The sequence below is a fragment of the Accipiter gentilis genome, chromosome 9 (genome assembly GCF_929443795.1).
Source record: "Accipiter gentilis chromosome 9, bAccGen1.1, whole genome shotgun sequence".
NCBI lineage: Eukaryota > Metazoa > Chordata > Aves > Accipitriformes > Accipitridae > Astur > Astur gentilis.
Window position 1 is genome coordinate 36,418,307 of NC_064888.1, and position 144,179 is coordinate 36,562,485.

The 144,179-nt window shown below is 40.3% G+C and overlaps 2 protein-coding genes and 1 long non-coding RNA gene across 7 annotated transcripts; 2 read left to right on the forward strand and 1 right to left on the reverse strand.

Annotated features, from left to right (window-relative positions):
• The first annotated feature begins 16,906 nt into the window (after nucleotides 1–16,906).
• Nucleotides 16,907–48,544, forward strand: SLC18A2 (solute carrier family 18 member A2). 5 transcript variants are annotated; one of them, XM_049810251.1, is made up of 17 exons: nucleotides 16,907–16,989; nucleotides 17,074–17,223; nucleotides 18,995–19,346; nucleotides 27,023–27,081; nucleotides 29,072–29,155; nucleotides 31,772–31,864; nucleotides 32,323–32,412; nucleotides 32,521–32,564; nucleotides 32,640–32,700; nucleotides 37,911–38,006; nucleotides 41,475–41,553; nucleotides 41,800–41,851; nucleotides 42,308–42,371; nucleotides 43,479–43,598; nucleotides 44,161–44,294; nucleotides 44,837–44,955; nucleotides 46,935–47,048. In XM_049810251.1, the coding sequence occupies exons 2-17, from the start codon at nucleotides 17,103–17,105 to the stop codon at nucleotides 46,963–46,965; spliced, it is 1,599 nt and encodes a 532-aa protein (XP_049666208.1). In that variant the 5' UTR covers nucleotides 16,907–16,989; nucleotides 17,074–17,102; the 3' UTR covers nucleotides 46,966–47,048. The 5 variants fall into 5 exon arrangements, 4 of the variants coding, with proteins under 4 accessions (XP_049666208.1, XP_049666210.1, XP_049666211.1 ...); XR_007507271.1 differs by lacking the exon at nucleotides 16,907–16,989 and having other exon boundaries at nucleotides 17,004–17,223; nucleotides 44,837–46,057; nucleotides 46,935–47,024; XM_049810253.1 differs by lacking the exons at nucleotides 16,907–16,989; nucleotides 37,911–38,006 and having other exon boundaries at nucleotides 17,003–17,223.
• Nucleotides 48,545–50,455: 1,911 nt separating this feature from the next.
• On the reverse strand, nucleotides 50,456–117,508 carry PDZD8 (PDZ domain containing 8). Its single transcript, XM_049810453.1, has 5 exons — nucleotides 116,450–117,508; nucleotides 96,018–96,140; nucleotides 90,226–90,328; nucleotides 57,457–57,619; nucleotides 50,456–55,082 (listed from the first exon to the last, which is right to left on the reverse strand). Exons 1-5 carry the CDS (start codon nucleotides 117,385–117,387, stop codon nucleotides 52,885–52,887), a joined length of 3,525 nt encoding a protein of 1,174 aa, XP_049666410.1. The 5' UTR covers nucleotides 117,388–117,508; the 3' UTR covers nucleotides 50,456–52,884.
• An 11,195-nt stretch (nucleotides 117,509–128,703) lies between these two features.
• Nucleotides 128,704–131,708, forward strand: LOC126042972 (uncharacterized). The gene is made up of 3 exons (XR_007507316.1): nucleotides 128,704–128,791; nucleotides 129,469–131,129; nucleotides 131,620–131,708. It is a non-coding gene; the product is annotated as an uncharacterized LOC126042972 (long non-coding RNA).
• The last annotated feature ends 12,471 nt before the right edge of the window (nucleotides 131,709–144,179 follow it).

Here is a 144,179-nt window from a genome sequence, read left to right on the forward strand (position 1 = left end):
GGGCAACCTGGAAGCCAGATTAGGGATCTGATCTGGTTGAACGATACCCTGAATACACAAGTTTTCTTTTCAGGCAGATCAGTTCCCCCATCCGTTTCACACCATGCCCATGAAAACAGCTGGGGGAAGGATGTTCTCACAACCACTCTTTAAAGCTGGTGTCACCACTGAGCACTTCTAAATGTCACATAGCAGCCCAGGGGTGAAATCCATGTCTCCACTCAGATTTCACACTGAAACAGCATCCCTGAGATAGCCCCCTCAATGCGTACCGTGCCTTTTTTCTGCTTTGGATTCCTGGCCTTCATCGGAAGCCTCCAAACATCATTTTTGCTTTACAGGTTATCTCTGAAGCAAACTCTGCCATTTCCATCCCGCTGCAAGCAGTGATTTTCCTAGTCTGTAGCTGGTCAATATTTGAATTGGCAAGAAGGTGGGTGTTTCAAAGGACAGATAATCTTTTGTTTGTTCTCTTCCAATCTTGCTCATACTCAGCCCAGACTTCTGCTTAAATGTCGCCGGTTTCTCTTATTATTGTTATTTTTAGTGGAATTTAAGTTGCAATGGTAGAGGCCATAGGGCTTGAATCATTCCCGCTAATAGTTTTGGTAGCGTGGCTGATCATAACCGCATGAGGCAGATCTGATGTAAATACACGAAATGTCAGCTCCAGCACCGCCGCCCCATCCCAGAATAACACCGACCTTACCACCCCTTTAAACGCTGCTCCGGCCGCTGAACTTTTCCTGCCCTGAATGCAGGAGGAAATACAACGCATGGGGAAATATAATGGCTGCCAGCACTGGCAATAAATAGATCGTGGATGACTCCGTTGAAATTGGGAAGGAAAAGGAGACGTTAACCAGCGGCGACATGCTCCTAAGTGTCATTCCCGGGCCACGGAGTACAGCGTGCGACCTTGGGGTACCTTTCTGCGAGGAGGGGGGAGAAATGGGCGCAGATCCCTGCCCATGGCCCCGTGCTGCCTCCTTCACCTTCCCCGCAGCCTGCCAGCCCTGCACGTTTGCAGAGGTTTCTCTGTGTTTGCTTTCGAAGTGGGGGGGGGGACGACAGGGCAGGTGCTGTGGGTGCAGAGCAAACACAGTGGCCACCGTGCCCCCCCCCCCCCCCCCCCCCCGCGCCCGTCCTCCCCGCCTGCCTTCTCCCCTCTCCCCTCCAACGTCTCCCACCCCGAGCAAACCTCACATGGGTTCGGACAGAAATCCAGGCAGAATTTAATGTCGCTTAGAGCAGCGTCAACTTGCCAAGGAAGGCTTCAGAGGGAGAAAGAGAGCGATGGAGAGCAGGGCGGCGTCAGCGCTGTGCCAGTCGGGCTGCTGTGCCATCCGCGCCCGCACAGGGGTGCACAGAAGGGTGAAAACTGACCCAAATTCACCTGCCCGCCACGGATTTATCACTCTGGGCTTTGTCAGTGTCCTCATTTACGTTTGCGCAAGCCTTATCTGTGACTCCGTGACTTGGAGCCACAACAGGCCATATTTTCCCAGGCAGTGGTTATTGTCAGATAAGAGTAAGAGAAAACAGAAGTGCAGTTCATGCACAGGGGGAGATGGTGGCTGTACGTGTGCAGAAAATAAGTCCAAGCTTATTAATTAATTTTGCCATCTGCCCAATGAACGTTGCTTCTTTTATTAGAAAGGAATGACGGGAAATCACTAACAAAATGCTCAAGAGTTATACCGGAGCAAGCAAATGATTTTGGCGAGTATTAGTTAACATTTGCCAATTAATTGGTTTTGGGCAAACACGAATTTTAAAAAGAGCAAGATCTGTTCCCTAAAGGTACCATCTGAACGCCTACCATCAAAGCATTGTGCTTTAAATTGTGTCATATATCCATAGACATTTCCTGGCAAGGCTTATGTCACCCAGAAAGGAAATGTTTAACATTTAAAAGATGTCTTTGTTTCTGTTTATTGACGTCCTCTATACACTTCAGACCTGCTTCTTTCGCTGGTTCTCCAAGTTCTGTATAGAGAACTGACAAATAGAAACAGAAGCATGTTATCTGTGTAATCAAATAAAACTAAATCACACAGAAAAGAGTTTCTAATATTATCAGCCATTTACACTGAATGGCTTGTTGCCTCATAAAGAAATTCAAATTAATTACAATATTTGAGAAATACCAAGAAAGTGTGCTCTGCTTGTGCAATACCCACAAAGAGAAGTTTCAGCTACAGAATATTGCTTCTGCTTTTGTAAACATTTTAAATACAACACTGCTAAATGGTTAATAGAAGTGCTGTTTGGACTTAGGTAGTCATGTTCAGTCTGCAATGGAACAAACTGCTCAGCTCGGTGCTGTCTAATAGAGGGGTGTCGCTGATAGTAATGATAAATCCCTACTGATGTATTAGTATCTGTATGGAGGAAGCTTGCAGTCCCAGTCCAGGACTAGAAGCCCTTTATGCTATGCACTGTATAACTAAATAATATAAAGGGAAGGACTGCCCAAAGTAGCATATCATCTACATCAAGCAGAAGAGAGACAGGGAGAGCTGCATTAAGGAGCACAAGGGGGAAAACGGCATCATCTAACAATCAAGCAGGCAGTGGTTTCTACGTGCCAGATGTCCACCTGCTTGCCAGGATTCTTCTCCTCATCATGGGTTGAAGGATAACACTGTTTCTTTAATTTTTCTTCGGAGAGTGCTTTTGGTGTCAAGAATAACAGGAGAGAAAGCACAGGATATTTCTTAGAAACGTAACAGAGTCTGAGCATCGGCAGCAGGGTGAAAGCATCCTGGTAGCATAGAAGTGCCCAAGGACACACCTTCAGCCAGGCTCTGCGTTTATTTGTAGCAGCGTGCCTTACTTTGGTATTCATGGACACAGCCACTGCACTTTCCAGCAGGTGCAGTAAATGCAATTAGTTGCTATGGATATTGATCCTGCCTTTAGAGTCTAACTTTGAAGTTGTTTCGGGTTATCTGAAAAACAAAGATGTAGCGTGATGCTTTGCCTTAACTATGCTTGCAAATTATTTCTTTTATCCTTGATTTTTCCCTTTATTACTTTGCTCTCTCTCTTTTATTTATTCTTGAGAAGAGAGAGTCTATGCAAATACTGTGATCTGAAAATAGAGGCGATGGAGGCAGCCTATTGAAAGCTCCTTTCATGTAGATGTAGGCTCTGGTAGAGCTAAATTAGAGGTTGTTTTTTGCAAAAAGTGGAAGTTGGACTACCTGATTATTTTTGACAAAGAGAAAGCACACGGGAAGCAAAACATACAGTCTTTAATGATAGGTGAAATTAGGGAGACGTTCAAGCTACGTTTGGATTCAGAGTGAGACTGGGAACAGTCCAGAATTCAGAAGATGTCCAGCTCCTAACAAAAACAAGGGCTGTTTACAAATACCTAGACGTGAGCTTTGCGTTTCCAGAACTCCTGAAGTTTACAGGAGCTTGATTTTCAGATCCTTGGCTTGGGTCTCCTCTCTCTGAAAGTACGTGGGATCTACTATAATATACTTACATGACAATCTAAGAAGATACAGAAAGAAAATAAAGTTTCTAGAATAACAGAGGTGCACTTGTCAGGTTAATGGAAGGGAAGATGCAGTGCTCCGTGAGATAATTTTGCATCTGAAAAGCGCTTTGAACTGTCAGGCCTGCATTTGAATGACTGCAATCCAAACAAAATATTATTTCACTACAGCCAGATGGTTGACAGTGTGTTGTTTAATATTTAACATAAAATATAGCAGAAGGATGTGAGGCCTCTTGCAGTTACAAAGAGGGAAGGAAATTCCAGTGTTCACCCTGGGCCTGATCTGTGGTCCTCTAGAAAAAGAAGAAAGCCTCTTCAGAAATGATGCTAATTCAGGTTTCGTTTGCTGTAGGTCTGTAGCAGGCAATCAGTGGTGTCCAGTAGACAGAAAAGCGGATCAGGGAATTTTGGAGATATAAACAAAGATGTGGGCAAAATGTAAGCTACATTTTAAAAATCAATATTTAAATTTGGAAATTTATCAGTTACAGGTATACAATGTTGAACAACTATGTTCTGTTAATATTTTGGTGCTTCATATTTTTATCAGAAGCTTTTTCTTATGGCGGTTGTTCACAACGTACTATTTCAAACATCCTTCGTTTCCAAAAAAAGGACTTTTAATGAGACTACCAGGAAAAGTTATCAGGAAACACATCATTACACAGAAGCCAATTAACACCTCCATCAGTTCTTCACCTTCTTTAGTGTAGGCGATCTAGGTGGTTAATTATAATCGTAATTACAGTTACCGATATAATTTGCAGCTTTCAGTGGATATCTCTAACCTGGATTCCTCATGAAAAAGGCACAGAAAGAGAAGGAAAAAATGAATGAAGATATGCACTCCTGCTAAAATCCAGAACCTTTTTTCCCCACGTCAGGGACCTAAATAATGAACTAGACCAGACTGCAGAGATGATATTCATCTGTAGTGCAAGTCAGTGTGCTGCTCTGTCCATTTCCATTTAAATCCAGAGTGTGCCCACAAAATGACAAAATAGGATTTATGATTTAAATCTGTGTATAATTCTTGTGTGAAGCACCTGGAGTACCTGGATTTCACGTCACTAACTGCAGTAATTTCTGAAAACGCAAACCCCACTTTCTTTATATAACAATTTCCTTTGATAAAAAACGAAACAAATGTAGCCTGTAAACCTGCAAGTGCTTATCCATAAAGCTATTCTTGTCCATAACTTCACACATATGATGGGACCCCCTAGAAGCTAAAAATCAAGCAAGTGTGTGCAAATATTCACTGGCATAGAGCCATAAACCGCAGTAGAGGACCTGAAAGTTGAAGGGAAGAGGATATGAAAATGGCTTTCCCTTAATTTAACCGAATGAAGCAAACAACCCTTTAGAAAATGAAAATGAGGAAATCAGATAATGAATAACTATAAAGGCTCATTAGAACTTAGACGTGCTCCCCTCAAATATAATTATGCTTAATGTGATTTCATCAAATGTCACTGAAGAGCTGGAAACTCATAATGATGAAACACTTTTCGCTCCTTCTGCCCTTCAGTGAGAAGGTCTCATCAGGCTTTATAAATATTGACAATGACTGACTCTTCCTGCAGGGAAAATCTGGTGACTGGAAAACATGGGTGCTTAATCTAATACACAGCCCAGCCAGCGTCACACGTCGGGTGCGAGATCGAGCCTCTCGGCCCCGCGCCGCGCCGCTCAGCCACGCTGCCCGCCTCCCACACACCCGCAGAAAGACGCTGCTGCTGCCTCTTGCTCCAGCACCCCCGTGTCAGCCTTGGATGGGCTGCAGGTCGACCTGCCGTACCTGGAAGGTGAGATCCTGGAGCAGAGGAGGGACAGCGATGCTGCCCCGTGCCTCTAGTAAGGTACTCGAGCAGGTGGACCCCGCGGTGATGCTCAGAGGCGGGAAAGCGCGTCGTCTCCGCTCACAACTCACGTATCGGGGTGCTAAACGTTTGTCAGACCTGGATATCTCACTGTGGAACTTCCCTCCCCTAAACCGTTTAAACTTTTCAGTCATTAACTAACCTGCATTGGATCAAAACTTCAGTTGTGGTGAGCTGCCGTTGAAAGCAGAGGAACTAGAGTGATTTATGGCTGGCCCCGAATATTTCGTATGTGATTGGCTTTGTTCACACAGAAAAACTGAAGGGGAAATTAGATAAAACTATACAGGTTATATAAAACCACACAAAGCCAGGATTGCATGACAAAGAAGATATTCCGAATCGCAGAATCCTGATTTTACACAACTTCTCTCTTTCCTTTTCAGAAAGGTAGGAACGCTATACAGTGGAAGTTTAATACCCTTGGTGTCATGCGCAGAGGAATCCCTTCACTCCCTTTGGAGAAACACTCCCCTACTCACAGGCTTATCCCTGGATAAAGATGGATGTACTTTTTTTATTGAACTGCTTCCCCCTGGAAGATCCATGGAAATCCTCTAGCCCATGTACTATTGAGAACTCATCTTAGGACTCCTGTGCTCCTGAAGAGCTATCGCTGATAGCAGATCTAACACCCTGAGAAAGAGTTGGTCCTTAAGAGAGGAATCTCACACAAAATTGTGCTGCACGCTTGCCAACGGCCAGAACTTTCTTCACTGCTTGGAGCTTTCTGGCTCATATTTCCTTCCTCTTTTACTGAGGAATGCATTTAACATAGCTTTTGCTCAGCCGGAATCAGAGTTCATTAATACTTTTGCTCTTTGTGTCCCGATGGAGAATATCAATAAAGACATTAGGGAAAGCTCGGCCAAATATGCTGCAACATAAATGTGCAGTTGCAATGCATACCTTATATGAGGTTTCACATCTCTTTGCTAAGTAAGGTTGAAAACAAAACTGCAGAGCACACTTTATATATATAGTGCACCCACACATACATATACATGTGTTTATATATAAATCTGATATTACATGTCCGTGCTCACGGACCCCCTGCATGTACTATGCAAAATTACCTCTCACATTAAGACTGTAAAAGGCTTACAAAAGCTCAAAAAACTGACAGAAAGTAGGAAGTAACACAGTCAATTTTGATGGCTTCCAACACGAAACGGTAACCTTTGTTTTTCAGTTGTGTCAGTACAGGCCAGACGTCATGCGTATGGGCAAACCCTGCTATAGCTAACGGAAATATATCCATTAGCAGCACCAATTTATTCTCTTTTTGGTTCTATAAAGCGAAATAAAATAAGTAGAAAAGTAGGCTTTATGCTAAGGGAAATGCAATTTTGAATTTAAATGCATGGAATCAGTTCTGGGAATGAATCAGGAAAGAATCATTTGCTCGGTGTTTTGGGGGTCATTAGTCTGTAAGACAGCACAGTGCAACTCAGCACAGTCTAAGTTTGTCAGTGATGGTTCTCATAGACCATGGAGCTAATTAGCCCCTCTGAAATTCCTGCTCAATCCCTTGTGGATTTCTTTCTGAGAAGCCTCAGAAAGTCAGTGTAAAAATTCCTCTTAATGCTTTATGTCTCCAGTTCACTCTAATTTTCAGTGTAGGACCAGGAAGAGCATTGCAGTCTTGAAGATTACGCACAGCTCGCCACACTTGTAAACACACACGCTATTCCGATCTTTAGTATTGCTGCCATTAATCAGAAAAAAAAGGAAAAGGTTTGTCCTGCTTTCATTTTCTATTGCAAAAGTCAATGCTGAAGAAAAGAGGATGTGTAAGAACCCCAGCGTTTGCACCTTCAGGTCCGGGCTGTAAGCACCACCAAGCACGCCAACACTAGCGATGAGGACACCGTGGATTTCAGTGGCTCTTCAGGGAAGCCAGCAGCTCTACTTACAAAAGAGCTAATGGTTGTACACCAGAGTCCTGTTTTCTGCTGCTTCCTTCACTTACTGCATCTTCCTTTTATCCCACCCTGCTTGCAACGTCCGTGGGTGCCTTCTGCTACCCCAAAGGCTTTCTGTGAACAACCGTTACGACGATGCCCTCTGCCAACTGCAGCCCAGACGCGCTCTCTCAGGATCAAGCCTTCCACCCATGTTATAAACTCAGACTCTCACAATTATTTTCTTAGCAGACTGACAACATGTTTTCCCTTCGGCCGAGCAGTGCCGTCAAGCAGCTGCAAAAAATTACAGGCTGTGAAATCTCTCTGTATTGTTCCCTCTGCTAGTGGTAAGGATCTGTTGGAGCTGAGATCCCTTCCAAATGTGTAAACTGTTCTCCCCAGGAATACTCTAGCTAAGTCTGCTCTAACCAGCCACTGTTGGGTTATTTCTAGGCATTAAAAAGATTTTCTTCCAATGAACACATTTAGGATTTTCTAATAGCAATTTAAACCTAATCTGAGAATGTCTGGAAGTGGAAAATGACTTCTACATGCTGAGGATAGTGTTCCATTACCAGTAATTTATTGTCTTTAAGAGCATCACTGGAACATTTATTGACACAACAAAACACAGACATTTCTGGTTTATTGTAAAATCTCATTGGGCTCAGCCATTTGTGACTAAGCACAGCAGTGCAGTTTATATTCCCAGGCAGGGCTTCCTATTTTTCCAAGTGTGTTTAGACTCATATGAAGACTGTATAATCCAAGGGACAAAAAAAAAATCTATTGAAAACAAATGCAAAACCACACGCACTCTTGGCAGAAGAAAATTGAAAAAGATTTTTAAACAGGAACTTGGCTGAAGAAATTTACTACAGCATTTCCAGTAGTGTATGCAGGTATCTAAGAGATTATGACAGATTTGATGAAGCAAAGGATTTCAGTCATTTCAGATCATAAATCATGTTTTTCTGTGTTAAGAATTGTAATTTAACAAGCTCATGTAAGATATAAACTTAGTTTCTGTCTATTTACTTGACTCTAGAACAGATATTCCAGAGAAATATAATCTTTATTAAAAGGTTACAGAAAACAGCACTGTTAAGAGAGCAATTTAAAAAAAAACCCAAGCTTAAATACTTACTGTTATTGCTAGCAGGTTTTAAGACCCAGTCCTGCAAAGTCATGCTTTGAGGTCAGGGATTATATGTGTGAGTAACTGTTAGGGCTGTCAAAGTATTAGAGTAGAAATCTTCCTTGAATTTCATCCATTAGCAATGGGTGAGGAGGGAATAAGTCCGTGGATGGTTTTGAGCTACTTCAGATGCCCTACAACAGCCAAGTGTTTGTTCCAGGTGTCTAAGGAGATCCTGAGTGAGCTGAGAGGTAGAGCTCATCCACCCCACATTTCACTGGTATTTTACTGCAATATTCGAAACAAACTCAGAACCAAAGTTTGCAAGAATTCAGAGCTGTCCAATGTCAATTTCTAACCTTCAGATCTTTCAGAGACAGTCCTGTGTATTTCTTTTGAATTTATTTCTTGGTATCTTTGACCAATCTGTCGTTCAACCTGACCTCTATCACCTTTTAAAAGGGAAACCCATTGGTTTGTCTGGGAGAGCCACATTGCTCCTACTTGCAGACTTGCACCTCCCTTGGTTTTTTCTGATGTTCATTAGAAATCTTTTGTTGTGTTTGTGGCCAGATAGATTTAAATAAAAGCAAACAAGCTGGTTATTCGATGATAATAAGTCATGGAAGACTTTCAGACATAACTTACATATGTTAACTAAAAAGGCTGTGCGAGGCTACCGGAGATTAGGTAAAGAGCATTACACACATTATACTGAGGCAGCAAGTGATTAGGTCGTGGGCTTGTGACTTGTCCCAAGTCATATAGGTTAGCATAGAGAGAGGCAGGCACAGAGGGCAGTTCAGACCGCAGCAAGGGCAGCCGCCCTCTGAAAGCGCCCGTCACCCTTCCCTGAGCAATCAGGGAGCCCAAAAGGGAAAGAGGTAGGTGGCATAAACCTCTCCTCTTCTTCTGCCATCTCACCTTTCCCGTAAGACCAGGATATTTTATTTAAGACCTTGTCCTTCTGCAAAACTATAGCAATTCCCCCCAGACCAGGCAGTTAACATTTCTCATTGACTGCATTTATATATAACATACTACATACAGGTCTGAAGAGATTTTATTTAAGCCAGCAATATAAATAAGGCCACACAAAAGCTTTTCATCTCCCAGCTAATCTAGTATCTTTGTTCCTGCATTACAGTTGTTTGTTTTCTCACAAGCTCTGAATGTTTCTTTGTGCTCTTATCCCGTAATTATTTCATTAGGATCCATAAGGCTGTTGCATCAGCACAGCACATTCAGCCCAGGTGTTGCTAAAATTATAATCTATGGGAAGCAATCACACTATTCAGCAGCCTGCAGGTCACGCCTGCTCTGTGTGGTTGGCTTGTCTTTCATTACGAATTTTCCACGGGGTTTAATCCAGGATAATATATTTAGATGTAAGTCTGGCAGGCAATTCAGGGATTTTGGAGTGGCTTCACTTTCCACAGTGGATGGGATTTGCTCTTAAATGTTAATGAAGTAGGCCAACTTTTTGGAGCCACTTCCACTAATGACGATTGTGTATTTGGGGGATTCTACTATAATATCATAATTCTTAAACACGGAAATGAAACCTTGTTTTATTTTATTGACACTCAACTCGTCCTGTAGAAAGACAAAGTTACGGGTTGATTTAACCTTTTTACACAAGCAGAAGCCAGCTGTGCTAAAACTGTGTTAAAGAACAAGGCATGGATCCATGAGAAGTCCCAGGCATCCCACCGCTCAGTGTGGCAGCCCTGACGTGACTGCTGTGCCCTTGTGACGTGGTGTGCCATCAGGTGCCATCAACACCGACCCATGGGAACCAGAGGTCCCTTTACAACAGCGCGCGGATACGGCTGAGCCAGCCAGCAGGTCCTGAAACGGTTCATCTTGGTCATGCTGGAGGATTTGGTAGTGAAGAGGTTGAACAAGCTGCCAGGGAAAAAGCAAGCATGAAAATCCTGGACAGAAGAACCCCAACAACTGCCTGGCCAAGAGTTTTACTAAGTCAGGACCCCTGGTATGGCTTTCAGGCTCTTGCAACACACTGTGCCTTATCATGATGGCCCAGCAGCTGAACTGAAACGCAACCAAGAGGTCGAAGTGCTTCATCATATGTTTTAACCATCTTTCTTTCTTTGTTTGCACATCTTTCTCTGTGCTAAATGAAGGTTTACAGATCTATGGGAGGTATGGACCCATCTCTTCACTCCTGGTGGTTTCAAAGGTATGCGGAAAAAGGACACCCTGCCCTGGCCATCAGCTATTTCCTCCTATTGGAGGCAAATATTTCACATAACCCCCTTCATTGACTCTTGAGTGATGTCTGGAACCTGTAGAGATACTTGGGTTGAGTTCAAGCAGGATATTCCCTACAACTGGTTCAAGACCTGGCACAAGTATTTCCCTGCCCGGCAGCCCTGCTTTATACGTTTCCACCTCTGCAGTTCCGCTTCGTGAGCTTTTCTGGCTTTGTGACTGTCACTGTCTCTGAGTATTTCCTTTTTTCTACCAACACCACAGCTGATGGGGAACGCGTGTCGTACTTCAAACTTGCCTTACCTCACTGTCGGCATCTCTTTTGCTCAGGAGACCCCTGCATTCGTGCACTCAGCCTTGGCCAGTTCTGCGAAACTAATCGGTGCTAACGCAGGCAATATGTTCCATGCCAGCAGAAAGAAGAGGTTGAATACACTTTCTGATGTAGAGCTATGTTGTGGCAAAGGGCTTACGATGTGTGCGAAAGCTGGCTAATCTTTTACCAGTTGACAAATGTTAAAGGTGAACAACTACTTAAAACTGACCTTAAGGCTTCCTGTACACTCTGAGTTACTGCACAGGCTGACGCCTGGGCTAAAAAAGCAGGATGGTATTTGCCTCTGAAGCCCAGCCACTGAAGGAAAAGCTGTTCTTCTTTTCCCCACAACCTGCTCGCCCTCTGCTTTGCCTTCAGACTTCCCAGGGTGTGCGGCTTGTGCACTGTTACCCGAGTAGCTGATGCCCAGTGGCATCTTACACACACACACGTGTACGCAGGTGCGCACACACACGCAACCCTTTATGTGCATATGTCTCTGTGTGTACAAATACAAACACATACTACATTCTTATTGCTAACCATATTTCTTAATATATGGAGTTCACAGTTTGTGCCTGGAGGGGACTGGGTTTTTCTTGCGAAGCCACCTAAAAGGCACCAGTTTCAAAAGACATGTAAGCGGTCAATATAAACACAATTTACATGCAATGACTGAATTCCTTTAAGCTCCAGGGATAGGAAAGATTTTTTTGTCAGCTGCCTTTTAGTTTCAGACAAATTTCTGAAGAAAATAATTAGGTTTGTAAAACTGAGGCCAGCATGTCTTCCCATTGATCACGGAGCTAACAGTGGGCTGCCCTCGGGGTTGCATTCACTGCAAACAGAATACCAGCTTGGAAAGAACAGATAAAACAAGGTGTTATTTAGCCTAGTTATCTTCCAGCTTTTAATGGGCTTGGCAGACCCTCTTTTCTTGTCAGAGCAATGAAACCTGTCAGAGCTAGACCTCACCATCACTAACCTGTGGTCAGTAATACCGGAGTGGTTAGACAAAGCCTGCCACGGAAAATGCTAAAAATAGCTTCCCTGGCCATGTTGCAGCATGATGGCTCTCCTGACAGATCTCGAGGACAGTCACGTTAAATCCTCAGCATCACACAGCTCTTGCTAGTGTTTGCTTTCAGGAAGGAAAAATATTCTGGGTGCAAAAAGCCAGCAGAGGAATGATGATGCTCTGGGGTGTGGGACCAACAGGGCCTGCCCTTCCCTCCTCACGTGTCGCTGACAGGCAATAAGTAACACAGCACTAGAAGACAGGAGGAGAAATCATGGCCAGTGCTGATATCTGACCCCTCCTTCAACAGTTTCGGGTTTCTTTCGGTTAAATTTTCAAGCAAGTCTAAAAGGTGAGGATATGCACCTGAGGCATACCATTGCACTGATCAAGCATTACTGGTGTTTTTTCTGACATGACTTTAGCTACCGTACCCATATGTAGCTAAATATTTTCTCATATATAGCTAAATATGTTCGTGCTATAACATGCTAGCTTAAGTATTACAGGCTATGTGTTTTCTTCAGGGGTTTAGATAGGGAGCAGGGTAAGCAGTGATTTTTTACCCAACCACTTCCCCAACTCCAGAATAGCTGAATGTTTTTTCTAATGTGAATAGCAAAACAGTTTAAAAAGTGAATTTTAGAGAAGGGATGTTGTGCTGTAGAGTAAAATTTCCTAGTTCTGAAACACTCTGAAAATTTCAAACCCTCACTGAAACTCTTACAAAACTGTTTCCCAACCATATCAGCTTTGAGTTGTGGGTTGGGTTTTTTTTCAGGGTGAATGGTACAGAGAAAACCTAAAGGGACTGCACCTCATGCACCTCAGACTGCTGCTACTACTCTGGGCCAAGACTACGTGTGAACAATATTTTAGAATAAGTGCCCTAACTTGAAAAGCTTTACTTTTTCACAGGTTAAATTATTTACTGCATAGAGATAGCCTATGCCATTATGTATTGCGGTCCAGGATTTTCTCCATGACACAACTGTATGTCTCCTGATGTCTATCACTTCCCATAGACATCACAACAAAGCATCACCTCTTTATCTTCCTCTCTCCTTCTACCTCTCTTCCACTACAGCCTTCCTACATCTCTAAAAAATTCCTGCCACAGTTTCTTGGTGCATGGGGAAATGGCTGCCTATGTTCCTACATGAAAATTAACGTCTTTGTTCCTGTGCAAAGGGGAGCAAGTGACGTTTTCCTTCTTTGTAATGGAGACACATGAGCTCTGTAATATCTTTTCTTCGCCCGCACACCCTGAGCCTTTCTGGCTTTAAAGATGAACCCCTCATAGTCTCAGACCTGGTTATCATGCACACCTTTGTTCAGCTAAATAAATGCTTAGCATTGTAGATTAATTGATAAGTGACCCTCTTAAAAGCAAAATTTCTGCTTTTTCTCTCTCTCCTCTGTACATCACATGCCACAGTGAACAATCACATATAGAAATATACACGTCCACACATACGCTTACTGTAGGCTATATGGCAAAAGATTAAAATACAACGCGTATCCTCAAAGCCTGGAGAAAAGGAGATGCATTATTCAGTGGAGCTAACTACCACATAGTCTTACTGCAGAGTAATTAGTAGCATGACTGTCGGGCACGAAGAAAAAAGTCTTGAAAGAGCTACAAAGGTTGAAAAAGCTGACTAAGTATATTACTTGTTATTAGTAAAACATAAGCTGCCAGGTATGTCTTCCAACTGAAATTGTAAAAATTATTTATAGCAGGAATTTTCCCCAATAGCAATAACTGCAAATAATTAATTCATACAGAAAGCTAAGATAATTATGAATTATTGCAAATTAAACTCCAAGCACTAAAAATAAATGTAAATCTTAAAAAGAGACAGCTTTAAAAGGGATTACTTTTCTCAAAGAAGCCAGCAATGTAGTGCATTTCTCAGCCTGGATGGTGAGAAGCAGAAGTGTTTTTTTTCTAAATTTCAGCATTTAAGGAACCTGTAGGCAAACAAGCAAAATGTCACTTCTCCCCGGTGCTTGTAACAACATCGTGCCCCTTCCCATGCCAGCATTCAGGACATCTTGCCCCAGAGGAATTTTCAGCTGAGGCCAAAATTTTGACTGCTAGTAAGTGCTATTCTCCAAGATCGTATCCAGACTGGTGATTATTTGCAGTATCATTGCCTACGTGTTTATGGCTATTTTATTTGTCTGTCTAGCTCATTGGGCTACGCAGGCTCTATGGCACCGCAGAGGTGATTCAGGAGAGTCTACCATTCAGTCTGCCAAAGCCTGAGAATCAGACACCACATTAAACCATTTTTTTTTCATCACCAGCTTCACGATGCTCCATGCCTTTAAGCCTACGCCCTAATGGCTTAGGGGTGTTTCACACAGAGAGGAGTATTTGTAAGTCCTCAAAATTTTGATTCCTAAACAAATATATGCTTTTGGAACTCATTTCAGAGTTTATAATTATTTCTTATTAAAACATAATAAAGAGAGAATATTATTAAATCTAGGTATAATAAGCACATGTATACTTTAAAGGATAGTTAAAGCAAATAATAGGTAGAGACTTAACAAAAGAGGTGGAACCGACCAGCATTTTTCAAAGCATGACATTTTTCTCAACTTTTCTGTTGAAAGCTCAAATAACAACTGGAAAAATCCCATGGCTTTTCTTCCCTCCTTTTTTGACCAATCTTAATTAACAACTATATAATAGGAAAAAATTCAATCGGAAAACCAAATCAACAGCTCCCCAAAAGTAATTGCCGATTTGGCTGGGGTCCTATTCCTTTTCTGCTTGTTCTTCAGAAGACACAAAGATCACCGATTAAAGGTAAACAAATATCAGAGAAGTAATCGTTATTTGCCAGAATACAGTTTACACCCGCAGAGCAGCAAACCTGGCAGGTTCCTGACCTGCCCACTTCCTAGGGGTTACCACAATTTCATCAGCTAGATTAGCAAAGCAGTAGTATCCGTGCACAAGTAGGCATCTTTACATGCAAATAAGTATATTCAAGTGCTCTCATGCTTATCCATGCTAGTAGTGCGGGCATGATTTTGCATAGATATTTTAGCATTATTTATCAAACAATCGATTGGCTGAAGGCAAGAGAAACTAGGGCAGTAGGAAAGAGGAGTGATGTAAAGTCCAGCAAAGCAAAGTGGCCAGATGCTGTCAGTGTGAGCGACAGCACCGCAGCGATAGGTGGATGAAGAGGAGAAATATTCTAGAAGAAAGGGCTGGGAGGGGAGGCAGGGGGAAGGGGACGTTCGTCTTGTCACGTAGATGATACAGAGAGAAGGAGTTTCTTCTACAATCATGTCCCTCATCAGAAATGGCTGGAAAAGCATCTTATTTCTCTCCACATCTGCTTTCTGACAGGTGACAGAAACAGCAGCACCGCTGTCAGTGAACTCCCCAGTGAACTGCTGGGAATACAAGATACCCAAACCCCTGTTTTCCCGGCAGAATATTACTACTGACACTTCACTGCCATGCATCCCGTATTAACGCTGCTTCGGCTGCTAATGAGAGCCGGTGGTCCCCTTCTCCTTCTGCATTCCACACAAGTTCTCAACTAAATGATGTAGTTTGCTAAGTGCCTTCAGGCTCTGATACTTGGAAGATGAAATATTTCTCCCCAGTCCAGCCCAGTAGATCATACTTTTCTGTTTCCTCTGAGTACAGGAGCAGAAGCTCTGTTTTGGAAATTCAACTTCAAACATGAATGTGCCCAACTCCCGAAGTTGCTGGTTAAAAAAGTTTGGAAAAGACAAACCACCTATAAGCCATCATTCAAGAACTAATAGCTTATTAATAGCCTTGGGTGGTATTTGTCATGTACCAGCATAATAGGTCCCATTTAAAAATAATCCATGGTGGACATGTCAAACAAAATCAAAGCTACCTGCATGCAAACAAAAGAGAGATGTGCTATCAGCATAGCCTCTCCCATTTTTCATTAGTTTTAGAAAATTCTGTGTACAGCCAGTAACACACTGGACCGCAAATTTCCTCCCATTCCCCAGGCCTGTTAAGCTTTGTCCAGAGATGGATTAGGACCTAAGAGAGCAATTTAGACCATAAACATTTATCTTCTACTGTTACTCACATTGGCAAATTTCCACAGTGTAAATGTCTTTTGATATTCCTGAAACTGGGTGTTTACAGCATGAAATGACTGCTGCCACAGAAGCCCCAGCCTAAGTTTGAGCACCGCTTCCTAAGAAACCCGCATTAGTAATGAAATCCCATCGCATTGCAAACGGACACCAACTAAACCGGTGAACATACACAGCAGGCAATGTAGTTAGAGAAACAAAGGATTTGCCTAGCGACGATGCCATCAGCTTCAGCCTGACGTTTGGTTCTGGGACCGTTAAATTCATTAAGAGACTTCCCTCACGTTCAGCGGGCTTTGCCAAAAGCGGAGCTCCGCGAAGACAGCGAAGCAAAGAGCGGCTCACGAAGTTCAGCACCGGGCGACTAAAAGAACGCAGTGTAATACGTGATATGAAAGACAACGTATTAAAAACCCGCAAGTCTTTGTTAAAACGTGTTTCTTGATCAGTTCAACGCAGTTAATCCCTTTCCTAACATAGATTAAAAAAAGAAATTCCCAATGATGCCGACCAAATACCCCAGGCTGGGTACACCTCTTGGAAATCCGCGCGGAGCGGACAGGCGAAATGCCCAAACGGGGCAAATTCCTGGTTTCGGGAGAAGAATCAATCAGTGACCCTCTTTCGATTTAGCTCGCCAAGGGGGCACGCTGCTCGCGGGTTTAAGCGGACGCGCAGCGGTGACTTTTGCTCCCCCCCACCCCTCTTCTGTGTTTCGGCCCTCCTCCTCCTCCTCCTCCTCCTCCTCCTCCTCCTCTTCCTCCTCCTCCTCCTCCCTCTCCTGCCCAGCCGGCTGGCAGCGGGCGGCCGGAGCGGGGACCACCGCCGGGAGCTGGGAGCCGGGCCGGGCTGCCGGCGGCCAAAGGTGGTGGGGGGGGGAGAGGGGCTCCGGGGGAGGGGGGGTCCTGCAGCCGTCGGAGGTCCCTAAGGGGCTTTCGTGTGTCTGCAGGCAGAGCCGGCGGCGAGGGGCCGGGGACGATGGCTTGGGGCGAGTTCAGCCTCCTCCGGTGGCTGCGGGAGAGCCGGCAGTCCCGGAGACTGATCCTGCTCATCGTGTTCATCGCCTTGCTCCTGGACAACATGCTGCTGACGGTAGTCGGTAGGTAGAAGCGGGTTTGGGGTTGCTTTCTGGGGTTTTTTTAATTTTTATTTTTTCCCGATTTACGCCAGGAATGCTCTCCAGTGACAGATGTACTCCCCGAATGCGTGATTAATGCTCTCAACCCAAACATTTCCAAGCACTGATTTTATTTTTTTTTTTTTAAACACGACTGCTATTCTAGGTATTGCAAACACGCTGCCATGCACAGCAAAGGCTGGCTTTATTTCCACGCTAATTGCAGGACGAGGAACGGTATAAAAAGGTCTTCGTAATTCTTTTTTTCTACTAAGCGCCACTAACACTTCACAGAACGACAGATAACAGTATTTTTAGCTCATCATCGTTTTTTCTCTTGTGGTCATGCAACTGAAACAACAGGCTAGATAGCATTGGAGATGCCTGTTTCCTGGCGATAGTTTCTCTTTCCCCTGCATTGGTCTTAAAATGATAGGTTAATAAGAAAACTATCTAACTGGGTTTTAAGAAAAGCACTTCTGTGAGCTGCTTTAATAAAGTAATCCAAGTTTTGATCAAAGTCGAAGATGCAACTTCTACTGGCTCCAGTGGCACAGTGTCAAGATTTAGGAATCTACTCAAATAAAACGCTTGAACTTTTTTCACTGGTAGTTTTAGAAGTCCTCATATTCCAATGTTTATATGAATTAAAAGAAAAAGGTTCGGAGAAACTAGGGCTTCATGGCTGCGCTAACACACGCACACACGAACGCACATGCTTCTCTCAGAAGTGAATCGGGCTGTGCAGAGCCAGCTCTTGGATGATGCTGCAGCGTCAGCTTCTGAATCAGACTCCTGAATTTCTTGGGGAACTTCAGCTTAAAAGCTGATGCCGCAGTATGGTCCTTAGCTAAACAGATATATATTTTTGGCAAGTCGATTTTGCATTTTTTTTATTACATGAATATACCTTCTTATAAAGTTATTAACATTTAATTGCCTATTCGGTACGATGTATGCTAGAAGCTCGAGAAATTATTATACCCTGCAGACTTACTAAAAGAGTGGGCTTTCTGAGGGTGAGATGCAAGGCAAAGAGGGGTGATTCTGTCACTAGTGTTAAATTGAATGAACCTGACGTCTGTTTTTACACATGCTGAAATGCTAATTTCTGAGATGCATATTAATGCAATTCAATTGCAGCAAAGATCCTAAAGCATACAAAGAAGGTCCCTTCTGGATGATCTTTCCAGTGTAAGTTTTTAAAAAATAATGAGATATGCAAACATCCACACATTAGTTCTGAATACTTAATACAGGAGTGATGCTGTTACTTATCAATATTTTTGTGGTTTATTTTGGAAGTGTGTTTTATTACATTTTTTATGTTTTGGTTTAATAATAGTTTCAATGCCTTTCTCGTCTTTCATGTTTTCACGATCTAATAAATGGATTTGCGCAGTCATGTGCAACAAAGAGACTCTTCAGACGTGGGTTTTGATACTTTGTACATTTTGCTTTCTGAATGATGTCTGTATAGAAATCCTTATATTTAAGAAAACTGGCAAAAAATAAAGACTAACATAAAAGAACTTTCTGTTTTAAACTGCACTTCTGAGTTACTGGTGTGTTTTTCCCATGAGCAAACTCCTATTTCAGGTCTGTGTTTCCGCCGTTCAAAATCCTTACTAATGTGCTCTGTAGGAAAGCCTTGTATTTCCTAATCAGTGGCAAAGCAGACAAGAAAATTTGGTGATTCCATTTACAAATAACCTGATAGTAAGATGCCAATATATTCTATTTGTTTTTCCAGTGCCAATAATTCCCAGTTACCTTTACAGCATCAAACATGAGAAAAATGCCACAGAAATCCAGACTACTAAGCCTAACGTAGTCTCAACACCGATGGACAATTTTCAGAGCATCTTCTCCTACTATGACAACTCAACGATGGTTACTGGAAATGAATCTGATAAGACCCGACCCAGAGAGTTGCATCATACTCAGACAGAACAAATGATAGTAAATGTGACTCCTTCCCCGTCTGACTGCCCTAAGGAAGATAAGGACCTGCTGAATGAAAACGTTCAAGTCGGTCTCTTGTTTGCCTCAAAAGCAACAGTGCAGCTAATCACTAACCCCTTCATAGGGCCGCTGACAAACAGGTATGTTACTTCTGCTACGTTACTCCCTTAGGATTTTATATTGATGTTTTAGTCCGGACTAGTGTTTCAAACAAAATATCTTGAATTCTATTGTGGCCCTGGCTTACTGGCCTTCTCACTTTGTCTGGAGGAATATTTTAGTGAAATACGTTTGGTGAACACTTCTAAACACCTATATCATTTTCAAAATAAATCGCTAAGCTGCACGTGAGCCATCTGATACGTTCAGTATCGTACACTTTTCCTCCAGCTCCCGAGGCCTCCGTTTTTTATAGAGACTTTTGCTGAAATGGTGTTGAAACGTCTTCAGTGCAGTTATATGGGGCCAAAAGACACTCCAATGTAGTATTTACAAAGCACTGTGAACTGATGATATATCTGCTACACCTACGTTAGGCAAACCTAATATTGAAACTGTAGGCAGCGTTCATATCCCTCCCTTGCTCTCACAGAGATGCGCAGCTCTTGGTGTGATTTGGTATTCAATGATTTGGAGTCATCTGAGGTAGGAATCAGTGGGAAATTCATGTGGACATCAGTGAAACATGAACAAGTGTCAAACTTTGCTGATGCCATGTTGATCATCAAGTTCAGTGGATCACAGATTTCCACCAGTATATGATCTAGCCCAGCCTTCAAACTGTTCTCTCTAAATTCTTGCGCATGTATGATGTCTTGAACAAAGTATGTTTAAATGGTACTTCATAGGAAATCTATTTGAGCCAGGGTCAAGGGTATAAGCACCGGTATCGTGACTTACAACCCCCCCAATCCAAGCACTAGTGATGTTTACACGGAGATTAAAAAGTGTTTGTAATATAATTTAAATTTTTGATGTTAATAATTAATTTGATTTTATTGGTAGGTTTGTGTGTAACTGTTCCCCAGAGAAGCAGCTGCAGTCCTCCAAAACAGAATCTCTGCAGGAAATGAACTCCAAATTGTATTTAGTCAGGTCACTAATTTTCATATTTCTTATTTAAGCTGTTTTTATAAAGAAGAATTTTTCCTTTCAGAAAATAATGTGTGGCAGAAATTTGTCCTTGTAAAACACTTTTGTTTAAGCAGTCAATGCCTATCATACATGACAATATCCAAAACAACCAACACACTTTAATGCTAGATATTTCAGGTTTTGAAGCCAAAACCACCTTTCTTAGGTTTTACAGCTTTATATATATATATATACACTATTTAATTTCAATCTGATAGAAGAGTATCCAACTGAGGGCTAAGCAGTGGTTTGACTCACAGTGTTATGAATTCAAAACCTGTATTCAATCTGCAGAACTGATCTAAACACAAAAGCTTTAAATGAGGTAGACAGTTCCATTTCTCTCTCATTTCACCTTATCTCCTACTGCATACCACCTACAAAGATACAAGTACGCCGCTGTAAAATTACTCTTTCACAAATATTGCTGCAAGTTGAGAGGGAAAACAGGTTTTTTTGTTACCTGGATTTTCTTTATTGTTTTGTGAGGATATGATAGCTCATCCACAGGCAAAGTAACACAACGTCAAACAATATTTTCGTAATAGTTCTTTAGGTATTCCAGATTTCCCTAAATGTCTAAATTATTGCCCTGTTGACATTTACTTTCCTCTGTCAGCATCATCATTTCCGCAACCAGCCAAACCAGGAGAAGGGCAATAACAACGCCGCTCCACGTTGTCGACGCCTTTTTCAATAGCTAGGATCTCCGCTCTTTCTTCCGTAGACAGCGGCCTAAGTCAGAGGGTGTGTGTCCCTGCCGATGCCTCCCTGTCTGCCTCCGCATCTCGGGTCCGGAGCCTGGTGCTGCCTGTGCCGAGGCACGGGGTAACACCTCTCCCCCGGAGCCGGCTGCCGGGACACGCGTGATACATCCTTACGTTTGGCCGTGGGGCAGGAGCTGTTCTTGTAGCGTCTCCCTTTGCTGTTAGGAGCAGGGCTGGCACCACACCGGTGTGAATATTAGCGCTGGGAGCTGAGATTTCCTCCTGGAAACATCCTACAGGTTTTTGCACGGGGCTGAGCGTGTGACTGCAGTCACAGGGAGAGGTTTGCAAGCTCAGGAGCTCAACAAGTACGAGAAGAAAAATCAAGGAGCACATCATCCCAGTGTCCTGTGCGACAAACTCGTCTCTCATACAGCAGAAATGAATGCCTTAGTGGCAAAGTGGCCCTAAATTAGATTTAAGGATAACTGGTTTTCCTTCGTGTGTTATTTGTATCTTGGTACCAGTGTCTGCCTTTCTTTTGAGAAATGCTTAGTGGGAATACCAGTTAACACATTTGTCAATTAACTGTAGAAGTAATTGGCAACCTGCCCCGCAAAGTTGACATTTCCTAATAACGATGTATATGAGCAGTTAAAAAGCAGTGTGAAAATTGTGATTATTATAAATGAAACAGAAAATATCTGAGTTATCATTACAGAGACTCTTCCCTACCACTGATAAGCTGTTCAGTGATAATTGTTATTGCCGTCGTTACTTTTGCAAAATTTCAGGAAAATATCACAGCTTAAGGAGAATTGGCTGCTTGGTTCAAGATTAGTGTGCGCAGTTTGTTAAGATGCCCGGTAAGTTTCTTTTTCAAATAGGTAACATACTGTGTTTATGGTTTTTATTTTTCGACTAAATATAGTCGTTCAAGAGTGTTTTAGATTTTTTTAACTGAGTATGGAGTTACTGGCTTTCAGCAGGCATTGGCTTTGAGTGCTTGAGTTTGTACAGGATGCAACAGGATGTTCTATTCATACAAGTCTGTGCCAATAATTACTTTATTTTAGGTTTTCTGGAAGTTTTGTAGGCTGTTTTTCCCTTTTTCTATAACTACTGGAGGTATAGATTTTAAAAAATAGATTTCAAAATTGGTTTCATTCAAGCAGTAAATTCTGCTAAAACTATTTCTTATTTAAAGGCCAGCTCTTTCTGTGGAGTACTAGACAAAACACACACCTGGCTTAGTGAACTGGTTTGCAATTCATGAAACAACACAATTTACCCTTGGTCTCGCAAAGTCCCAGCAAAGGGAGCGCTAGGTGATGGCTTTGCCATAGGATGTCAACACCACACTTCCCACCGTGGCACGGTTTCAGGGCAGAGCCGGTAAGATTTTTGTGGCTCAGATGCCCGTTATGTTTTCCCCTGCAGTGAAATTGGTAAGAAACTATACAAATAGCGCAGCACTTGGCACAGGGCACTTTGTGAGGAGGATGCCCTGGCAAGGGGAGATCGAAGGCTCTGCCTAATCCTTTCCAGTGAAGAGAGTGGGCAGAAGGCTGCTGTGCCCTCTATAACTACCGGATTATTTTTTTCAGACTCCTGCCAAGCTCTCTGAGTGAGGCGGTGTTAGCCCCACAATCCACTAGAGCCAATGAATGTCCCCGCGCCATGTCTCTCTCTCCCTTTAGTTATCAGTCTGAAAAAATACATAGTTTTAACCTTGTGCTTATCCATATTGGCCTCAAAAATCAGTGACAAATGAATAGTTATTTTCATCATCATTTTTACACCAGCCTGACCTCATTTTTAAACTTCTTTGCATGAGAGAGAGAGTGGCTAAGACCATGACATATTCATGACCAAGACATATTCATGACCAAGACATACGCAAAGAACAAGGCGGAGAAATAAATAGCATTTGTCACTACTTAGCTACAGTTCAGTTCCTACGGAAGCTTTCCTTTCAGGTTTTGGCAGGTGATTGAAATGACGAGTTCTGCAGGTTGGACAAAGCCCCTCTGCCCGCCCTCTGCTACAGCATGGAGGTGGAGAGTGCATGGACCACACTCCCCATCCCTGCTGAGCCTGCGAGTTCTTCCTTACCTTCACACACATTCAGCGGTTCATTGGTCCATAACCTCGAGGAAAATATTCTTCTTGCCATACGTCCTCCCCAGTCTTCACTGGAAGGGAAGAAGGTAGCCAGACTGGCAACCAGGACAGACTTAACAAGGGGTGCTCACAGCGGTACCGGTGTAGCTGTGTAACACCAAGGTTGAAGCCGCCGGATTTGCAGCACTGTAATGGATGGATAATTAGACTCTAATCACCCACAGCTGCTAACCTGGTTAGTGTAACCTTTATTTTATTGCTGCACAGGACCCATCACTCGGTTGCCTTATTGTAGGGTAACCTCGTTAATGGGTATAATGCACTTCCAAACAGTCCCGTGGTCTGGGGCCAACGGGGGACTGAAACGGAGTAATTTCGGTGTTCTCCATCAGTGGCAGCCTTTCCTCTCCCTCCTTCAGCTAATGACTTTGGCATTTTCAGAGGTCAGAAATGCTTGTAGGAAGCACTTTTAGTGCAGGTAGCCTTGGTGAAACATGCTGGACCCTTGCTTCAGATTCTCTTGGAGGGTTTTGCAAGGAGTGCCCAAGAAAATCACATGCTTGAGTGTGGTAATGAGAAAAAAGAAAAGACAGGCTGTAATATTCTTTTGTGTTGCACACATGCAGAGGAACAAAATGTAGAGATAACTGTGATGGAGCATGCCATGTCATGGCTGAGAAGTAGAAACTGCACGTTCACAGGTTTCACGTGGCAAGAACATGAATGGCCCAGGACCAGGGGACAGAATCACTGAATAGTTGGCTGTTACAGGTGGTGCCTCTCCTTTTTGTGATTATTTATGTTATGTAATGTAATTGTTCACCAAAACCTCCCAGGCTGTGCTCTCTAAAATCTGTTGGACAGATCAGGGAATGCAGCTGCAGATTACACATTTGTGGTAGCACAACTGCCAACTAATTAGCGCTGCTATTTCAGGAGAAGGCAGGGTTTGCTAAGATTATGCAGGAAAGGACAATCTGCATATCTAACTAAATGTCAGCTGGATGTGGGTAAGACCGTCCCCTGGCCAAGAGCAACCACAACTTCTAGAGGTTCAGCAGCCTCCTGCAGGGGCAGCACACCAGAACCGTGCATCTCCAAATTGTGGGTGAAGCTCCAGGCAATTTTTAGCTTTTCAGGGGATTATAATGACTTGTTTAATTCAGCACAAATGCATGTCCTGTGCTGACCTATATACCTTTGCATCATCTTGTATGATGGATCACTGGCAATGCAGACTTTGGCTGAAATGACTTGCTGTGCCCACACAGAGTCTAGTTCTGAAATGATTAATTTCTATGTCGAGGAAAAGGCATGTGTTAGACCTCGGTATGTGTGATAAAGCATCATGGTCTGCTGGGTAGCGAGAGCAGGACTGCGTTCTGCTCCAGTTCCGCCCTCATCATCCTCTGCTATGTATCTCTTCACACCTTGCTGTGACCCTGTTTGTCCAAGATAAAGGAAGAATAATATCTGTGACTGCAAAAATTAAGAACAATGCTTGAACAGTATTTCTCTGAGCATTAAAAGTGACTTCCAAAATACTTGTTTTCTTACAGCCTTCAACCACCAGAAACTTTCCAAGCCTACTGGCAGAACTGAAATCTGCTTTAGCTTGATAGAGTATCATTCAGAACTAGTATGATAGCCCATCTCTTTGTTTAACTCATTAATGTTTATGGAAGGTCTCACAGCTTGTGTCTCTGATCTAGTGATCGAAACGTGAATGTGGGAGCCAATCTGGAGGGCATTTGTCTTCATGCAAATCACTGAGTTTTAATTCAGTGTACTTGTAGCAGAAGCAAATTGCTGTCTCATGGCCCCTTTGTCAAGTCTAAGACTTGCTTGGTTTCTGCACTGAAATCAGATTTCTCCCCCGCAGTGTCCATCGTAGATACCTCTGGGATAGCCTTGACTGACACAACTCTACTTTACTTTGCAATGGAGGAAGGCATAAGGACATTCAACTTTCACTTTCATACCACAGAGAAAGATGCTGTCGCTCACCAACAGCAGCAGCCATACCTGCAGGGTTTTGGTTTTGTTTCGTTGTTGTTTTTTTTTAATCTGTACTTCTATCAGTGCTTTCTTTAATTGAAAAATTCAAAATCAAAGCAATTAAGGTCAAATTCTCTGTGGCCTGTTCTACTTGAGCCCACTGGGAAGGGAAGTGCCCACTTCAGCTCTGAGGCAGGCATGAACTTGGTAACAGGTTTTTATTTCCTCGTGTACGTAGAAACTTTAGTGGAGATTAGCACCCCATTGTACTACAAACATGAGCAAGAGAAGAGACAGGCTTAGAAAAATCATCCACAAAATAAAGCAGACCAAAAAAGGTGGTAATATTCTCTGACAGGCCAGGTATCAAGGTGCTCAGAGATTAAAAGGATTATAAGGCTACAGAGGAAGTCTGTGATAGTGCCAGGGATTTAAATTGCTTTGGAGATACCAGTCCAGTTAAGTACCACAGGAGTAACTAGTCTCTGCTGGATCTTTGTAACACCCCCCTACAAATTTCAACTAGCAGAATCTGCATACTACCTTTTTGACATATTGTAATGTAGTGATGGTATTTAAGGCAAAACTGTTCTTCATTAGAGATTTCTGTGGCATGTAGAAATGTGCACGCTAGATTTCTTTCATTCACAAAACTCACCCAAATGTTACAATGAGACATACAATGAATGTCGAGCCCTGCACTTCAGCCAGTTTTCCATTATCCAAGGTCCTTAACTGTGTAAAAATTATATTAACAAAAAAAAAACAAAGCACAGAATACTTATTTTGGTTTACCTATGTCGTGACTGCTATTATTAAAAATTAAAAGGGCCATTATAGACTCCTCCCTTATTTGATTGACCTGCTTCAGCCAATAAATGCCCAATACTGTCAAATCATTGGAAGTTGAAGTCAGTCAGTACTCCTTGGAAAAGCATCACCCATTGTTGAAGAATTTGGCCATGAAATAATGTCTCTGCAAATACATTTGAGATGCCCAATCCTACAAAAAAGAAGCCATGAGTAAAGTGTGCTGAGTAGAACATACAGACTGTCTTCAGAGTTACCCGGGTAGTGGTTTTGATTCTAGGGTAGATTTTTAATGGTGTGAAAAATAGTGTATTTTGAATTTTTTGTTAAAGTTTCAGTTTTAGCTGCTCAAAAATTGTATTTGCTTTCCAGACAAAAATGCTTTATTTCCTGGAAACTTGAAAATACTTATAGCAACCAGGCATTTCTACAGGCTGTTTAGAGTCCTAATGAAGAAGTGGGCTGATGAAAGCTTTGATCAGCTCTATTTTTACTCCTAAACCCATGGAAAGCAAAAATCTTATTCTCAGGCTCTTTAGGACTCTTCCAGTGCTCCTGGCTGAGGCAGAACTCTCAACAAAGCTGATGACAAATTTTTCCAGTAAAAAAGCCATTGGTTTGACTGTGTCTCATTATAGTCATTGTCTCATGAGGATGAAAACAGATGAGCATTGAAACACCACTGGGATATTTCTAAGTTCAGCATGCTCAGACGAATCTTCCCTTCTCATATCCTTGGCAACCCCATGGAGGCCCAGAGGGGCTTTATTGAGAACAATTATGGTGGAACGAGAACAGGGCAATCAGATTCTAATGAGAGAAGGCTTTCTTCCAGGGATTTCAGATACAAAGTCTGCTGTGCCAGATGAAACGGCGTTTGTAACATGGACAAATTTGATCATGTCGTCCACAATAAATAGTTCAAAGCCTACCAAGGAACTACAGGTTGGGTTTTTGCGGTGTGTGCACTCATGTGAGTTAAGTCTAACTCAAAATGTCAGTGAGACAATCCCAGAAACGTGAATGTTCATTTTGTTTTCCAGAATAGGCTACCAGATTCCACTGTTTGCTGGCTTCTGCATCATGTTTGTGTCAACAATCAGTAAGTGTCCACATCTTATTTGGTCTGGCCCAGATGCAACTTTTAAATAAATGATCTATAATAATTATCACTAGGGATTCTTCTTGTTGATGTAGAGGGACTGATTTCTAAGGAAAATTTAAGGGCGGCTGCTCCATGTGGATGGTGATGCTGATGAGATTTGACAAGTATGCTCTTACGAACATGCTCTAAGGAATTCACCACCTTCCATCCTACGTCGGCTGGTCTTTTCCTTAGCTGAACCTTTCTCTCAGGTTCTTGTAATCTGAAGTGGTGCTCAGACAGTTTTAAACCGATAGGCACGGGAGAGCCATCAGCCATGAGAGGGCTATTTTGCAGGGCCCTTAACAACTAGCTATCGTAGGGGCTTATCAGAAAGATTGTGAGGCTGCAGTGGCTCACGGGTAGGATATGAGTCAACAGCGTCACAACGTTGCTAAACATCGCTGTGGGATGTGCAAACAGGAGCACAGCCTGCAAGTCAGCCGAGATCATTTGCTCTAAATGACATCGATACAGCCTCAGCTGGTGTTTTATGTTCAGGTTTGGCATGGCATTTAAAGTAGCGGCCCAGATGGAAAGAGTACAGAGGAGAACATCAAGGATCACTAGAAGCCTGTGAAGAACAATGAAAGAACCAGGTTTGCTTCAGAAGGCAGATGTAAAACATACCAGAGCCTCTGACAAAAAGGAAGGGAACAAGCAGTTTTCCATGTCCACTGTACAAAAGAGAAGGAATAACGAGCTTAAAACTGTGTCAAAGGAAATTTAGGTTAAATATTAGGAAAATATTTCTAACAGCAAGGGGGCTGAAGTGCCGGAGAAAACTACCTGGTCTTAGAGTCTCTGACAACTCTGGATTTTAGGAACACGTTAGACAAATTTCAGTCGGGATGGAGCTAAGCATAGTAAGCCTAATTCATGACAGAGGGGAGTACTGTTGATTTGCTGGCATACTTTCTTCCTTTATTTTTCTTTATTTTGTTTCTCTGTCTGCGCAGGTAGGGATTATTGTAAGACCCAGTGAAAAGCCCAAGAGGCACAATGCCACAGGGCGGGTGGGAGAAGCGTACGTGGATCTCGCGTTTAGCTGGTCTGTAACAGCTTCCCCCGGCTACAACCCATCTGGCAAAATTCCTCAGGTGGCCAACAGATAGGAGCTGAAAAAAGTTTTTTAAAACTCACCGTAGATATAACGCCACTGACCACGACTCAGGCTCTACAAGCAGAGATGCGCTTGGGTTTCTGGGATGCTCCTACTTTCCGGTGGTGTGGCTGGGGACTTTAAGCTGGACTGATGAGTGCAGCATGCGGGGGCTCTGTCCCAAAAGGCAGAGCGGAGCCTGGCGTAAAATCTCTCGGAGTGAGAGAGAGAGGCGCCTCCTCGGGTGAAATTTCTTTAGTGGTCTGCTGTTGGGAGGATCAGGAATTTGCCACAGCCCTTGAATGAGTGGAGCTGGCTTCCCTGCACCTTCAGCCAGCCGTGCTGCACAGCACCTATCGCAGAGCTGGCAACGGCAGGGTAAAAACTCTCTCCACCCATTAACTTGTTGGAGGAAACATCGGTGCATGCATGCACGCGGGTGCATGTACATTAAATCCTGCTTTCCCTGAATGCCTGGCCCTTCTGAAGCGGGCAGCCCTAACTGAAGCAGTGGGGGAGGCAAGGCTGGAAAGAAAGGTCTTATTACTCCTTCTGTGTGCAGCTGAATCAGAGCAGGCTGTAATCAAATCCTAAGTAATTAGTTAATACTGCTTGTGTGCTTACATTCTGTGTTACCAGGAGGCTTAGACACCTGAGAGCAATTCAACACTGACACATCTAAATGCAATAAGAGCAAATAATGCAGTTAGCATCGAAAGTGGCACAAGTTGCTGTAAACGCTTGACTAAATTGTATGAAGTTTTTGTGGTAGTTTCAGGAAATCTAACTTTTTAACCTAGTTAGAGTTAACCTAATTTTAAAAATTTATCTCTGTTTTTTCTGTAGTGTTTGCCTTCTCTGGAAGCTATACATTACTGTTTATTGCCAGGTCACTTCAAGGAGTGGGTTCCTCTTGTTCATCGGTGGCAGGTAAGGAAAGAGATGATAGAGTAAAATGCAGATCACTGATTCTGTCATTTTTAGTCATTTTCTGAATTGTATTTTGTCTGTGGTTTTGGTAATTAATCCAAAAATATTTAATTAAATCATTTAATGTTTTTTTTCTGTCCCTTTCATATAAAGTAGCTCAAAAGCAAATGTCTTCTCAGACTTCCTTGGTATTTGGGTTGCGGTAAGGTAGAGTACTAAATGAACTGCACTCTCCCTGGGATTTCTGCATCTGTCCTCTCAACATTTTAAATTCATTTTTAGCCATTTTAAAGGTCATTGGGAACTTATGTTGGTACTTATTATAGTAGGGATAGCAGTTCTGTCTGTTACTGAAATTTCTGTTATAAAATGTTGTTTTCAAGGACTTACCATGCCATCTGCAAGTTTGGACTCGGTTTACCTGTACCAGATTTCCAATACAAGGTTATAATTTTAAAATGAGTAGGTGAAATGGAGTATGGGTTTTCAGCCCAAATTATTCAACCATTTCTGAGACTGAGATAGGAGAAAATATGTTTTGTTCATGTTAGAACATTTCGCAGTCGTTTGTTGGAAAAATTTCCCGTGATGGCAGCAGCAAGATAAATTTGGCTTGGGAAGGGAGGTGAATACAGTGTTTTGTCAAGAATGTGTCTTTTGGCTTCCTCGGGAAAATTCCCCCTTCCAAGTTGGACTGGTCTATGAGCAGGGTTCACATACACTCCATAGAAACTTAACAAGAATTTGGCAGCTGGATTCCTCCTCAGTTCCTTTTGCAGGGATTTTGGTCCAGCCCACATCTGGGCAGCAGTGCTGGGGACAGCTGGGGAGACGCAATGCCCCAGACTGAGCGTTTGAACTGGGAGCAAGAAGCATCTTATGCTTAAGATGGGCTTGAAGCTGTGCAACCAAGCACTGGTTGAGCAGGGAGAATTAAGCCTGGATGAAGAGTGGAAAGGGCAGGGATATGGCTAAGGGAGCAGGCAGGGGCTGGGATGAGGAGCGCCTTGAGATACAGCTCTTAGATGAGTATGTGACTCTTTTTCACAGGCATCCTACAAAATAGAGCAGAAAAGACCAAGAGACCGTCTAGTCCACCCCCTTCCCGAAGGCAGGATCAGCTTTGTGTCTGTCATTCCTCATGCATCCTTGACAGGCGTGTTCTCAGAAGCCTCTCGTCTAAAGCCTCCTTGCTGTCATGTAAACCCATTTCTGCTTCCCATACTTGAGAGAACATGAAGAATAGCTTCTTTTCTTTATCTTCGTGGCTCTCTTTCATGTTGCAAGATTATTATTACATCTGGCATTGTTTTTGTCCTCTCTCGTTTTAAACTGAAAGTCTTGCAGTTGCCCCTCGCAGATATTTTTCTATACCTTTGCTCACCCTCGTTGCTCTTCTCTGGATAGTCTCCAGTCACCCCCCACCTTTTCTTCTTGTCCTGCACCAAAACCAGACCCAGTACTTGGAAGAAGCTCTAACTCCTTGCAAGGGCCAAGAGCAGTGAAAGACACTTCACATATCTCACAGGCAAAGGAAGTTTTCCGTAGTATTGCTGCCAGTCAGTCTTTTACCCCCCCCGCAGTTGTGCATGTGGTCATTCCTACCGAAGTGTAAAACTTTGTGTTATCTTCTTTGTATTGTCTCCTATTTTTTTCCAGAACATTTCTCCAAGTTTCACAAACGCACTGTGAATTCTGATATTGCTCTCTAACTTGCTCTTCAACTGTTCATGCAAACAATTTGACGTCATCCGCAATTTTCTAAGCATGTTCATCCACGCAGGATCTCTGCTTTTTTGGTACACACGATGGAGGGTATTCACTTAATGATCAATCGTGCAATATTCTTTGTTTTCTTTTTTTTGGCTCACTGTATAGCTGTGGACCCTATTTACTGAGTCCTACTTAAACCTTGATTTGAAAACAGAATTATTAATTTCTATGAGGACTCTTCTGCAGCATTTACCTCTACAGTGTCCGAGTGCTTCACAGAAAACACAAATAAATTGGGCTTCATGTTTTCTTTTGTGAAATGAAGGCTCATCAGCAAATGCAGAAGTGAGGCATGTGAAAATAAAGGTCAAAAGAATCCTTTAATTTTGGATGCTGAACTTGAAATACTAATTTTCAAAGTAATCAGCTCTGCATAATACCTCCTGCCCATAACCCGGCTAGCACTGACTACAGTTACAGCTGGGAGTGGTCACCAGACCTTTGTGTCAAATGCCCCGACTACAAATAACAGATAGTGAATACTTGTCAAGAGCTTTGTTTCACCTAGTTGAAAAGCGGCATCTAAAAGCTCTGTGAAAAAGACAGGGACAAAGAATCTAACAAATGAGGGCATCATTAAATTACCTCAGTAATACTGTATAATAGAACATGGTCTTAGAGAACATTTATGTTTGCCAAACGTCCTTTTTGCTTCAAGGTGAATTCCATGTGGAGGGAATATATATATATATATATTTGTATTTATAGAGAGAGAGATACCTGCTGTTGTGTCTGTATAATGTTTAGTAGGGCTGGCAAATGATGACCATAAATTATAGTACATAGCTGCCTAATTTTGCGTTGTGCTTTTTAATTTTTTTTTTCCTTTTTTTTATATTTTAGGAATGGGTATGCTTGCCAGTGTATATACAGATGATGAAGAGAGAGGCAACGCAATGGGAATTGCACTAGGAGGCCTTGCTATGGGAGTCTTAGGTCAGTGAGTTGGAGGCTCTGCTGGCAAGAGAAACCACCCCCCAGCCTTCCCCAAAGCAAGTACTTGGTTGGGATCTATGAAAGCAGCAGAAGAGTCTCATCAAGTGCAATGTTATCGTGCTGTCTCCAGATTAGATTCACATCGCACGTTAAGAATAGTTTTTCCCACAGAAGCACATTTCTTATGCGGATACGTATGTCAGGCAATAGTCTCTGAGATGGTTGGGGTTTGTTTACACAGAAGAGTATTTTGGGGAGTGAAAAATATGGTTATTGTCATGATCAATGAGCTTTGTGGTTAGGTTGTTTTTGGGGTTTTTTTGTTTTGTTTTTTTAAAATTGAGTTTTTTGGGCAGAGTGCCAATAGCAGGATGCCCAAATGCTTGCAGAGGATGTTTGCCCAGTCAGAGATGCGGCTTCACAACTGTGTCCTTTCTTTCTTTCTTTCTCCCTGGCAGTGGGCCCACCTTTCGGGAGCATCATGTATGAGTTTGTGGGGAAGAGCTCTCCTTTCCTGGTGCTGGCAGCACTAGCCCTGTTAGATGGAGGTCAGTAAATACGAAGAGTCAATATCGCCATGTAGCACATCCCTTTCATATTACTACCATCTAACCCCCTTCTTGAAGAAATGTTACAATATTGATTTCTTTTTGCAGCTGTTCAATTATTTGTTCTGCAGCCATCCAGAGCACAAGCTGAAGTAAGTATTAAGGAAAAACACTCTAGGCAATGGATGACACTTTGCCTTTCCTAATCCCAAGCTTTTGTTTCATAGAGTCAGAAGGGGACACCGTTACTGACACTTTTGAAGGACCCGTATATCATTATTGCAGCAGGTACGAGGTCTTTTTTTTTTTTTTTTTTCTCTTTTCCCTTTAAACCAACCGTTGGTGTTATACCTGGCATCCTGGAATGCTTCAGGCTGAGCTGATTTAAAAATACTGTCATTTGCTGGTGTCATTTACATAAAGCTCAAAGAACTTGTTGGTAACACAGGATGAATATACCAGTAGAAACATAATAGGTAGAAAGTTTGAAATGTAGGTGTCTTTCCAGCTGAGAGGACACTAATGACTTGTGGTTGCTCATTAAGGCAATGAGATGTGGCCATGAAACTTTCTATGAGGCATGTGAACAGGGCCAAGGCTTTCGGAGGGAGGGATTGCCAGCACCCCCCAGGCAGGTGTAGGGAATAGCAGTGAACTTTGTTTCTGTTTGAAAAGGGAGTGAATTTGGTCTCTAGAGCATGGATTATATTTCATAAAAGGTCTAGGTTGAATGGTGAATGGCATTTGGTATTACCTGTATCGTTTGTCTAATGAGTCTTTCTGTCTCAAGGGAAGTTTGCCTTTTTGCGTTGCATTTTGTTGAATATTTATTCTGAAGTCTGTAATTAAGCCCGGCCATTTTTAATGTTCATAAAATATCAGAAAAGAGATCATAATTTTTGCAGTTTTGTTTCTTAATCCTAACCTGTATGTCCAAGAAAGCAATTCTTCCAGGCATATTTGGGGTTTGCTGTTTCTTGATGGTCTTAGGGAATGACCATGACCCTAACTCTTTGACTAGACACTCGGTCAAGCTGGGACTGAAGTTATGCAAACACTTTTACTTGAGATATCCTTAGAGCATTAAAAGACTTTTTCATAGAATGAAATCATTTGAAGGAAAAGAGTAGCAAAGACAGTACCTGTCATAAGAGATCAGATCTATCATTCATCTAACTCGGTACCTTGTCTCACAGTGCTTAAAGCAGGTGCTGCAAGCGGAGGTTCACCTAGCATATAAAGTAGATTTCTGGAGAATAACGTAAACCCTGCCATGGTCTAATGTGTGACAGAACTTGGTTTAAACCACAAAATATGACCAGGGACTGATTTCAAGGAGTACTTATTAGCTGCTCATGCCAAACTAGTCTTAGCCAAGGAAGAGAAAAGGTACCAAAGACCGTGGATCCCACTATTTTGACCACATCCTATGTCCACTAAGAGCAGGGATGCACTTTGTTCCCGTTTTCTAACACGTTCACATGGCACTCAATTCCTGCAGCTGTTCTCTTCTCTGAAGCTGTTTCGGCTGATGTTTTGGGGCTCTGTAAAGCAGGGCTGCGTGAACACTCTCAGGGCAGCAAAAGAGTGAAAAGATTTGGGGCTGGGTAGCCTGAAATCAGGACAGTGTGTGTCAAAGAGACCTTACCTTTACTGCCCTGGCTCTTTTTGCCTCTTGCTTCCCTGCACGTGCCTGCAGGTCCTGCCAGTGCCTCCTGTTTCCCATTCCCATCTTTGATCCAGAGCAGCTGGGCATGACCAGAGAAGGGAAAGGAAGGGTGTACAGAGGAGCAGAAACATAAAGACCCTCTCTGTTCCCATCCCTCCTGCTCTTGCCAACTGCTCTGGGTGACCTGTCCTGCTCCCACCAAGCATCAGTGCCAAGGATCCGAGAAAGTCCCTCCCGTGGGTTACTGGCAGGGTTAGGTACAGCACCCAGGGTCTCTGCCTCCCAGGACAGAGACTGCCCACACTTCGACAGTACGCATGATGTTGATGTTCTCTAACCACAGCCTCTTCTCCCTGTGCTTAATTTCCCTTGCAGACCAAATCTGAGGGTTTTTTAAGAGCTGAATGCCAAATACCAACTAGAAATTCAGCCTTTTTTTCTGGCCTACCAGTGCACACCAGTCCAAATGCAGATTTCTTGAAGCACCAGGAATACACTGTTTAAATGTTAATTGCTTCAGTTGGGAAGTTGTTTCTTTTTACAGCGAAAAGGGTCAGGAAGTTTCATTTGCTCTCCCTTACCCCAAGGAATCTGGTATTTTCCTTGCTCTGTTTTCTAAGATGGAAGCTTCCGATTCTGATACTAACGGGGAGGGTTGGGTAAGCAGTTGGTCGGGACGGCAGAGTTAGCTCCGTGCTCTGACACCTTGAGGCAATCATGCCACATTTCTCCATATCTAAGCCAGGATAATGTCTTCTGCTTCACGAGGATGCTGAGAACGTGAATGTCCCACGCTGCGTACGATGTTCAGATACAATGGTTGTATGAGGAGAAGGTTAAAAGTCCCACTGGGTTTGCATGGCTCGGGGAAGGTTAGAGGTTTTGAATGGCTTTTAAGGTGGTTAACTACCTCATTAAAAAATGGACTGCATCTCTAGCGGGCTGACTTGTTAACCACAACTAAAAACCAGGGACGTTTTAGGCATGCTGCAAATGGACTAGCAGCTTAAGTGTTCTTTGCACTCTTGATTTAGGTACACTAATTTCATGGTATAAACTCAGATTCAATCTCCTGAGTGTGCGTCATACGCTTGAGTCATAATTGCTTGTACTCTCAAAGAACAAGCACTTTCTGACCGATTTGGCTTATCTATAGCACAATATTACTCTTTAACACAAGGTGTCTTGAACTCAAGCATGGTTCTCTCTTCTTTCTGAGAGTATGACTTTTTTCCCTTGATAACGCACGTTGCCTGTGAGTTAATAACGGTGACTGTCAGACAGGAGGCCAGTGCTCTCGTTCACTCGCTGTATATTTCGCCGTCCCTACAGCCAGTCCTGCTGCCTGTTGCCTTTGGTGCCAGCAGTAGCTTTTGCAGGACGCGTTGTGGCCGTTCGTGTTGAACGTGCGCTCACCAGTCACGGTGGGAAGCTCACAAAGATGTGGCATCAGAGGGACAGGACCAGGTGACATGGCAAGCTCATATGAAACCCTCTGCAAGAGAAAGGAAATGTGAGCAAATACAGGTTCTGCCTTCTATGTGGACTGTGTCAGAGGTGATGCTTCAAAGTCAGTGCCATCAGTGCTCGCTGACCCAGGCGAAAGAAACGTTACTGATGTTTTTTGTCACTGCTGGTAAGAGCTAAGTGAGTGAAGTAAACGTCATTCTTGCAGCCAGACCTCACTGACAGCGATTAAAGAAACTTTAGGCTTTACTAGGTGACAAAGCTGCATTGACGGACAAGTTAGTTTAAATTATCAGATCTAAAAACCAGAGTTGAGACGGATGTCATCATGAGCACGTGGGCTCCTGAGAAGGTGTGTGACAGCTTTTTGCTGGGTAGCTGGTTTTTCACAGAAAAATACCAGTGATGTCTATGGCACTCTGCCAAAAGCTGAGCGGGTTCCCAGCTGCGGAGATGGGATCCAGCTGGAAGGTTGCAATTTCACGCCTTCTGGCCAGCATAGGATGTTTAATCTAATTTTAAAGAAGAAACAATGTAGGATTTATGCCTTTGAGATATGGCCCTCTAAAGAGTGGTCAGCTCCATACAAGACAGAGGAAAAAAATATTTTATCTTCTTTTGGGGAAGCTTTGCTAAGGTAGCACAGTATTGGACTTTACCCTGAGTTTGCAGAATATCGGCTCAAGTTCTCGCTTTTCTTTTGGGGCACGTCCTCAAGATCTGAAGCACCTTTGTCACCACGTACCTGACTAATTTGGTAAGCTGTGGTGATGCTCCCTGACCTAATGAGAAATAGATGCAACACACATGTGCCTGTACACCTGTTTCTCGTTTCTTTGTGAAGTTTAAGAGTAGAATAAGACCTTTGCTATTGAAGTCATCTCTGTTAGAACGGCTCTGCACTTTTTGTGGCCTGAAATTTTTTCCAGCATCAAGGAAGCCGTTCGAGCATGGCTGATTTTGGCTCGGAAGAGGGCAGCCCTGAGGTGTTTAACTGAGGCTCCTTACCGACACTACACTAGTGGGAGTTTGCAGCGGAGTGGAAAGGTTAGCTTTAGATCTAACCTTTCGTCCGCAGGGTAGAGCAGTGCTGAACTGTTTCCCCTTGCCCTGGGAAGGGAGTGAGCCAGCTAGCCTGGAAGTTCAGTTTAGGAATTGTGAATACACAGTCTAATATATTCTGACAGGTTTGAGCAAAGAATGACATCAGTGCTCATTTTGTTTTGAAGTGTATGATAAGGAACTTGTTCCAGGAGAAATAAAATTTCTCTGACCTCAGACAAATTAAGCTCTTTTTTTTAAAAAAAAAAAAAAAGTAAAATTTGGATGGTAGATGACTGTAAGAGCCTAGAATATTTTCCTAAATTTCAGAGTTTATAAATATTAGGAAGAAAAGTGGGAACACAAGTTTGAGGCTGTCACTTCTAGTGACTTCCAAACTCCCTTAAAAGTCATTTTGCAAGGGATTAGCAGAGAGGACGCGTCCTATTGCCCTGCATTAGGCTCTGACTGCCTCGGGTTCTTTTCAGTAAGTGGGAAAGGCATCTTGAATCCAAAGAAATACCATGGGGTTTAATAATCCCTGCACTAAAGCTGAAGTGCGCTACTGAGGATAGATGCACTTGACACAAACCCACTGGAGTCTGGATCTGCGGGCAGTGGCATAGGGCAGAGCTGAGCCAGCGGGCAAGACTGAATCAGCATTTCCACTGCCTGTTAGCCTTTGCGTCTGGGTGACAAAAGGTTCAGAAATTCAAAAGAGATTTGGAAGCATTTGAAATTCATAGGGGTGGGCAAGCTCAGCCAGACCCATGCTGCGCTGCAAGGACTTACTGACTGCTCGCTCTAGGATCTCTACGCAAAATTCCCTTTTGTAGAGGATAGACATCTCTGTGGTTGTCTCACGGTATTTTTAGGATCGAGACCTCCACATCTTACTGTACTCATTCTCAGATGGTGGAGGCATAGGGTCAGAACCTGTGCCTCTTACGCAATAGGGCTCCGGTTTTGCCCCAGGAGACTAGGTAAAGACCAAAAGATTGTAGTTTTAGCTAATCATTTGTACAACAGTCGGACCTCATGAACTTTCTAAATGTCATCAAGCTCGCTGCAGACTTTCACATTATGAAAATAGCTTAACCTTTATTGTAGAATTTCTAGGAGAATAGAAATATAGAGAAAGTTAGTCTTCAGTGATTTTTACATTCTATTCTATTTAACATTAATCATTTGCTGCATGACAAATAGGACTCTAAAACGCAATGGTTTTTTGTAAAAGCATCCATTCTTTGCATGGCTTTTTGTTCACAGTCAAAAGAAATAATAACTACTTTTTTTTTTTTCCTCCTGTTCTTCCTCTAAGGATCAATCTGCTTTGCAAACATGGCAATTGCTATGCTTGAACCAGCATTACCGATCTGGATGATGGAGACCATGTGTTCAAAAAAATGGCAGCTTGGTAAAGTACAGCATACTATTTGCACCGCTATGTTTTGTCTAATGACCGTCTCAGTTCTGGTCCTGTTAATGATGGTCCCCTTACATGCTTCAGGGTAGTAATTTTTTTTCCTATCTTTAAATTGTTGGTGTTATACCTACACAGTTGCAAACATCGCTTTGTAAGAAAAATAGGTAGTGGATTGATGTTATTGCAACAGAGGCTCCGGTAAAGGGCAACACTCAACATTGCAAGGAGAAATAGATGGAGGCAGCCCCGGCGCTGTGCTTGTCCCGGCTCCTTCGGGAGCCCCAGCAGCACCTCTGGCAGTGGCTGCGAGATGCCTGTTGAGCCGCAGAGCCAGCCTAGCAGGGCAAAACCATTTGTTTGGATTCCCTTTGGGAAAGACCCCATCCTCGGTTCCTAGTTTGAATTGCCGGGAGCAGGCAGCCCCAGGAGGTGCACTACGTTTGGTGCAGAGCATGCTCACGGCAACACATACTCCTTCCAGGGTGGCTCCTGGTACCATGTGGAAGAAGGATGGACTTTACTTAAAATGCGGCCACCAAGGACATAAGGAACACTTTCCCTTGAATTTGATAATTTGACACTTTTCAGTGGTTACTTAGTCATCCCATTCAACAGCAAGCAACAGGAGAGCCCCAACTTGGACCATCTTATAACCTGTAACAGGGACACAGCCTCAGGAAACCAGTGTCCACAGGCAGACCGAGAACTTGTCCCGCGTATCAAGTCAGACGAAAGAGTAAAGTTGGGGCAGTTACTTTCTCTTTGAGGTGAGCAGAAGTGTGAGGGGGGAGAAAATGGACTAACTTCCAGTGTCAGGCTGTGTGCGGGAGGTTGATGCGAATTGTCTTGCGTGGGGGGTGCCTGGCCTTTGTGTGCTGGTCCTCTGTATCGATCTGACTGGTGTTTCCCTCTTCAGTAGTTTGTAGGAAAGAGTTACCGTTACAAACACCACATATACCTATCTGATAAAGTGAATGAAGTGTTCTGTGCTGTGACATTTTGCGAGGGTATCTTTTAATATCAATATATGGCGTTTGAAAGAAAAAGAAAAATCCTTCATGAAAACAATGTTCAGCTAGCATCCGACTAATATCCCTACTCTGTGTAAACGTAGGTGCTCCTACATTATACAGAATGCACAAAACTGAGTTCTAATTAATGTGGGGTGGCCCTTAATGTGCTCCTGTACTGTTGAACATGGTAATGACTGCTAGCCTGTAATATAGCAAAATTAACACACAAACTTAGATATTTTAAACCTCACAAAGAAAAAGAAAGATCACTTATCTACCTCTCTCGCTACAGTTTTGTATTACTGGTACAACGAAAATGAGATTTACAAATGTCTTCATCGACTAGAAGTTCCTAGAAGGAAAATATCCATTCTAAATTAAGACTAATTTTACCCCTTAATGATATAAGTAATTAACTCCATTACGCTTTGTCTGATTTGACAGCATTAATTAAAGTTTTTTAAGCCTCTGAAATTATATCTTGAACTGCAGGGTTTTAAGCAAATTATTATCTTATGCAATTTGGAGATCCAGCTGTTTGAAGCATGATCTGAAGAAGGCATAAAGAACCTTGATTTGATCAATTAATGTTACTGTGCATAAAGCTTATTTAGAAAATGATGGTTCTGCTTCAGTATACCACAGCTTACACACCAACCTGCAAGTCTTACTTAACGAGCCTTTGCAGTTTTGGGTTTTTTTGACAGTTGTCAACGTCTGCTATATGTGAGCATTTGGTATAAAATGCTAGCTCCAAGTAATACAAAAGTAGTTGCGGTTACACAGGTGAAAATATTTCCCTGGTATCACCATTGTAACCCACAGGGATTTTAATCACAGGATATTGCTGTGCTAAAAATTACTTCTTGATTTTTTTTTTATTTTTTTTTTTCTTATGAATATCAGAGAGATAGGAAGGAAGATGGATAGGCAGGAAATGAGAAAATCTATGTTGCCTTGGTGAAAGATGAGGAGCATATACACTTAAAAGAAATGGTTTGATTGTGCACTGTAATGTCACGGCTGCTGTCTAAATCTGTACTACCTGATTTAACAGTGACCAAACGGAAGGCTTGTCATGGCGTGCGCTATTTTGTCAGACTTACCCAGTTTTGTCAGGTTTCCCGGTTTAATTTTTCTTAAGAAAACGCAAAACTCAGCGGGAACAACAGAAAAATACAGTGTTATTACTTCCAAGGCACATGAACCATTCAAGACCATTGCCCAGGGATCCAGCATCAGGCACAGCCGCCCTGTTTCTTTGCCTCTCGGATATTTTTCATAAAATGCCTTCTCCTCAAGGGCAGTCCCTGCTCTCTCACACGCCTGCATCACCCTCCCTGGTGCTTTCCAGACAGCGGCAGCCAAGGCAGTAGCACATTCTAATATTTATTAACATTTCTTCTGCAAGGCAGTGGCTTCCTTTGACACTTCCCCTCCGGCTGGGTCCTGCCCTGTGACTTACCTGTAGGGAGAGGATGAATTCTCAAGTGCAGCCTGTAATTGGCTTTTAAACCAGAGATATTTCTGGCCACCGTGCAGCCAGCATCTACTCCAGCTACAGCCGCTGCTGTGGAAACCTCCAGACTAGAAAAAATTGCTGGTCCCTACAGTATGTTTTTCTAGGTGGACGTGGGGGAGATGGGAGGGTTTGGGTACCCTCCCATCAGGCTCTGAAGGAATGCTTGGGTGCCATTATCTGCAAGTCATTACATATAATTAGGGGTTTTTAAAATTTGAACCAGTAACTAATTTTTTAAAATTAAATTTCACTGGAAATATATTGGCTAAATAATTTCAAACCCGTGATTTTAAGGTTTCTTCACCTTTACATTATTGACATATACTTGGCTTTGGTCGCTGCTTGACCAAGGACCATATTGCAGCATTACAAACTCCCCTTAATGCAAAGCCTCACAGCATTCACGGGCTTGCAGGGGGACTGTGACTTGCAAAGCCGCAGGAGCAGTCCTGCTGCCCACTCCTCCAGGGAGGGATTCACCCACCCTGAGCGTCCTGGGCTTGCTGCATGTGCTGAGCATATGGTCCATAAGCCATGCAACCGCAAAAGAGTTGCCTGCCTTGACCTATCCCAAAGCTTATTGGAGTTAGAGATGAACTTTTTGCTCTTTGTTGTTCCATCCCCTCTCCCATACCAGTTCTTGCAGCTGATGCTGAAAATCTCTTTTCAAAGGCGTTGCATCACTCCTGCATTTCATAGATGATGTCCTTAGATTTCATGAGAAGGCTGCAACAAACCGGATATTTGATTTTTTTTATTTTTTTTATTATCATTATTTTTTGGGGGGGAGGGGAGGGGGGGTGCTATGCACAAAGAGTCTGTTAGATACCTTCAAATCAAAATTGCAGTGTCTGGAATTTATTAGTTTCTTCTAACACTTCACTAAAATCATTGCTGATAAAACATCTCATTCATATTTTTCAGGCGTCGCTTTTATTCCAGCTAGTATCTCTTATCTCATTGGGACTAATCTTTTTGGGATACTCGCACACAAAATGGGAAGGTATGCTTAATTTAAAAATACTAATAATCTTCCAGTTGGTTCATGTACCGTTTCCAGTGTTTCCTGGGGCAGTTTTTTGATGTTGGAAATTATTAAAGTTTGTTCTAAAGTAGCAAGATTGCTTTTTTTGAACATGTTGCTACTTCAGTTATGTGACTCGCACTTCATACGCGACTTTGAAATATTCAAGATCAGCTCTAACATCTCAGTAGCACCGATCCCTGAGTGACGTTTCTTCTTTGATAGGTGGCTTTGTGCTTTACTCGGGATGCTAATCGTGGGAATAAGTATTTTATGCGTAAGTAGAAGTTCGTGTATCTTTCAAACCACCTGAATGTTTGTGTCTTCATCTTCAGATATGTGTTTTCCCCATGAAATTTTGCTGAAGTTTCTGCTTTATAAATACGTTATTAAACAATGTGTAGTTAATAGGTTCTAGATCAGAGCTTTGAGTGCTTTCAAATTTCAATGCTTCAATTATTTTGAAAGAAGACTGGCTCTGAAAGGAGGAGGATGATCATCCCTTTTTTTTGAGCTGTCACTCAACAGTTTATTCTTGCTCGTAACAGTGTGTCAGTGGTTTAATGGCACAGTTGTCTGAAACAGTAGCCCAGAACAAGGATCAAACTCTAAGTTGCACATAAGTACCAAGCGTGCCATAACTACTCTGAGAATTTATCTTAGGAAAAAAACAACCTAACCTCATTAGCATGTGCAGGGTGACTTAATTAACTGTCTGAAATTTCCTTTGTAGGTACCATTTGCTAAAAACATTTATGGGCTCATAGCACCAAATTTTGGAGTTGGATTTGCCATTGGTAAGAAAATTACGACGACTTCCTACAGTCTGTTGGTTATTCAAAAATGATTTTATATGAAGTTACATGGAAAATTACTTTTGTTGTCATTCTGATCTGACCGTGGTGAAGCCTGAGCTGTGGCCCAAACTGGTAGGTAAAGGCAGAAGGCTTGAAGGACGGTGCACAGGCACTTTGAACCAGGGTGCTGTTAGACAAGCTGGATTCTAAAGTCTGTCCAGAATTGCTCCATTGACCTAAACAGATCTTTCAAACTGTCCACGAATTTATACCTTGTTTTCATAAATAAAGCAATGCGCTGCCCAAAACCCACGGTCTTTCCTGTTGTGGAAAAGAATTTATATAGACATTTTCATAGAAAAAAGAAAAAACAGGCTTAAATTTTTGTTCATCAAACAGGAGTTCCCAAGCCCATGCGCATGTACGCTTCTTCCAAGTAATATGTGTGAACTTTGCTTATGCTGGGCCACGCAGTCAGGCTGGAGTGGAGACCACGGCTTGGGTTTTAGCACTTGGCTGGTCAGCAAATGTTCTGGAGCATCTTCACACACAAGGGATGTGTGGTTAGGAAAGAAGTTACAGGCACAACTACAAATCCTCCGGTATCTCAGCAGTTTCATCAGCTGTCTTGTGCTGTTTCTTGCTAGCAATGAAAGCGTGGCTCAAAAGACGTGTTAAAACCACTGTAATAATTTTGGTTAACTGGAGGCTAATGCAATCTTTTAGGCCTACAGTAAGTGTAAGTTCATACAAAGTAACTTTCCCCTAAATGAAAGCTACTTGGCTGGTAATGTGAGATAGCCTTTGCACGGACAGTTGCTGGGAAGTGGTTGATATGCTCTGAGCTCGCATCTCTCTTGTTCTCTAACAAGGGTCACAGGTACATGTCTATGCGTGTCCTTACATGACTCGGACACAGTAAAGACCATAAAAAGCACAGATAATACAGTCTATTTTTACACAAATCTTCTGCTTATTGAAGAGTAAGCATCCTTTTAGTTGCTTTTGCATCCCTTTTTAGCACATAATTGACCAAGACATTAAAAGAAAAAAAAAAAAAAAAAAGGCAGTATTTTCCTGAAATATGTTTCCTTCCCTCACAACCAGGAATGGTGGACTCCTCCATGATGCCAATTATGGGCTACCTCGTAGATCTGCGTCATGTATCAGTCTATGGTAGCGTGTACGCAATAGCTGATGTTGCCTTTTGCATGGGCTTCGCCATAGGTAAGTCCAGCCTTTTCCTGCCTATAATGCACAGGTAAGAAAAAAGAATATGCTACGATGCCAGGCGTGAAGCCCAGTGACGTTCACAGGCTTTATGAGCAGGGGTTCGTATTTTCTGCAGGAAATCAAAGCAGAGGGAATTGTGTTTGGCATCTGCTCCCCTCCTCCGCCGTGATGCCGTGCTCGGCTTCATTAGCTGTAAGAGGCTTGAAGGTATCGGGCACTGAGCACAAATAGGATATCCCTAGGAAAGAGGCCTTGGAACGTTTAAAACTAATGCCACAGCTGTGCTCCTAATAGTCTGCGAGGGGAATAACTCCCCACTGACCCCCAGCCTCCTTGAGTGCACGATTCAGATGCTCCAGGAGCATCTCTAATTTCTTCAATGAATGTGGAGTACGGAGCCAGGAAAGGCTTATGTTATAATTACAAACATGTCTTTACATTCCTCAAATCAATTTGTAAAGCGGGAGTTTTGTATATAAAATTACTGTTGTTTAAAGTGACTGCTGCAAATTTTGTGTCCGAACGATCTTCAGAAAAGGGTTTTTATTTCTACAAGGTCCCTCTGCTGGTGGTGCCATTGCAAAAGCCATTGGATTTCCATGGCTCATGACAATTATAGGGATTGTGGACATCCTCTTCGCTCCCCTGTGCTTTTTCCTTCGAAGTCCACCTGCCAAAGAGGAGAAAATGGTAAGCATAACACAGCTTCTTTCTTTTGGGTTTGGTTATATTTCAGTGAAACAAATGATAACTTATTTCTGCATCTTTGCCTCCAATTTCCCCAAAAAGGGACCAGCCCAGTTTATTCCACCCTCATGCATCGTCTTTGGAATGAACTCCCCCTTCCTTTTATGTCCAAGATGTATAAAGAAAAGCTCTTTATTAGTTACATGTTACAAAGTCACAAATTTGATTATCACAAAACAGGGTGCAGCAGACATTAATCTGCAACAGCGTCCCCTATGGTGGAGTCAGTATAAAAGGCATTTGTGTTTTCCTTGAAGCACCAGAAATGTATTGACCAATTTTGTTTTATTCCTTTGTGTGCCTCAACCTGGTTTTTTTTTCCCCATGGTCCTCTACAGTATATTTTGCATCATGTTTTTTTTTCTTCTCCCTCCACACAGATCGCTTGCCCTTACAAATTCATAGCTTCTCTTATCCTATCTATACCAAAGGCCTTATCCTGACTCTTTTTTCAATGTAACTTTGCCAATGACTTCATTTTCTAGAGCAGTCAGTGCTCCCCAGCCACTGTGTGGTGTGTAAGAAGAACGATGCTTTGCCAAATCAGCATTTGCGCAATCCCCTGCAGCCCACAGTGTGTATCTAGGGACGAGCCTCGGAGCAGGTGAATGTCTTGTGATACATCCCTAAAATCAGGGGCTAAGAGACCTAAGTCCAAAGTGACACTGATTAACAGCCTTTAACAGACTTCTTCCCCATTGATGTTCACATTTGGTAAGTATATGTAAAAATCTAGTTTCCACAAGACCTGGAGTGAGGAGTTCTATTGATTCCAAGGATTCTGCCCCAGGACACTCACAAATGTGCCTGCAGGAAAGTTTCACTCCTTCACTCCTATTGCACACTGTTTGCTTAGCCTGTCACGCAAAAAAACCCAACCCCCAAACCAAAAAAAGATTCCTGCTTTGGTTGTAGTAGTCCTTTTTTCCTTCCTTTCTCCTCCTATACTGTTCTCCTTTCCTTTCCCATTTCTGTAGCTCAATTTGCCCTTTCATATAACAGCCTTTATCTGCTCCCCTACGCTGCTGTTGCAAGACTGGCTGTTCCTACGGATTTATACCAGATCAGGTTCAAAAGGCATCTTGCTGCAGGAGAGGATCCATTGCTTTGCTCACTAGGTTTCCTCTGCTCAGCAAGAAGATGGGAAGATCCCGAAGGAATTACAAGGCAGTGCAGTCAGTAAGCAGACCAATCCCTATTGTGATTCCAGGGCTGGGGAAATCTTGGAAAACAAGTACCAATCTCTGCTGCAACATGTGTCACCACTTAGGGGATGTAGGCCTAGCCCAGCCAGCGCTCCATCCTTGCTCATGCTGAACAAGGTTGTCTGGGGCCCAAAATGTAGTTGCTAGTTGTTTATTCGGGTGAAAAGAAAATGTAATTTTGCACTGCCGTGGTCTTACTACGCAGTACCACATCTCTGCAAGGTAAGGACAGAACCTGCTGCGTGTGCTGCTCGTGCTTTGTGCTGACATGAGCAGAACAGAAGGTGGAAAAATGAATCTTGCCAAAATAGGTTCATATGTGAGACCAGAGACCTTTTGTTTTGCACATATTTGGACTGCAGAATCCCAGAGACTCCAGTTAATCCCTTGTCATGACCTTTGCAGACTGCACTGATTTTTATTTTATTTTTTTTTTTTAATGTTGACTAAGGCAGAGGACCAGAAAGAAAGAAAAAACCCAAAAGCTGTTGTTTGCTAGAGGTATACACAGTTTATCGTGTGCTTCCCTGGTCACTGCCAGGGTTTTACCTGTAACACAGTAATCACTGCAGGGTCAGAATCTCTCCCCATGGCTTAAACACCTTCCACTGTCTGCCCCCCCCCCCCCATACCTTTAAATGCAAAGTGACTCCTATGCCCACAGTGGCTTGTGGCAGTGAACTGTTGTGCCATCTCTTTTGGGTTTGAAAAGAGTCAAAAGGAGGGTCCCTACTTTGTGCTCTTTGCGCAATTTACTAAAAAACAAGCAATTACATTCAACATGAAACACACTATGCAACCGCTCCAAGTACAGACTCCAAGTGCCCTAGGAAAAATTCATCCCAAAGCATGTAATATTGCAGCTGGCCTCCAACTATGATGATCACTTTTAGCTCGCTGTGGATGTCAGGTCTCAGTATTTGGACGACAACTCTCAGCAGAGAATGTTGTGCTGTTCTGGAGCTCCGCAGAAAGGGGTGGGAAAAGCAAAGCTAGTAAGGGAGACTCACCTTGAGCAGGAGGACTCTTCTTGCTTGTTCATCTGGCTTTTAATAGATGGAGATAAAATACAGGAGAGGTAAGTTACTGTAACTGGAGAGCAGGTAGAGGTATTTCAGTTTAAGCCTGTGGATTAAATACTGGTTCCAGCAAGGTAATAGAAATGTGCTGGTGATGTCTTGGGGGCCAAGATCCCACCTCACACAGACCTATGGGCTTCATTTACTCCAAATGAAATCAGTTTGGGTTCTACTTTCAGGGAGGAGAAGTGAATCCCCGAGTGGTGGATGTAGGCGGATGGCTGTGTCGTGGGGTCAGCCACGGACCTCACCTGGACACTAAGCAGAAGTGCTAATATTCATATTCCGTTTTCTTTTAGGCAATACTCATGGATCACAATTGTCCCGTGAAAACAAAAATGTACACCCAGAACAACATCCAGTCCTACCCCATAGGTGATGAAGAAGAATACGAAAGTGATGAATAACATGAAAAGCCATATAACATATTTTGGTGTACAAAATGCAGTGTTTCATGTGAAACATCTCATCCAGAAATAGGTTTTAGTTGTACTGTACGTTTAATAGTGAAATGGTCAAAAAAGCCAAAGGTATATTATCCATCGCCCATGGTTATAAAGCAGACTGCTAACTGCCTTATGGGGGGGGGGGGGGGGGGGGGGGAAGCTTTTATAGAGGATTTGTATAGTGCTAATCTTTATTTTGTGTATTTAATTTTATTGAATATTACACTATATTTTTTATTAAATGTGTAGTACAAATCTGTATAAACATGTCAGTTTTAACTATTTGTTTTTTAAAGTCAACTCATTGACATACAGTATTTCATATTTTGTTTGGAGTTACGAGTTACTGTCAAGAGCTTGGGTCTTTCTTACCTAACTGGAAGGGGAAAAAAAAAAAAAAAAAGCAAAGGCAAAGCTCAAAGAAAACCTATCCAATTTGCCTCCTTTTAAACTGTACCAGTGTAAGTACATTGAGAGGAGCTGAAGGCTGGAATTCAGAGTGTGGACATCGTTACCACTTTTTTGATCAATGTTAGGTCATAAAATAAAAGGCACAACTTCTTTGCCAATTTAAAAAAATGAGCTCTCATTGAGTCACTCATGGAATGCTGGGGAAAATAGTGTTTTAAACAGATGAGTGTATTGCTGTTAGTCAGTACTATTTAATGAAGTTTTAATTAGTTATATCAAGCTCCTGAAACACACAACACTGGGTAAACATGTAGGTATGAACGTGCACCGTTTCTTTCCCTTAAAGGGAATAAGGATGGCATGAAGATACTTTTTATATTTCTATCTTTTGAACCTTTTATTTTTAACATAACTTTATTTTAGATGCATCTTAAATGACTTGGTTAAGAAAAGCTGCAGTATCACAGTATTTAGTCTTAGCATGTACTGAAAGTTAAGCTGATAACTTAAGCAGTTCAAACAAAAAAACTTTTACATGCATTTGCATACACAGCTAGAAGTTCAATATACATTTATTTTTTAAAAATGAGCTAAAATATCACCTTTGCTAAAAATAATGAAAAAAATGACCAGTTTGTTGCCACTATCTCTTAACATTTGGGGACAGAGTCTAACACAGGTAAAGGACTGTATGAGGCAGTTCCTATCTGCACTGAGAAAAATCAGACTTTGAAAGAAAGCATTTTAAACCAATCCCGACATCCTTATCAACTGTGTTGTATCTTTTCATTTGTAAAATTAAAATCTTTGTGCCTTCTTTCATGTAATTGCAAATGTTTTATGTACTGCAGCATAGATACTATGTTTACATATAGTTTTGTAAAGCGTATATACTATGGTCAGAAAATATAAAAAATAGTGGATCAAACTTCAAGTATTGCTTTGTCAATAATTATACATTCAGATCATGTTAAAATAAAGTTATCTGAAAGAAGTACATGATCTATTGTAATAAAGTAAAAATAATAAAAAAAAAGTCATTCCCCTCGTGATTTGCCTTCTGCATTGTGTTTTACTGTATACTAGGGGCATGGGGAAAAAGCCAACAAGTATTTCGGGGTGTGGGAAAGCACTCCTCATTTCTGGTCCGTTTGTAACTCAGGACAAACATTTTCACTCCAGGTTACAAATAGATGCAACTTCTTTAAGTAACTGCGATAGCTTCTACAATCATTCTGTCACGTGGCTGCTGGTCTGAGATTTAACCTTTTGGGAAATCGATAAGGCCAAAATGTGCAGTACCAGGGGACATCCCTGTATGTTCTTTAAATAAGGGTGAGGATTCTGAGAAAACATCGTAAGAGGCTTAAATGGTGCGGAAGGCCAAGCAATACGTCCTATGGTTGATTTGAAAAATCCACTTACCGATTTTTGTAGTGGTGTATTTTCAATTGCATTCTTTTGAGTATGTAACAGATGGAAATCCTTCCTTCAAAGCTGACAGGTGTTTGGAGAGAGACATTAATACAGCATAAACCAAGATTCCGTCATGTGTTGACTACTTCACTGCCATTGAATAAGTAACAGTTGTGCGGGTTGACGGTTATTTACATTAAGTTCAGATTTTAATGTTGTACATCATTTGGATACTTGAAACTTTGCCCCCGTATAAGTTATTTTACTTAGCTTCACTGAACTCTTTTGATCAACATCAAATTGCTAATCCAATTAAATTTGAAACTAATATACCAATGTTAGAATTCTAAATTATCACAGGACATGTTCACTTATTTGCCAGCTAGAGTAACCAATGTATTGCTTAAATTCACAAGCATAAAAGTAAGGCAAACATAGCAACTGACTTTTTTTTTTTTTTAAAAGCATAGAATGGCTTACTTCATGACTTGGTTTTGTACTTGCAAGCACATCAAAATTAAGGAAGAGCTCTCATTAATCTGCAATGCAGAACGAGTACGAGAAGGAGGCCCAAGGCCAGATTATTTGATCACATTCCTCACAGACCAGCATCTTACCATGGTTTGCTCAGCAGACCCCCACAGCTCAGCCTGGCTCCCCCGGGCTTTTGCTCCACTCCTGGTCCACCCGAAGTTAGAGAAAGACAGAATTAAGAGGCACACGGACAACCACGTTTGGGCTTTCTATGCCACCTTTTCCCCTAAAAACAGATATTTAGGAGTTGTTCTGCATTTTGTATTTTTGGAGGAGTAAGTAATCAAACCTTTTTTGCTGACAGTCAGGAAGTAACTTTAGTCACAGAAAATACATTCTGTCCTGGAATAATTTGGGTTCTTTCATATTTTGTGTATTGTGATCTGTGTCAACTTAAGTGTGATAAAGTCACTTAGTTCATTTGCTTCTACTACTTAGTCCTCCCCTGTAGCTGTAAACTTCCATACATACTTTATTTCGAAGTTGAAGGAAAAATGCCAAGGATAGGGAAATTACAAGGAAAAACTGATTAGAAAAAATGAGCTAGTAAACAGTAAAGATTTGTTTGGTTATTATCCCTCAACATTTTCTGAAGGACAGGGCAAGCCAGAAGAATTTTTCTCAGACCCTTTTTTCCCCCAATGTAACTTTGGTGGTAGTCACTATCACCAATACTGCCATTCAGTTGTAATTTCTGCAGTGCCTGGAGGTCTTATAAAAGACCCGCAAATATCCTTACCTTTTTCTAAGATTCTCTAGCCACACAAAGAATCAGCTGGAATCACCTTTTCAAAAGAAATCTCTGTTTACTATTAAACTGTGTAAATAAAAATAAATTCATATGCAGATAGAAAGAATGCATAAAAGCCCAATTAATCCAGCAATCAGCAGTTTTATTTAATGCAAAATGTGTGTTTTTCTCCCAAAGATCTTTCCTTTAAGGAGTGGCTTTAGATGGTGAACTACTGCAATACAAGTGTTTAAAAAACATTAACACAATGCAAAGAAGTTGATAATTTAGCAAAACTATTTTATTAAAGCTTATTCTCATGATAAAATAATAGCCAACAAAATCATATTAGGCAGATCTTCTGCAAATGTGTGCAGCTGCCACCTATTCAGATATCATTAAGTCAAGATATTCTTGTTTTCTGTGGTATTCTTTATTTTCAGCTATTTACAATCAAGCATGAAGCAAAGATTACATCAGGAATGTAGTATTACAATTTTCCCCTCAAGACTCACCGTTTATTGTAATTAATGCCAGGTAGGAATTTATGTTTTCCTTCTTATCACTAAAATACAACTATTTTGCCCTTTTCCCATTCGGTATATTTAAAAATATTGCACTACGTTTAATTTATCTCTTACAATCATCATTAGCAATACTATACGAGGAAAACTATATCCAGCTTTTCTTACCCACTGTATCACACAAGTCAATTTAAAACCACGAATGTGTTTTTGAAATCAGTATTTGCATTGTTTTCACAGCTCCTTCATGTGTACCAGGGTTTAAATGAAGTACTTGGATACATTTGAAAACCTCTATAGTAGTCCATAAGAGCAAACACTGATGGAGATTGAATGCAGATCACCACCAATGGTAAGCCACTGAGAAAATGGAGTGGGGAAGTCTTAATACGCATCTCAAGCAAGTATAGGTTAAATAAGTTTTAGTCAATAAGGGAAGCTAATTTTGTGCGATTATTTGCTGAAGCTTAATTTCAGGTGTGTCACATGCCTGTTTTAGCATGGATAGTGTTTTCCATACATCAACTAGATAAGTATCAACTGCCCAGAACTCACAAAGAAGTGCAAGTAGTTGCATGAGTGGAAGTAACCGTTTGGTTTTTTTTAGAAGTACAAGTATGCTCTTCCACCTGTGAAAACCATTGCTTCTTAATTTTTCCCACCACAAAATAACTGAGAAGCAAATTTAATGGAGAGGTACATTACAGACTGCCTGAAAAATTAAATCGGTTATTTCACCGTCTTAGATTCGACAAAGGCGTTTTTTTTTTTCCTACTACCAGTGATAACAGTGATAATGATACCAGTACCTAACACAGTACCTAAAATAAAGATGATATTTTATACGGCATTTCTATACACAGAAGATGAAACAAAGACATGTTTACAGGAAATAAATAAGAACGGCCTTAGCCAGGTGATGCCAAGATGCACAGTTTACACGTAGCACAAGACCAGATAGTTCTTTTCAAAAGCTGCTGGCTGAAATTCTTGCTCATCTCTACTGAACTCACTTATTTTGACTCAAATAAAACATGTTATATACACTATAGGACATTATTCGGACAAAGGTGATAATTCTGCTCAGACTCTCTTCTGCCTGAGAAGCTGAATGCAACTTACCACTATATGATTACTCAAAAGTGTTGAGAGAACATATTTAGCTATTTCGTAAAGTATTTTGTACCTTAAGTTTTCTGAAATGATAAAGTCTGCAGCAAAATTTTTTTTTTTTTAAATTACTTAAACCATCATTACATGCTTTTTCACAGAATGCAATGAAACCTCCAACTCTTGTGAAGAACAATTTTCCTTTATCAGGTTATCAGATAATACAACAATAGTTAAACATATAATTTTGTTCTAGAAGGCAACCAGCCTCATCTCAAAAATATGCCCAATTAAAATTATTACAAGATACTGGTATGTACTTTGATATCTAGTATTATTCAATCAGGATACAATAGCCCAAAGTTCTAAGGATGACTTTTTTTTTAGCATTACTGTATTTCATGTTAATTACAAACTATGAAAAGTTCCTGTACTTAAAAATAAGGAAAACAAATGATATGCAATATTAACTTTAGTATATACTAATAACAGACAAAATGAAAGACTTTTGTTTGCTTTCATGATATGTTTGGCAAAAAAAAAATACACAACTACCTAGAAGATGTACAATAAAACTGTGATCAACGTTTTAAAGCCTGGTCCCTCAGTGACTTCTGTGTCAGTCATCAGCTTAGGCATGCAACAAGCTTATTTTTTCATCATACAATGGAAACTAAACATTTTGAAAACCCTGTCAGTTTCCTGTTGAAAACACTAGCTCAAAAAAAAAAAAGAAAAGAAAAAGAAGGGGGGGGCAGGGGAGGGCAAGTAATACATTAAGGACACCACACACATTAATGTGAAATGGTAAGGTTACATAATTAGAAAAAATAAAAATAAGTTATTAAAAATAAATTTCCAATATAAACCCCCAAATGTAGTTTTAACCAGCCAGTTTAACAAAACGATGGTGCCGTAGCTGGAGAACCATTATCAGCTGTACTCTTACACAGGCAAACAACTGTGGAGAAGCAGGACATGTACATTATACCAGTGTTTTAATTTAATTGGTGTGTGTTTGTAATTAAGTGCAAAGTATTCTTTTAGTCCATTCCTTCAAAGGCTAAATACGTAAATATCAGTCTACTGATTGAGGTGGATCAACTGGTTCTTCTGATATGATGTTGAATGTTGGAGCCTCTGTCAGACTGACATCTTCGTTATCCATTTCTTCTGCTATATTGGGTTCCTCTGAATCTTTAGTCACTCTTTTGGACTGCCGCTCTATTGACATGTTCTCCAAAGACTCTATATCCTCAATGCCTGCTCTGTAGTGGATCATCAGCAGCGTAAGGGCCTGCAGTCTTTCACCCGACTTAGCCAGCGCAGCAGAAATCAAGGCTTTTTTCCTTGCATCGGTTGTCTCTTTTTCTTCTTTAACGAGTGAATTATTATTTTCCAGCTCCTGGTCTATTTCATTCTGCAGCTTATCCAACATAAATTCTAATTTCTGAAAACGCTCCTCTGTGGGTAAACTTCTATAGAGATCACGCCCAATTTCTTTAACGGCAATGAAGACACTGTCGTCTAGACCACCCTCCTTTCGGACCAACTTTATCCCAGTACCTGCTGCACGTTTTGAAGGACTGCTTGGCCCACTGATTTCAGTATCGCTGCTTTCATTATCAGAAGTGTTTGGTGTGTGCTTTGGTGAAGGTTCTACCACCTCTGTTCCTTGCTCAGAAAGGCGAGCTTTGGGGACTTGACGAAGGTTTAACAAACGGGTGCTTGTATTGATGATATGCCTGGTCAAACCTGTAGTTCTGTTAACAGATTTAGATTCTGAATCAACGCGAGAGGATGCAGCTTGGGGAGCTTCCTGTCCTTCTGCTCTACAACCTCCCACAGTTCGATCAAGTCGCTTCTCGGCTCCTACACAAAAGGGTGTCTCAGCTAGACATTTTTCTTGACATTTTTTATGGCAAACATAAGCACAGAGCATGCACTGCGAAGCTGCTTTAGTCCATACTTTCTTTTTGCAGTAATCACACCAAGTTGGATTCTGAAACTGAGTATCTTGAAAGTTATGCTTGTTCTCTGTAAGAACAATTTGTCCCAAGTAAGGATCCTCTTTCTGAAGCGCACGAGCTTCCTCTTCCAAGTGGCATTCCCTTTCCTTCTCCAGAAGAAAGTTTGAATCGTCTATTTCACCTTCTTTTAAATATTTGAAATGTAAAGTCACATCGCCATAACAAAATTTTTCATTGAATCCCTTATGGGTTGTCAAATTCCGCAATGCTGTTCTAGTGACTGCTGCTTTAGGTGTAGGAGCATCCAGTTTAAATGTTCTAATATATTCCATTGAGGATGTAGCTATACAATCTAAAGCAATTTCTTCAAGTTTTATGCTTGCATATCCTAAGCAGATAAAACCACCTGCTTTGAAAGGGTCTCTGCACCACAGTGCAACATTAAGGTACTTATGGTATCCTTCTACTTCAAATAGACAGGAGGATGTTCTCGTCCTTGGCCATCGGCCTTGACGGATTTTATAAGGAATTTCTGGCGATTCCCATGTTTGATGATCATCTCCACTATCTTTGTAACTACGTGCATTTTCTGAAAGTCCATCTTTTAATGTATCTTGTTTTGGTGCTGTTATTACTTTTGATACCACTGGGTCTTCTATTTGATCATTATTCTTTACTACCTTCTCTGTACATTTATCTCCATTATTTGTAGGTGGAGGTGGCCTCTCTGGTTTTTCAGAAGACACACCTCCAGTTTCTAACAGATTTTGAGTCTCACTAGTAGGCAAAATAGGCTTACTTTGTGGCCTAGGTGGCACAGGAGGCTTAATACTGGATCCTTGTGATTGTTTACCCGATAGCTGTGATGCATCTGAACCCTCCATAGTTTTGGGCATTGCCACTTTAGCTCCATCTTTTTGTTGCGTTTTTGATGTTGTCTGATAGCTTCCTAAATGTAGTTTTCGATTCAGAATCGGTGATATAGTTCCAAGTGGTTTAGCAGCAAGTATTACTACTGAACGTTTGGGACTCGGAGTTGTTGGCAGATCTTCTTTTTGGTCAGATGATTCACAAGCTAAGTCCTCAAATTCTGAATCAAAATCTCTGTTATCAACATCAGCTGATAAACTAGCTTGGTCATCTTCTGGCTGTGTCAAGAAAGCAGTGTCTTCCAGTTGTCCAAATCCATCCTGCAGCGCTGAACCATGCTGATTATACCCAACAGGCCTTTCATAAAAGACTAAAACTCTGTCCCCAGCCTGTCTAATAAGCTTCAACACTTGGACAGTTGATGTGATTTTAACACCTATTAAAAAAAACCAAAAATTGTTAAGTGTTAATTATGATAAGAATCTAAATGGCCAAAACCAGTCAACAAACATTTAGATCTTTAATAGTGGTAATAATACTGTTGCTCACTAACAGAGGAAGCTCTTCTGTCATAACTGACTTAATTGAAATGTAACAGATAGATCCTTCCCATTTTATTCATAGAAATATATCACTTCAGGAGCTGGAAAAGATACTGACATAAATACTCCAGTTTGCTGTCCGTTATTAATCCTGTAATCTTGTAGAGTAATGCTGATTTTATATGCTAGCATTTTTAACCTTGATCTTATTGCAAGTTTGGGCTTTTCAGCAGCAGGCATGTAACAAAGGATTCAAAAGAGATGGGCATCTTTAAATACAGCTATAATTAAAACAGAAGAAGGCTAACAAAGAAAATAGTTCCAATACGTTAACAAAATATAGGCGTGATGCTACATTTGCAGTGTGGCTGAACAGTGAACTGAATCATCTCCCGTATCAGAACTTTCAGAGCCATCTGACAGTATCTCCAACCTGTGGTAAGATTCGACAAATTATATGCACGCTAAAATACCTTAATGAGCACATAGTCCAAACAAAGTCATGCAGGGGGTCATGTAAAAATTACTTTTCCCTTGTTCTAGAGCAATCATCAATTGCCTGTTTGAAGCAAATCAAAACCCTTTTAAAACACTGGAGCAACGCAATGGGGATTTAGGCAGTACCTAATCACAATAACTCATTGTAGTGATTAAGGTCTGGTCTGTAAAACCTCAGGTAAAAACTTAAAAAAAAAAATAAAAATTAATGCAACTGTGCTAGCAGGGAGTTTAAGTAGTTCATGTCATAACTTTATAAAGTTCTACCTTCATAGTATTTTACCACACTAACTCTTTTACAGTTTCTTAATGACTTAACAGAACCAAATATAAAATTACTTTACCTCTTATTTATACGGTTAATGTTTGGAGAAGAAGCATGTGTGCTGTCACATGCAGGGATATCTGGGATACTATATATAGCTCATAATTATGCAGTTCTTTCTGCATTTCTTTCTCTACCAATGACATGACGGAGATAATCTCCAAATTCTCAATATAACCCTAACAGAATTTCTTTTACCGTTTTTCCCCTAGAGTGATTTCAGTTTACACTCTATTTTATCAGTGGTACCTACATTTACTTCTAAAATGTTATTAATATATAGTGATACTCCCACTCCTTTTTAGTCTTTATAAATCCCTGGACAGTATACAAGCCCAAACAAGCTCAAACTAAGCTACTTATGATTCCTACTCTGTAATGTTTTATTTAGTCCCACAACATCCAGTAGAATAGAAAATATTGCATTATTTCTTAATGATGATAAACAGGATCTTATCTGCTGCTTCCACTAAGTTGGCTACCCACAGTTCTTGTTAATGTTTTATATGTCCTTCTGTCCACTGCCATATTCTGTAGGTCCCCTCCAGTTCTCAAGTTTAAAGCAGTAAGATTTCCAGGATCAGTTTCTGATTATGGTTTATGATTATGATCTAGTTCTCTGTTGGTGACAGGGTCCATATACAACAGAAGCATTCAAGCTATATCTGGAGATGGTCTAATTTAAAACTGTAGAATATAAACTAGTATCAATCCACTTCATAATGCCCAGGCATTTCAATAGAATCTTTATTAAAAAAAAAAAAAACACCACCAAAATACAGTGCCCTCCACTACAAAAGTCAAGAGTAACTTTTGCCTCAATGCAGCACTTATCTGCCAGTTATAATTTGGACAAAGTCTTCAAATATGAGAACTTCAGAATAGATTTCTAAATAATAATTAGGCTCCCACATGTCAGAGCTGACAAAAATTGATACTAAAAGTATAAAAATACTATCAAATACTCAGCAGATCTTAAGACATTTTGGCATTTCAGGCAATTACTCTGTTAGTCAAAAACATGTTTATGCTACTTGTTCCATACTCCATTTAGTACCTTTAGGTTCAAAGCTGAGTATGCAGGCCTAGGATGTAAAATGTTATGGTTTTCCTTGTAAACTAAGCACATTTTATAACATCACTGGAAGAAACTAAGTAGAAAACCTCACAGCATCACTATTACAGCAGTTAAAATGTAACTACATTCAAATGTTTATTCAACTTTATTTTGGCTTTTACCTAGCAAAGAGTAAATAAATATGCAAAAAAAAAGAATAAAGTGAATGATAACCTTAAGTGGCCGTAAAAAAACACATTTATGTATTTATTATGAGTGCCAGGCATAACTGTAGTTGTTGCAAAAGGCAGTCTAGTTGAACCGTATGCAGACATGTCCTCCTAGTATGCAAGATGACACTTATTTTGAAAGCTGACATGTTACTCACTGCCAATTGCTAGAAGTCTGTCTCCTCTCTGTAGATCAGCAGCTGCAGCAGGTGAGTTTGGAGTCACAGTTTCAATGACAACGTGCCCTGCATCTTCTTCCTTGGACTGCACAAGGCGGAGCGTGAGCCCAACACTTTGCAGATTCCCTTTCACCAGTTCTGCCTAGAGAGAAAGAAGTTAAGAGTACATCAGTTAAGATGACTGCAAGGATTCATGACTACTAATGATAGCTTAAATAAAATTATACAACCAATATTATTTAAAAAATTACATTAGGACATTCATTGACTTCATTAAGCAGGTTATCACATAATAGATTAACTGCCTGCCAATCCAGTTTAGACTCTGGATGGAACCAAATGACACCAGTTCTGAAGAGCCAAATATGCCAAAACTAGAGAGCAGTGCAAGGAATTGTCAGCAAAATAAATAAGTGTATGTGTGCACACATCTGTTCAGTAGTTTATATACAATTAATAACAAAACTGAGCTAATCTATGCAAATACAAATCAGCAGGAAAGGCAATACATGGCTCATCTTGCAAAAAGCCCCGGTTCTAACAAAGCTACAACTAAACACAACGTCATTATCCATTTTATTGGGAAGAAGTTTTGATTGTACAGTGCTACTTTTAACAATCTAGGTATCACTTTGAATATACCACATTTGTGTTATAAAATGTATTACTACGAGTAGCTCTTCAGTGGTCTATACAAAAAGGTGTTTGGAATGAGAAAACTATTATCTACTTAGATATTGCTAAAGCATATTTGGAACAAACTTAAATTAACAATAATCTAAGAAGTTTCTTCAAAGACTCAGAACACTTTCCTCATTTATCTTGCAAGGTAAACACAAGATAAAATTTAATTCAATAATCTCAAATACTTTATTCCGTAAAAAAAACCCCAAAACCCAAAAAAACCCCACAACACAAAAAAACCTGAGGTGCAATGCCTGTAGTAGAGTTTCAACCCACACTCATGCACAGATCTCTTATAATTTGTAAGTCCCTATTCAAACACAAGGATTTGGAAATCTTTTTCCAGCCTTAATCATTTAGAACAAGACTTTCAAAGGAACCATCATAGGAAAATTGAGATTTGAGTACAACTCTATGGCAAACCTCAGAAATAATGGTATATCTAATTTGATATAAGAATATATCTAGGTAGTGGTCAATTGTTTACACACCTCAGTGTCTGAGATCTTTGGCAACTTTTTTCTTAATAAAGACTGTCCTTAATGAATTCAAAAATATCATTCCCCCCCCTGCCCCCCAAGCACATTCCTTCTGGACTGTTTCAGATGACTGTCTACTATCATTCCACTGAAGTATATTCTGTCTGTTTGAAAGGGGAACACATAATCTATGTTTCAGCTCCAAGGTCAGAAATGTAATTTGCTTTTTTGATTCCCAAGAACAGAGAGACAGACATTGTTTGTAGAAAACCTCCATAGGAAATTTTCTATTTGGTTTCAATTTACTGAGTTTAGGTAGAAGTCTTCTCCTCCATCCTTCTGCATTTACTTTGTTTCTATTCATTTGTCAATGTTTGAACTGTCTGGAGTTGATCCTCCGCTTTGGAAATGTGTTCGTTTGCTTAGTTGTGTACAATGGCTTTCCACAGAGGAAGTGGATCACTTAACTTTGGCTGAATGGCTTTCACCCCTTTCCTATAATCTTAATAGCACCACATCCTGGATTTTTAATTGTTCTTCAGTTCTTTATAGAAATAAAAATGCTATACTATGTAACAGTTTGCTCAAGAACAACATGGAGTTTGAAGAAGCAGACTTGCATTAACTTTCTAAGCTTTGTCACTAATTTTCTGCATTTCCCGCAGTCACTTAAAGATAATATTTTCTCTCAAACTTTAACATCTATTGTGAATACCCCGTAATGTAAGAATGCCGAGACCAAATATAAACTTAATTCCAGTTCCAAGATTCAAGGTTCTTCTATAAAGCAAACAAGTAAATAGCTGTCCACGCAAACAACTGTGGTAGGGGTTTGGTTTGTTGGGTTTTTTTGTTTGTTAGTTTTGTTTTAAGGCAGATCCCACTTACACCAAAGAAACTCTGATACATAATTAAATTTTAAAAAAATAAATAATAAACTCTTAAGTGTTAAGAAACAATAAGTATTAGAAATATCTGTGGAAGAAAACAGAAAATTTTTTTAAAGAAAAGAATTACTCTTCTGCTTTAGTCTTTTATTTACATATAGAATGGCTATAAGTTAGCAATTCACAAATGTTGCATGTGCTGTATGGAAACAACATGAATGATTACTACAATTTCAAACAACACTAGTTTAATATTTTAAAACTGTCAAAACCACAGATGACATGGAATTTGCTGTGGAGGCATACAACTGCAACAAAAACTCCTTCCAAAAAAATCACTCCCCTGTGCTATGTAGCTCCGCACATTATCAAACAACGAGGAGACCATTATTTTTGAGATTTGCCACAGAGTCTAAGTACTCAAATCTCAATTTTCCTACGATGGTTCCTTTGAAAGTCTTGCTCTAAATGACTGAGGTTGGAAAAAGATTTCCAAATCCTTGTGTTTGAATAGATAATGAAACTATCATAATTAAGATCATAAAGTAAACTCCCACTTAAGGAATGCTGACAAACATGAATATTACAAAGGACAATATTACAAATTTCTTCTTAACACAAAGTTATTCTGGCCATTTAATTACGCTCCTTTAGGGATACATCTATTTTGATTACATATAGTTTCTTCCAAAATCTTGCATTAGTTCTGGATCTTAACACCCAGAACTGGAGTTAATTAATAAGACAAGATGTTTTAAAGTCATGGCTCATCCAAGATGGAGAAGTCTTGTGAGTTTGCATCACTGCAGCAGAAATGTGGCTGTAAGTTTGTTTGCAACATGAGATAACTCTTGTGCAATCACTCTTTGGGCAGATCAGAAAAGCATCCGACTACTGAAGGAAGCTGGCCATCATAACACTTACAGGAGTTACCTCATGCAAATCTACTTTCTTTTACAGTCGGATATTTTCTCATCCATTCAAAGAGTGGCACAAAGGATTGGTAAGATTTCTAAAGACCTGTTCTTCAGAAAGCAACGAGCCTTATTTGAAGGAGAATGTCAGAAGGAAAACAAGAGCTGGTACTGCAACATCTAGTATTTTGAAGAAAGGCAGCAATGACCTCTAACCACTGTTGCTCCTTGCAACCATGGCAAACTGCATGATGAACAAAATATGGGGAAGGGGCATAATTAGACAGTAAAAAGGAAAAAAATGTTACCAAAAGGTCTCTTACAGAGTTTGTCAGCACAGACCCTCATCCTCTTGAGCTTCCTTTGAATCCAAGGACTTCTTTGAGCCAATCTCCATAGTGGATGACTTAACAGCGAAAATATTCTCTACTAGAAACCTCTGAGGTGATTCCCAGCATTTCACCCTTCCCTCCTCCCCCAGGGTGAGACCACATAAAAGAAACGAGGGACAGCTGGGACCAAAGACACTTAGGTATCTCTGAACATTTGGCTCCCATGCAGTGACACCAACCACAGATTACAACGCGTATGACTCACTGATGGCAAGGAGACTTCCAATATTTTAGCAGTATCTGATGGAAAGCTGTTTTTGGAAGGAGAGAGCCTTTGAACATAACAAGCAAAGTTCATCTCAACTTTTTATTAACTTTGGCACAGTCACAAGCTTTCTCACGAAGTAAACTGGTTTTATTTATCAACCCAAACCAGATGAATAGTTTCCCTGATTTTTCTTTCTGGTAACTCCCAAGTTTCACCAAGTAATACCACAATATTTCAGGCTAGCTGCAGTGCAGGTAAACACTGTTTCAAGCTCTCGAACACCCGAATGAGTACACTCACAAAACCGAGCATCTTCATACACCCAGCACAGCTACTTCATGCCTTCTGCCTCTCCCTCAAATTAAAACTTGATAATAAACGTGAAGAGCCAAAGATCTACTGGAACATGAAACATCAGAAGGACAAAAATCAGCTAAATGAGAGAGGTTAGAAGAAAACTGCTGATGAGAGGACATTTATCATCAATGAAGTTTGCTGCAAGGGAGCAAAATTAACAGCTGTGCCTAGGAGAAAGGAAAATTTTAACCAACTCTACCTATACCATAATAAAGCAAGTTTATTTTAATTTGATCTAATTAATAGCTGGTTTACTAGTTCCTGCAAACCTTAGTAGTTACTTAAATAAGGAGCAAGACAAAGCAAATAATACGAATTGAATGTATACCCGTCACTGACAAGCAAAGTAATTTATATTGAAAGAGTCAGAGCTAAGCTGTGTCATGGAACATAGAAAATGCACCTTTTTTAAAAAAAGGAAGCAAGCCCCAGACTATTTATCAAATACTTGTTGAGATTAAGATGCAACAGAACAGGAATGACTATGTCAGGAAAAAATGAAAAGAAGTAATTTCCTTAGTGTTTTACTGTTCAAGAAAAAAACCACAAGAAGAGGACACAATATGTCCATTCACTTTCAAATTAATAAAAAAATTTGATGTGGTGCTGTGAATGCCTGACTTTTACAGGACAAAGTCTATAAGCATTGATTTCACATTACAGGCTTTAGTTCATTTATATGCATCAGTGTATGAGCCACTGCAGAGCATAACCCCACCACTACTTTCAGTTCAATATTGGAAGTATGCTCTGGAAATAAAATGCAGCAAATAATTATGTTGTGTCTCATAGCCTTTCCTTACCTTAGCCTTGTTATTTGGAAAGCCTAGCAGATGTTGGATGTCAGTGAAAATCAATTTTTCCAACCTTTCTTAACATACTGATACTGAACTCCACAGTGATCATTCAGAAGTTTATAGCTTGCTAATACCATTTAAACAGCCAAATATTTACACGAGTGTCAATACAGGATGCAGTTTTAATGGTCGAATGCTTCATTAAATTATCAGTCTGAAAGAATTTGCAAATGCAAAGGGACAATAAACATCCCTCTTAAAGGCACCACATTTGTCTCTTGCCATCTCATTTACTATTTGCTTCCAAAACCGTACCTACAAAGTTAGGTTATTTTTGAATACAGAGGTAAGAATGTCATCGGTGATACTGTAGTCTCATAATGACAACATAAGTTAACATTAGATATAGCACTTCCATTCAGAATTTGTAAGACAAGACACAATAATGTCCATCAATAAACACGGAGATTACAACATCTGAAACAGTATGTATGACAACCTCTTACTAGTAGTGCAACATCATTCAGCTAAACTTTAAGAACTATTAGATGCATACAAAAAAAGTCACAAAATTAAGCCACAGCATGATAGTTAGAGCATAAGACTTTTGCTTTTAAACCACACTATTTGTTTTCAGGAACTAAAAAGGAAATGTTTTCTTGAAAGCTTAATTTTACTCTATAACTAATACTTCATATTTGCTTAACTATTTGTAAACATTAACATAATAAAGCTTTATTAGAATTTAGTATGTCACATTCTTTTGAATAAATGCTAAGAAAAGCTTGATTATCCAAGCACTTATAAGAAATCTTATTTAATTGTCTTTACATCAACTGAAGAAGAATATTTTTACAAATATTTCTTATTCCCTATCAGTGGTATGTAACATGCTGTACGTATCAAAAACTGACACCATGTATGTCAGTGCTGCACTGTAGATTAAAACCTTATTTTTTTTCCAACCCGTCAGAGTCACTAAGTGGATCTTAGGTATTCTTGCAAGGTATGGTCTAATGTGTTTTGGGGGAAAAGAAGAAATAATGTCGATGAATACGCCTGTAAAGTATTACATTCTCCTAGATTACTCTGCATGCTGAGAGGAAAGGAAGGAATATTTCATGTCAAAAAAAAGTAACATTAAAGTACAAAACCAGGAAGCAGTTCCTTCTATTCTGAGGACTCAGATACTTGTATTATTAAAAAAAGGTTTCTGGCATCTATCTTTAAAATATGGACTTTAACATTATTGCTTTTTTCAACCCTATTATTGAATGCAGTCATTATATATGACCTGTACAGTGAAGTGATTGCTAGATTATTTATATGGGCTAGAGGAGACAGTGAAACGAAACAGGTATCACCGATCTCACGATACACTCCTTCGTAACACTAGACTCAAAAGAAAAAAAGGAATTTTTTTTGATGTTCCGAGATGATTTCCATCTCTGCTTTAGAGAAGGACTAGATGTTTTTCTTCTCTTTGTGACATGGCCCCAAAGCCCAAAACTATGGGGCCAGTGTAGCAAAAGCCTTTTCCAACCTATTCTCCAGCCCTCCTGTCCACAAGGCAGGATAACGCCTGAAGTGTTCTGGGGAAACTGTCAAGAAAACAGTCTTGCAAAGAAAAGTGTCTGATGTAGACCATGACCAAGGAATCCATGACAGGCACATTTTAACATCCCAGGCACAGAGAAAACTCCCAACGACAGAAAGAGGAGAAAGTGTTCTGAGCATTTGAGAGCTAGCCTTGTTCTTGGGATGCTTAAGTAGTTCAGTAGTCAATAAAGTATGTACTAATTATCAGTTATAACCTGTGTTCACTGTTATGTCTTATTTCTATGTAGGTAAATTGAAACATACATACACTCACACAGTCGAACAGAAATCCACTAAAAATTTTGGTTCATAAAATTGTTAAATAGGCTGGGATTCCCAAGCAACCTCCTGGTTAGTATGCATTCAAATATACTGCAAAAACAGATACAAATGCAAAAAGAACAAACCCAGGAATTGGCTACCTAAAACTGGACACGTACCTCCTCCTTTATCTTTGTATTTCCTTTAGCAGATTCAGACATGTGAAAACATGCTGACAGAAGATTTTAAAAAAAACCACGCAAACAAAACAGAAAAAAAATCAAGAGCTAGATTAGTATTTATAGGATAACTAGACGATACAATGTGCCAGTGAAAAGAAATGAAATAATTTCTGTAGGTAGAAAACAGACTGTTTTTACTATTTTTTTCCCCCACCACTAGAAACAGGCATTAATTACAAACCACTATTAAAAAAGGCTGAAGGTAATTTAATGCAAAATATTATATACTGGCTCCTTAAAACATCAGGATACACCACAGCCAGAAGCAATACTATATTCCAAGAAACCAACATATACGAGGAAACATATTTACAAACTTGGAAATTAGCTTACTGATTTGTGAATTAATTTTTTCAAATTGTTCATAAAATGTGTTTCCTAAGATTGCCTGAATAAAAATCTGACTTTTGTTTCCATAACTGAAGCTAAATCTTAAAATCTAAAGTTGTTACCGTGCCAAAATCTGCATCAAGGCTTCTACAACAATAATTGACATACTCTTTCTTGCTATGTTGTGTTTCCTCCATACCAAAGAAACATACAGCTTTAGTATCAGACTTGGTTCAAAATTTTCATGTATTTTTTCCCCCCATTCCCAGGTTTGCATTGATTCAGTTAATTTCAACAAACATGTTTATTTTTGCCCCCCCCCCTTTTTTTTTTTAGTATCTTGCCAAAACATATTAGACAAATATGTTGAATGAACATGTATTTGTTCTAGATGTACTAGAATGGGGGGGGTAGGTTGTTTTTTTCAAAATAATTTACAAATATATTTAAACATTTAAATATATATATGAATAAAACTTTCAATAAGAAATTAAAAGGAACTTATCTGCTGCTTATAAAAAAACCTAATTTGTTGAACAGCAATCCTGAAGATCCAAATTATTGTTCTTGCACAACTCATTTTACAGTATCCAACTGAGCAACTGCCAAAAATATATTCTTCTGCCCATTTTGCTTGGAAGAAGAAATTTGATAAAACCATTAAAAACTTCACATGCAAAATGAAAATAAATTTGGAAAAGCTACTGATTGCAGAATGAGCTTTCACTATAAGTAGATACCACTGATAAAAATAAAACTTCATGGCAAACAGGACTGAGTTACAGTGAACATAAAAATATGAAAGTTTTATCAGAAATCTCTATCCACAGGGATGTTAGGGAATTTATCTAGGTGTGTAACCACATTTTCTTAATCCATCCTATACTACTTAGTTTGATAGCTAAACCATCCCTTGCCTCTCTCTACCCAATGTCCACTGTAGTGTTTTTCCAGTGGGTTTCTGGACCAGGCTAATCCTTAAAGTTTTAGACAATTTTAACTACGTGCTTTTTGCTTTACGTGTCCTGCTTTCCTCTACTGCAGCTCTTACTCTGCTCTGAAAACCCACAACTCTAGAGAGGTTTTTCCATACCTGCATAGCTGTCCTCAGCAGCTGTTCACTTGCCTAATCTCATCAACTAAAAAAGTCCACCTTTTACATTGATCACTTTTCTCACCAAAGAGCTCTGAACAACGCATTTTCATGAAAACAGTAAAACAAAGGAATCGGCCAACACTCAAAATCATCTTGAGAATGAATATTCACATAATTGTTCTAGTACAAATATTTGCAATATCAGAAAATAGGTTCTTCAGCTTGTTTAGTTTTATTTAATATTGCCAGTTTTGCAATTACTGCATTTTTATACATATATTTGTGTTCTGTATCACACCAGCTGAAAATGCTTGCAGACTGGAGCATCCATAACCAACTGAAGCACCAATTACTGCCTGGCAAATCAGGTACCCACGGCACTACTGATCATTCATACTTTATGGGACTGGCTAAACCTTCGTGCCTTTTTGGATGTCACTGAATGGATATTAAAACCATTAGCTTGTGGACTCTTAATGTTTCCTTGAAAGGAATTCTATGAAATTACCCACTTCTAACACAATGGATTGACTCGGGCATTCATTCACCACCACAAGTATCTCTGCAAGTTTAGTGTGACTGCCACAGACTTCTCAAAGGGAGCTCCGACCACTAATGAAAGCAGAGGAATTACATAGCTATTTCAAAAGGTACAGTTTAAGTTCAAATGCTAGAAAATAAAGCATTCAGAGAGAAGTTAAGAAAGAAACACTGGAGTCCTAACAGCACTGGACCTTTTAAAGATCTTTTTAAGTTGTGAAAAACTCAGCTCCAGAAAAGATTTTTTTAAGTTTTTATTTTGTTTTTTTTTTTTTTTATTGTGGTTACTGTTCTTCCACTCAGCAGATGATGCAGGTGACCTTGCACACCACTTTCCCATTTTTTTCTCCCCTTCTCTAAGAGCAATAAAACCCAAAACCAATCAACCAAAAACCCCCACAAACACATACATGAAACACCTTTGCCTTCAAAAGACTTGTTACATTTACTGGCATCTGGAAATGGCCAGTAAGTCATCAGTTCTTATGCTCTCCTGTGACTAAAACATAGAAATGCATACACTGACTTTAAACCTGTTAGTTTGTATTCTAATGTCAAAGTAGTCAGCACAAGATGAATTAGCCTACTCCGAGTTTGATGTTGAGAGAACACTAAATCTTAGTACAGATATAAGTTGGTACTGCTGAGTTATTTCAGGTATAATTACAGTGCTGTACTGCAGTGTGGACCTACCTTCAGTTACTTTGAGAGTGTCTATCTAAGATTTTTACTATTCTCCACTGTTTTTAATCTCTTGCCCATTTCAATTACCTCTAAGCCTAAACACAGAATTTTCTCCAAGCTATACTGGAAGCAGTTTTTAAGGGACAGAATTTCCCATTAATGGGTACGTTACATTTCAGCCACCCCAATTAATAAAAATAAAAAAATAATTAAAAATATTAAGTGTGGCACACACTTTGTATTTAAACAATCAAATAGCATTATTAATGAAAAAGACTGTACAGCAAATGTGTCACAGAGAGAAATTAGGCTTATAAGCAATGGACTCGCTACCTCTGCTTTCTTAACAAGGTCTGGAATAATCACCATCTTTGCTTTTTGTGGAATATTATGAACAACAGATTTTTAATGACAATAAAACAGTGAAAAAAATGGAAGTGGGATATTAGACCTTTTTCTGTTAATTTTTCCACCTATGTGAATTGTGGTCTGTGCACAGCGAGACACAACTATCTCAGATGAACATTGCAGTTTTCATATTTGGGTTTTTTTACTTTTAGGAAGAAGCATATTTATGGATAAACTTCTTGAGATTTTTTTTACTAGTCATCTTATATAGCAAACTAGTAGGGCTCATTATTTTCTGTTCTATATATCTTACAAAACCAAAAAAAAATACAAGTTACAAAATACGATGGTAATTTCATTCTAAAGTGAGTTACACATTGGACCAAGACCATATTTAAAGTAATAGTTCATTAAGGCCACAACACTGCAAATGTTACACACATGTCTAACTTCACCATTGTGTGCTCTTTGTCTGAAGTAAATGGGGCAATTCATGGTGGTAAAGTTAAACACCTGCATGTCTGCCTGACGAGCACTAAAACCATTTGACATCAGCAAAATCCAGAACAGGCTAGTTACTAAACAAAATAAGGAGCTACATCTTATTTTCCTCAGTACTTCTGACACATTGCAGGCACTCTTTGACTAAGCTACTACTAAAAAAAGTGTGCCTTCCAATTGCAGGGTGAAACAGGTTATGTGCCATGCAGAAAGTAAACTGTTCAGCAATTATCATGAATTGCTGAGGCATTCTTACTAAACAGCAATTACAGGCATTGAATGGAGGAGTTAAAGACAAACAAGGCAGCAGAAAACCTGCATTTAACTTCAAAGTGTCAGAAGCAGGCAAAATGCAGACCTTCAGTTTTACGCGTAGCTCTTCTTCAGAGAGCAATTTAGTACAAACACCAGTGTAGCTCTTCTTTAAGTGCTCTTACTCACTGACATCCTTTTAGTCTTTATTAAACCCAACTGTGATGATTTCCTTTGGCCCTGAAAAAATGGAAAAGATTGATTTTTATTTTTTTTTCCAAATCTTCTATCACCATTTATGTCTTTGATAGGGAAAAAAGCTTCCTCCAATATTGCTTAAGCATGACTCAGTCATCATATAAATGTTTCGTAAAAAACTCAGGTAGTCTAATAGCAAATAAGGTTACTGAAACTGGATATTATAAAGAACAGAAGTTCATTAATAATACCATGTGTGACACCAAGCCAATAAAAAGTTTACCTAGTTAATGGTTTTGTTTGTAGAAATTTGTTTTGAATCACCACAATGCAAATTACAGATTAAGGAGATTAATGAGAATGTAAGAGTTTATGCACTGTGAATATGAGCACACTGAGAGGTCAATCCAGGGTTTTGTTCATTTCTGAGACAGAAGCAAAAGAAAAAAAAGCATTCAAACGTATACATTAAAAGCAAACCCTCTAAAACACCTAGTAATTACTTATATTTACCTTGGAAGTACCTAATTAATAGTGATAAAACGGTTACTATTAATCTTCATGTAATAAATTCAAAACATTAGACTATCAGGCAGAAGTTCTTTATAATGAAAATAATATTCATGGTAAAGAGTTTTCTTCTCCACACAGAGAAACTGCTTGGCAATTTTGACTATCACACCCAGCAGCATTAACCACCTGATTACCAACATGGATATTGCCATCAAAACCAAAAATATGGAAAGTTATTATCCACTGTAGTTACAGTAACATGTATCACAGATGCTAGTTCCCATGGAAATAAAATATACAATACTACTTTCTAATGAATATAAATCGTAACTCTTAGATCTCACTAATGGGCTTAAAAGTTACATTTTAAAGGGCTTAAAAGTTACACTTCTGACAGAAGAACGCTGATGGAAAGAATAAGTGCATTATTTATAGGTTGATTTTTATTCTGGAGCAGAAGTGTTTTCTTTCGAGCAACAGCAATGCTAATTGCAGAGTTACATCTGGAGTACAGTGCATCTTCTGAAACGAGCAGGAGCTTCACAAATACTCCTTGCCTGGGAATCTTCAGCAAAAAAGCCTCCCTGGATTTGGGACGGGAGCAGAGCCCCTGCTGCAGCTCTGCTCCGAGGAAGAGCTGGGTGCTGGCAGAAGCAGCGGCCGGGCCGGCGAGCACCGGTGGTCCCAAGGAGAGGCCAAAGCAGCAGGCACGGCACCCGGCTTCCCGGCTCTCCCCCAGCCCTGCAGCCTGGCTGGCTTCTGGCACTGCCCTCAACTCCAACGGGATCGTCGGATCAAGCTTCATACCCCCCTGGCACTGCCCTCAACTCCAACGGGATCGTCGGATCAACCCTCGTGCCAAAGGTGAGGGCATCAAGCAGTGTCATTTGACTTATTAAAGATGCGATGTGTTTAAACAGTTACTTACACAAGAGCGTGCAAGAAATATGTAAAAACACTACACTCTCGCAAACAAACCGTCACAATTCCAGGTAACAGAAATTACATTCTTTTCAATAACATAGTCAAAGCAACAGAGGCCTCACGTGTACCTCGAACCAACCTAATTATACAGTTTGAAATGTCGTAGGACTTAAGTGAACACAGTTTGTTATTTCTGCACTGCATAAACATACTATCTTCTTGACAACTGTTACATTTCTCATCAATTTTAACGGCTACATGGCTATTAAAGAAAGCACAAGCCTGCATAATATCCTGCGTGACCCAATCAGTTTTCAGACTCCTACGTTCCCACAGAACTAGCTAAACCCAAAGGAACTAAAGCAGATGTAGTAAAATGATTCATTATAACAGCTCTTCAGAGATTAAATACAAGATCCATCTGTATCAAAACAAAGTTCCCGCTGCATACAACCCCCCCACAACCCCACCCTTTCCCTGGTAAAACCAGAAGATGGCTTTTTTTTCTGAAATTCTACATTACCAAGGCCAGAAGAGATGAGGATTTATATCTAGCTTATTCCAAATAATTGCTGTAAGAAGGCCAAGTTTTGTATATAATAATCTTTCCCTACATAGAAAGGCAGCCAAACCACACTGAGTTGTTTTCAATTAAGTTCTGGACACAACACTGCAGTACAAACACACAACTATATAACCAGTAAAGATTTCCACGACCATACATCTATTTCTGGTTATTTTGTTGAACACATCACATCAAATCAATTTGTTTATGGTTATAGGGCACAAGTTGCTGCCAGGCAGTGAAACAGCAGCTCAATGTCACATCTAATTAGTAGCACCAAGACAACAGCACACCTAGAAGCCAGATTTTCATACTGTTACTGTTCCTCACTTATAAAAAATTGCCACAACTATTAAACTGAAAAAGATCTTTACACCGAGTCAGATTCTGACAATTCACTTCGCAAAATAAATCAATACCCAGCTATATTTGCTTTGCACTTGAAAAATATTCTAATTTTTTTTCCCCAAACACACATAAAGATCACTTCCCAATATATCCGAAGAATGATTTAGAAACTGAATGTTAGCTGTAAATTGTAATCAACATGCTATCCAACTTTGCAACCTAGCTTCTATAAATGCTTCATGAAAATCCAAAGGTCTGAATTTTTCATAGAATCATAAAATAGTTTGGCCTGGAAGGGACCTTCATGTTGCAGCTTTCCACATAATCAATGTGATCATAATCATCTAACAAAAAGTAGGGGTTTTTTTCCCCTACAGTTAGATATCTGAATGACGAGACAACAGAATTGGTATAACTACTTAGACAAAACGCTGAATATACTCTATTTCTAGGCTATGAAAAAGCATTATTACAATGGATGTCCTGAAAAGAAACCAAACAAAAACAACTTAGCTATGCCACAGATTCCTGTTAAACATTTGAGACTGGGATTGTGCATTACCATGAGGCTTAATCACAATTCTGCCAGAAATCTCTCCCATAATCTACCTCCCATCATTACTTCTGGAGGTAGCAGAACATACAAGTTCTCCAGAAACCCATTTTGGACCCCAAACCACTAACACTGAAGCATGCAAAAGAGCTAAAAGAAAAATACTCTTCCAGAAACAGCTTATTAGGGAAAAAAAAAAAAGTTACAGGAGGAGCAGGACACTACCCATAATGGAAGTAAAAGTTCATTCATTTTGACTGGGTTTTTTTAAAGTATTTTCTGGCTCGGGGATGTAACATATATGCATTCCTCATCTCCCTGTCATAAGGTAAGTCAAAGAATGACTAGGAAATTATGTCAAGCTTAAAAACTTCTTCTTTTACTTTAGCACTCCCTATAACTTCATATACTCTGGTTTTATGCTCTATTATTTTTAAATTAGCAACAGATCTTATTGATAGCTGGTGAAATATGTAAGAAAAATACCCAGCAGATTTCATAATGTAACATCTATTTCCCATTCCCCCTTCTCTCGTCCACCACCAAAACCAGGGCTTGCTTGTGACTGCGACCAGTTACCTTCCCCAAAGAATTTACAACCCATTTAATTTAAAAATGAACAAAGAATTAGTCAATACCATAGAATGCCTGAGGAATAAATACATTTTAAAAAATAAGTCATACTGAACAAGGGGGTAGGGGGGTAGACTGTCAAATGCACATGCATGACAGAAGCTGTCCTTAAGTAAATCTAACTCGTTTACTTAAGAGTGGTAAATATTCATAAGGTGGTAGAATCTTTCTACATATTAGAGGATTAGAATCTGCATCAGTTCGAAAAGCATGAGTTATTTGTTTCTTTGATTTCTTGACTTAAGTATGAATAAGTTTACTTAATAATTTGAATGAGCTCTATAAAAAAAAAAATAATTGAAAATTGCATCCAAGAAGTTGATGACTACATTCTGTGTGATACAATTTGAATACTTAGTATCAAGCCATATTTTTATACTTTCTTGACTATCACTGTGAGGCTGTTGGCGGAGCAGCCCAAAAAAAGGCACTGTTCATCAATGGCACATTTAATACTAAGTATTCGAAGTCTGAGGTTTATCTTTTAAAGTAATACTTTTAAAAATATTTGATCTGAAAACCTACAGCTTTAAGAGATTAGAGCTCTATAGAAAAAAACAAATGTGAAATGTGATGAATGATGAAATACCTTACAATAAAAACAAAGTAAAAAAAGATGAAATATCTCATAGCAAAGCTTCAGGATAAAAAATTACAAATTTCATCATTAACTTGCTCCCAATTTGCTATGCAATCAGTTAACTCCCACCACCATTCATGAGAACAAGAGATGTGTTAACTCAGAAAAATTGTTTGCTTTTATAGCCTCTGCAACACACTAAAAAGCCTGAGATGAAAGTACCTGAGAAATTATATTCAGTCAGAGATTGGGGGGGGGGGGGGGGGGGGGGGGGTAAAACCACTGTGTTAGTAGAGATAGGGAGGGAAAGGAGGATAGCGATATAAAAAAATCAGATCTGGATTGGAGAACTGCAGTCTGCAAATCCATGGGTGCAGTAGCATGGCATGACCTGATTATTAAAACTTTATTAATTTACATCAACTACCAAGAAACGCATAGCTTAAACTCAGATTTTCAACAACCTGTTTGTGTACAGTGTTACACTTGGGTACTCATAGTCATGAACATATTATAATATATTCTACCAGAAAAAAGTATTTGCGAGACAAATAAGACCATTTGGGGAGCTAAAAAAGCAAAACTATCTGCTTTTTACTTAGGACTCTGTTAGTCTGCAACACCAGAAGAAAATCATAATGAATAAACATGTGTGTTCATCATGCACAGCTTGCCCTTCTAACTCTCAAGGTTCACGAAAATAGCCTTTGACTTACATACTTTAATACCATGTGAAGAAAAGCACTGCAAGATAATTAAAACCAAGGTAATTCTACACTGCTAAGTCACACAAATACTAAAAATGGACTGTAATTTAGATGTTTTCAGCAGAATCACCATTGATTTCCCCCCCCCCCCCCCCATTTTCATACAAGCACACACATCTGAGTTGAACTGGAAACAATATTTCACATACAAAGTAAGCCAAGGTTAAAAAAAACATGCAAGGATCATGACTTGTGTACGATGATGGAAATTAAGTAATATGTTGCTTATAATTATTGAAATAGCTATGACTTTATTACATAGAGAGTTTTTTATTAAGGCCCTTCTCCATGGCAGCCGACAGCGCTGCGGTTCACAGGGATAAACACAGCCCTGATGGGGACAAGTGACAAGATCCACCCCTGCCCAAAAGCGAGCGGAGAGGGACACGGGCGGTCCCACAGCAGCACCCTTGGCAGCAGGAGCTTCTCGGCAGGCAGGCTGCCCTGTTGGAGCGGCTGACCCTGATGTGGTATGGGGCCCGAGAGCCAATTCACCCTACAGAAAATCAGAGATGTTTACCTGGGCTTGTTGCAGCTGTATGTCATTGGGGGAACATCAATAGTAAAGCTCTAACAATGACACAGGGCTAACAGAGGGACTAGAGCCAAACTGCACTGCCGCCTGGTTTAAGTCTCTGCCTGGTTAAATACTTACATTTTTCTCAAACAGCAGTTCAAACCCACAGATTTTACAAATCACTGTGGTTTCTTGAAAAAAAGTGTTATAAAGGTATACAGATACTCATAGGGGTATACAAAGATATCTAACTGCATGTGAAAATGAGACTCTCAATGAATAAAGAGACACTTTGAAATGGATATCAAACTTCTGCCTCTGGACTTCAGTGACACTGAATTGACTTAACTACCTTAATACAGCATGACCAAATATGACTTTCTGAAACCGTTAAATACCGAGAAACTGCAATACTAACAATAACCAATTAAAAATTAATCCTTACATTAGCAAAGACCCCTAGCTAACAGTTGTATTTTACCAAGTATTCAAGATGAATGGCACCTTCCAGTTACTGGCCAGCTTCCAGCTGCCCCCAGGAACTGTTCTTACCAGAAGCAGTAGCGGCCAGCTAATGCTAGTATCTCAATAAGCAATAGCATGAGCACAGAACCAGCCACAAAATAACAGAAGCGTGAGACCATCTGTACTGACCAGCACACCTGCAATAAGAATATGTGATATACAGAAATCTGGCACCCAGCTACTAAAGAAACTAGAAGCTACTCCTGTGAAAACATTATCTCAAAGAGCAGCAATACTCTGAGAAGGGAACTAAAGGATATTAGGGGAAGGGGTGAGGCGATAGATACTAAAAAAAGCATGCCTTTGTGTACAGTCCGCTCATTCAAGTTTTGCGTATCAGCCATACTCTCTCTTTTACAGAAAGCATTGCTTTAAAGTGTTTCTGGCCAACTGATAGTTGCTAGCTGTCTGCTCATTCAGCATTCTCCACTGCTGTTCTTTCTATAATTAAATATGCAGAAATATATGATACCCATAGATAGATAAAAGAATGACTGTCATACAATTCAAGATCACGATCTACTTGCGAAATCTTCTGCATCTTAAGTAATGGTTGGCTAACCATTGCTCTCCTATTTTGGATTTCTGCTGTTGCCTCAACAGAAATTCCACCTTTAAAAAAAAGGAATAAATTTATTCTACTGACAACAGAATTTACACTCCTGCATTTCGCATTTAGCAATACATAATGCTTGAAGCTTACCTAGGAATTTGTAGGACTGCTTGACACCAGCCACCATGAAGCACATAGCAAGAAAAAAAAAAATCTAGCTTGAAGAACTCCTTTCAGAAGGTGGTAACCTTATTCCCCAATAAAACTTAGAAATAAAAAAAAACAGGATAAAAGGGCCAAGTTTCAAGGTCAAAGATTTATTTTCTGATTTGATATAAACAGGAGTTAGCTTGCACATCTCCTGTTCTACAAGTGCTTTGCTGAAAAGGAGGCCCAGGATATGATCAGTGAAGACCTATATAGCGTCTTTTCCTAAACTGTTCTTCCTGCAGCCACAGCAACATTCCTTGTTTCTCTTCTACTGTAGCTTTAAAATATTCATTTCAGCATTTGAAGAGTTATACAGTGGGTTGGGGGTTTGGCAATGTCAAAAAAGATCTCTTTGCTCCACTAAATTATTTTTTCGAACGTGCAGAAAAGAGTATATTCTGTCCAGGCCACATTTCCAATGCCTTTATAGGTTTCTACTTCCAGCTGTCAAAACAAATCCAGAAATGAAACTAATATCTGTAAAAGTAAATTGTGTGATCTTAGCTAGAATCAGATTCTTTACTTTCTGGTAAATCTCGTTCACTTTCATTCCAATTATGAAACATGAGAGACTATTGCTCTAATGACCTTTCACAAAATTACTTCCTCCTAGTAGCTATTTTTAAAGCTCAGGAATTAATTACAATTCTTGGTTACCTCAATCATATGTAACCAAGACTGTGGTTCCTAATGCACTTCTGTACATCACTTGGCAAGAACCTGAATGCCTTTGCTCACAACAGCAGCCAAAAGTCCGTTCCTAGTTATTACAAACATATTTTTAGAATATATGTTATTTCAGATTCTCTTCCAATAGCTACAGCTTCAAGAACTGTAACGGAAATAGAAACATTTCTCAAACGTGGCAAAAAAAAATATTTTAAAAAAAGGCAATACACACTCTTTACTCAAATATTGTTTGCAAGGAATAAAAATCCATCGTAGATGTTCCCATTTTTTGGCTAATCACCCATTGTAGCCAGACTGCAGAAGTTTAATAAATGAAAAAAATATTACATATTTATTATTTTCTCTTTCTAGCAGGTCTGTAAAAGCTCAGGCATAACCTTAATGCAATTTCATTACAGAGTTTTTAGGCTAAAACTGCCTCCTGCCTGGACTGCCTGCAACACAAAGAAATTTTACTCCATCTGAAGCCATCCCTATAGAAACAGTCCTAGACTGGTCTCAAGACTAAATTGCTCTTTTTATGAATTATTTTTATTTAACTAGTCAAAATGAGTTCAGATAACTCTGCTGCCTGCCCTCCCTCCCTGTGTAACAGTATAGTCTGTCACATACTATTTAGTGAGGAAAAAAATAAAATTTTAAAGAAAGACTTTTAACAACTAGCACTGCCTGGCTGCCAGGGCCCCTCTGAACAGGGTCCCGAGAAGTCTGAGCCAGCTTAGCCCTGACCTGGGTGAAACTGGGACCAGATTACCTCCAGAAGTCCCTTCCATTCTAAATTACTCCTAATAACCAGGTAGCTTGTCCAGATATCATTTAAATCTTGTTTGAAATTACATATATATATGTATGTGTACATATATATATGAAGAAATGCTTGAAATCGAGCCAATTTTTCTGCTGAAGCCAGCTGTTTAATGTTTCTGATAGCAACTCCCAGGAAACTTATAGCTGTACTATAACATACAGATAACATACATTAATCAGGTATTTTAAAGATTCCACACTAGCCAAATATTTACAGCTATTCTACTCCCATGACCTTACTACTCCTACGACTTTGTTGGAAATATTGTTCTGTCAGACATCTTCTATTCTCTGTTTATGCAGCTGAATTGATGCAGTTATTCATCATCATACCTGGTCTCCTGCACCAAGCTAATAGTCATTATTTGCTCTCCCTTACTACTGTGCCTGCTTTCTCCTTTAATGATTAACAGATACTACATCTCTAAGTGCTGCTTGAAGAACTTGTTTGGTTAAGTAATACAATTCCTAGCACCTAGGGTATTTTCCTTACTGGAAGCTTTCAAAGATATTCCAGCTAGCTGAACTCTTTTTCCCCGAGTGCCTTATTTTTCCTTGCTGATACAGCTGCTCAACTAGCAAGGCTCATGCCATGGCCTTCCTAAGCTCCCATGCTGAACACCGAGTGCAGTATTTCACTCCTAACACAACTTACCCCACCTAAGTGGAGAGCCTTCTTCAGGTCAAAACTGTCCCTGTAATTCAGGCACATTCATATCAGCCTCGAAACAACAAAACCAACCCTACCAATCAACAAACTCACCCCTACCACTCCCTTAATTCCCTGTACTTTAAACAGGGCATCACAACCAAGAAAACTCAGGAGCACCCTCAAAATTCTCATCTCATCAATACTCAGCGCTAGACTTCACTCCTCCAAAGTAAAGCAACAGTTCAAAGAGGTAACAAATGACTACCAAAGCAAGTGTAGCCACTTCGTTTTAGATATCACAAGAAATCAAGTTACCTAGACAAGACAGAAGAATATAGTCACCTGCACATCATTGCTACCTGTTTCTTTTCCATTTTGAGCTATTTTAGAGGATTTGAGTTGTATATATCCAGATCTATCCTGTCTTGCCCACAGTTCCCCCCTCCCAAATACTTAACATACGGGCAGCTAGAGCCCTCCAAGTTTTTTTCTCCTATGCTGATAGGTGAAATGCTTTCTTTCCACGACCTTCAAGCCCTTTACACAAAATGCCTTCTGCATCAGCCTCACTGCATAATCTAAATCCATTAACAAGCAACCCACCTCCCTGCCACCCCACAGGAGGTAAAGTTTAACCCAGGCTTCAACAGCCCCTCAGTTGCTCCTTTCCTACATCCTCCATGAACAGAAAAAAAAAGCTCAGTGACCTTTTGCAGACAGACCTCTGTGCCATGTGCAAGACAGCAACGAAATAAACTTTAGTTTTTTTAGCTCATTCCAGAGACAAAAGAGGTAGGGGCAGCAATCCAGTCAACACCGAAGATGGAATCTGCAATTTAACAGTTGCTCAAAGCATATGCCTACATTTGCTTTTTAGTTCAGATCAGGCGTGCGCTCGAGGCAGAACTCCCTACCTTCTCCACCTACTGTGTTTTGATTTGCATTACGAAGTGCCCCTGAAACACACAAAGTGCATTCCCTCCAGAGGAAGCTACACCCGACAACGTGCTCCTAACACTAATCCGTGGTCGGTCCAGGACAGACCAGAAGCAGACCCCAGTAAAACCTCCACGACGCGTACGGTGTGGAAGTCATGTCCTCAGCCCCCAGGCTGTACCGCTTACTAATGTACTAAGCATCCTACTGTCACCACAGTTTGTGATATGCACATCCATTTTCCAAACTGTCTTTCATTTATTTATATATACATGTCCATGGAGAGGACAACTTCATCTACAGTCTATACACAGCTCTCAGATTCAAAAACTATGAGCAAATGCATGTTATACATGAGTACGTACAACATCTACCAACACCTTTGTCACATGGTGTTTTTCATACTCCCTAAGAACAGGCTGTATTACTCAAATCTATTTTGACTCCCCATTTCACAGAAAATACCACGTGACTGAACAGCAATTTATCATTTAAGCAGGTTACTTGTTATATACTCAACTAGTTCAATGAAATCGTATACAGTCTGTTTTTGTCTCTACTTATCACAAGTGCGCATCTGATTTGAGACCAGTGGAAAACACTGGTTTGAAAGGGGAAGAGATTACAGTGGAGATGGACCACATGTTTGTTTGTGTTATAAAGTTATGAACACTGTAATCCTATGCTCACTTCACATGTAGTTCACATTGTTATGTAAAGTGATTGTATTTTTAGTTTACAAGCTGCTGTACAGCTTATTCTTAATATACTCCCACAGATGTGTGATTTAACTACCGAGCAACCTACAAACAGATTTCTGCAATTGCTCTCAAACATCGTCTTTGTATTTCTTGACTCTTTTGTACGAGCTGTAAGCACTGATGAACTTCAGGTAAGCCAAGCTCAGTTTCTCAGGGGTCATTTATTGTATTTACAAGTATCTACATTTTTAAATCACATGGTCAACTTGTTATCCATGAGACTTCCATTTAAATTTAACTGAAGAACAACAACTGATGGGTTTTTTCATTATATATATATACACACACACACACACACAGATCTATATATATTAAGTGCACGTATTTTTATATATACGCTCAACTTGTATATACACTTTATATATGTATGTATATATTTGTTTAGGTGTGAAAAACTTTATGGCTGTTTTCATAATAAAACCAAAACAAAACAAACACCCAAACAACAAAACCCTTTCTGCATACCCGGCCTCAGATTTCTAAGGGCTTTTTTTGGTTTTGTTTTCTTCCTTCAGCTAAGGAAAATATATAGCTTCAATTAACATCAAATGGATCTGAGGGTGCACAGGCATGATACTTGTCCCAAACTAAGCACCTAAAAATGGAAACAGAATGACATAAGTATAGATCTGAAGGTACTGACTTTTGGTTAAAATATTTGTAAAGACATTCATAGTTCAAAGATTCTATTTATCTTACCAAAACTTTAATAGAAGCAGCCTTTTAACAGACTGCATTAAGGGAAATGCTCCATTTTCTAATGATGATTCAGTACCGATTACTTCCGATACGTAGGTGTCCTTTGCAGAGCATCACTCTGCTATATCTAACCTTAATACACTGGAATGACCTTTTAGTCGTTTCATTCATGTGACGGGAATCAGCAATTCCATTTTTGATCCCCTAGGCTTTTCCAAGGCAATTGCTGTGCTGCCCACTCATATTACTTTCTCATTTCTATCTGCTGTCATTATAGAGCATTTGGAGACACGTACCACACTTGCATTACAAAATGCTTGCTTATACATTTTTTTAATTACGGAAAGTGTTTTTAAAATGCTTGGTCACCCTTAAGAAAAAGCAAGAAGAATCACTTATCCTGCACTAATAATTATCTTAACATGCACTTTTGCCTACAAAGCAAGACTTCACTCCTGCTGTTCTACAGACACAGAATAGCCACAGTATAGTAACTAGTGAAAATTATAATGTCAACATATAAATACTCCAAACACCATTCTCATTCACTGTGTTGCCTCCAGGTGTTGAGCTCCACCCTACTAGACCTAGAAGGGACTTGGAGCACTGAGACAAACATCTAATTTCTGCTTCAGCTTATGACTGAAAAGCAAGAAAGGAAGAAAAAAAAAATGAATAGTCATTTTGAGATAATGTTCAGTTAAATAATTACATTCTAGGAAGGTAAGACGGGACACGTAACAACACTGCATTACCTTGAGTTCAAGAATCTGAACTACTTAACCCATTTGACTTCATAAATATAGCTACTTTACATGAGTGTACTCAGAATAAGGAATTTCTCCCACAAAATTAAAGCCTTTCACTGCAGTTACTCAGTAGTTTTTTATGCCTGTATTTTGACACATGAACCACAAAATTTAAGACCACTAGATATCAACTGTTTGTGGTTTATGAAAATGTATTTTGATCCCACTGAAGGGCATTAAATATCTAAATTAAAGAACAGTGGGCTCATTAGTTAAATCATTATTACTAATAATTATCATCATACTATATGTTATTAATTAAGGATATTTTAGGAAAACTCCATTCCAAATTTCTTCCTGGTATTTAACTTGCTTATGCTTTTGTTTAAGCTCATGTAATTGTTAATTTAGCTGGTGTAAATATAAAAATGAGAATCAGAACCAAGCAGCTGAGATTTTTTCTACTAATGAGAATGTTTATATACAAGCCATTTTGTGAAAAGCAAAACTATGGAATCCAATGCAATTTGCCTGTAAGCTCTCCTCTTCCCTTCACATGCTCTATAATATGCCTATTTAATTAGCATATACTTAATGTTCCAGAAGAGTTGAATGAAATCTCTTCTAAAAGCTCATCAGAACAAAAGGATACCTGATGAAATCCAGACAGGAGCACAGATGTGTAGGGCCATCACTAGGTAAGAAGTCTGAATAATATAGAGAACCAGAGACACACTCACACTTCTGATTATTTAAAAAAGAAAAGAAAAAAACCCAACGCAAACAGCTGCACTTATGCAACTCTAAGTATAAATCACAATTCTAAGTGTAGAGCATGCTGCAGGCAAAGCAGATGTGTAAAAGAATACTTACTTATGCCAGGTGCCTACAAGTGAGAGCAGCTCTTACTGACCAGGAGCTCAGGACGGATAGGAACAGAGGCCCTGCAGATTTTAGCAGATAAGCAAAATACATGCTTGTCCAATCTATGATACGGCCACACCTTTCACAGCACATTCCTGCTGGCTGCCCGTGCTATTCATGATCATCTTCACGATCCCTAAGGACTTGCAGAATAACTGGATACCTTGTCCTATTGTCACACAGTGTGCATTCTGAGTGGGGGGACAGTGAGAAAGATGGGAACACGAATGCCACAATGCCACAAACTCCGATTAGCTCTCAGTCTGTCCGTTAGTTAAAAGCAAGTGGTTGTTTTGGATACTTTGATGCATCTATGGACATTAAAAATGAGAAACAACAACAGCCAAGCAAACTTCTGTTAGAGAAGCGACAGATGACCTACCAACAAATGGATGTTTTCAGTTACACAGCAGCCTGTAATAACCAACCTGTTCAGGACCCCTTCATTTTATACATCTCTCTAAAGCCTATTCTTAGTGCTGAAGAACCTGCTCACCTGGTGACAAACATCAGTTAGTAAGTACCAATCCATCTCCTTTCTGCTGTCTCCACCTGCTCCCTGTATCACAGTTTGTGTCACCTAAAACATCTGTTTCAGACGGCACAGTTCAGCAGTGTAATGTATGCCATTATGTTTCACTCTGGGTCTTCATTTTGTCAAAATGAGCTGCTAAAAGTTGATATTAGTCCTAGCCTAGTTATGCTTTTTTCAGACTATCAAATGAAAACCAGAAACATTCCAGGAGGCAAATCTGCAACAGGTTTACTTTACTTCAAGAAATGGTCTGCCATAGCTAGCCATCATTTTTAGTCATTTAAGAAGACCTAAAGACCTAAAGTCTCCAAACTCCATCTGCAAACTTGGGTTAAAAAAACAAAACACCACCACAAAACAACAACAAATGAACAACATAACCAATTTGGGCAAAATCCTACTAAAATAAGTTAACTCCTCCTGGACATTCATTTGCACACGCTCTCTCTAGTCCTTCTCTAGTACAGCCCGTAACAGCAATAAACAATGTAGAGAACAAGGGTAGGTAAAACTCAGTAGCAGCATTTGACATACTGCAAGCAAGCACTGGAAGTTGTCAGACAACCTGTAAAGAGTAAACCCAAAATTAAATGCAAGATCTAACTGCAGGCTGTTGATAAACTTCTAGTAAAGAAGCTGAGTAGCTTTAATTGCTCAGACTGAAAACTGTGAACAAAGCAACTAAATAAAGTGGCATTCAGAAGAGGAGCCTTCTCAGTAGTTATTACTGTACTTCCAAGTCTATAAACAGGTGAATTGTTTATACTTGGAACCAAGGGCAATACCAGATTATTGAAGGCACTAATGGGTCAGAAGTTAAACATCAGCTGTTCTGCGGTAACTACAAGCACTTGCCTTTCCTTTGACAATCTGCAGAAACTACAATGTAATCTTCCCTTCCTTAACTGCAAGATGAACTTCCAGATGATGAAGTACTTGTGGCAGTAACTCAGACGAGATCCTGCTGAACAACTTGCAGTCAGAAACAAATACCCCTACAACTTTGTCATTTGTCAAACCCCTACATGTCTCACACAGATTTTGGAAGTTAACTGGTTTTAGGAGAGCATATGAGCACTAAGTGCCAGTACCTCACTATTTAACAAATATTTTTACTTACAGCCATGGGCCCCTTTTCCAAGACTTTCTACCCACCCCCAGGCTTTGTGTTGTTACAACCTGGAAAACACATTTTTGTTCAGTAATTAAACACTCGAACACAGGCTACCTTCTTGGTTATTTTGGGAGACGTAACCGTTCACCAATGGAAGGAAACAGTTTTTGACATGCCCAGCAGTTTACTTGGCGAGGTCCTGCTTCGGTAAGGAAACATTATAACATCACTAAAATCCATACAAATGGGTAAATTAGTTTCAATCCAATCACTACCTCCTTAGTGGGAACAGATCCCAATCTCTCAATCTGAAAAGAAAAAAACCTAGTATGTTAAGAAGAGGTTAACTTCTATAAAGGTGCTCTAAGAAAATATATTTAAAAAGTAAACTAGAAGACTTAAGAGAAAAACAAACTACAAACCAATGAGAATGAAAACTGCTTATTTTTCGAAAGGTGGTTGTGGATATCTGTGTTTTAAGTCCCTCCCCTTCTACTCCAGCCATGTGCAGCAGCTTCCAACCTGAGCTGCTAGCTCATCTGGCTGCACAACTTTGCAAGAGGATGTAACAAAATAGTTTAGAAAGTCATTCCAGAAATATACTGAATTACCCAGAAACCACCTTGTTTACTCTGGTCAATAAAACATTGTTATCTCTCTTACAATAGGCCATACAGTTTATGCAAACAAAGTTAGCTTTCATGCATCAACCACCTATTTATTTAGCAAGATCAGTTACCACTGTAAATCAATTTCTTTGCAAATGAGAAGCACAGCTGCTGTAAAACCTACTTTAAACTCTTTTTTTGCATCCAATATTTGGACATGCAGCAGAATAGATGACAAGAATACAAAAAAAAGTCATCAGCAGCACATCTAGTGACGCACTAAAACAGTGTGCCCATCTTAGCTTTTACAAACATTTTTAAGGAAAAGATATCATTTAGTGTTTACTTAATAGTTTTGTATTTTAAATACAAAGTTAAAAAGTATGACAAGAAAAAGCTTATAACTGCTATTCAAACTGTGTACTATCAGAAGGATATGGAAGACAGGCAACTAAAAGGTAACTCAAAGAATCTGTACTACAGGTTGGTTACTACATGCACAGCCTTCAAGGAAAAAACACAGCAAAAATGAATGTTCTTTATCAGCTCTGTAAAAAGCATTATAGAACAGAACTAATCCCTGATCAAGCTTGAAGTTTTATATAATTTCTGTCCTAGAACAGTCATACAGAGAGGTCTTACAAAGGTGAATTCACCCAACACAAGCACCTGAAAGGCTTGTGCCTCTTTCACGACTCTTTCTGATGAATCAGAAGGTCACTACCAGGCTTTCAGAGAGTACAACACCCTGCAAAATATCAACCTGGAAGATCCCAACTGAATAGACAACATCACCAATGGCACCTGCAATACAATTCGGTTACAAAAATCTAATGGAGATTTAGACTGGAATTAAGTGGCTTCAAAACAGACCTCCTTCACTATATGAGCCAAATATCTGGCTACAGAAGAACTTCTCTTCTTAAGTCTGAATAAGTTCTGTTGGCAGCTCTTAAAGTAGGAATTGGTGATGGGAGAAGCGCCAGCACACACAGAACATTAAGCCCTGCTCATTACAGATTATTCTCACTCAAGTTATTTTATCCACTAATCTTTCCATCTGGTATTTTAAATTTGAAATTCGGCAAGTCAGATTCATTGCAAGCAGCCAGTCTCTGCAGCACTCCAGGGAAGGCTGGGAAGGATCACAACTTCAGGCTTGGACATAAGGAGAAAGAAGGTACGAGTAAGTGAAGCTACAGACTTGGTTGCACATGATGCATTTAGTACTACACCTGCTGCCAAATGCAAAAGTGTAGCAAGCTCTGCTTTCTACCCATCCCAGGTGAGAGTATGCATGCCCAAGGATGCAGTACATAACTTCTGAATGATTCATAAGCAGGCAAGAAGTATCAGGTCAGGCTGTGACAAGAGGGATGACAACTGGTTTTAAACAACTATCTGAATATACATGCACTAAAAAAAACCCAAACAACAAACAAAAACCAACCAAAAAAAACCAAAAAAAAAAACCCCCAGCTGTTAGTGGGTTTTTGTTGGTTTTGGTGGGTTTTTTTTAATGTTCATATTCAATAGTCTCTGAGCAGTAAAGAACTACAGTGCATTTTCACAGAAGGTCAGAAAGCTTTTCTGCGATTTAATGAGTGAAGCCCCAAGTCAAAAAGCTTAAATGTTTAGGATGAGACCGAAAAAATCCTGATGGCCTTCAAGTTTATTTGAAAGACGGATTACAGAATATTATGTAAGGCACAAATCTCAGAACTATTCCCCATTGTATTTACAAATATTATCAAATTTTACAAGATCATGAATTTTCATAAAAAGTGACATTTTCAAAAAGCTTCTCTTACTTTAATCCTCCTCCTTTCTTTTGATAGGATTAAATGCTGAAATGGCAGGCTGTTAAATAAGCGCACTGAAATGCCAACTGTGAGGCATTTAACTCTATGTATTTACAAATTAACATTTCACAGCTGCTTTAAATTTTGACATTATAGTTTCGTATCTTCAGGCAACTCATTTCAGAAGGTGCTAGATTTGATTTACATTATTTTCATTTTACATTCATATGTTACAGTACTGGAATACCTTTAAGTTTCCCTTAATCCCTGATAAAGGAAATTTAATTTTATGAAAGGCTGAGAAATATTGCTTTGTTTTTATAAACAGGTACCAACCAGCCTGCCTACAGCAATTTCAAAGTTACCATTAAATTTACCTATAAAAAAGCCATATCCATCAAGATAACCTCACCAAAAGAAGCGGAGATCATGGCCCATATACATGTATGTATACTCATGCACAAATTCAAAGTGCAATATTGAAAGACCGTGTCACTGGTCTTCTCCTTCAGTTACTTCAGTGCTGACCACAACATTCAGAATGAACTGGAGAAAACATTAATTTTGCAGTAGTTTCTACAATTTGTGGAATACCAATTTATCTGTCAGAAAAATCAGTGCCTAAAGAAAGGTAACATGACTACCAAGATATGCAGAGCAGTTCATAAGAAATAAGATTCGTATTTTGATACAACTATACTCTTGCTTCATTCTTCGTTACAGTGCTGGAACCAGAGGAAAGTGCGAGAACCAGAGCAAAGTGCCAGCACTTGCCACACTCAAGGCAGCTGAGCATCCACTGAGCACTCAAGGCGTTGCATAGTCAATGTAAGGGATACTTACAGCTGCAAAGCTAACTCGGTCTCTGTTACTGATACTTCAAGATAATTTCCATGTCCATTCTTCTGCCACTTTTAAGGAAGGCAGACTATATTTTCCTTTTACTCATAAAGCAACTGAAGTTTCTGCTGAAAAATTGTTACTCTTTCACAACACTAGACATGAAGTGTTGGCACAAGTAAAGTTAGCAGCAAGATTCTGACTAAGTGTAACAAGGCCGGGGTCCACTCTAAACAGATGTGCTCCAAGGCAAAACAGAACAATTTGGTTGATTTGTAGAAATCAACCTGGTATTGCTAACTGGCAGTTTGGTGGACATAACCATTCACATTTATGGCACAGCCTCCATTTAATATCTACAAACATATACCTAATTATTCAGACATATCTAGTTATTTAGCCACAGAACACCTGTCTAGTAATCCAATGCTGCTAATGCCAATTACTACATCCTATCCATACATAATTAAGTTTTACAAACCAATGCAGTGATTAACGTTAATTCCAGCAGCATGTACTACTAATTAAGATATTTAAGAATGTTTACATGTGTCACATGGGAATGTGCCAAATCACCTCTCTGAAGTTCACATCTGAACACCTTACTGGTGTTTCAGATTGATTTGATAAACAGAAGCCTGAGACACCTTTGTATTATAACAGACACTTCAATAATGCTCTAGATATGTTCAATAACACAGCATCTTTTTTCAAAACCAATTTTGACAGCTACTAATATTCCATAAATAATGGAATCAGATTAAAGGCTCGCCAAAATTCATTATGAAGTATTAAACCTGTCTAATCTTTTATCACCGCTACTAACATAATAAAAAGAATGAAAACGCCAGGAAGTATAGAAAGTTATGAGAATTTTCCTCAGGAGCATTGTAGAACATAGTCTGAATCAGAGGATGTATTTTCATGCCTATGTGAGACTCTTACAAATTAGATGCTTTTAAACCACAATGGATCTTTCTACTTTTCACTTCAACTTAGTCTGTCATTTCTCCTCCATAGTTTCTGAAGTTGTTATTCATTCCAACAACTTCATCTCAAATAATTATTGCGCATTTCAGCATTAAAAGAAGGATGTAATATTAGAAAGATACTAAGTATTACGATCAGCTGCCTTGTGGTTAACATTGCATTAGAGCTAAAAATCACAATTAAAGATACAAGTAAACTTTTTGTTTGGAAAAATATCACAATGTTTTTTTCTTTATTACCTCCTATTTAACTAATCACACAGTTACAATTTCTGAGAAAAATAACTAAGTTTCAGTGTTAAGTGTGTCAGGAACGCTTCTTATTTTGTTGAGGATCTTTGGCAATACTCTTGCCACCCAGTGAGATGTCCTAACATTTTGTAACTTAACTTGCATATTTAACCTTATTTCTTAAGGAAATGACACTTCCATGATTTCACTACATCTGTTGAATATAAGTCAAGAAGCAAAGAGTAGCTCTGCAAGTTGCTAATTTTCAGTTTCCATATTCTACCGTATCAAGATTTTCAAAAGCAGGATCTTAAAATTAGGAAGCCTACTAGCAGCATAAAGTTCAACATGGTTGAGCACAGGGAATTCGTCATACTGAGAGCAGAGCTAGAGCAATTCAGATCAAGGAGTCTCTGCTCTCTGGCAGGCAGTGTTTGAACTATGCTTAATGAAGAACTGCAACAAAGATGCGTAGAAAGCACTTGTCTACATTGCAGGCCAGATTTCCAAAAGCTTAAGAAATTTTTAAAACCTGCCATTTCATTTTAGATGCTGAAACAGAAGATGAGTTCTTGAGAGTCTCACCCTGAGTACTTTTCTGTAGTTTTAAAAAAGGAGCCATGCCATCCTCCATCAGTTTAGTCCTACTGCCACCTGCTGTCACAAACACACCGGTGCCATGCTGCCCACAGAATGTTTTTTCTTTCCTCTTCTGTTGCTAGAGTGTGAAAGACTACATTCCAATATTGCTACTCAAAATTATATAAAAATAAGCACAAATTAATTTGTCCAGAGAAGCGTAATGGTAAATCGGTGTACTGCCACCTTCACTGCTACAGCACCAACCCTGCAGATCCACGCATGGTTTCATACATGGCTTATCCCAACAAAAGGCTCGTTCAGATGAGTAAGTATTAGCACCATTGGGTCCAGATCCTGAAATTGTTTGGGGGTTTGGTTTGATTGTTGGGTTTTTTTGAACACTGGCAGTATTGCTTGTTTCTTGAAATGTTTGAAAATATTTATTATCATTATCATTAGGAAAAGGTTAAGACTATGAACTGGCCAGACTACTAAGGCTGAATTGCTCCTACCTTATCCTCATGTGATCACGCAAAGAAGCTTAAACCTTTAGATTAGAACAAATTAGAAAAAGTTAAACAAAATTAAAACTTGCTGCATAAAACAGATTAAACAAAAAGGTCTGAAAATAAATTACTCAAATCTACCTCCTGCCTAGTGCTTCAATGAAGTCTAGCAACCTCTTGAGTTAAGCAAACCGATTAATTCCTCTCAGGACCACTGGAACACTTCAGGCCATCACCTCTGGTGGTGCTGTGCTTCAGCAGCTTAAACTAGCTGAAGCTGCTGCCATCCCACCCTTCTTTCTCCTTTCCACCAGCACTGGAGCTTTCGTGCAGCAAGCCAACTCAGGGAGCGGACATGGCTAACTCGTAACCACACAGACACCACTGACTGTGTTAGGAGCAGGTAGAGAGGGGGCCAAGACAGAGACAACTTCTGTAGAACACAGTCCTGAGCTGCCATTGGTTTCTATGATGTCTGGCTGCTGAACCACGCTCTGGGAAAGTTCTTCTCTGAAGTCTCTCGGTCTGCTGCAGCTGCAGGCTCCCCGCTTGTCATCTCCCTGCCACCCTCAGAAAGCTAATTGCCACCCAGTGTTATGGGTTCCTACGAGACTATAGGTGAACCTCTACCGTCCCTTCAAGTTTTTCATTTGAGTAAGAACACAGAAGCCAAGACAACAAAAAGAGGCTTTCTGTCTGTTGCTCAGCCATACAACCTTTTAGCAAAACATAATATACAGTAAGCTGAAAACTAGTATTGTAGCATTTGTTACAAGGAGTTTTAAAAACAATGCAAAGTGGAATTTAATTGCAGAAACTGAATGAGATGCTGAAATTCTGGATTCTTGCTGCTCCAGTGGCAAAATGATGCTGGTCTCCAAACACAACTCCAGTCAGATATAACAAAAGCACAGGGCTTAAGCTAGTTGCACTCAGCAGAGAGTAAAATGCAGGACACTGATTTTTGTTCCAATGATTTCTTTGCATGAAACCAATTGTTCACAAAGTCTTTTTAAAGTTTCTGGGGTTGGTTTTTTTTTTGTTTAGTTTTTTTTCAATAAGCACATTACTTATTGCTCAGCATAAGCCCAATTCAATTTTATGACTACCACAACGTGAAAATGAAAGACTCTTTCACACATGGCACCCCTCTTGCTTGGGAAAAAAAAAAAGGCAACTCTCATCCTCACACACACACACACAAAAAGAAAGGCAATTTGTAGGGTGTATGCTGCTAAACTCATGTTATCAAGCATGATAATTAGTAAAAGATTAACTTACAATACCACCAACACTACTACTTTCTATATTTGGTGACACTTGTAAAAGTATTTTTCTTTGCCAGACAGAGTAGGATTCCTATGGTCTAAAAAAACCTTAAGAGATCTACAGCAATTGCCTATATTTTCACAAAATGCAGGAGAAAAGGAGAAAGACAGTCACATCAGCTACCTACCCTCTGATCACACTGTCTTCAACACTCACATCAGAAGGGAATACACTACTGGCCAGTGAAAGACAGGTAAATCTTCCTGTTTTCTAAACATTGCCCCACCGAAATATAACAGGACTATAAAAGTGCATATTTTACACTATTTGTTTTAATGCAGATGAACAGTTGACAATATATTCAAACTAGGTATGTTTTCAAGCACAGTTGTGATAACTGAACATGATGTTATCCATACATGTCAATCTGACAGTGAAATACTTTGGATTTAAAAGTAAATAACTGGTCTGTTAAGTTTTGGGGGGGGGGGGGTTCTGCTCTATCACTCATTTCATTGTCCAAAGATACACTTTTTCCAGACAATGTATTAAGAGCATAAGACATACTGCAATATGCAAAGATTATACACTTTTTACCGTTTTAATAGAACTTCTTGATTTTTCTTCCCAAACATTACTGCTCAGCTCCATTGTGCAATGAACATTTGTTTCTCTTTCATACGATCCAAACATAAGTAACCTGAAATAGAAAAGCCTATAGTAAGAATTGTAATACTGTTACATAAATCCCAGATACCATATTAAACTCACCATTCTTCATTTATACACTCTATTATCAATGAGTACACACAGAGAAGTCCACACAAAAAAGATTCCACAGGCACAGCCTTACACCAAAAGGAAAGACACTGCCACCCTCTAGTGGAAGAACTCCATAAATATCAAATATTACTTAAAATTTTTAGCTAGGGGTTTTTGAGTTTTGTGGGGGTTTGTTTGGTTGGTTGTTTTGGTTTGGGGTTTTTTTTTGCTATTGTATTTCCCTCTTTCTTTTAATTTGGTTTCTTTTTAAATAAAGCAAATCAGCAGACTAGTGTTTTTCCATAGAAGAATAACTTTTTTGGTTTTTTTTTAAAAGCAACAATAGCAACAAGATTCTTCCATTCTAGTCCTAAACTTCACAATATACTGCAGCTCTTCTTGGTTCAAGAGAGTGTTACTATGGATTAAAGTCACAGTTTACTACTGCTTATGTTTCTATTTCACTAAACTGGGATCCTCTCACATCTAATTTTTTGTAACATTCATAACAAATGAAAGAGTGGTTCTTCATGCATGATACCCTATTCCAGAAGGCTATAAAGCTTTTCAGGTAGATATCAGTACTATAAAAGAAAAAAAACAATAACCTTTATGCTATAGAACAGCAATAAAGTTGCACACAGCTTCTCTCACAGCAGTTGGAAGCAGATAAATATTTCTGAATAAAAAACTACAAATAAATCTTACTCTTTTAAAAGAGCTACTAGATTTTAACTCCCCACCCCCCAAACTTTCTATATACATTTGACAAGGACAGTTTCTAAGCTTTCACCCAAAGTATCCTATTTGCAATTGTGATGTGTTACACAACTGTTTAGACGATATAGACAAAAGCTGTCAGAAAAACCTGTCAATTTTCTCTGTTTATCTTTATGTTGTTAAATAAAGTTTCCAGGCTAAATATTTATGATCAAAAAGTGCCTAGCCTTCCAGACATGGAGATATGTAGTAAACATACTTTGAAAATTAAGTAAAGCTGTTGAAAACAACTTTCACCAACAATTAGAATTGGCAAAATTAAGCCAACCCCAAGAGAAAACACCTCTCTGGCTACGACAGCTCTCTAGCTTGCATTGCAGCAAGGAGAGGTAAAGAAGTATTTATTTTCTACATCTCTCTGTGACATATTTGTTTAACTGGTGTTTAGCTGAGTACATGAATGCATGGGCAACATGATAGGGGAAGATCACATTTGGGTTGGTACCCAGCACACCTGCTTTACAAAGTGTCAATTTTTTTTGGTTCAGAGTTAGCAGCTACCTCCTGTAGGCCCATCTTCAGATGGAAACTTTGCATGCTCCAGTGAAACACCGCAAACAGCAACTGCCAACCTCATTTCCACCTTGACCTTCAGCACCGATTTGTCTGGACGCTATTGATTTGATTACTGGAAGCAGAAATCCAACCTCAGAACCAACTGCTTAGGTATATCGTCTGGTCAAGACTTAAGTTAGCTCAAGGTTACTTGAGCTGACAAACTCATGCTACCTTTGCTTATTTGTAAGCCACCCCCAGTAACCCTCTGTGGCTTTTCTGTTCTGCTTGTAGTAGTTGCTTTTGAGTAACACAGGTTTTCCTCAGTGTCTCATTGATATCAGACAGTTCATTAAAGCTTCTCCACAGCTGATCACTGGCTGCACACATTTCATCTTCTGGTCACCTAGACACATTCTCGGGAAATCTTCCAGTGGTACTTACTGTCCCTCTAAAATATCAGCACAGTAGCTATTTAGCTGTCTTGTACTGGTGGCAACTAAGGTAGAACAACAAGGACAGGAGGCAGCTCAAAATGGGAATAAAATAGAATTTTCAGCCAGAACCGTAACAAAAGTCACAAGGAAAACAATGACTCATAATGAGATTTCACCTTACATTAGGTTACCAACACCCAACTTGAAGGAATATGTAACAGGACAGCAAAACCACGCATTTAAATTTTGAAGAGCTCTCCATACTGGAGTTTGGAATTCAATTTCCAATTTCAGAAAGACAAAGGGGAAATTTTAACTGCTACTACACCAAGGGAATTTTTTGTTTGAATAATACCTCCATTAGCATGCAAACAGAGGTACTGTACTCTATAACACAGCTGCAGATAAAGACTAACATTAAGATTATTTCACAACACACCCCAAACAACTGGATATTAAGGAGATATCTGTGTCCTACAGATTGAAAGTTTATAAATCAGTATGAAAGGATGTATGAAAGATATCCCAAAACAAAGTTTATGACCCCCGCTATAATTAAATCAATGAAGAAATGTGATTAAATTACCACCTGAGTAATTAAAATACACATACAGAAAGTGAATTTTTGTTCCTTCTTCACTTGTAAATCAGATGGTTTCCTTCAACAAGCGAGGATAAGGTAAGAGAAAGTGATTCAACAGCATAGCTATAGATATGAAAACAGTTGTTTGTAGCTGTCCTGTTTTCCAGTCTAAGATCTACAAGGACTCCAAGACATAAAGTGTTTGTCCTGTGATACAGAACGACAGAAGCACATGGAGGTTGTGGTCACCTCAACTCTTGAGCCAAGCCAAGCCAAGAACTTCAGCAAGTCTTTATAGTCTTTCAGAAAGGAGGATAAATAACAAGGCTATCAAGTTTCCTGCTTTTTGTAGGACAAATGCTGAAGTACTGATCTGCAAATCTAACAAGAATCTGGTATGGGCAGACAAAGTACACACCCACCTTTAGTAACATGTTATTTATTGCCAGGTGCATAAAAGCAAGCTGAATTTATTTCCTTTACAATGCCTTCCTAATTATTTTTTAATTTCAATTGTGGCCTTTCTATTTGCAAGTACTTTAGATGCTGAAATAAGCAGAATATTTCCCAAATTTTAAGAATGTCAAAAGCAGATTCAGTATTCACATACTTAAAGGTGCCACTGCTGCACACTGAAATCTACTTAAAGACAAAAGGAGAAGAACCCACAAAAGTCCAAATTTGACAAGTCAGTCTTAGTTATTTAGTAAAATACCAGAGTGTGCCTATCTGAGGAAAATTGCCTTCTCCACAAAGGTTATCTATTGAAACAAATGCTAACTTAGAAAGCCCACTTGATGGCATAGTTTTGGAAGAATATTCTCACCTAACATAAGAGTTTATAGGCTTTAAGACTTTCTTCACCATGTATCTTTTAAAAAAATAAATGTAGCAAAATTTAACAGCATGTTGCTTTGCTTCTTCCTTTTCCTTAAAAATTTAAGGTAATGACAGGTAATAGCATTTTTCCAACAACTGAGCTCTGCAAGGGCATTGCACTTGTACACGAAAACTTACATTTTCAACAGGTCAGACAAGAATTTGCAAAACATAATCCTTTATTATTTACATCAAGTTCCCATCCTTTCGTTAATTTCATTTTGAAAGTGTGCAAAATTTAGTTTTTCTTTCACTAGAATGACAGCAAGGAAATTAATGTGGTCAAGCCTGCAATTAGAAAAGAAACAAGTGCAGCTATTTGGTTGTGTGAAGACTATAATGAAATTAAACTAGACATTTATAACACAAAAAGTTTGCTAAATGTTTTGTCACTATAGTTCCACCACTGTATTTCAGATTTAAGCAGGAGAGAAGTAGCAGAACTCTGTTACCAGACTAGATAGAGTATGTCAGTGGTCAATCAACTCCAAATTCTATGCAGAAGTCAAAGAACAGCTACTGTACTGAGAGACAATACAAAAACCTTCTGAGGCACTGAGCAAAACGGAAAGACACACAGAAGTTAAAGTGATCTTTCATTTCTGGAATGAGAATGATCGCTAAGAAAAATGTTCAGGTCCCTACGGCAGACATGAGTGATAAAGCTCTGTATTTCAGTATGCAGTGCTGCACTGCAAAAGAACCATTGAGAATGGTCCCAGGCAACCTTCACACCAGTTCACATACAGTGGTGATGAAAAAGGAAAGGTTTGTCATTGTTACTTTCATATATGTTGTGTATTTCTTCTTTTACCACCAAAATCCTCTATATGTCTTTCAGCTTCCACCTCATCAATACCTTCAGGTGCAAAGTAAGCAAGAATATTTGCTCACAGGGGGACTCAATGGACAGCAGTTGTAGTTTAGTTCAAGAAAGGATGGGACACCTGGAAGATCTGAGAAATTACTAGGGACCAAGTGTCAGACATCTAGATTGAGAGGTGTCTGCTGAGACATAATTTTCAAGTGTGTGTCAAGAAATGCCAAGCGGCATAAAACAGTCAGATTAAGTCAGACTTGAAGCTTAAAAGACCTGACAAGCCAGCAACTGCATCCTCTCCCATCCATCTGATAAGCATCTGTGACAGCTGAAAATACTGAGAGGTCAGATGATGATGTCAAACTGAGCAATCTGGCTTCTAAATGTAATGGAAAGAAACACAACACTACTGACATATTGGTGATGTTGTACAGTGTTTCAGAATCAGGAAAGACATAGTATTTAAAAGATTACTTTCCAAACCAAGAACAACTGCACACAACTTAAGGTAGTTATTTTGGGCCCTCTTATAATAAAAATGAATGCACTACCAGACTGAAATTGCAGACTGCCTATAAAGAGAGATCATGAGTTCCCTTACTCAGCATGGGTAAAAAGGAAACACTCCTAGCAGCCAAGGAGTGCACAGAGTCATTTAGTATCCTTGGATCATTCACAGAAAACATATCACAAAGCTAAGAGACAGGTAAGCAGCAATTTTATTAACAAAAAAAAAAAAAATAAAAAAAATAAATCACTGCTGTGGCCTACACAATCCTTAGAACAGAAGAGTTATCTTCTGGAAATCCATGGCACTGATAAACCACATTAGTACAGAAAACACAATTCAAACAGTTGTACAAGGCTACAGAAAAAAGTGTGAAGAGGAGCTCATATGGTAATACAAGCAATGAAAACAACAGGTTAAAAAAAGTCTTGCTGCAAACCAGAGTTTAGTTCATAAGGAGCAGAACGGCACATGACTAGATCAAAGCCTAAGCACTACTTGGATAAGATCTAACATAAACCAAGAACTAAGAGGTCTGGAAAAAAAAACCCCAAAAACAGACAAACCAAGAGCCCACACACCTTTTCTCCAGCTTTAGAGAGAATAATTTTCTCTTCAATGAATGAAGGAAGTAGATTTTATTTCTTTCCATTATTTTGCTCGAGACAAAGACAATAAGTAATGCCTTATAAAAGTTATTTGGATTAATCTAAGTAAGACCGAGTGAAACAATTATTTCCCTTTGCTTACAACATAATACAATAGGATAATTACAACATTTATGCTGTCCTGGAAAGAGATTCATAATTTGGTGCGCCAAACAAACAAACAAAAAACCCAAGAAAAACCCCAACAGGAGGCAAAGATTAGCTTGTAACCAGGCAAAATTCAGAAGAAAGGCAAATGCATGCACCCACACAAAACACGGAAGAACCTCAGGAACTTACTGCAACTTTCATTTGTTCATTTTTACTTAAAAAAATACATTTCTTCATTAGAGCACAATCACACCACCAAAGCTGCTAGTTCGTGAATCAGAACAGACCTACAGCTATAATTACAACAAACTTAAGTAACATGGGTACTTGCTTAGTCAAGAATGAGCAAAAGACCACAAAACATTACCTTGTACATTCAATTAACGTGACTTTTAGTCGACCTTCTGTCAATGGAAAATCCTGTATACAGAGGTCTCGATCTTCATATTCATCAGGTGGCAACACTTGAAATGGAAAAAATGGCTTGAACCTGAAAACACAGAAGAGACTCATCTTAATTCAAATGACATAAATCACACTAACACACAGAAGTAAAAAAAGGTAACAGGATTACAATGAATCTTTAACACTCCTAAAGAGAAATACCACCATTCCTACATATTCATTGGTCAAAAGGAACAAGTAGAAGCTACTAAAGCTTTTTGAATGCAGAAGACTGGAGAGTACATAAACAAAGGTTGTTTCACAGGAATAGATTATTTGAGTTATATTTACTAGTGCAGATAATTTTGAGAAAGTGGGAAGCTGATCAAATCACACAGTATGTTTATGATTGCAAATGTGATTTAACACAAGAGTCCTTTTGCAGTAAATATCTTACCAGGTCTCTCAGTTTTAAATTATTCTGCATAAAGTATCACAGCACTGAAATGAAAAAATACACTATAAGCCTAAAGCTTAAATTTTTATGACACTGCTGTACTTGGAGGACTGATGCATCCTAATAAACTGTACACTTTTGTTACACAGATTGATACATCTCTCATTTTGTGAAAAACATTCAGTCGCTCTTTTCAGCCAGTCTTCTTCAATTAAAATATACAGGTATTCTAAATATTTGCCCTTGAGCTTTATTTCCCTCATCACAGCACATGATTCACCGGAAAAGCAGTTCATATTCAAGATACTAAGTGTTTTACACACATTATCTCACCACATAATTCTCTCTCTTTGATAAGAATATGCCAAGTTATAAATACCGATTTCATTTTTAAGTGATAGTGCTTCAGTGTCGGACACAGCCACGATCTGAGGGAAGGAAGGAGGGGGAGAGGCTGCACAGCTGCAGCCCCATCACATGGCAGACACACACATGCAATCCTAACAGCAAGGACCACAACCCTGCAAATAGAAAGATATCGTGGAATCTGCACCAGCATTTATAGAAAGTATTTGAAAAAGCACTTGCAGGATATTCCATCTTTCTGGTTTTATTTATTGCTCATTTCTTAGCACTGCCCTGTGACTTGGTTTCCATCCTCTGTCACAGCCTCCCAGTGATTATTTCTGTTCAGAAGACTTACAAATAGCAGGACACAAGCACCACTGCCTGCAGGATGTATCTGCCATTTCATGAGAAAGAAGTCTTTCATAAGCACTGTTTGCTCAACCATCAGAGGCATCTGCTTGTCACATTCAGAGATCACAATATGTTCAGGAAATAGTCACATGGATCTGAACTGAAGAGTTTCAGAAATTCAAATAAATAATTAAGCGCCCTTTAACTGTCGGCACACTCTTCGGGTGGGAGCTCAACACTCTGATTCGAGACACTTCGTTTCTGTACGAGCATCAGCCTCATACAGAGCCATGAGAAAGACATTTCTTTTGTTCTGCTTGTGAATAAATACAACTCAACACTCCAGCTATTTTCCTGAAATCCAATTCAACTTCTAACTTTAATTTGGTTCCAAGTTTCTCCCTCATTAACTCCTTCAGGAAGAAAACTGTTTTGAACTTGGTCAAGTAAAAAAAGAAAATCAATTTTAAATACTTTATTCTTTTTTTTTTTTTTTTTTTTTTTTTTTTTTTTTTTAAGTCTGTGTACAAAAAACCATGAAGCTATTAAATCACACTGGCCATGGTTCAGGCTTATGAGTATACCATAAACAACCAACTCAAAATATGCCTTGCGCATGTACTATTTGGTCTGATATTTTACTCATAATCTTCCTTTATAGTTCTTGAATTATTAAAGAAATAATAAGCATCACAAGGGTAGGGAAAATACCATCAAGACAACCCCACTATTTTTATTCTACAAGACTTACTGGCACTTCAGGGCTTGGCCACCTCCCTGCTCAGACCCACTCCGAGTCATCACAGCACACACCACCACACACAAGCAAGGGTACCCTGTTCCTTTTAGGAATGATTTGTACCCCCTCAAAGTACAGATTTAGCTCAGATTTTGTTAGGCAAAAAAAGAAGAGTTAGGCAAGCACACTGGAAAATAATACCCAGGTTTGAATGAATAAGTACTTGTAGGTTTGGGGTTTTTTCAGCACAAATAAACAACATTTCACTTGGTACCAGCAACTGCCCATATACCTTCTCCCAAAATTTATTTTTAAAAAAAAAAAAAAGTAGTTTTCCATGGGAACTTCAAAGTAATGACCACCATCAGGAGCCTCAGTGAGCTACTGAAACAAAATTTCTGGGAGGGACGAACAGACAAAGAGACAGGATCCAATAGGTTACTATCACCTCTCCGAATTTCTGCAAATATCAGGCTTAAAAGTGTTGGTATTGATAAGGTCTTTCCCTTATATATACACACCATGAAACAGCCTGCAGGCTATTTACTAAAAACACAAACCTGGACAAATCTATTTTCAATACTAAAAATAAGAACAAAACAAAAAAGCAAAATAACAGACTAAAATATTCCTATAAGGATGCAGACATATCTACCTAGACATTCAAACCAAAAATGTCCTTTCTCAAGTAACTTCAGGACAAAGCTTTAAGTATAACACACACTGCAATCTTTTGCTGCAGCACAGAATGATGAAATAATCTTCAGAAGAAGCCATTTTTCTTGATAGATTAAGACATAATGTTTACTATAATTTTGATTTCCATTTTCAAAATAGCCTTTTTTTTTAATTAGTACAACAATGAATTAAAGAGGAAAAAATTCTAATACACCAATACTGTTATATACAATAATATGCAAAACACTTAAGTGTATGCTGCACTTTGTGCAGCACTAGTTAAATTTTCTACAAATATGGGATTAAAAAGCAGTCTCAACATCATTTTTAATTTACAACAAGCACTTATGTTCACATTCTTACCACTGCAACTGATTTGCAAAATCCTTTGCAAAAAACCTAACACATTACCTATTTCCATTGGCATTAACGACATATAAAGAGCTAAATATCCCACATTTAATGCATTTTTAATGTTTAAATGCTGCTCTGAGACCTTCCAATTTAATACCACAGTATTTATCTATTTAAGGTAATTTACTGAGAATTTGTACATTTCCAAAACTAAACATCGGACAAATTACTATTCCAAGTAGATTTCAACGATGCATTAGTTAAGCGAACTGTTGACAGACTATTTAAGTACAAGATAACCCAAATTTATTTTGAAAGACTTTTCTACTGGGAACTGGTGAACAAATACAGACCCAGATGATGACAGTCAGTAACATGGCAAGACTCCATTCCCTTGTGTTATAAAACCACACATGGGCAACCTGCAATCCACGCACATAACCGAGTTGGGCATCACAGGTTCTCCCATCTTTTTCCCTGAGGTAGGGAAAGCCCATGAACTACCCTACCTTTTAAAAACACAATCGCCATTAACGAAGGGCGCTCTGAGGAGTGTCACCACTGCTGCTCCTCTGTTCGGTCTAGCAGGAGAGCAGCAAAACAGCAATGGGTGTTCTTCTCCTCTGCAGAGAAGCCAGATTCCCCACGTCTGTACCATCTCTCTAACTTTCCTGCTCAAGAACAGTCACAGCAATGCAAAACAAACTGTAAAGTTTATTTCATAAAACATTTACAGTGGGGACAACAAAACACACTTTTAATATGAAAGCAAAGCTATATTTCATTGTATTAAAGTACCAACAGTAGGCTTTTAGCTAACAGTGCCAACAACATAACTCAGTGAAAAAGACAAGAGTTACAAACTCTATTTCCAAGCCCTGCAAACTGCTGTACCTTTGGTGATTCAGTACCTCCCTGTCCCAAACTTTCCCATGTAAAGGAGAGAAGTTTCCCATCATCCTGGCTTTGCTGTTACAATATAGAATTTATTTTATTAAATACCTTGTGTAAATAACCTTGCTCTAATTTCTGTAATAGCTTTAAGAGTGTATTTTGCTACGTTCTATTATTTAGTCCACCTTTAAAGAGCAAAAGTCCACCAATAAATGCCTTCGAGAAATTCATTGTATTGACTAAGAAAGAAAAAAAGACCATATATGCTACCAGTAGGCCTCTATTCAAAAAGTCTAAAGAAACCTTGACAGCGAACTAACTGCCTCAGTTAATCTCAGCTGGTCTCTGCCCTCATCACAGCAGCCATCCCAGGATCTGGTCAGTTCTCATAGGTTGGTCTTGCGAATTCAAGACTCTCATTTTGCAAACTCTGAACAAGAAAAAAATACGTGGCTTTATTTGGCTGTCTAGATTTTTAAAAACTCATCCAGTATTCTCAGCTGCCTTTCTTAACTTCAGATGGTAACCAAAAAAGTTAGCGGACCTCCATCAGTGGAGAACAAGCCCATAACAAATGGTTTGCAATCAGTTCATTCGCTGCTGCAGCCCGAGAAAAAGGTTTTAAGCCACGACAATGGCATGGGGAAATCTAGGAGTTGTTCCTGACAGTACAACAGTTGAGAAATGTTACCAAAAGGTACTCACAAGAAATATAGTACCTTTCTAAACACTGCTGAGCTGCTACCAGGCTGTCCAAGGCAAATTTTCATTGCATCTATATTAAACCCCTTTCAAGTGGGGTCTAATGCTGCCAGCTCCTTGCTCAGCAAGGTCAAAAGGCAAAATTCATGCTCGTGTCACAAATGCTTGACCTACAAAGCAGGATTACACCAACTCAATCCATATATCCGAAAGCCTCCTCTTCAATTCCAAACCCATGAAATGATACTAAACAACCACCAGAAGTAAGGTAGATATTTTATTGTCTTTAAACCATATTTGTTAAGCCTTTGTAAACTTTTCATCTTTTCTAGAGGAACAAAATAGGCATAATCATAGCTATACAAGAAAACATACACCTTACACCCCTGCCCCAAAACCCTGCTTGGATATGGCATGCTATTAAAAAAGAGTCTTTAAAACTGCCTTATATTAGATGCTTATGGTGTGTTTGCAATTTGTTTTTAAATTATCAATCTCCCTCCACAAATTTATCATCTTATTTGTCCAGAAGTCCAAAATTCAAATAGCACACTATTAAGAAAATGTTAGTTAAACCCTAGCATTTTAACTCAATATGAATATTAAGGAGAATATCTATCAATTGAACTTCATGTGAAATTTTAGCAAGTGAAAAAAAAAACCCTATGAAAAAATATTTAAAAGAAGTTGTTGAGTAGCAGAAATGTTTCTCAAATACCACAAGACACAAGCAGAAAAAAAAAAAAAAAAAAAAGAGGAATTAGGTCAGATGACTGTACTGAAAGATAATCAAGATAAAGTTACTCAATTAATACATAGGATTAAAGTTATACTTAAAGTAGCATAATACTGAGCTCTTCCACATACAAAGCACAGCAAAAATGTTTCCAGACACTGCATGCAGTCAGTATGTCTCCTTCATAACGAAAAACTTCTACACTTCATTCATGTCGTATTTCAGAATCACTTCAGTGGCTCATTTGCTCTCATCTCATCACCACCTCACTCAAAGTCTAGATCAAAATTGCATCTGAAAAAAAATAATCCCCAAATTAATCGAATTTGTTCCCCTCACTTTGGGTGTTTTCAGCCCCTGAACAATGCTAATCTTCATTCCAGTTGCCTGTTCTGTGGAAGAGGAACTCACCTACTTGGAACAAGACTGCAATTCAGTGATTTTAGTTTTAGAAATGTCTGACCTATATTCCCATTAATTTGTATTCACTATTCTGTGATGATTGTTTTGTGTTCCTTTAGCTAACTTAACAGAGAAGAGGACAGGAGTCTTTTATACCTTAGTTTAATTAACCTATTACCTAAATTAACTGCTCCCACCAGTACCTACTTAACTACAATATTTTTAGTTGCATGAGGAAATTCATTAAGAACTGGGGAAAAAAAATAGCCATTTATCTGACCAAAGATAACCATGCACTTACGTGTTTCTGTTCATTGCATCTGTTAAGAATATCCAGAATCACTGTAAAAAAAAATTGTTAAGAACTAAACACAGACAGGAACAAACTTCAAAAGCTCTCGAGTACTCCATTTCCTACTTGGAGAAGCAGAAAGACTTACAGCTTCATTTGTAAATGCAGGAGGCGGCTAGGATTTCGTAGAGCTTTTGCTAAGAAGTGAGAACACTCTTCTAGAATAAGTTCTGGAAAAAGTTTTAAATTATTCTCTGGTTTTATAAGGGAAGTTTGATATCTAAAACAGTGGTGTAAAAATTACTGGGTATCTGTTTAAGACCACATTAATCATTTGTATTCTATTAATTCCACCACTACTCTACTGCCATAAAGATTAAAAATTGTCAGGTTTATGAATTTTTTTAATTGAGGTATATTAACTGAACATTTAAATCTTAATAAACAAGGCAAAAAGACCTTAAATCTCAGAAGAGCCCACCAGCTAAAACTGCAAGTATCTTTAGCATAAGGCTACTTTGTATACATTGCAAGTCTTACAGTTTTGTTTACCACTAAGCAAAAATTAAATCAAAATCTAAAAGACAGTGCTTAGTAAAACACCAATTTACTTTTGTAAATGTTACTGTATTTGAAGATTCTAGTATCTAAAATACTTTTGAAAGAATAACTGCTGAATTTATTTTCAGTTTGGAGATTACTCAAAAGGTTCAACAACTACAGAACAGAACTCAGTCATTTTTAGATTATCTTTTTTATCTGATTCACAGAAATACAAGTCACATGCTTGTCAATTGTATAAATTTCAGTGACTGACACCAGATATTTTAAGTTATAAAAAAGTCCTCTTATCTTACATTGTGTGTAATTTAAGATTAAGTTTACTTCTACAAAAATTCTAAAATATTACAAACCACTCCTAAAAAGGCATGATCACAATAGGATTTTAGAACTACTTGTCAGCTAACATTTAAGCTTGTTAGAGTTAGGTATTATAATGCAAAATGCAAACAGCTGTATCATGCTTCACATTGAAGATGTAAAAATGCAACTTATCCTTATTTTGAAAAAAAATAGTAGTACTTTTCTTAAAAAACAAACAAACAACAACAAAACCAAAACAAAACCAAGAGTACTTTAAAAAAAAGTACCACCACTGAAGATTTTGCAAAAGCAATTCTCCAGCTTCCACTGATTTCACAAGGAACAAAGCTGAGGAACTGTCAGTATCCATATTCAGGGGACTTCAGTAATTCAAACTATACTCCTATTCAGTATAGAAATCTATTAATTTCAGCTCTAGCCATACACATGAAAATTTGGCTTATGAACAACCCGAAAAAACATTGCAATAAGAGTAGGTTTATTTTCTAGGAAATTTTATGGAAAACTGCAAATCAGTTCTAGCACTCCACCCACTATGTTACACGATATTCTGCCACAGGCATGTGGGAGGCTCATACACGTAAGATCTCAATATATGAGCAGTCGCTTCTTAAATCAAGACCTCAAAAAAAAAAAAAGCAAGGATTTTTTTTTTTCCCTTCAAAAATGTCTCACATTTCCAGATCCTTAAACTACTTAAACTATACCTCTGAGGTATATCTCAAATCAGACACTCAAGACAAACACTTTTAAAACTTTAAGACCCATTCTACAAGAACAAATAAAAGAACAAATATAAATAGCCAACTAGCTCTTCCAAAAAGATACTAGATTTTTTTTTCCTGCTTATATGACAGAACCCACTGTAAACACAACAAGGAGAATCTTAGAAGATTTGCCATTGCTGTCTGAATTGAAATAGCCATGGTAAAAGAGAAATCTTGAATCAGGTTTATCAAAACTACTTTCTTATCAGAACAAACAAGATTAATTTGACCACGCACAGACTTTTTGGCATTTCAAGAATACTAGTTTCCCAAATTCTAAATTCCATAAATACTGAAATAGCTTGGTTAACTCAATGCAGCCAATGCCTGTTTGATGTCTGAGTTTTCATGTGGTTTGGTTTTTTTGTTTGTTTTGGTTTTTTGTTTTTTTTAAAAATTGTATGTGACCTAGCTGAAGCCAACTGTTGGTTCAAATTAAGCAAAAGAGATCAAAATCCTGCCATATTTCAGTCTCAGACAGGACGAAGACAAAATTTCCCTGTCTAACCAGAAAGCCTGAATCGTTGTGGCTCTGCTCCAAATGGGACAGAAGATGCAGAAAATGCTTTTGTTCACGTAGAGCTGGAAGAGAGGCAGGTATGGCTCAGCAACCAGCTTTTAGGCATTCAAGGAGAAGAGCAGCAGGAAAAAAATACACCAAAAAAAACCCAAACAAATAAATCCAAGCCACCCCAAAACTCTACCTTTAGCCAGCTGGGTTAGAGATTGGTTCCAGTAACTGATGCTAGCAAAATGCTAGCTTCTTCTCACTTCAGCAAGAAATTCTCCCATAAGGAGGTCTCAACTCTCTCTACAAACATCATCTCCCTGCAGTTCTGGTCAGAGAAAAATGATGTTGATGTTCTAATAGAAGTCTAAGCTCTGTACATGACTCATTCATTGAGCTCAAGAGTTTTAATCCTCTGCTCTAAACACTAGCCTATGTCCATATGAAAACTGATGACATCCTCTTAGGACTCCTGACACAGAAAATGACTGCCTCACTGCTGGAAAGAGTCTCTGACAGCTGTAAAGCAAAAGTGAAAAAATATTTGTATCTGTTCTGAATTCTAGACAAGACAGCTTTCCAAGGTTTATCCTTACTCCTCCAGTTAGTTTTAAAAATGCTCGAACTGCAGAAGCTTCTCCTCACTCTACATTTATCTAGTCACTTCTAACAAGACAGAAGATGGTCAAATTCACACCCTTAAAGTCTTCCAAAGTGCTGGAGACAGTCTAGCCCGGGATTAGTAGTACCATTTTCAAAGCTAAGATGACTGACAGTTCACCTTTTAATTTTTTAACAGCAGTAATTAAGGCCCTATTTTACATACAGCTCAGCTATTCAGACTGCAGTGGTGGGGAAGGCACTGATGGGGACCAGGGGACACACCATGGCACATACTTGCCATTACAGCTGTCCCCAAGCAAAGGTGTCACCATTTGTGAGTCACAGCATTTTATTAATGGGCCCATACTGTAAACAAACAGGATCAAATAAGGCAGAACCTCAGTCTGGAGGTGACCTGTAGCACCACTGTGGACAGTCAAATGCAGGAGGGGCTTGCGAGATTAATCAACAGGAAGGATTCCTGCACTTTGCAAATCCCGCATCACTGATGGCAAGTTACAGTTGGGACTTACGATTACGTTCGAAAGAAGCAGCTGCTCAAATTACCATAATCTTTTCCCACCATCCCCACGATGAATTTGGATATTTTCTCTAATTTGCCCTTCTTTCAGAAGAACAGGAAAAAAAAAAGAAAAAAAATCTGAGTTTTTGTAGTATTGTTTTAAAACAATACCACTGACTAGCATTGCTGTTCCCACCCCACCTCCCCTTGTAATCCACTGGGCTCTTTGCTTGGCAACATTAGAATTTGTTTTGTTTATTCTACCATATTGCATTAAGTTTTGTTAGCAAGTATGCAGTTATTCTTAAAAAAAAATAATAAAAAAATACAAACTGCTGAAGTTTTCAGAGTTACACTGCATCATTTCCACTGCTTAATTACATAGGAATTATTCGCCAAGGCAGATCATTCACAGCGGTGATTCAAACACCACCATGAAGCCTTCTGCCATGTCACTGCAAGACTATGATCTTCAATTTCTACTCTTCCTATTTTAGCTCAGGCAAACAGGAATAATGGTTTAAGTCATTTACTATACAAATGACATTCATGTAAAAGTCCAATTTAGTTCTTACTACACAATGGCTCACATTTAAAATACTATATAAATGTGTATTTGACAGGCTATTTTTCAAGGGTTTTAGCATCATTTAAAGCATTTTACATATGTGGTATTAGTTATTGTAAGTATTAGTGTCTTCATTTCAGTGACACTGGCAAACACCACAATCTTGCACTTAATGTCATTAAAAAAGCAGATCGTAATATTTGTACACACTTCCTTCTGAATGGGCCTTTTTCATAATTATGTTGCCATTAAAACTGATGCAGAAAAATATATTGAAGCTTAGCATTAAGACTAAGTTGAGAAAGACTGGAAAAAAGTATAAGTGTTATGATTTCCCTAATTTTAAAATATTGGACAGAAATTAAGAAATAACTTTGTAAATTTACATCTTAAATTGTCCCTGTAAGTTTTACAGTTTAAGCAACACTAAATTGCTAAAAAAAGTATTCCCAAATGATTATCCTAATTTAATTTTATGCTAGTCATATCTGGCAATTAATTACTGTCTTTGAGTATGTGTAACGGTCTGATTATCATCAGCTGATCTCTGTAATACACTCTTTATTGCAGACAGATTTTTATGACATCTGGTAAGTCTTCAAAAATATGAAAACTGTACTGCTGTAGTAGAATCCCTGTATTTTCCATTACATGAAACAGCTTTAATGGAAAGGGCTGGGTACACTGCTCCTCACCGACCTTTCTGCTGAACTATAGAGTAGCTGCAAGCTGCACAGGGGAATTAAGAAATTATAAAGGTAAATTGTTCCCCATGTAGTTTTAAGGCTAAAACAAATTACAACAGCTGGGGGGGTAGGGGGGAACCAACAAAAAAAAACCCACAACAACGAAGTAGCTCTCCAGAGCCCAATCCAGAGTTGAACTGGTCTGTTTTTCTATCATCTCACAAAAAAATAAAGTTTTTCCTCTCTTTTCATTTCTGCTACACCTAGCATCTCCTTAGCAGTCTTCATATCTATATATATGGCCACAGACAGGTCTAAAATGCTGCCAGACTCCAGCTGGGTCCTGCAGTAAGCGGTGATGAACTCCCAAGTCCTCAGAGGGCTTATTAACCCAGGCAGGGCTCCACAAGAGTAAAAGTCCTTCCAGAAGGAAGAGTGCTTAGGGAAGCAGATGCACCTGAACAGCTTTGGGCAGGTGTGATGCAGAAGTCCAAGCTACCAAACCCAACAAAGCATACACCCCGCTTGCTGGGTAGAGCAGTTTAGGAGCACCCACATCCATGACACCACATACACAGCTATTTCACTGTCGGTTGGGCACTTTAACTGTACCATAGAAACTTTCTTTGCAACACAAAAGTATCTGTCAACTGAAGACTTCATTGCAGATTTTTTTCCACTAATTTACTAGATATGCTGGCTGGGATCATTGAACATCTTGAAAGTCTGAATTCTAGCCTTGATTTGATAGGCTTGTAAAACAAAAAACAGTGAAGGTAAATAATAAAAGGAAAAGCTTCCAAAACATGTGTGGATCTTACTCGTGTCTCTTAACCGAGATGAACACCATTCCAGCAGCAAATTCTTTAGTTTAACCAGAAACTCTGACTGCACGCAGAAACTACTCAAAGAAATTAGTTATAAATTCTGTGTTCAGCGTAGTATGTCACAATTAACCTGAAAAATGTTTATAAAACAATGATTCCCAAATCCCTTCACACAAATTGGTATCCACACTCATTTCCAAAATGAGAATTTATCCACTGTTATGAACAAGCACTCTTCAACCCTCAAACATCAAAACAAACACTTTCAGTAGAGCATTTTTTCTTAATTATAGAAAATATTGATATTCATGTATCACACAGAATAGAACCTGCTTGAAAAGCTAATTGTTCCCAGTTAACATTTATAATACTGGATCATTGCTTCCTTCTGGACAAAAGCACAGTTTGAGATCATCATGCAAAAGTTTCTATAGTTGCACAATTAATGGATTTTAGCAGATCGAGGTGGTACAAATTATCTATTAAATGAACAAATAACATAGGAACGCTACATTCTCTCCATACTCATTTTAGACAATAAATTTTATTAATCCTAGAAGAAGTTTAAAGTCTTTTACTATTCTCTGAAGAACAGTAATATCAAGAATAACCAAATGTTGAGATAGTTTTAAATCAAACAAGTGTGAACATGAACTGTAAACACAGGAGCATATCGGGTGACTTCAGGCAATCTCTGCAGGAATGCAGAATAAGCAGTTTCCCATAGAAACCGAGTAACATGAAAGGACTAGCTCCAATAGTGAAATCAGCAGCCTGAGACTAAGCTTCTCCGTCACTGGGGCACCACACAGTTCTACCACACTGACTACTAAAACCTACTGTCCTTACCCAGGCTACTTATTTAAGAGCTTTCTGATCATGTATCATTTGCTAATAAAAAGATTAACTATTTCACATGCTCAATGCATATAAAATAGGTTCTACAAGAGACTCATGCATTTTGACATAAATGAACTACCGAGAGCTGTATTAGCTACCCATTTTTACACGTAAATTCTGTGCCTCTATTCCTTGAAGTAATCTCCTTCAAAGGAAATCCAGCAGTTAGTTTGGTGTGACAGGTAGGAAACATTAGTCACACTATCTATCCACAGAAACTAAAAGTCATAATACAGCTTGTAGAAGGTGATTTAGAATAGCCCAACTCTAGAGCTTGAACACACCTACCTGCTCCAACAGACAGGCTCAGAGCCAAACTTGGACACTTGTTAGATGCCTACAGTTCGGTAATGTGATTAATTCCTACATGCCCTATATTTACTTTGAAATAAGTTACCTTTCAAAAAATAACAAGTACTACTGCTTATTTCATATTTTATTTAAAAGAACTGAAAGCTATATAAATTATGACAACGGAATAAAAAGAAAAGTATTTGTTCTCACTGAGCAGCAAGATGAGCTTAAAAGTTCAAGATCAGAGTTCAGAGGAACAGAAATATGAAGTATCAATGCTAGTGCATGCAAAATGCCATGAAGTACCAAACAAATCCTACCAGACTTTTCAGAGCCTTCATTCACTATCTACATGAAAGAAGCTCACTGCAGGACTAATATCAAGTAATTTTTAAATACAAAAGAACAAAAGTGTTAAATGCGGTAATTTTGTTTTCATTATTATTGCAGAAAGAATCTTTTATACACTGTTTCAAGTAAAAGAAGTTGAAGGAGGTTTTATGTTCCTGTCAGACCAATTAACCTTAATGCTTATTGGATTGGTATCTGTGGCAAACACACAGTAATCACCAAAACTTATTCCTTTATGTCTTCATCCATCTCTCCCTCCAACTGAGTTTGGTTTGGGGGTTTTTGGAGGGGCTTTGGGGAGGGTTTTTTTGTCCCCAACTATACCTCTGGTCTCCCAGTTTCTTCACTAATCCACCTCAAGTCAGTGCTGTATTAGTTCCTCATGCTTGCAGGTAAGGAAAGAAAATGAAGCATTTGTTGACTAATCATAGGAAAAGTCTCAACTCTTAACCTGAAAAGAGTGCCACCTTTACACTGGGAAATGTCCAATATGTAGCTGGTCATTCATTAAATCTGACTTTACAAAGAACAAGTTTCAAACTGGCATTCTTTCAGAATTAGATCTCTCCGGTGTGAAAGCCCATTGTCCTGGTTTTGGCTGGGATAGAGTCAGGGTTTTTTCTAGCAGCTGGTATAGTGTTATGTTTTGGATTTAGTATGAGAATAATGTTGATACCACACTGATGTTCTCAGTTGTTGCTAAGTAGTGTTTAGACTAAGGCAAGGATTTTTCAGCTTCTGATGCCCAGCCAGCGAGAAGGCTGGAGGGGCACAAGAAATTGGGAGGGGACACAGCCAGGACAGCTGACCCAAACTGGCCAAAGGGATATTCCACACCATGGGACATCATGCCCAGTATATAAATGGGGGGGGGGGGGGGAAGGCGGGGGGGGTTGTTGCTGCTCGGGGACTAACTGGGCATCAATCAACAGGTGGTGAGCAATTGCACTGTGCATCATTTGTATATTCCAATCCTTTTATTATTACTGTTGTCATTTTATTAGTTATCATTACTTTCTTCTTTTCTATTAAACTGTTCTTATCAAAACGTGAGTTTTACTTTTTTTCCCCCCAATTCTCTCCCCCATCCCACTGGGTGGGGGGGAAGTGAGTGAGCAGCTGTTGTGGTGCTTAGTTGCTGGCCGGGGTTAAACCACGACACCGGTGAAGTACTGGAACTGGGGAAGAAGACTAAAAGGTTTCAAAAACCCTAGAACCAATGTATTTTGAACTTGATATCTACGTAAGAAGATTTACATACATACTGTGTACCACATACTTTCATTTAATCTGAAGAAACATGTATTTAGTGACCCTCCAGACACAATGTAAGCCTGAGATAGACCACTCACAAAATAAAGAAAGTAAAAAGCTCTGCACTACAAAAAGCTTCCTTCTACACATGTAGCACCCTTGAAGAAATGAAAATATTTAATGTTCTGGGGTTTGGGTATGTTTTCTATGTGCCAGGTTGCCTACAGATCCATTTATCTAACTCCTATATGAATAAGAAAAACTACTTGTCCATGCACTACAAAGATAATTGTCGAAGCATGAAACTACTGTCTACAGACAGATCTACTGATTCCAATTATCAGCGCTTTGCCATTAGCAGAACAAGTCTTTGTGCTGTCATCATTCAGAGCATTACCTCTCTGAAACAGTCTGAAAACCCACAAGTATCACAGTGCTGCTTTACCATCAATTTTTGCAGAGCAGAAAAGCACTCGGATCCTGGGTTGGTTGTTTTTTTTTCTTCAAATGCTTCTGTACATTAGAAGATTTTTTGTACCTAGAATAGGCATGGCATTAAAAAAAGAAAATATAAAAAGCCTCCTCTTTCCTTTCAGGAGCAACAGGAATGAGAACTTCAAACAGGAGTGCCTTACAGTTTTAACTAAGTAGGAGAGATTGATACCACAGCTACAGTAGAAATCAACTCAGGAAAAGAATCTCCATATCCTCTCCCTTTGCAGAAGCTGTAGAGAAAGCAGGTATCTTTACTGGCTACTCATTTCTGAAGTTAAGACATGCTCACAGTCCCAATCTCTACAATTATATCTGGTATTTTCAAGTATAATTTCATCATATGAATAATACATACTTTTTTAAATTTTATACTTTTTCCAATACCTCTATTACCATATTATGAAGTCATTTCTATTATAAAACACACTCCAAATCAATAGCTACTTACATTACTACTTAGCTTAAGTTTTGCCAAAAATAAGAAACTGCTGTGTAACTCTTAAATTGCATTCTATAATGGTAAATTAAAATAGGTTTGTCTAATGGTTCTTCCCAGTGAAATTCAATATAGCCCCAGCTTCCAAATAAAGCATAAAACTATTTAACATGAGTAACTGTATTGCAAATGATCAGTTCCAAGGATAATTCATGTTAGAAGGGACCTCAGGAGGTCATCTAAATCCCTGATACAGAAACGTTACAAGTAATCCTTTGTGAGATTACTTGTAAAGAAAAGAAAGTTATTCCACTCTGTGGTAGCATACATTAAAATAAAGCAAAGTATAGTTTCTCTAACTGGCTAGTATCAATACAAAATATTAGCTTTTTTTAACGTAACAAACTGAGAAACCAAGTGTTCTTAAAATATACAGAACTGACTCACTGCTTAGGCAATATATAATCTGCTTAGAATTTAAATGGATGAACTTGCAAGACCTTGAATTCTGAAAAAAAAAAACCCCAGCAGCTGCCAGATTTTCTACACCATTGATTAAGAAATACCAGGCAATTAAATTCTGGGGTGAGACTAGACCAGGAGTACTTCCTCCTCACCCTTTACCTATGTACAAAGAGCTCTGTTTCTTCATTATGGCAAAGTGTATTTTTATTGTCTAGAAAGAGCCCAAAACCCATAGCTCTCTGAAACCTATGCAAAGCAAGATCAGGACCTGTTCAAAACAGCAAAGCTACAGCTGACTGTTAAGAACAGGCTAGACAACACAGCATATTTAGTGTACCTATATACCTGAGATGATGGGGGGGGGGGGGGGCAGAAATATCAAAGTTGCCACCAATAAGCAGCTTAATAATAGGTTAATGAGAAAGGTACAGCTCATTAGAGAGCTAACAGAGGTGAACCTGTGAGCACTGCAACAGCACAACCAAGCAAGGAGATAGACATATAGTAAGGACTATTTCAGGTGTCTAAGTACTAAACACACAATGGCAATGCCAGTAGCTACAGCTTAGTGTTAACCACTTTATCCTACTATTAAAAGGACACAATATGGAAAGTTAAAACCAACATGAACAATGTCTATAGTACTACTTTTAAAGAAGTGGCTGAGTGTATACAATGAAAAACCAAAGGTTGGATTCAGGACAGTAGATGAACTCCACTTTGTGCTGATCATTACTACCTACCATTCTGCTCTAGCAAAAGAAACCTACATGAAAAATACAGTGTCAAGTCAAGCCATGCCAACAGGCAAGTCTGGTTCCTGAGAGTGCCAGCATTAAAGATTTTGGGACAGCAAGACACAGCTGGTGGGTCAGTGGCCACCTTCCAGAACACCAATAGCTGACATCACGAACAGCCAATTGGGAAGTCTGAGCACGGAAAGCCTTTTCTCAAGCTCCACCCAAGGGTCAACTTGTCTTAGAACTAAAAAAAGGTATAACAAACTGTTAATTCAAGTCAAAATAGAGTTATGGAGTATGTAGAGCCAAATAAATGATGCCTAAAATTCTTCATTACCTTACTCAGGTTAGAGCTAGTTATAAAAAAGAAAAAAAAAATATACTGACTCACAGTTTTCTAGTTTCTCAAGAATGCACCAGAACTCATGTATACCGGAAAACAACAAAAAAAAATTGTCATTTTAGATCTTCCCCACATCTGAACAAGAAACTACTCTGACAGGCCACAATGTTTTCAGAAAAGCTGCTTCTATACAAAGCAACAACAAATACATTAAGGTTAAAGTTAACTATAAAACAGTAGTAACTCTTGATACTATCAATTGCACAAATCCCTTACCAACGATTACTAAAAAAAAAGCCTACCATTCTCTGAATGTTACCAGCAACCTTGTTTCCAGAGATTTAACCAAATCCTACAATATGAGATAGCAATTGCCATTCAATGGCAGAGCAGCATCGAAATAGGGTGTTTTGCCAGAAACAAACACATTTCTTAAAGAGCCAAAAAAAGTGATTACACACTATTAGAATAAAACACAAATTACTGCTTATTTGTTTAGACATAAAGTGCATTCCTCCTTTTTCAATTAGTAGACAATTGCTTTCATGGAGAAAATTGTACATAAAATGCTAGGCAAACTTTAAAATGCACTTACTAGTCTACATTGCCTCCCCTTATAGACACTTAGGAGTGCATCAGGAATGCAACATGCCTTCTTTCACTTTCAAGCATTATGCACATCACAAAGTCACTCCCAGCAATGGATGATGCAAAAGAAGATGATCTTCCTAATCACTGCTTTGCTGCACAAAATTTTGTACATAACTGGAAAGAATACAAAAGTATGCGTGTAGTAATTTGGCTGTAGCAACAGATGGTACACATGTGAAAACACAACACTTTTTTTAATGCAGTATTTTACAATTAAATAACAGATGAGAGGAGGATCTACTTTACAAAAACTTAGTTACAGGATGTTCAAAATCAACTATTGGCAAAAGTTCTCTTCTTATACCATTCACTACGAAGTAATAACCTCTAGAAGTTGCCCAATACAACAGACAAAGAAAATAGCATATTTTAATTTTTAATGCTACTTAGCATCTTGAAACAAGATAAAACTCCTTTGTGGACTTCAATCTAGATGCTAACTGGGTAACAAAGTGCCCCTTTTAACCAGCTGAAAAGAGAACTCCTTGCACTCCAAATGCTTTTGTTTACAAGGTTGTAATTACCGCTATTCAAAGATTTATTTACAAAGTTACTTGATGTAGGGAGACATCAGAAAGGTTTTGAACTGCACATGGAAGCAAATACTGACTACGTACTTAACCAAAAGGCATATAGGCCATAGGAAAAAAAAAATGGGGAGAGGATAAGCACGTTCCCTGTAGATGAGAAATTGTTAAGCCTTAAGTAAGGTAACAGGTTATTACACACTTGTTAAACTCTCCTGACTTCTTCATACACATTCTTTGCTAAAGAATATATTAACATAACGTAATCCCAAACCAATGTATTCTTACAAATTCTGTTAAGAAGATCAAGTTTTGCATCTTATCAGCAGGAGGCTTGATTTTCCAAATCAGTTCTCCATACTGTCTAAAGCATAACGTCTCAATTCTCAACTATGCTATCACATAAAAGTGTGTTGTTACTACTCGGCTGTTACCAAGTTCTGCTGTCTAGGGATCTACCTGTATAAACTCATCTGAGACACACTGGTAGAGAATACGTGTTTTCAATCTGTCTTCCACAATCTTGGGCAACTGTGGACAGCTAAAGGTTCCCATCCAGAGGTCTGCGTTCCCACTTGAAGCTTTAAAGGCAAAGTTCTAGACAGTTAGGCCACCAATGACACAACCTTCCTTCCTTAAGACAATTTCATTAATGCGCATCAAGCTTAGTGTCCTGCCTTCCCTCTTTACCACCCAGTGGGTCAGAGTGACATGTTCCGAACACGGCATAAAATCTAAAGGTAAAAAGCTCCATATATGGGGTTGGACACTGTTTCACTGAACATTTGCCACCCTGTGCTACCAGCCTACTATGCAGTGTGAAAGCCAGCTGTGATACCGTATTTCGCTCTCAAGCATTGACAAATTCCCAACTCCTTATAACTTAAAGAGAACATTTTAAAACAACAGTTCATTTTTCTTAGTTCTATAATAATTTATGCTTCCTATATTGTTCTCAGTGTCAGTTACCTTCCATTCTCTCACTTCTACTCATTTCTGCCCCAAACACTGCGCTCTGCTTCTTTCCTTATTTTCCCCTCAAGTCCCTTTAACATGTCAGTGGCTCACACATGCCTCATGCATTCTTTCTGGTGCAGAAAGTTTGAGGAATATGTGGAAAATTCATTAACTCTAACTAAATGATGAGAGCACCCACCCTACTGCCCAGGTGCATCTCCCAGAGGGAAAATAAAGATGTCTGTCTTCCTATGCTGAAGGGGACGAGCATATCACCACTGGTTCCACAAACACCCTAAAAACTTGTCTAGAGAGCGTAAAGATCATTTGTTCTACTTGCTCTTTCTAGGTATGCTGAGAGTGCTGACAGTAAGAGAATGGAAGCAAACTTGCTCTTGACAGCTTCCCTGCTGCCCAGGGATTGTTCTTTTCTGGAGAGCAATTCAGTACCTCCACATTTGAAAGGACCACCACATTACTTGAAGAAACTACTTATTGCCCTGTCAGAGCTTTCCAAATCTTGGATATTTTACACATCCACTTTCATGAGAAGTCTTACAAATTCAATTGCAGAAGAACCAGCTGAAAAGTCTTTAAAAATTACGTCACTGCAAAGCTAATTATACTTCAAAATTCAAACAGGCAGTTTCGTTACTCATCTCTGATGAATTTCAGAGCAAAGGCTTACTGGAGAAGAATGTGGTAAACAAAGTAAAACAAAAATCCTTACTTAACACACAATACAAGCTACAAAGAATAAACAGAAGAGAGAGGAAATATGGTATCCTAAGAGTGGTTAAGATGCATGACAGAAAGGGAATATGGTACCTGAACAGTGATAAGACATTCAATATCTTTTAATCAGAAACAAGGATGGAATCAAAGATGCCACTTCTGCTACAGAAATATCACTGAACGTTTCATTATATTCACTATATAATGCAGTCTGCACTGCAGCATGTGCACTTGTAAAAGAAAACATACTATCTTAGAAAAAAAAGACCAAAAAAACCCAAGAGGTCCCCCAAAATTTTACTTACCACAATAGTGGCAATACTTCTCTTACCAATTTCTAGATTTCCCCAAAGTCACTGAAGAAATTCAGAAAACCAGAAAGGAAGAGGACCTAGAGATATTCCCTAGAGAGTGAACTTTATCCTTTCTCACATTAAGTCACAACCACCTTGCCTCTATAGGTAAGCATAAGCCACAAGTCTTGCCCAGGTGGCTCATCAGTGGCAGAAGCTTGGGAGAAGGACAACCCCAAACCCACACACTGTCCACAGAGCCATCCTTCTACCTTTTCCAAAGAGGGATATCACAGTCCTGCCGTTGGACACCTGACAGGATCCCAACATTTTTGATACCTACTAATTCTGCCACTTATTTACACATAGTTTGGGGCAGTCCTGCCGTTGGACACCTGACAGGATCCCAACATTTTTGATACCTACTAATTCTGCCACTTAGTTACACATAGTTTGGGGCATGTCACAATCTCACCTATTATAAATCAAAAACGATGCTTACTGTCACGGAAAGCTTTTGATATTGGACAAGCAATGTACAAGTACCCCTACAGTAGAAGGGCCAACAGAAATGTCTTTTTACCTACTAAGAGCAAAAGAACCAATTCTAATGGACGCCACCCAAAGCGACACTGAGGACGCAGGACATCTTACCTGATTTTATAATTGGGTAAGGTGTGCTTGCGCTTAATAACTTTCTTGAACTGGTTCACAATGATGGAAGTGAGCTGAGGCATGGGCCTCCCTTCAAACTGAGACTTCACTTCAAAGAGTATCACAGGGTCATCCATAAAAGAGAAGGACCAGTGAGTGAAGGGCAGACGCGTGAAAACCAGCTTCAGCTTCCCCATCACCCGGGAGATCTTGACAAAGAGGTAGGCCGACTTGCCAAAGACCAGGTCGGCATCGATGGCCAAGTGGAAGCCACCGTTGTACTCCAGGTCCACCTCAAAGCCCAGCTCCTCGGGGCAGCCTTCTTCGTTGCAGACCACCGGCCGAATGAGCTTGACGGTTTTGAAGACGGGCAGGACGTTGCCGAGAGAGACGTCCCTGAGGCTGAGCCCCTCCAGCACCTTCCCCGTCATCTTGGCCTGGAGCAGCTCCTCAAACTCCACCTTGATCTTCTTGGTGACCCAGTTCCTGACCAGGGCCGTGTCCCTGAGCTCCCTGAAGAGGAAGAGGAAGATAGCATTGAGGAAGTGGCACGTCTCCTCGCGGGAGGAGGGGGCCGGAGGGGACTCTGGCTGCTGCTGCTGCTGCTGCTGCTGCTGAGGCGGCGGCGGCTGCTTGGCGCTGGGCTCCGGGCCCGGGGCGGCGGCGCCGGGAGCCGCGGCGGCGGCGGCGGCCGGCGCTGAGGCCGGGGCCGGGCCGGGGGCCGGCTCCGGAGACGCCTGGCTGCCGGCCGGCTCCGAGCCCTGGAGGTAGTCCCTGAGGCTGTGGTCGGTCGCGACGCGGGAGTAGACGAGGCCGTCGGAGGCTGCGGCCCCCCCGGGGGGCTCCGGTTTCTTCCTGTAGAGGAGCAGGAGCTGAAGCAAGAGCGTGAGGAAGCAGCCGGCCAGCGCCGAGAGCAGGATCACGTAAACCAGCAGCATCCTCGCTGCCGCCCGGCGCCGCGCCGCGCCCCGAGCGCGCCGCCCTCACCGCGCCGCCGCCATGGCGGGGGCCGCGCCCGCAGGCCGGCGTTTAACGGCCGCGGCCGCCCGAGGCTGCCTCATCCGGGTCCCCCCTCCCCACCGCCCTCTGCCGCCGCCGCGGCGGCGGGCAGGGGGGCGGGGCGGGGGCGACAACCGGCCAACGGGAGGCGCGGGCCCTCCCCTCCCCGCGGCCCCATTGGCGGAGGCGGGAGGGCTTCGCCGCGCGCGTCACGGAGCCGCGCGCTGTGGCGTCACATGCGCGGCGGGCGCATGCGCGGGGGGGGAGCCCGGCGGGCTGAGGAGGGGGCTGAGGGAGGGAGGGAGGGAGGGATGGCCGCGGGTCTCCTCAGCGGCCCGCTCCCGGCGTACAGGGGAGCGCACAGACACACGCAACCGCAGCCGGCGAGCCTCTGGAGAGCCCACCGAAGCCCGTCCCCCGGCACGGTCGCTCGGGAGTGTCGGGGAGGGGGAGAGCTCTGCGGCGGCCCACCCTGCCCCGCCGCCGCCTGTGAACGAGAGGGCCGTGACGGGCTTCGTTTCGGGGTGCTTCGCCAGAAGAAGGTCGGGGCGGGGGGAAGTTTACCTGAGTGCCGTTAGGTGTCGGTCGGGGAGGGGGTGTCTGGGACGCCGTCGCCGCTGAGCGGGGGGACGGAGGGGGAGTAGGTCCCGCCTGTGGGAAGGTGAGCGGTTTCGTTGGGCGCTTCGTCGCCCAAGGAACGTACGAGGAGCGGTGAGAGAGGGAGGGCATTTAGTCCCTTCAAAAATAGGCAGGGGGATGCTGGTTGTTTTAGTAAAATGGCTCTGGAGAGGGGCAAAGAGGCAAAATCTGTTTTCGTGGGAGTTCTGTGGCTTCCTAGAACTGCTTCTCCGTTTCCTGCCCCATGAGAGAGGCTTTTAGCAAATTGTGAAAATGCTACGTAGATGACGTTTTAGCAAGCTCTGCTATTATTGGTGATAAGATATAAATCTGTTTCCATCCTCTTCATTTACTAACACTCAAAAGCTGTCATTGAATAAATGAAGAAAAAAAACCCAACAAAACATACGGAGGAAGGGAACATGAAGAAAGCTAAGAACTTAGCACAACATCATGGTATTTCAGCCTGTGATGTACATGAGATCGCTGTTGTCTTGTGTGTAGGACAGAACTGTTGCGATAGTCGGGGACAGGGGTTCCTTTGTAGGACTGACTGCGGCTTCCTTGCAGTCAGAGAGGTAAGGAGAGGAGGGCATCTCTCCTCACAGAGTGCACATAACCCTTTCAGGGGAGGCAACCGATGTAATATGTGCCGGAGGCAGGGCAAGTGGGAGCCGATCAAACTGAGCACCAGGAAGAACGGACATTTATAAAAACTGCTTTGACAGCAATGAACAAAGGTAGAAAGAATAAGCATGACATGAGGCAGGGCTACAGTGAGTGGGAAGAACATATGTGGAGGCTCTTCAGAAGGAGTCGTTTTACACATTTGAGAGACCAACCCAGAAGTCCCATTATATTCAAATTTGGTTTACAGAAGTGTTATATAAAATAACCATATTTTTACTGGAAAATATAAACATACTTCAAAGAAAACCCTCTTATTCTAATCTAGCAAACTCATTTAAAGGCCTGATCAAAGCAATGCGTACTGCACATTGTTTTTCCAGGTACTTCCCTGTGTCAGGGGTAGTCTTGTCTTTCAATCCTGAAATAGAAGTTTTATAATTTCTGAAAGACAGCCACAATTAAGGCAAAAGTTACTTAAATGATAAAGCTTGGGTTTTACACCTGGTTTCATTTTTAGTTAAATATCTAGCTAAAAGCTTCTTAGATAATTTTATATTTTACTAGAATAAAAGAAAATTCAGGCTCGCATTGTTGGTTTGGGTTGGGGGTTTTTTTTGCCAACCTCCAGAACTATTTAAAAATGCGAACAGGAGGAGAAGAAAATGTGAAATTTAAATGCCAGGAAGATAAAAGCCCTCTTCCCCCTCCCCCTTCATAAAGTGTGTGCGGTGGGAGGATTGAAAAGCTCTTAATGATGCAGTGCTGTGGTTTGAAACTAGAGATTCAGAGTATGAATTTTTTATAGGTCTTGTGACTGAAAGTTGAAATGCCTAGATGTTTAACAGAGCATTTCTATAGAAATACCAGAGAGGTCGTTAGTCCAACATTTGAACTGCTCTGTTACGGGCCTTTACCATGGCTAATACAGGCACATGCAGTAAGAATGGAAAGGTTTTGGATTTGCAACTAAATGGCTTTTCAGATAAGGAGTAATGTATTCAGAAAGGCAATAGCAGCCTTGATTTGGGGTCAGGAGGAACAGCAGGAGAAGAAAAAAAAGTCATGTTGCAGATGTCTCAATTGAGTATTTTCTTCTTTTACACAAGCAGAATAGGAAATCTGGCACATTTTGTGCACCTGATGTCAGCTTAAGAGCCTCTGAAATGTTCAGCTCAGTAATCACTTCTCTCCCAGGAACATTTTCAACAGGAGCTATGTTATCTTAAAGACGCGTTATGAAGCAAGAATCCGGCGTGTTTTAGCGTTTTCAACGAGAATGAAAGAATAAAGGGAAATGGCAGCAAATACATTAACATGAATACAAAAAAGGAAGTGTAAAAATGTTATATAACATAAAGTAACATAAAAAACATTTATCTTAATACCATCTAAAAAGGGCCTTTAAGAGCATATTTTACTTTGGCTTCAATTTGGAAGTTGCTATTTGCATTTTCTGGAAGTCTGGATAAATAGAAAGGCATATACAATCTCACCGATTTCCACCCTGGTTACATAGAGCTTTGTAAAACTGTGTAGTATACACTCAACTGTTTGCACTTTGAACAGCTGGAAATTACTAAATAGGATGCAAGACATGCAAAAAAAAAAAAAAAAAAAAAAAAGAAAAAAAAAGACCCTATATGTATATTTTATTTTTTTTAAAAGTACTAGGGGAGAGTTTATTAAAAGGGATATTTCACCTATATTTAAACAAGGAAAATACTATTTTCTTTTGCAAATCAATTTATGACATGATGGCAACAAACCTGTAAGTGTAGAACTTCAAAACCAATTTTCAACATTTTGCAGGAGATTGCCACAGTGAGAGTGTACAAAGATTGTGAAATATGTAGAGCCCAGTAATTTAACGCTGGTAATTTAATTGAGAGCAAGTGGCATGAATTCACAGAAGGGACGTGTTTGAGCCAATTCTCCTGTTCTAAGCAATGAGTAGTGACACCCTGGGAACGTTTGTCCTCATTCCTCTCGTTCATGACTGATCCAAGGATCTTTGGGTTTAGGAGCATTTTTAGTTAACCCCAGAAGTAGGAGCAGTCAAAGAGGCACGCTAAAGTTCACGTCATGGCACCAAAGAAAGAAACATCCATATCACAAGCTTAAAAAAGGGATTACAGATGGGTTTTTTTCGAAACTGCAAAGTAGTCTAAATACATTATTTTTCAAAGCAGGAAGTGCTGGGTTGTTTTGTAATTAATGGTTTTAGTAATTTTCTTCATCACTGGACTGGAGTCGTTGCCTGCTTTTGTAATATCTGTTGGCAAAATGATTTTATTCTTTCCTGGGCCTCCTATTGTTTTTGTATTACATCTCTTAGAGACCAAAATTAGATTAGCACTCTCATGGTGCTGCATGAAACAGGATTTAGAAGGTGATTAGGTAAATTCTTGAGGAAGAAAAAAAAAAACATTGAAGGCTATTAAATAAATACAAAGATTGCTGGAAGTTATACTGGTGACAGACTGCTGGGGGTGTCCTTTTCTTCTGACCATCCTCAGGCATCTACAATTTCAGACAGGATACACTGCACAGAGAGCAGCTGGTCTGGTCCAGTTCTGAAGATATGTTAAAAAAATAATAAATACATACAGTGATCAGGATTGCTTCTAGTTCTAGTTCTGAACTCTGCCAAGCACAATGTCATCTTATTATCAGATGATCCTACATTTTATTGGAGTGAACCTCTTTAAAAACATTGAGGCTTTAGATCATGTGAGATTTCCTTTGATGCCATCTAAATACCTTTTTTTTGCTTTTAATTCTGCCCTTGAAGGGGCACCTTGCAGTATGAGTCTGCTCCCAGTGCTGGCAGAAAGGGCTCACCCCACCTCCAGCTGGTCCCTGGGAAGACTTCTGTTCAACTCACCTGGAGGAACTCGTCTGTCGCGAACCCGTAGAGCCCATTCCCTGCACAGAGGACGGTCAGTCTCTTGTGGCTCCGTATTCATTTCCAAATCCCTCAAGTACATCCCTCAAGTTACAAGCTAAGTTCCTCCACTCAGAATTGGAGGAAAAAAAAAATATAGTTGGGTAACTGAATCATATTTAGGCTGTATTGGTGCTTTAGAGAACCACTAGCAGATCGTGAGCTGGAATAAATTGTTGGATCCATTGAGTTGAATGCAACCATTTATCCTACTGAAAAATCTGACCCCCCAACTTTCAGTTATTTTTAAGGATGGCAACCGAGAATCTTAGAAGGTTTTATTCCTGCCCTAGAAATGACTCACTGTATGAATTCAGAAAAGGAAGCTAGACCCATGTTTTCAAGATTGGAATGCACATTAAATGTTGCTTTTTGGTTGGATCCTACCTGAGACACCTAAGCATCAATTTTCAGAGTTAATGAGAAATTACATAGTTTACGTTGGAACTGTGAATACTGTGTGCAGCAGGAAAAAAGAATAAAAACTCCGTTGGCTGCCCAAAGATGCAGATGCTCCAAATTGACATTCATTTCTGAAAAATAAGTGGTTTTTAACTTTGTGTCTCAATTTACTGATCTAATATGATCCGTCTCACAACAGGGTTACTCTTGTTGTTCATGAACAGCTTTGCAATCTTAACATGCAACAAGTAAAGCACTTGAGTTGGTTGGTAACAGTGGCTTAGAGCCCAGTGAGGGTTTGCATCCAAGGTTTAGTTTGGCCCAAATACAAATCCAGTATTTTGACTGAAGCTCATCTTTAATTATCATCAAAAGTATGTTCTGCGTATTTAATCAAGAGCTTGACATTTTGGATGTAAAGGTGCTTTGGATACTTCAAGAGGCTCATGTTCAACTGTAAAGTATCCTGGCTTTTAATTAGGGATTCTGTTACTATGTTACCCAGGCCCTGCCTTTTATTGTATCATGAAACAAGATCCTCCACTTAGGAACTGTAGCTCTCATAACTTTTCCAGGATTTTAAAAAAAATTAAAAAAAACCCTGTAAATATAACAGATTCAGACTTTTTCTATTACCAGTATCCAAGGCAAACTGAAGATTTCCTTTATTCCCTGCCTGCTGTTAGATCTTAAATCCAGCAACTGTTCTTTAATCCGCAGACGCATGTGAAGCTTGTCACACGTATTTCGCTTCTTCCTGCATTTGCTTCGCTGACTTCTGGTATTCGCCTAAATGCTAGCTTGCTTAAGCTTTAGAAGTGATACATTTGGGATAGTTGTTACCACATTTGTCATATAGTGTTCACTCAAGTGCCTTTTCTTTACTATGAAGCAGATTCAGAATCCCTCATAAGAGTTGCAGGCAGCCTCCCCGCGGCCCTCTTGCATGCTCCCAAATCATCTTTTTCAGACTAGAGATTGTTTTAGCTACTTCCCCTAATACATTTCAAGTATAATTACACTATGATCAATATGTTTTAGATGTTCCACAACCTCACATCATTTTTTTTAATACTTGGCTCACTTCCTGGATTAATCTGAAGCAGCCTCTGGCTGATGGAGAGGCTGCAAGAAAACTGCATTAAAAAGCAATTTTGAGTTTGTATAAGGGTTCAATGGCTAAAGAGTTAATACACACTTCAGGGATGAACGTAATTTGTGAGATGAGGGTCCCCGTGAGGCTTTGTGCCTCAGTTGCCCTTCATTGAAAGTTTAATTCTCTGCATCGGTCCACAGGTAGTTGATTACTGGGCTGGGGTTTCTGCCTCAGGTCCTGGCAGCAGCCGGTCACAGAGTGTCTGCTCTGTCTTGTTAGCTTCCAGATTAGCTCAGTCAAATCAGGCCACGGCGAGAAGCTTTCTCCCTTCTGCTGGAGGTTATCACCCCTGTGGTAAGGTCAGAGCTGAACACGTGTCTGTGCTGCAGCCATTTCAGTGCAGAGCTGAGACTCTTTATTAGCCTTTATGGCCGTGAAGGGGCGGGGGGGGGCAAAGGGCTGTGCAGAGGGAGTGGGAAAGAACCGCCTGGCACTTCAACAGTCCGAATCCAAGATCTGTGTCCTAGTCTCGGGAGAGTGCTTACTTGTGCAAATACTCGGTAATCCAATTTCACCAGCCACAGTCCTGGGATCAGTGACATGCTGTGGCAGGTCTTGGGTTTCTGTAGCTGCTCACAGCTCCCGTGTATCCTGACGCTGGCTCAGCTGGAAAGAAAAACTAAATAAGGGGGCAGTAGGGGATTTGAGGGAAACTGCCCCAATTCTTCAAGCTGGAGGCAGTATCTCAGAAATTTTAGCCCAGATCCATGAGATTTCTTGGGGAAGATTCTGGGATTTCTCCATTATTCACCTTTGCCTCGCTGATTGCCTCTTAAGTTTCGTATGTGGTATTAAGCCACTGAAAAGGAAAAAAAGGAAATTACTAGTCAGCTCATCTACTTACTGTACAGAGAAGGTGTGTTCTGTGTAAGTGCAGTGGGCAGGCATGTCTGTGTACTGCCACTCTGGGACTCCTCAGGCTTCTAAGTGCTTATAGGCATCCATATAGGGCTGTATGTCTGGGCATACGTAAATGTGTTTGCGGAGCTGAACCTTTAACAAATGCTTGAAGAGATCCTTTCATTTTCCCTCCTGTTTGGTCAGCCCTCCCTCCTCCAAACCTAACAGTTTAAAGTAAAATGAAAAGAACTTGTTCCAGGCAGTGGAAGCTAGACCAAGCATTTTGATGTAACTAAATCAGGGGACGGGACGGGGGACACACACAACTATTTTAGGGATGAGTCTGACAAGCACTAGGTAAAGAAACTCTTTCCTCAGTTCCCACCGGAAAGCTGGAAGATGGCCATTTCAGCTCCATTCCTTGTATGAACCCAAGGCCATTTGAGCATGAAAAGTATATTGGCTTTTTGTTGCTTGACCTTTTGTCTTGGCAGGAAGCTCAGGAAAGGTAAACAGAAACACTTACTTACATATTGTTGTTTCTGTATCTTCCAACTAACAGATTTTCACAAGAGTCTTCCCATGCCTGTATTGATGCTTCTATATTCAGAGAATGAAAAGATGCATGCAGACTCCCATAGCTAATCTTTACAGATGTAGTTTTATTCCCTTCACAACACATTTTTGCACAAACTCAAGTAGCTTTTCTGCAGGAGATGACCTGAAGACTATATTTAATGACAAATAATAATCATTGCGCACATATCTGGGCTACATATTGTGATACGTATACATATGTATACATATGTAATACATGTACATATACATGTTGATCTGGGCAACATTTTTGTAGTAACGTAAGTTACTCTGTTCATCTGTGTAAGACAAATAGCTATATTACTGAAATCTCTGTAAAAACTATTAGTAACATGTTTCAGCTGAGAAAGCATAACGTTACAATTCCTGTCTTTCTCCTGGTAGCGTTTATTTAATAGTCTGGTTTCATACTACACTGTCTGTACTGCTTCTGTTCAGAGTCTGTTCAGAGCAAAGCAAACACCAGCCAAATTTAAATTCACCTAGAAACATGACCTCATGTTTCACAGTCAAAAAGTGACATTTGAAAGGACAGAAGCAACTCATAGTTTCACAAATATTTTGCAAGTTGGAAAACTGTATTATCTCTGTAGTAATAAGAGAGATCTGGCCTTATCCTTAGACACTGAGGCTGTGCCATAACCTTTTCAGGCTTTCTACCTTGTTTATGCATAGGGCACTGCAGGGGAATGGGCTAAATAAACTGCCTAGATAAGGAAAGTATCAAAAGTAAATAGGAAAATATTGGGGGGGGAGTTGTTCTAATGTTTGGTTTATCAGTAAAAGTAGATAAAAACCTTTGGGAGAAGTATGATTTAAATCAGTGTTCATCATGTTCACTTGCAAACTACTGACAGGGAAAAAAATTTAAATCCTTCTTAACTGGAGAATAACTTCCCTGCTTTTGGGCAGACTGTATTCTTGTAGCTTCATTAAGCCAGAAGGCAAAACTCATGTATATTCATACAGTTTTCTTTTTGTTCAATTTACATTCTTTTTTCCCGGGCACCCAGTGATGCTGAGGATACTGAATAGACTGACAAGGTGAAATTCTAGTCTGCGGGCTAAAAGAAGTGAGAAACTTGTCTGTTGTCCTCAGCATCACAGCAAATTAGAGATTCTTCCCACTACCAGCCTACAACTTTTCAGTTATTCCAATAATTTTAGAAGCATGTCTCTAAAACCACAGCTGCCTGAAATGCAGCCTGTACGCTTCTATTTGAATTTACTTATTGAGCTTTCGGTCTAACAAATGGAAAAACTGAAGTAAATATTTTCAATATGAAATTTAAAACTTCTCTGAAATAAGCCCTAAAGAAGCTTGGCTTCCTGAATTTCTGCTAAAATATGTCATCCATACAAGGTTATTTAATCCGAGTCAATATTAAAAAAAAAAAAAGTCAGGAAGATGAAAACTGTCATATAAAAAGTGAAACTGAAGTTCTGTGAGGGTTGCATTTCCAAATACTGTTATTTTTATTGGAATGGGTAAAGCTTAGAATACGGTAATGAAAACTTGGAGGTTTTTTGCCAAGATTTTGACTTAACCGCTTTTGATCAGCAATGTTTTCTCAAAAGCATTTAAAAAAAGCTGCCCATGTAACTACATGAGCACCAGCAATACATCTTCTGCCTTCACTGCTGTGACCTAATCAACTAGGCTTAAAGACAAATAAAATCTTTAATGCAGTCAGTACAGTTTTTGTTCGAATGCCATGTGTTGAAACTACTCAGATTTAACTGAGAGCTCTCCAGATGCATGCACTGCCAGCCGTATGAATTATAACCCTTATTTTTATAATAGGATTGCTGTATTTATCACCCCAATTACAATGAACCTAAGCACTTTTGCTTTAGAAACAGGGGAATGTATTAAACAAGGGATATCTGCAAGGACAAAAAACCGTTAATGGAGTACTAAAACTGCTTTAAGAGTTGAAAAAAGAGTAAACCTCCTCCCTAGCGTTGTTTAGTTCCACAACCTGTATGCTCCTACATACCATCTCGTACAAGTGGGAGTATTGTCAGCTTCTACTAGTCTGAGAGAGAAATGTTACCTACGTGGAATGTAATCAATGCACATCACGTACAATGGCTATAATAAAGGTCTCCGTAGCAACATAAAGAACAGTTATTTTTAAATGTTCTACCTTAGTCTCATGTTCATGTTTTTTTAAATCCAACTGTTAACTGTTTCTACTGCAGATGCTGCTGTGAGCTAGTCATCCAACAAAACTCCTTTGTTGAGGCTTGAAAAGATGATCCCTGCCTTGTTTTTCCACAGATCACTGCAGGCTTGCTCTCCTTTGCAGTCAGTAAATATCCACTAAATATTGCATAATTATTCATCAACACTCAGCTGGTCTGGAAAATTAACCTGTAAGAGCTCCCTCTCCTCTTGGGAGGAAGAGGAAGGGGCACAGGAGCAGAAGGGATCCAATGAGGAAGACCTGATCAGGTTGTGGCCGAAGATCCCCCAAACTGGGAGCACGTAAGCAATGGAAAAAAGGTAGAAAACAAGAGGCTGAGGAGGCACATCGTGCTCAGGAGTGGGGCTGGTGGAGGCAGACTTAGCAGGTAAGGTGGGGAGGAGGAGGAGGAAGAGGAAGCTGGAAGGGAAGGCACCTCCCTGAGCCCCCATGAACACTGCCGCAGGCGCTGCAGCGGAGGAGCCACTGCAGGAGCAGAGCTTGGTTAAGAGAGGAAGAACAACAGAAAACAGTTGGGTTTTATCTCAGGGATCAGAAATGACTGCTTCTAGAGGAAAAGCAGGAAGGACGATAATAGTTTTCTGAGAAATTAAGCAGCATGTGGGTTTTTCTTGCATACCCCTCCTTCAGACCTGTTTCCCCAGAGCTTCATCCCCTGCTGATTCCAGCGTAAAGACTGAGTGAAGGCTGGCGTGGGTTCCCAGACCTCCTCGTACCCAGCGTTTTTCTTTGTTGTCTCAGGGTAATCCTGTTGCCTTCCCCTGGTTTCTGATCCCTACAGAAGGCAAGGCAGTTTGCAGGGGGAATGCAGATTTCAGGCAGGTAAAGCAGGTAGAAAGCAGGCTAAGCTCAGCCCCGTGCTTGGCGTGGTAGTGGGACTTTGTTTCTGGAGGGAACAGAAAGCTCTTCCTTTTCACTGTTAACTTCTTAAGAGACAACCAGCAAGGGCCAGTAGTAGGAATAATTTATACACTGCCATATACAGAGGTGATACAGGAGTAACAGAGGCATTTACTGCAAGTCTTGGATTTCATTAATAATATATAAATATGCATGCTGGGTAAAAAACCCAACCCTCCTAAGTTTGTTAATAGACTTCTGAGATGCTAATCTTGGTTTCATTAGCTTAAACGCTTAAAATATAGTTTGGCAGCACTGTTTGTACCATGCAGAAATGATCTGCTTTGGAGGGAGCACAAGCTAGGGAGCATGAGTGTACTCATCCGTTATCCACTCGTATTAATATACATACGCCTCTGCTCGATCTCTGGAGCAGCTTAGGCACAAAGGATGTCAAAGGCAGGGGAAGAGAATCACAGGCAAACGTGTATAAATTACATAGTAAGAAGGATGGCAGCAGAAAAATGAGCGGGGTTTTGACAACAGGCCTTGTCAAGAACAAGGAGTCCGTGGATAGTTAAAAGGAGTGAGCTCTGTCGTGTGCTAAATCTCTTCGAGGGAGGCCTGAGGTCTTTAACAGAGATACACAGAGATTCACAGTGATGCATTTGTGCAACAGAATTGCCTGCGGTGGGGGGAGCTGGTGTATTTGGGGGTTCCTCTCTCCCTCCTATTAGGAAAGGAGTACAGATTTCTTTGGCTGATTACAGCTCTGTTCTGGATGGCGATTGTCTAGGAAATTCTCCTTCTTCAGGACTGTATCCCCCTTTCACTTAGAGCCTCTGCTGTTTTACTGCAAAAGCCTGGGAGAGAGCCCATCGATGGCAATTTGGCCGAGCTGCCCATATCTCTAGGAAAAGGGCAGCCATCAGCAGCTCTGTGAATGCTGAATGTAATCGGAACGGCTACTAGCCAAGCGTGTGGGGGAGGAGGAAAGTATCCGAAGATTTAGGACCAACTGCAAGGTCTGTTCAGGATCCATGCCAAAAAGCAGCTGGACAGGCTGCTAGCTGAAGCCTGTTACACCGCCGTGGTTCATAACCAAGGTAATTGTCTGTGCTTGATTTTACACAGGAGATTTGTGGGCATTAATACTTCCTCCGCACCAGTTGCTCAGCTTATCTGATGCTGTAACACGAGCTTGCCTGCTTTCTCGTTGCTTAAAAGGGCACCGTCAAGGACATTTTCAAAGTATATGCCAAGTTATTTGTGAAACCCTCTCAGGACAGTGAAAATACTGCTTTTCCACAAGGCCAAGTTCTTCTTTGCTTCCTACAGTTACTCTCACCAGTGTGACTCTTCCCACAGTAACTTTCTTTTTGGCATCTTTTATTGGAAGGATGCATTTACCGGGGGAGACTGTTCACTTGATACAAGATAGGTACCATTAAGAGCAAGCACAGGTTCAAATTTAGGTGAAGGAGGAGGTCAAAGATGCAATGAAGATTTAAAAACAAGTTATTGCTGCTCTACCACACACCATCGACTTTTCCCTTCTACTTCCCCTACTTTTAACTCTTAGTAACATTAGGTAATATCCTGGTCTGTGTTTGGTTTGCATTTTGTGTTTTGTTGTTGTTTTGGTTTTTTGACACAAGCTTTATCTACAGAAATAGGTTTTGGTCAGAATTCAGCAGCACAGCCCTGTCTTCCCTCCCTACTCGTTGTTCTGGCTCAACATTTTGCTCCTGTGTTACTCTGTGTTTGGGCTCAACTTGCCCAGTTTCCAGGGTGGTTTTGCTTTGAATCTGCCCCATCTCAACATCTCAGGAGGGTATGGTAACAATTTGGATACCAAACACGGAGAGGACAGCCCTGCTGGACAGCTGTGCCAGGATTCCTGCCCTAGCCCTCGCCACAGACCTCAGCTGAGTTGCTTCACATCTCCAAGAAGGTATGTTATCACCTGAATCCTCTGAGAAGATGGGGCTTAGCTCTTCAACCTTGAAGTCACACCTGTAAGATCAAGATAAATGTACTTACTAAAATTACAAGCTGTTTAAATAACGTGGTCATGTAGGCACATCTGGGGCAGCTGGAATAAGTATCCTTAACCTTCATCCGCACTAGTGAGCTGAACATAGCTCTTGTCGGAGGCCACGGCTGCAGGGAACTGCGTTATGCTCTATCGAAGGACCACAGGGCCAAGTGAGGGTGCTGCGGTTGCTCACACTACATTTTATTTCCCTGTGGCTTGGTGACTCATCTTTCACACTTCCTCAATATCCCATTTACCGGCAATACAAAGTACCCTTTTCTAACAGAGAAGCATTTAGAAGCACTGGGTTTTGGTAAACAATATAAAAATGATTCTCGGTAGCCATTAAGAGTTTGGGTTCACAGCTTTTCTGAGGAATGCTTATCTTCATGCAAACACATCTCCTTTCTGTAGCCCACTGCTTACACCCGGGACCCAACTGTTAATAGTTTCAGCAGTACCACTGATGTACTTAGTGCTTCTCTAGTCCAACATTCGTGATGGATGGTGAGAATTTGTAATATCTGATTCTTAGCGTCTGAAGATTTCATGGTTAATAAATCTCATGCATTTCTTTTTTCTTATTTGTCTGAGAACAAAACTTCCAATGACTTTTCTGTGATTGCCTTGGTTCATTCTGCTTTAGCTGGCACCTGTTTGCTGATTAGCTCATCTAAGGAAATTAAGTCCTGCACTGGTCTGGCAGACAGTGTGCATGTTCTTGTGTGCAGGTGGAGAACTGGAAAAACATAGCCTGTTATTGGTAAATGCGATAAAGATGCCAAGGAGTAACTTGCAAGATTTTGCTGGACACACAGATCCAAGCAGGCTATTGCTAAGTGGGTACTGTAGACTAACACAGCTGAGTGGGTGAAAAAGCACATAGAGGATGGTCAAAATCAAAGAAAATACATTTTCATGTAATAAGAAAGGAGAGAACCCTCTGTCTTCTCATATTACAGATACTGTGGTTTGTGATTTTCTTTTTAAATTTTTATGTTGGTTTTTTTGTTTGTTTGTCTGTTGGTTGTTTTTTTAAACTAAGTGTGGAATATATTATCCCAGGACATTACTTAAGTGCTTCAGGAGTTAACCATATGGAGACTCATAGCTGCATCCCTCAAGTTTCCTGTGGCATTAAAAACCTTACTGACTAATCAGCACAATAAAAATACATTATCCTTTGTACAGTTTCTTCTGGAGATAGTCTTGGCTTGAAGAGACAAAATACAGCCTAAAGCTTCATCCTCACAGGTCTTCTGGGACACGGGGCTCTAAAACTTAGTTCTTTTTGAATAGCAGAAGATGCAAAGCCAGCTCATACTGCCTCCAAAGCAGATCAGCATCTGCATGTCAGCGTGTAAAACAGAACAGCGAAGAACATGAGATCATCAGATCTTGCCAAGGTTTGTCCAGTCAGGCTTCCTGTAATGTGATACTAAATCTAGCAACAGAGGGATACTGGAAAACCTAAGTGCAATTCCTTCACATGCAATAATATGCCATTATATCTTGTCTAAATGGTTGGTTTAATCAGTACTACTTGATGTTATCTAACTTGATGTTATCTAAATTGCTATCTAATTTGATGTTGACAGGAAAGCTTTGTAGTTGTGTAGGCAAACTCAAGCAATCATTACAATGAAGAAGACTTTCAGCTTCTTCTTTTTTTGCCCCCGGACTGAGCCCCCATTGAGCTAGAATCAGCACAAGGAGACATGACCTCATGCATAAAAATATGCAGCTTCGGATGACTTTTTTTCATCTATGGCTAATCTATCGATGGCTAATGGTGCAACTGCTACCTTCACCAGGGAGCACAACCCTCATTTCTTAACAATTTTTGAAGAGCACAGGTACGTTTCCCACCATGCAGTTGAGTTCTCTCACCTGTAGGTAAGTAAAGTTACAATAAGAGAAGTCCTAAGAGGACAGCTGGGAGAAAATAAGACAGCCAGCAAACGTTACAGTTGTCTGCATTCAGAAGAGCCTGGGAGAGGTCCACTTAAAAGCAGCGGTGAATCCAGTCATTGAATCCACTCGCCTTGGGGATCCACTTGTTCTGGTGCCACCATCACCAGGCAAGTAACCTGTTTCCTGGTTGTGTAAATAGCTGAGACTTTTCTGGACAGATGCGCAATTTTTTTTTAACATAAGTTAACAGAGAGTTTTGTACCTTATCGGTCCCTCTGTATTCCTCGTATGTTTTCACAGGGAGCTGGGTTGGTCCCTTTACGTGGGCTGCAGGACAGACTTAGGGTCAGTGCAGTATTTGCTCCTCAAGGTACATCCTTACACATTGTTTGGATTTCCAGTGTGTAAAGGGACAGAGCTTTCCAGCACAGGAATGAAGAAAGAAGAAATCCTGTAGGGAAAAAAAGCGCAACCGTTCAGGTATTGTTTCACCATCTAGAACACTCTTTTCTTTTTTGGTGGTAGGGTTAGGAGCATGAAGCAAAGGGCAAGCTCCAGCCTTCCTGAAGTGATTGTATTGCTAACAGTCACCCCTGCTTTGGCCTCGTACTTGCCTTTCAAGTGCCTATGTGAGACCAGATGATACCAATAGAGTTTTATTGTTTCAACCATGCTCAACACAAGCTGGCCTTGTCAGTGGATTTGGGCAACACTATAACATTAATTTACTTTTGGGGGGTGGGTAGGGAAGTTGTAAAGAAAGAGGTAAAACTCTCTTTTCCTCCAACAAAACTTACTTTCCAGGAAGTTCAAGGGATTCCACCTTTATTTCTTGCCACAGGAATTAAAAAAAAAAAAAAAAAAATTAAAATGGAGACACAGCCAACAGTTGCTGGCTATACAAATAAAACAGTTCCCTCTCCCACATGTAGTAAGGACTAAACCTATATGCCCTGTATCTCCAGCAGCAGGTAGCTGTCATGAATCCTTCACCATGGTGCTAGCGATCTCAAGTCTTGGAGAAAGACCAAAGCAACCAAGCAGAAATATGCCGCACTCCAAGGCAACGCAGCACCATATGACCAGTCCCGTCCGCAGCCTTTTTTCCTCTTCAGCCAGCAGCCACCCTCCATACATATACCTCTAATGCAGGTGGATCACCTAAGGACTGTATCCCTGCCAGGGATTTGAAAAATTATTAATAATAATAATAAAAAGTACTCCAACTACCCCTTTTAAGGTTTCATTTCTTTGTGAACTGCCAAACCTCCACATCTCAAACCTCTGAGAAAGCAAATCTCACTCTGCTCTGAATTCAGCCAAGTTTAATGGTATTACTTTCTGTTAACCCCTGCTAGACTTAGAGTGCCTCATAAAGACTTTGCTAGAGACCAGTATTCTCACTTAGTCCCTTCTTCCTTCCTTGCAACCAACCTGCTCTGTCACCCAACCCGGCACCGATGACATAAAGCTTCCCATTTTTAACTCCTCCCTTGCAGCCTGATATTTTTCTCAACATCTGGTAGTGGTAATCTGTTCTCTGCTGGCTCATAGGATGTTTCACATCCCATGACAGTGGAGTACCCAGGTAGTAGCTCAGAGCTACTACGGAGACAGGCACTGCTTGCTTTCCCCTTCTGTTTCCTTAGCAGGAATCAAACTTCTGGATAATGATGCCTGCCTTGGTCTGTTCAGCACAGGACAGAGAGGCAGTAACTTTAGGGCTGCACTGTTAGTAAGTCCGTGGATATCTTTTGGGAAGTCATCCCCAAATTTTCTGAAAGAAGCAGAATCTGGATTTTCTGAAGATACCCATCTCTGTTAGAAATTAGTATGAATGATCTACTATATGTTTGTAAGTACTAGCTGAGCATAAATAGTTGTATGTGTTTGGTGCTTTACCGTTAAATAATAGGAGCTTGCTGCCATCTGTGTCATATTTGTAACCTTACCATCTTTTAATCCCAAAAGAGAACTAAGCATTACCAAGTAAGTAAACAAGCATTACAAGAAATGGAAGAAAGAGAGAAATGACAGCCATGCTGACAATCACAAAACAAAAAGTGACACGCCAGAAATGTCAGTTATCGTAACGTCCTTAAGCAACCATCCTAAACAGACAAGTAGGATTTTTTATCCGGCTGCTGTCTCAGATAAAGCATTGGCAGGATCTGAAAGGCTGGTTTACGTGTGTCTGCTTTTTAGTTTCAATACATATGGTTTTTTGAGACTGTACATTTTGTCATTCCTTGAAGCATCCATGTTCCAAATGTAAACAATGAGTAATGAGCGGGGGGTTTACTCCAACACTTCCCATAGCTGTGAATTAAAGGTTTGGATCTCTGTGCAAAATTTGTTGCTCACACACCTAAATATAATACCCTGGCTCAAGCACAAATCAAGTACACCAGTGCTATAAACCAGGCAAGAGCATTACCAAAGCCCAGGGCTCAAACATGAGCGAGCTCCTGCAGTGTAATGAGTTACTTACTGAGCATCAGTGGGGCCAGATGCTCTCGGCCTGTCACATATTTGAGGAAATATGTGTTCATTTAAATGTCAGCAAAAAAAGATTTAAGATAATGCATTTTTGCCGTGTGTTTGTGAGGGTCTAGAAATATGCATGTGGTCGAACACCCAGCCTTGACGAACACACAGTAACACTCCAAGCAACAGTAACTTGATTATCTCTCCCAACCCTGGAGTGAACCGCAGCAGTCGCTTCAGATTAGAATTGAGCGAGAGGCACAAGGCTGTCAGAGAGGGTGTAAATCTAACTTGTTAAATTGCAAGTGAGATCAAGTGAGAAACAATATTTTACTGAGGATTTACTTTATGGAGTCACAGCGTCAGCACTTTACTAAAGAAAAGCCTATTGTGTCTGAGGGAGACCTGAGCATTTCCTAGCGCACATTTAGTCAGTAAAAAATATTCTGTGCCTGGCTCACACTAGGCTGTTCCCCTGACCGCACACTGGGCTGGTCAGTATTTTTCTAACGCACCGAGAAAGAGAAGTAAGGTCTTCTTCACGTTCCCTGAATCGTACAAACCACCTGATTCACTTGTCGGTGACCTGCTGCATGTTCCCACCAGGAGCTAAGTCACTCTGCAACCCTGGATCAACGAGAAGTGAAGGAGGGTGGCTGCAATCCAAGACAGTGCTCCTGGGTCTGCTTGCTCAAGGTCAGGGAGCTATTTGGACGTTTGAAGTATGTGCCTTGCTGTATTTAGCACATTGTGGGTTGGAACACCACGATAACACGATAAGAAAAGAAAAAATCATGATGTAGAAAAAAATCGCTCATGATGTAGGATTGCCAGGTTGGACTTGGACTACCTAGATCTAGTGGACATTTCCAAATCTCTTGAAATAGTGCTATGAAAGTTTTAATTGGTGTCAGCACTAGGCAACTCTGTACATAGTTCATACATTCATACCCATTTCCCTTAAAAAAAAAACCCAAACATTATTAGCAGTTCCCTCACCCATAATACAGACACGACAACATCTGTATGACTCTCAGCAGTGCAAATAGCCCCTTTGTTCAGACAGCGTTGCCAGAAGATGTATAAGAAGCCAACCAGATAAATATAAACCATCTGAGACCTACAAAGCCCTGTGAAAAAACTGATAAAACAAGCTGCCAACCTGTATAGGCAACCCAAGTTCTTCCATAAGACCTCGAACTTTAACTCACTTCAAAACACCTTGTTGAGTGAATTAAGCTTCTTCCAAAGACCAGCCCCAATGGAAGGAAACATCATTGCGTGGGTCAGAACAGAGCAGTAGCTCCAAGGACAAGAAGCTGTTGCACCAGCCCTCGAAAAGATGATCTGGGTGGGTATGGTGTTTTTCTTCACTCCCTGGACAGTGGTACTTATAAAACCTATATACTTTTTTTTTTTTTTTTTGCATACAGAACACTTTTAGGATACATGTAAATCCAGTCCATGCTGTTACAGCCTAAAATTGCTATAGCTGTCTCAGTTTATGGCCACTGGATGTCACTACTGATCCATTTCAGAGGACCACCAGATTTTTGAGAGCAAACCAAAACCCCTCCTAATTTGGAGAAAATGAAATATTATTTTACTTACTATTATTGTTTATGAGAACTTGTCAGCTCGTTTTCCTAAGTCACCATAGCATGCCTGTCACCTTGTCTGTAACTGCGAAGGAGCACAACGCACAGACTGTTTTCTTGCATTGCCAGACAACTTCTCCTCACAAGGGAAGAGACCTCGGTCGGGATCCAGGGGAAGAAACTGCAGCTTTTACAGTGACGACACCATGTCAAGGCCAGTGTGGAGCAGAAGCACCTCCGTGCAGCCTGGGCTCCTGAGCTGGGGGACCCCAGAAGGCAGGCAGGCGTGGGTGCTGGGACCCCAGAAGGCAGGCAGCCGTGGGTGCTGGGACCCTGCTCCATGCTTTCCTAGGGCTGGTGCTAAGTGCCAGCTCATCACCACCCTCTTTCCCTGCCTCTTCTATGGAAACAGTGCAGATCTGCTTATTTTCTTGGGGATAAAAGACTGATCCCATGTATTATAAATTTTAAAAAGAAGTAGAGACAAAGGTCACTAAAGTGCCAGGTCACTAAAGATGGGTTCTCTATAGATCCATCCCACTGTTTCGGACGCTTGCATAGACATCAGGTGAGAGGTGGATCTGCTTCTAAAGCCTTGCAATAAAGGAGGTAGCAGAGATGAGAGGACAGAAAGATTCTTTTCTGTGATATCTTTGCCCTGCTCTGCCGGCATCCCCACAGACGAGAGGGGAGGCAATCTGATAGCGACAGATGAAATGGGGCACTGGGGAGGGAAGAGAAGATGACATCAGGATTTGGACGAGAGACTGGGGGTTTATGGCAAGGAAAGGGAAGTTAAGGAGATTCTGGAATAATCACATAGAAAACATCATGAAACCAGGAATCAGCCTTGCTTGCCTGAGACCTCCGGGCAGATCATATACATTTACACACTCAATTCGGGGCTCTGCAGGGTCTGACGGCACTTACCAGCCTGACCGGTGGCGTGCTCTGCTGAGCGCTCTGACAGTCCACCCTGCACTGCCTGAGTCCCACCTCATGCCAAGGTTGCTCAGCACTTCCCAGGAGAAGGTCCTTTTTCCCATTCCGTATAGCTTCACTAAACTTTCAGCATTCAAGCTGAAAATTTCTGTTAGATTTTCTGCCTGAAGCTGAAAAACAAGGGCACAAAACTATTAATCTATTTTTAAGAAAGAAAATTGAAAGAGAAATCACATGTACTCAGTAGAGACTTCTAGAGATTAGTAATTGGACTCTTCCAAGCTTTATCCCCTTTAGGCAGGCAGGGGTCCCCAAGCCTTATAAAGACTGGGTGACAGCCTGGGAGGAGAAAGGAGAACAGGACCAGACAGCTAGAGGGTTGGAGAGTTGATTTTACGCACAAGGTGGAATTAAGTTGTTACAGGCAACCCAAAATTACTGCCTTTGAGCTCCTCCTTGCCACCTTGAAGTGTTTTGAATGTAATTTTTGGAGTGGGTATCTTCCCCTCGTAAACCAGTCTGTGGTGGGGTGTTGTTCAGGGCGGTTCAGGTATTTTCAAAAGCAGAGGACTTCCGAGCTCCCGAGCTCCATTACGGGCTCTCAAGGAGCAGAGCATGGCCTTAGAGCCTCACCCACCCCAGGAGCTTGGTCCGGTGCGGATTACATCAGCCTGACGAATTCCTTGCAGTGACATAGCCAGATAAAGATAGCAGTGACTAACACCCAGTTATCTAACGGAGCTGTGGATCTAACGGGACTGAACTGGGGCTCTCCCAGTCACCAGGTTCTGCAAGCAGCCTACCAGCCCACTGAGCTCATCGGAAACCAGAGAAACCCGTCTGATTTCTGCCGGGAGGTTCGTTTTGACTTAATCAGTCTGGCATTTTGCCAGCGTAAAAATTCCCCCTCTGAAATTTCCAACCCATTTCAGTGAGAGCTAAAGGACAACCCAAGGAGGTCTTCTGCAGAGCTTCTCTTTGCCTCCTCTTTCCCCACATGCGGAGCCATATTAATGCCATGGGGAAACGGCATTATATGCAGAGCTGTATTAATGTCATGGGAAATGAAAGAAGTACTTACATGTAACAGCAGAGAGGGTACTTCACTTAACCAGCTGACTTTGGTCAGAAAAAGAAGCAGCAATACCATGCACATGGGAGCCGTCTTTTTCCTCTGCTAGTGGAGAAGCTACTTTCTTTTTTGAGACAGGGTGTCCGGTGAAGTACAGCTCACTTTGCCAGTGTGGCTGGGAGTTTGGCTGGAGGGAAGAAGAAAAGCAAAAAAAAAAAAAAACCAACCAAAAAACCCAACCAGAAGAAACAAAATGCTATTTTGGCCAAAATTCCTCCATTCTTCCAGACCCTGGATTTCTTTACACAACCTGGGAGAGCCAGGCAGGCAGCAAAGCTCAGATGTTGCACCTCAGTCCCAATACATTGCAATGCCTGTAGGGTTAAAAGCTTTTGAATATAGAAATAAACAAACAAGGTGAATGGATATTTGGCACCAAAGTCAGCGACCTTTACACCATGCCAGTACATCTTTCAACTCCACGAGTAGTCCCATTGGTTTCAGTAGGATTACTCGCAGAGTAAGGATCCGCTCAGCCCGAGGGAGGGAACCTGATCCCTTGTTTTCAGCTGACGATGTAAACTTTGGGGCAAGGATCATTTCGATTTTGCAGAGGCCCACTTTGGCTCTCACTAAAGCCAGGGGAAAAGGTGACCATTCTGTAAAACAGCATATTGCAGGAAAGCCTTTTATCAGTCCAAACCAGGAGATTGAATATCAAATTTAAATCGTCTTTTCATCAGCTTCATTTCACAATCACACTGTATATTAAGCTAGTAAAGTTGAATTTTCCTAACAAGAAAGCAAAGAGGGAAGGAGCTGGCCAGAGCTTTCCGAGACACACTGGCAGAATCATTCTTTCCCCGCTCCATCGCCTGGCAGATGACTCCTCGAACGCCTTAGCACCAACTGCGTGCTTTCTCCCTCCTTTCCTGGAAGTGTTGCTTTGTCCTGTGGAAACTCAAATACGTATGATAGTATGTAAGGAGTTCTCACCAGCTCTTTTTATGAGCGTTATGAAAGATGTCAGATGATTATCTGAGGCCTTCCCACCAAACCCACAGCTTCAGAGGGATGCATGAGGCTGGCAAGATAGGGAAATCCTGTGGCCAAAAGCTTTTGGAGTGAGCAGTTTCTCCTCCCACTTGCAGAGACCACACTTAAATATTTGTGGTATCATAAATATGCTCTTTAGTGTGTGCACTAATAGATCTCTGGAACACATCTGGGTTTGGTGGCTCTGGACCCTCGGGCTTGTACGAGGCAAGGTAAGAAGTGACCAGTGTGTGCGTGTGTGCGTGCTGGGGGTGTTGGGTGGGCGTCTACTAGGCTCGGTGCCGTTCTGTTTGACCCCATCCTGGTACTAATGCAACCTGCTACCTCGACAGCTATGGGAATGTGAAAATAACAGTTTTCTATCACTAACCTGGATGACTGTACCTTTAATATTACATATAGAGAGGAAAAGTTACTACCATAAGGAGAAAACTTAGCAAAACAGACCGCTAGTGCCTTATAGGTTATGTAGCCACTCACTCATGCCTGAAATGGATATAAGATATTCTCAAATTTGGTTGTACAAACATAGCTGATAATGTCCTGCTTTCCCTCAATACCGTGATTTTATGCTAAAGGGTGTCACTTGCATAACAGGGTGCTAAAGCCTCGACCTGAAGTCTTAATTCCCTTCTTCAGGCATATTAAAACTCCTCCTTGGGGAGGAGAACTTCTCTTTTCCCCCATGCCCTTGCTCTCCCATGCTCCTCATGGCTTCAGAGAAGTCTCTTCAGTCTCAGAAGCTGAGGTCCTTCCTAAGAAAAGCAAAGTTAAGGACATGCTATAGGCTTTCCTTGTAGAGGTTCGATGTAACAAGACAGCATTCCCTCAGGGGGAGAGGGATTGAGGTTGATTTTAATGATTTCCTTCATGTCGAAAGGAAAGTTTAAATAGATTTCTGTGCCCTGAATGTGAGAGCAGAAGAAGTGATTTCTGTTTAAGTAGGTGTTAGGAGGTAGGAAAGAGCGTTGTAATAACAACCTGTCTCATAAGCCAAGGAAGCGGGATGTTGAATCTGTACCCAAACAAAGAGTGAACCTGAGTCACAAGAACACTTTGTATTTATAGGGCAGCTTTCATCGGAGAATTTCAGAGTGTTTTACCAACCCAGAGAGCCAGGGGTAAACATACGAACTTACACCGAGCCCGGCTTTCCTCGGTGATGTCACGGAGCCAAACAGTTAAGGAGCACAGAGCCAGGGGCTGTTTCAGTATGAGTAAGAGGACAGAATTTGGCCCCACATGCTTAACTTTCACATCTCTTTTCCCTCGTAAAGTAAGCTTTCGTTCCACTTTATAGATGGGTAACTGATGCACAGAGATCCCAGGGAGTTTGATCCAAAGTCACAAGTTGAGGAAGTTAATGAAAAAGGACCCAAGAGTTTTGACTTTGTGCTCTAACCCCAAGAAAAACTTAATTTGGCACTAGCAGCTGCTTGATCTTTAGGGCTTCTGCATGAACAGGGAGTAGTTTGCTTAATGAAATAATATCCCAGGCACATATGAAGAGCAATTACTTGCTCTCATATAAACTCTCATGTATTCATCTAGAAAAAATGCTCATGACTCAGTCATCTGGGATGGTTCAAGCTACTCACCCTCCAGCATGAGGCGTAGGCATTACAGTGGTGAAGTTAAAAAGGAAGACACATGACCTCAATTACTCACAAGGAGTCAAATTATGATCTCAGATACAGTGGTATAAATCCAGAGTCATTCCCCCCTGAAGTAATTGGCATCATACTGCATTTCTTTAACATACGGGAAATCAGAATGCAGTCTATAATCTCAGGATGTCTGTAGAGCTTTATTCAGAAAGAGGCTATGCTCTCCAGCAATGAATGTTAGCGATGGAGAAAAATAAGGCTGGAAAATGTACAAGGCAGAAAAACGTGCCAAGCTTCCCTGTAGCAAGAGCAACAAATTATTACCTAGTTTTAATAGCGTACTTAATACTGATTTCACTTTTTTGTCAGGTTTTCTCCCTTTTTTTATGAACGATATAAATTAACTGATATACAGAAAGACTTCATAAAGGCCTGTCCGGTTGAACTATATCTTTAATTCCTCATTTTTGCTCTGGGTATCATAAATGATGAAGAAGGAAGGGTTTAGCTGTTAAGAAAGGAGAAGAAAATTATGAATTTACTTACAAATTTACAGATGGAGTCTGAGTACAAACACAGATCTAGAATTAGGGACATTGCAAATTCAGAGAAAAGAATGATTAATGTAACAGCCACAATGAACTGTTCCGGTGGGACATCCAAAATTGTATGAAACTGTTTCCATCAGTGCTGAACAAAGGACCTGTGGCTTGAAGAGTAGGGACACTGGATTCAGCACAGCAGGAGACCACACAGCAAAACATTATAAATAGACCCTCCATTTATAGTTTCTGAACTTTCAATAACTGCGATATTCTCAACCTTATGGTTCTAGTAATTTAGAACTGATAGATAAGGACATTGCCCCTTTGGGACTACAGAAAACCTGGCAGAAATGAAAAGGGAAAGGATTCAGTTTGACTAGAGGAAACACATTATAGGCATCTAACAAGGCTCCAGCACATCAGGCAACCCAGAGTCTTTACAAATATGTATGGTTTTAACATTTTCTAAGCCTTCAGGAGCAGTCTAAACACATATTAAATTATATTATAAGCCAATCATACCAGCAGCATACAGGGGGACACACCCAGGGCATCTTCCTTAAAAATTCTGGGAGTGCAGGAGGCCTGCGGGGTGCCACAGAGCATCCTGCCTGCTCCTGCCGCCGGCACTAGAAGCAGCACAACATACGACTCCAGTGTGTGTGGCAGTACTTTATGGGCATATATCACAATTTCTGGCTTGTCTTCCAGCTGTTACTCAATTCGGATTCCTTCCTGAAAAATCCTGGCACGTACATCTTGTTGATATAATTTCTAAGTACGCAGAAGACATGCATGTGCACAAGTAAAGCTACAGATCTTGTAGACGTAGGAAAGCGATACCTGTATTACATGCATGAATGCAAAGTAGGTATATTTACATATGCATGAAATGTGGATGGTTGTGAAATATGTGACAGCATATGTGTACTGCAGTGCAACGCAGGGTCCAGGGGTATCGTTAGGAGACACGTGAGTGAAGGTGATGAAGAAACTGTTTGCACTGGCACCACTGAAGTACTGCAGCCTCCTGCCTCTTTGCGGAGAGAGGCGTTGTAACAAATTGAAATGTTTTTGTGACAGATCCAAGAATAGTAAGCCTTTCCCAGCACCAAGTGCAGTTGAAATGACAGTTTGCAGTCACTTGCTGTGTGTAATTAACGGCGCTCCGCATCTGCATCAGTCAAGGCTTCTGCTGCGGAACTTCCACATATCTGGTAACCCTGACAGAGAAGGAGAATAGGTGAAGTAGCACCCAGATAGGACCCAGCACAGTGTAGCTGAGTGTGGCCAGCTGCTCCGTGATGTTTCAGAATCACAGCTGTGTCCTGGTCTGGTTTTGGGCACTGCGTATATGCAAAAATGTAGACCAAAACCCTAAGTACTTCAGGTAAGTATCCTGTGTTACTAATGTAATGAGTCTTTTTGAAGCCTAGACTGCATACAGTTTTATACCACTTCAGTTCAGGGGTGATTTTTTACTGAAGTAGTACACCAGCCCATCCCTGCACATCTGCGGTGCACGTAATGTTACCAGCAGCGAAGGCGCTGTACACCAGAGCAGCATACACCAACCTCCCACGATAAGCTCATCTTCCCTCTGGAGAGGCAGTGCTGCTTTTCTGATGGAGAGACAGTTAAAACAGTACGCCTTGGTAGCGCAAACAAATCAATAATCAGGAAGTTTCACGGGAGATTCTCCTTAAGCCTGGCCCTGTTGCTGCTGACCTGTTACAGCGCTGATTGTGCAGCTGAGAAAGCAGCGTGCAGCGTGTACACGGCTGTGTTAATACCGCTGGGAAACCTCCGTGGGCTCCTCGGAGCAGCCTCGGGTAGGTGGGAGGTTGCCGTCAAGATGATTACCTTCGTCTGGATCTGCTATGAATGAAATGAGAAGGAATTGAAAAATGACATCAAGCATTCCTACTTCAAAATTCCTGGGGGTGAGGGTGCAAGGTGGTGAAGACGCAGGGCACGACTGAGGGACGGCGCCGATCGCTGAGCCTGTTACGGAGAAGCTGCCCCACGAGACTCGCGTGTCGCACCACTTGGTGGCCGTGGGCATCCCTGGAGGGGCACGGGTGGCGTGGGGCTGGTCACAGGGTGGGCACGGGGCTGAGCGTATGGGGCGAGGTAGGAAGAGCGGGTGCACGTCGCTAACCTGCTGCTTGGTTAGATGAACACTTGTGGGCACAGCCTCTCAGCTGCCCCTCAAAGTGCTTTTCTTCTTCTGGCCCGGGACCCTGATGGGAAGTGATCTTTGGTCCTTTGGCTAATCAGCAGCATCTCTGAGCCAGGGAGAGGCGGCAGGACGCGTGGCACATTCATGAGATGAAAGCGACTGTGAGGTGGGAACATCTAAAGGACCCTGAGAAATTGAAAAGTACCCCGTGAACACCGCGAGCTTGCTGAGAGTTGTGGCTTTGCAGCTGGGAGAAAGTCAGGCAATATAGGAGAGTCTTCACAAACAGGGGAGGTTCTGGTCTTTGAGAAGCTTTAAGGAAAGGGGTTCTAGCTAGTGTGGCAGGAAAAGGCAGTATCATCTCTGGAGTGACACATCTACCTCTCTTGCTTTTGCTTATGGAGCTTGAGTGTCCTCATCATAGACACCGTCCCCTAGAGGCTCTGGTGGGAGCACAGGGCTGCTTTCCAGCAGCACCATCCCAGGCCCTGGCCAGGACTGAGTGTGCAAGGGTATATTCTGGGAAAGTGAAATCCCTAAAATTGCATAAAGATTGCTCTGCAGCCCTATTTTCAAAAGCCTTGGTATTGATCTAACTCTTCTCCATCTGAAAGCTATCTGAAACACTTCGGTGAGAGTTGTAGGGCTGTGGCAGAGCACTTTGAACTGCATTTTCCTCACACTCGGTGAATAAAGAAATGCTTAATTGGGTATTTATTTAATGTGCCAGAGCCAACAGGTGTAGGTAATTTGGAACTGCTGAGAACAAATCACCACGTGTAATGTTAAGACAGTTACTCCAGGGAGGAGAGAGGGAGGGGGAAAAATGCCGTATATTAGCATAACTATCTCCTCACACATCCTCTCTCATCTTTGCATAATATCCCCGTCCTGTGGGCCCCTGCCAGCAAAATAACACAATGATCCCAGCCCTGTGGGCCTATTATTATTGATTTATAAAATACTTACAGCTAGTTGTGCTAAATGTGTCCTTCTATTGCGAGAAAGAATTACTGGGCATACAGTGGTGTAAGACTGTGGTGTCGTTATTAT

Bases quoted from the DNA above. Each gene is read 5' to 3' on its own strand.
- PDZD8 (XM_049810453.1), bottom strand. From the start codon at position 117,387: ATGCTGCTGGTTTACGTGATCCTGCTCTCGGCGCTGGCCGGCTGCTTC. The intron at 96,141-116,449 runs GTAAGATGTCCT...CTGTGTTTTCAG, and splicing joins TTACCCAATTATAAAATCAG to GTTCAAGCCATTTTTTCCAT. The intron at 55,083-57,456 runs GTGAGTAACATG...TTTTTTTAATAG, and splicing joins CAGACTTCTAGCAATTGGCA to GTGTTAAAATCACATCAACT.
- SLC18A2 (XM_049810251.1), top strand. From the start codon at position 17,103: ATGGCTTGGGGCGAGTTCAGCCTCCTCCGGTGGCTGCGGGAGAGCCGG. The intron at 19,347-27,022 runs GTATGTTACTTC...TTTGTTTTCCAG, and splicing joins ATAGGGCCGCTGACAAACAG to AATAGGCTACCAGATTCCAC. The intron at 29,156-31,771 runs GTAAGGAAAGAG...TTTATATTTTAG, and splicing joins CTCTTGTTCATCGGTGGCAG to GAATGGGTATGCTTGCCAGT.